Source organism: Lethenteron reissneri, chromosome 8 (genome assembly GCF_015708825.2).
Source record: "Lethenteron reissneri isolate LAM-NWPU_2019-01 chromosome 8, ASM1570882v1, whole genome shotgun sequence".
NCBI lineage: Eukaryota > Metazoa > Chordata > Hyperoartia > Petromyzontiformes > Petromyzontidae > Lethenteron > Lethenteron reissneri.
The window spans coordinates 2,368,780-2,487,265 of NC_083786.1; the positions used below are offsets into that span (position 1 = coordinate 2,368,780).

The 118,486-nt window shown below is 48.7% G+C and overlaps 2 protein-coding genes across 10 annotated transcripts in view; one reads left to right on the top strand and one right to left on the bottom strand.

Moving 5' to 3' along the window:
- LPGAT1 (lysophosphatidylglycerol acyltransferase 1) overlaps nucleotides 1–17,173 on the top strand; it is an 81,306-nt gene extending 64,133 nt beyond the window's left edge. For all 8 annotated transcript variants that reach the window (XM_061578487.1, XM_061578471.1, XM_061578466.1 and 5 more), the window contains exons 6-9: nucleotides 1–100; nucleotides 2,067–2,193; nucleotides 6,966–7,072; nucleotides 9,768–17,173. The exon at nucleotides 1–100 is cut by the window's left edge and continues 237 nt beyond it. In XM_061578487.1, the coding sequence (XP_061434471.1) occupies nucleotides 1–100; nucleotides 2,067–2,193; nucleotides 6,966–7,072; nucleotides 9,768–9,925 (492 nt within the window). In that variant the 3' untranslated portion in view covers nucleotides 9,926–17,173. The remainder of the gene's footprint in view (nucleotides 101–2,066; nucleotides 2,194–6,965; nucleotides 7,073–9,767) is intronic.
- A 2,390-nt stretch (nucleotides 17,174–19,563) lies between these two features.
- Nucleotides 19,564–67,949, bottom strand: ASPG (asparaginase). Of its 2 annotated transcripts, none has more exons than XM_061578520.1 (17): nucleotides 67,443–67,949; nucleotides 56,375–56,504; nucleotides 49,101–49,212; nucleotides 47,264–47,389; nucleotides 45,247–45,348; nucleotides 44,493–44,619; nucleotides 40,460–40,572; nucleotides 38,615–38,800; nucleotides 38,040–38,153; nucleotides 36,315–36,434; nucleotides 34,300–34,395; nucleotides 29,316–29,479; nucleotides 27,920–28,006; nucleotides 24,639–24,741; nucleotides 23,293–23,358; nucleotides 22,146–22,199; nucleotides 19,564–20,894 (listed from the first exon to the last, which is right to left on the bottom strand). In XM_061578520.1, exons 1-17 carry the CDS (start codon nucleotides 67,609–67,611, stop codon nucleotides 20,853–20,855), a joined length of 1,911 nt encoding a protein of 636 aa, XP_061434504.1. In that variant the 5' UTR covers nucleotides 67,612–67,949; the 3' UTR covers nucleotides 19,564–20,852. The 2 variants fall into 2 exon arrangements, with proteins under 2 accessions (XP_061434504.1, XP_061434511.1); XM_061578527.1 differs by having other exon boundaries at nucleotides 45,247–45,330; nucleotides 67,443–67,948.
- Between the last annotated feature and the right edge of the window lie 50,537 nt (nucleotides 67,950–118,486).

Here is a 118,486-nt window from a genome sequence, read left to right on the forward strand (position 1 = left end):
GCGGCGGCGGCGGCGGCGCAGGGCGCGACGCCCGCTAGCTCCTGCCTCAACGGGGGCGCGTGGGAGACGCCCAAGGACGGCGCCCGCGGCGATGCTCGGGGTACGGCCGACTGCCTAGAGCCCCCTCGGGAGGGGGGGGGGGGGGGCGGCAGGGCACCGCGGCAGCGAAGGAACGCCGATAGCTTTTGCTGGAATTGCACGTTTTTGAGAACTGATCGGGGTGTGAAGGTGGTGACAATGAGGCGATTCGTTACGAGCAGCGGTGCGGCCCTGCAGGTCCCAGCTCGCCGCCAATCCTGGTGGAAGCGCCTCCACTCCAGGGAGCTCGAGAAAGCCCCCCCTTCCCCTCCCAGCCACCCCCCCCCCCCCCCAGGGTATTTTGGAAAAACTCTTCCAAGCTGGCCCCAGTACGTCTTGGAAGGGGTGGAAGTACCCACGGTTTAACTCAACCGTGCGCAACCTGCCAATCGATTGTAAGCTGTGCTCCACGCATCTACACTGCTCGCTGGGTGAAGGCTCGGGGGGGGGATTTCGGAAACTTTGTTTCAACTGCCGCACCGGGAGATTGAACCGGACAACTGGGGATTGCAAGTCCAGTGCGCTGACCATTTCACCACAGTCTCTCGATCTCATAATAAATTACACTTAATTGTATCCTCTCAACGTAAAGATATTTAAAAGTTTTTTTTTAAGTATTCCTGGTTATATTCGGATGGTGTTGTTGATTTTAAATCGCGAGAAATAAATTACTGTGGACAATTATATTCATTCACCTAATCAAGGTGGGGCAGTTGTTACCCTCACTGCAAGAAGTCGATGGGGTTGGAATCCCGACTGGTGTCCTTCTGTTCTCCCTTCGTTTTGTCCGGGGCTCCTCCGGGGCGTTCTGGTTCTCTCCACACAATGTCATTGTTATCGGCCAAACATCCCAATGCTGGAAGATTACGCGCAACTTTCGACTCAGTAGTAGGGATAAAACAGAGCAGCAACATCGCCCCCTACTGTGACAACTTGTCAGTGGAAAAAGAGTGGGTGAGACTTTTGCCAGGTTTAACAAGTGCAACCGTAACAATAATAACAGCTACGTAAACGTAACTCTTGATGATCCGTGCGTCGATCGGTTAACTGTGCAAAGCGTTCAGTGCTTCTCACCCGTGTCGGGGCTTGTTCGTGACTCGGTGTCGATGTCACCGCAAACATTTCTAGACAAGCGATCCGATTGCTCCAACAAGCCATGCACCCGACGTCTTCGCCACTCTATTCTACGTAGGCAGACGCTAATTTCGATGACGTCGCCGAATGTACAGGTGTTGTGCGATATCCGCCTTTCTGTTTTATCCTCCTAAACTGAAACTAAACTGTTTTTATTTTACCAGCTAAAGGCCCACTGAGCTATGTAGCTATTTTTCAGACGCGACGTGGCCACAAATGATAGCTCAACGAAGTGGCTGAGCACGTGGAAATGTATAGCAGCCAAATTCTCTAAACGCGCGTTGATTTTAAATGTGGAGGGGAAAACCGGAGGACCCGGAGAAAATCCACGCGACCATGGGGAGAACATGCAAACTTCAAATATACAGCAAGCATCAGGGTCGGGATCAAAATCCACGACCTCCTGCATACCAGGCGAGGGCGATAACATCTGACCACGACGGCAACTCCTCCCCCCCACTATTACCCCTGATAATCAAGAGCTGACTGCGGATGTACGCTATCGCTCTGTGAAATTGACCCACCAATAACAAATATAGTTTCACTAAAAAGTGGAACTGACTAAAAATTAGACACCTCGAATTTGAATTCCCTGACGAGTACTGGTGTTGGTCCCGGCCACGTGGAAGCCAGTCACCTCGTTTAGTCAACCCTTCGACACTTCACGTGCTGGGCGTGTCACAGGTACCGTGGAGACGTCAACCGCCACTTGGTGGCGAACGGCGGCTGTCGCTGTCGCTGCTGCTGTCTTTGTCGCTGCTACTGCTGCTGCTGTTACGGTGGAGACTCGTTTGCGTAGCGCGCGTGGAGCCGATGTGCGGGGCCTTGAGGTGCTGTTGTCGCTGTCCCCTCAGGCGCGACGGAGGCCGGCATGCGGTGGGTGATCGACGTGACCATCGCGTACCCCAATGCGGATCCCATGGACATCCAGACGTGGGTTCTCGGCTACCGGCCCCCGATAACCACGCACGTGCACTACAGGTCAGACCCCAGCCGCTCGCGTATGTGCCGGCCGTCCTCGCCACGCACGTCGACTGTTCGTCTGTTTGTCGAGAAGGAACGTCGAAGCGTTTTTTTACCAGTAGGTTTGGTGGCATCGCTTGGTGTGGTGTCCCGCGTGACACCAGTGGTCTACGGGGGAGCTCAATCCCTCATGGCATTTCCCAAGATTCGGTACAATTTGGAATTGGATGGATTTTGTTTGACCATCGCATTTTTTGGCTCGCCATCAAACAAAGACGGTCACCGTATTGCGCAACTTTCAGATGCGCTTCTGTGGCCGTCTGGAACGCTCTTCCTTCCGATATTGGAAGCCACTGGAGCTGTGCACTTTTAAATCGTCGAGATTGAAGACTCATTTCTTTAGAACGGCTTTTTGTGTTTCTTTTGTTGTCCTCTTTAATGTGTTTAGGCTAATGTTCAAGTTAATGTCAAGCATTTGTGTCTTTCATTGGCAAGTACAATCGTTTTAGTTTGTTGAGCTTAATAAACAGTCATGAGGGAAAGCTTATTCGGTCAGAAGATGTCGGTTTTGATGTAAACATACCTGTGGTTTTAATAGAAAAAAAGTGATATTTTATTCACTCGTGTTCCCTTAGGCCGCATATTCTGTGTGTGTCTTACGAGCTGAATCTGTTTGAATGCGCCATGTTTGGTGATGTGTATTTCCCTAGTTGTAAATAACCGGGGAGGTTATCCTCCGTTACAGGGCTGTTGTGCATGGTGTGTAGGCGGTTGCCTTCTGTTGAAGTTCTCTTACTCGTGCTTAAGATGTGAGCCTGGGATCTGTGTTGGATTTTTAGATGATATTCGTATGTAAACTTTGTATCGTTTTTATTCGTTCAATATTCATCCGGCGATATGTTCATTTCATACTAATTCACTTGACATTTTATTCCCAAAGCCTATTTTACAAACGATCATTATTTCAACTTTGACCCTTGACTGGAAAACAACTCTCATTGATGCAGGCAACAGAGCAACACCAGCAGTGTGTGGTTCCTGTCGATTAAATTATGATGATAAGAATCACAATACCATCCATGGCATGATGGGTTTTTCAGCTTTACAAATTATGTTTGAGAAGATTTTAACGATTCGAACGCTTCCCTGTAATGACTTGAAAAGGCCCAGTTGTGGAACGGCCTGAGCCAGTTGGAGCAGTGATTAACTGTGGTGGTGATGGCTGGGAGAGGTTCGTGAAGGACGCTGCTACTGAGCAGTTGGAGGCAGTCACCCTCCAGCAACAAGGAGGGCAGAGGAGTTTAACACGTAGGCTTTCGCGACCATATAATTCATAATAAACGTTTTTGAGTTAGAGCGCGTTATTTATAAATGTGTCTTAACCCTCCACCACCCGACACGGCCAATCAGCAAAAAAGTGTCACGTTGACAAAAGACAAATGGTTCACTACTTTAGCCCACCGGTGTGTTGAAGAGTGAATCCACAACCTTTACAGTTTTTGAGTACCTAGGAGCGATGCTCACAATGAGCGGAGCGCCGGGGCGGCTAAAATGCAGCGAGTTGGCACAGTAGGGGGACAGCTGGTGCATGTACTGGTCATCTCAGTCAGCCAACCCACGGCCTTGCTGGGTCTGTCGAGACCTCCTGTCAGCGAGCCTTCGACACTTCACGTGATCGTAAAGTGCACCTAGCCTGGCACAGGCGCCGTGGTGACATCACCGTCACTTAGTGGTGATTGGCGGCTATTGGTGTTGGTGGTGGCTGCTGACTTTGTGACTGAGGAGGCTGCAAGCAGCACTGCGCACGTACACGGAGCTGCTGTTTGTACGTGTGAGTGTACTGTTTGTTGAACTTCTTTCGCACCGTACGTAGCCACCAACTGTGCCAATAGGAGCTGCTGATACCATCTGGTCCCATGCCACACCAGTCTTCCTCTCCCACTTGCCAGAGCTTCCCACTCATTGACCTACATTTTTAAGTCTTTGAGATCATGGCACTTATTATAATAATGCCAATTATTACCCAAGGAAGCATCACTGAGTCTCAAGACTTAGTTTTTCTTCAGGAATATGATATCCGTTGTCACGCATGAGGATTTGGCAATCAAAATCTGTTGAGATACAGCTGAACTGAGACTTTTATATAAAACTAGATTGTATGGTATTGTTGGATTTTTGTCAATCCACTGCTGGATGAAAGCTTCCCCACATCACCTTTAGTTGTGGGGGTGGGGGGTGGGGGCTGGGCTGTGTGACCATACTTCACCATGTTGGTCAGTGCACGCTGGTAAAGGGGGTGGGGAGGACGGGACTTATTCAGATATCGTTCGCCACTGGTGTGAGCTGTGACTGGCAATCGAACTCGGCTGGTGGGATTGATGGTGTGGTGCGTTATCCGCTGTGCCACTGCAGCACCTCCACTCTTAATGGGGCCTAAGTGTTTCAACGACTAATTCAATCGTTCCCAAAGATAGCAGACAACGTGAGCGTGACTGTAGCAAACATATCTAGATTCGGTCATGAGAATTATTTTTATCCTCACTTATGTTTTATTAATAACGTCAAATGTATCTATAAAAATGTAAAGCCTTAGTTTTAGTTTCTAGTTTTTCTTCATTTAGGTCAGCGGTTCTCAGACCGTGGTCCCCGGTTCCACCATCACCAGCAGTTGGCGACGATCCTCCAGGTGGTGCGCGGGGCTGTGATGCTAACGCAGCTTGATCCGCACAATAATGACAACGTTTACCATGCCTTTTGTTATGGACATTAATGCATATTTATTCGTGATACAGTAAAACCTTGGGTTGCGAGTAACTTGGTCTGCGAGTGTTTTGCAAGACGAGCAAAGTTTTTAAATAAATTTTAATTTGATAAACGAGTGAGGTCTTGCAATACGAGTAGTACGTGTGTACGCTTTGTCTGCCGAGCGTCACGTGATCACAACTGATATACGAGTGCTTTGGATTACAAACACGTTTCCGGAACGAATTATGCTCGCAATCCAAGGTTTTACTGTATTTTATTTACAGATAAAGTTGGGTAAACTACCCTGATTAATCTACCCTGATTAATCTACCCTAACCCTAAGATATAAATATCCCTTTCCCCCCTTCCCCCCCCCTAAAAAAAAGCATTACTTGTTTTTGTCCCGGTGATATGAATGTTGTCCTGTTGGTATTTAGAGAGAGATGTGAATGTGTTTTATCGCCAGGGGTGCGGGGCTGGGTGGTGGTCCATGGGAAATGTTTGCATCAGCTCAACGGTCTGCGGTGCAAACAAAGTTTGAGAATCACCGGTGTTTGTAGTCACGACCTGTGTTGTAATAAACGCAATACGAACCCTCTTTTCCGTGATTTAGTAGTCAGGCCGTGGTATGTATACGCGGGTCTCCTCTTACAAGTTCTGTATCCAAAGCATTTAACTCGTGTATTTATACCAATGCGTGTCACAGTAACGCTCCTCCACAGTGTGCGCCAAACAGCTGCGGCATTTCTACCAGTGAGTCCGTGCAAACTCCGGTGAACAGCTATCCATTCAGTGAAATATTAAACTTTATATTTGGTTGAGTAAAAAAAAATCCCTGCTACGTGGAGCGGCATTTGCTTTCCCGTTGCAAACACAGTAACACCCCGATTTATACACGCCCTCCACGTTTTGCGCACTTTGTCCGTAACCTCCTCAACTTACCGACACCCGATGCCGTTTTTGCACACCGCGGTATGATAAACTAATAATAATATAGTACAGTAGGCTACGTATGTGCAAAAGAAGTTCAAAATAAACGTAAAAATATCAATAATATACACACTGATGGTTGCACAGTATAGATGCGCAATGGGTGACTGAGCATCCTGTTTAGGTTCCGTACCATGTTACGATCCACCGTCCCATCGCTTTGCTACTTACAATTTGCGTTGTGGCTTCCGGAATGCATCCTGGGCGTAATCCAGGGTATGCCTGCAATACGCAGTCTGCATCCACCGCGTCTCCTGCTGCTATCCCGGTGTGATTTGGGGTCTCGAGGAAAGGGCGCCGCAGTGGCGAGATGTTAACTACCTCGCCTAGTATACAGGAGGTCGGGGATTTTATCCCAACCCTGACGCCTGTATATTTGGAGTTTGCATGTCTCTCTCTCCGTGGTCGTGTGGATTTTTCTCCAGGTCCTCCCGGTTTTCCCCTCCACATTTAGGAACATGCGTTTAGAGTATTTGGCCGCTATAAATCTCCGCGCGATAAGCCACTTTTGTTGAGCTGTCATTTGTAGCCAGGTCGCTTCAGAAAACGAGCCGTATAGCTAAGTGGGGCCTTTCCTGGGAAAAAAAAAATGTGTTAATCTTTTTGAGTTTGAACCTACCCTTTAAAGTTCCGTTTTGTTCATGCCTGATGTATAGGAAATAGATAATTTGCTTTTGAATCAACAAATATTTGTAAAACTTTATCGTCGAAGAGTCACGATGGGAGTGGCAGCCGAGGAGTGGAGCGCGACCGAGAGAGGACGTCCACCGAGAAGATGGAGCGATGAAATCAATGCCGGGTCGATAGCAGGATCGTTTTTTTCCTCTACATTTAGCTTTTAGAGTATTTGGCTGCTGTACATTTCCACGTTATGATGCGCCACTTTGCTTGAGCTATCATTTGTGAGGGCCAGGTCGCTTCCGAAAAAGAGCTACATAGCTCAGTGGGCCTTACCTGGATAAATTTAAAAAAATCGTTTGTAAAATAGTTTAAAAGGTTAAATCTACGTTGTCGTTTAAAAAATCTGCTGCTGCTTTGCTGTTGCCGTTGCCCAGGCTTTACCCGGTGAGCGAGGTCCCGCTTGAGATGGAGGCCCTCACCAAGTGGATGTACCAGCGCTTCATTGAGAAGGAGCACCTCCTCGACTACTTCTATACGACCGGTAACGCACCGCACGATATCCGCTCGCTCTCAAAGAGAGAGAACGAGGCAGTCAGGTGGTACGCCGGTGCCAACTCTTGCCCAAGCTCTGCAGTCCCCTATAAGAGCATTTTCACGTGGGAGGAAATTGGAGCACCTGAAGATAAACCCACGCGTTTGATGGGGCAACGCTTTATCCCCGTTCAGCTGGAACAGGTGTTAGTCCACGTGTTTATAGTAATGCCATTAAAGTGTGGCCACTGATCATAATCGTCCCAAGAGTATATGAGCAGAGTACAGACAAGCTGCGTGATCCAAGGACAGCTTTCGGTCGAGACTGGATAGCAGCAACAGCTGCAAGAACCAATTCCTCTTCCCCTAAAATGTCAAATTTTATCAAATACAAATTCATCAGGAGCGAACGAAGCCTCCCCCACAGCTAGATTTGAAGCTTTCGTGACTGCAAGGATTCATACTCTTAGGTTTTTTTCGGTAAAGTCACGTAGGTAAAAAATAAAATTATAAGTTAATAAAAGTAATAATGGAAATAAAATAATATAATCACTTGATGCAGTAATTTTAGCTGTGACGGTCCCACCTGATGACGGAGACTTGTGTTGCCTCCGAAACGTCGTGATTTATTATTTTATTTTATTTCCATTATTACTTTTATTAACTTTTAATTAGATTTTTTACCTACGTGACTTTACCGAAAAAACCTAAGAGTATACTCCCCCACAGCAGCGGGGTGTGGCTGGCCGTTAAGCACCATTATGGGCCCTGGCAGCCTAATCCCAGTCGAGATCAAGCGCGGCGACGCCGCTGGCTTAATGTACGGCAGAAGTGGCCTCAGATGAGCGGTTCGGGTCATGTTCAGGTCACGTTTAAAGCCCTCGAGGGCACACGGATTCTTTCACAAAAACAACAACCAGCCGTGCCCGGAGTGTTGCTGATCTTGACTTCAGTGTAGTCGAGACTAGGACATGTAAATTTCATAATTCTACTAATGATAATAATGACATATTTTATTTATAGGGTGCCTTTGATACCACGATGTCCAAAACCACTTCACGCATTTTCAGATCAAACATTTTAAGATAAAAATGTTTACGATAAAACATTTTAAGATAAAACATTTAGAAACGCAAATGTTGGAAAACGCTCGTAAAATAATAAAATTACTCAAAAGGAAGGGACGAATTAACCAAGCGGTACAATCACCTGAAGATGGCGGAATAAAATCACAAATTGATTTAAATGCATACAGCCTCCAAGTACAGCAGTCACGATAGCCGTGGTGAGCGTCGCCACCGCTCACGTCGATTCCTGCGCTTCCACGTCGTTGAACTCCGGCGTGAACGCCACGGCACTGTCGCACACGCGCGCAACGGTGCTGCGTGTGCGCTGTGTCCGATGGGAACGAGGTCACCGCAAGGGAGGGGGGCTTCCGCTGCCTCATCGGGAAATGCATTTGCAGCCAATAAGTAAATAATTAAACGGATATGGTGTTTATATGCAACAAAACATTTCTGAAAGATTAATGTACGTTTCCTGTGTTGATGTTCATTCAAGTAAATAATAATATTTTTTTACGTTTGCATTAAATGCCTTCCCTTGTTTCGTGTATACAGTAAAACCTTGGATTGTGAGCATAATTCGTTCCGGAAACGTGTTTGTAATCCAAAGCACTCGTGTATCAAAGCGAATTTCCCCATAAGAAATAATGGCAACTCAGATGATTCGTTCCCCAACCCAAAAATACTGTATTCATATAAAAATGATTAATACAAAATACCTTTTTTATATTTTATTATTATTATTTTTTATTTAATATAAAGTAATCAAATGTATTAATTAAATGCAATCGTGGCTGGTGTGAGGGAGACGAGAGAGAGGAGAGGAGGGTTATTGTGTAGGACGACTTTCACTTGCAGTACAGTTACTAAAGAACAGTTACTACACTTGGACACAAAATTTAAAAAATGCTTTACGCACACACTCGTGGTCACAACACTATAGTAAACAGTATACGCTCGCACGGATGTTGATTATACGAGTGAGGCACGCCGACTGAGACCGAGTATGGGAGACGATTACCCACAATCCCGCAGACAAAGCGTATACTGTGCGTACTACACTACTCGTATTGCAAGACCTCGCTCGTTTATCAAATTAATATTTATTGAAAAAATGTGCTCGTCTTGCAAAACACTCGCAGACCAAGTTACTTGCAATCCAAGGTTTTACTGTACTTGTATTTGGCTATTGCAGCGTTTATCGGTCTTATGAGCTGCAAACAACCAACGGTTCAACAAAAGTGACCTCAGGAGTGCACAAATCGCCTCCAAGAGAGCGTGTCCCCCTCGCACAGCGTGGGTTTTCTCTGGCTGCTTGGGTCTCCTCTCACATGTGTGCACTCGTTCATTTCCCGACAACACCGAGGACCACGTAGCTTGGGCAATAATTGGCGCCGGCTCACCGCGCGTGTCTGCTGCCTTTCCCGCTCGTCCGTGGTTCCGCCTCGTAGTCGCTCTCCCTTCCTCTCGCTCTGTCCGCACGAGAGCGAGCAAATGACTGGCACGGTGGGCGCGTCACAAAGTTTTAAATGAACATTCTGTCTCCACGCAAGTGACGTTGTTACGTGTGCGCGAGCGCCGTGTACCCGTCTAACCAAGCGATCGTCTGGGCGCGTGTGCTGCCTCCCGTCCATCTTGCAGGAGCGTTCCCCGCGCAAGCCGGTGAGACCGGGGATGCCCCATCGCGAGCCATGGTCCTCGACCCCTGGTGGCTGCTCATGTGTCAGCTGTGGTGCTTTCTCTCCGGCTACATGTGGTTCAGCCTCCTGCGTTACATCTGCTACGGCTTCATCTTATAGAGCCCCGGGACTCTTTGCTCGCTCGCGCACGCGCCAGACGGGCCGGCCGCAGCGACGGTGGGCAAGACGGCGACGACGACGACATCAGCAGCAGCAGCAAACACAGCAGCCGTGAAAACCTGGCTCTGGAACTGACCATGTCGCTGCAATAAATACCCGGAGTAGATGGACAAAGTGTGTGTGGCAGAGGATCGCTGCATCTTTGGGGCAAGTGCCACTGCCGAGCGTTTGCTTTCCGTGGATTGGACCAACGGCGCTCGAAAGCTGCATTTGAATTCCTCAGTGTTGGCATTGCCACGATCGGAAGGTCCGTTTTCTTAATTTCAGACCAAGCCTGGCAATTTCTGGGTGAAAACCCGCTCCTCCACGCGGGAAGTGTGAATTTGCCCAGCCGGGAGTGGTGGGAGCGTGCAAATGAGAGCCCAAACCTGGACCTTCGTGGCTGCCAGTGAAAACAATGCTTGTACCGCCCCACTGCTGCCCCCCCACTTCCTACCCTGAAGAAGAAAATGAAGCCAGTAATTTAAATATAATTTGAAATTTTTCTTTTTCTGTGTCAAAATGAAAAGGGTGTGAAGTTACAAAAAGGTCTCTTCCGTCGTAAGCTGAAAAGGTCGCATGAAGCCCAGAGAGTGATGTACGGTTGCGTGTGTGTGTGGTGTACGGACGAGTGTGTGTGTGGTGTACGGATGAGTGTGTGCGTGGTCTATTGATGCTTGTGTGCGTGGTGTTTGGACGCGCGTGTCCGTGGTGTAAGGATGCATGTGTGTGCGTACGTGTGCGTGTGCGTGCTCACTGCGTGGGGAGTGGGAGTGTAGTGGTTAGCACCACTGCGCTATGAACCAGGCACTAGAGAGTACTTTGTGTGTGGAGACCTGGAGTGGCGTTCTGCTTCTCTGTGCTCTTGCGCTCGTGGCGTCCCAGCGGTGCAGAATGAGTTCGGCGGATACAACATTGATTTTCGCATTTAACAGGGTCCCATGGTTTAGACAGAGTGCCCTTGCCAATCACATCTGGTAACCTCCAGCAGTTTAATAAGCCTGACCCTGCTGATGAGACCGAGCGGGTCGAAACTAGCCCAGAGTTGTCTTTGCTTAAACGTAGTGCTACTGGATAAGATTTGGTCTGGAAAGCCAATCGGCCGATGGACTTGGGACTGCATCTGAATGGGGAGATGAGACCAAGCGGAGTTGTGCTTATTTGTACTTTTGTTCTTTGTAGCAACCCGTTAGAGTGGTCATCCTATGGTTAGACTCGTCCCTACCATAGGAATGTGGAGTGTACACCGCTGACTTGGAGCTGCAGACTCTAGACAGGAGACGATTGCCCCCCCCCCACGTTTAACTTTTTTCGCACCGTATGTAGCCAACCGTGCTAATCAGAGGTGCGGGGGGAAGGACCACAAACTAAACACAACAGCAAACAGTTCTACAGAAATTAGTTTTCAGTCGAGATGATTTAAAAGGGCATAGCTCCAGTGGCTTCCTAATATCGTAAGGAAGAGCGTTCCAGACGGCCGCAGAAGCGCATCTGAAAGCGCGCGATGAGGTGACCGTCTTTGTATGATGGCCAGCCAAATTCCGCCGCTGCTGCTGCTTCTACGAGGATGACCGGAGGTCACCAGCACAGCAGTGGTGCAAGCAATAACTTGTATGACTGTACCGTTACCTTTATCTCCTTTATCGTCTTGAAGGGAGGAAGCGTGTGAGTGGGAGAAGAACGAGCCCAATTGACCTCTTAGTTCAGTTGACCTCGGTGCGACGACGCGCGTCGCAGCCCCAGAAGATTTGGGGTCACCGGTGATGCGGTTACCACGTAGATCCGGCATCACCGCGCCGCTCGCGCCATCACTGACCACGATCGCCACTCTCACCGGCGGCTAAATTTAACCAAGCATTTCATTAGTACGCCGGCATGTTGATACGTTAATTGGACATTCGGCTTCATTTAAAGGGGTAGAATAAACACACACAAACAGCGGGCCTTTCATTATTCACGTGTACCCAACTTTAGCATTGTTAACAAGGTGGGGGGGGGGGGGGCGCATTAAAACCGCGGATGTTCGACCAGAGCTGCCGTTCAACGCGACGGTAAAACCCCCACCACGACCAGCGTCGATCCCAGAGTCGTTCAGAGCGGCTGCGACGTAGCTAACGAATCGCGACCTCCGCCAGCGGCAACGTTTCGTTGGTCACAGCCCCCCGGCCCCCCCCCCCCCCCCCCGCGGCTGTGAATGCAGCATTGCGAGTTCAACGTTGTTCACTGCGGTTGCCCAAATTTTTTTTTTATCCAACCACTGCCGTTTGCAATTTGGAGGATTGTTTAACGGGCTGATAATATGGACAACAGTCGTGATTCACCAGGACCAGAGATTCCTTTTGGAAGCCACCACAACCCCCGATAACAAACAATATTCACCAGCTGCCCCCCCCACCGTCCAAAACACATTCACAAATATAAGTCCCCTCCCTGTCCACACCATGCATGTGTTTGGGGGGTTTCGCGTACGCACGCACGCACGTTCTGTTCGTAGCACCGCTGTTTGTGTCTTCGAGTGGAGGGGGGCGGTGAGGGTGGGGAGGGTGACGTGCCCGTTTGTGTTCGGAGCTGCTCGTGGGCTCGTTTGCAGGCCCGCTCGGTGTGCGCGCAATGCCCATGGGGGTCACGAGGCCGTTGCGTTCCTGAGGCTGCGCGTGGTCGGGGCCCCACGTTACCGACCACGTGGGGAGGGTGGGAGCGAGAATAGCAGATTCACGTTCCAGTGAAACTAAAACACACCTTGGCGTTTTCTTTTTTGCCCGACCGTTGGTAAATGGAGACGTTGGCGTGGTTCTGCCACTGTCCTCCGACGCATGGATCGATCCCTAAGTATGAAAGAGCTGTTGAAGTGGCGCGCGAGGCTGCGTTGCACACATGCCTTTCTGGTCGCAGTGGATGACTGCCAGCGCATGCACATGCTGCTTGTACGAGTGTCCCACGACCCTCTACCCCCCCCTCTTGGCAAAGCTTGATGCATTTAGTTCCCCACGGCACTTCCTCCCACTGGCTGGCTCTTTGTGTGTGTGGGCACCATGGTGGCGAGATGTTAACTACCTCGCCCGGTATACATGAGATCAATGGTTCGATCCCGACCCTGACGCTGTATATTTGGAGTCTGCGTGTCTCTCTCCCTGTGGTCGAGTGGATTTTTCTCCTGGTCCTCCAGTTTCTCCCTCCACATTTAGGGACGTTCATTTAGGGTATTTGGCCGCTATATATTTCCACGATTTGAGCCACTTTGTTGAGCTATCAATTGTAGAGCCATACAGCTCAGTGGGCCTTACCTGGTAAAATAAAAAAAAATGTGTTAATAGTTTTGAGTTTGAACCTACCCTTTAAAGTTGTTTCGTTCATGCCTGACGTATAGGAAATATATAATTTGCTTTTGAATGAAAATAAATATCCGTAAAACTTTATCGTCGAAGAGTCACGACGGGAGTGGCAGCCGAGGCGTGGAACGCGACCCAGAGAGGACGTCCACCGAGAAGATGGAGCGATGAAATCAATGCCGGGTCGATCGCAGGATCGTCAGATATTGCGGCGACTTTGGGGGGAGGCCTTCATCCAGCAGTGGATCGGCCAAAAGCTGGCGATGATCATGGCGATGATCATGGTGATGAGCCAGAGACGAAATATCGGTCCATTAATTTAGCAAGGAGTTTATCCATGAACATTTCATAAACGATCTTAATTTTGGCCCAGATGTTCCGCACACAAATCAACCAGGCTTGCCGACAGCAAAGTGCGTCCGCACGAAATCGTTTGCATATCAGTGTCTGCGCGTGTGTGTGCAGATGTGCCTGTGTGCGTCTTTCCCGTGAGGCCGCCTGAGTATGCTGCCCCCATGTTTGAGTAAAACTGCTGCGGACGTGTCTGTCTGCGCCTGCGAATGAATGTAACGATTGCGTATGCAAAGTGCGGTTGTTGTGCATGTGTGTGCCTGTGTTTTTTGGCGACGAAGATTGGGTATACGAGTGTAGCGGTTGTGTAAACGCACGCACGCATGCACGCAACCCACGAGTAACGCTACTCGCGCTCGCGGTGGATTCACACTGGATCTTTGAACGCACAGAGCGTAATTGCCACCTCGGTGACATCACGATGGGGTGGCAGGGTGAAATTCACATCGATTAACAACTGGCAGGGACCGATCGAGGTGTGGGCGGCCGAGGGCTCCGAAAGTAAAATCGTCGCTCACGCTCCAATCGCGTAACGCGCCACCTGTCCGAACGCTCGGTGCCACCCACGTTGCCCGCGGGTTAATTTCGTGGGTGACCCGAGGTGGTGGCAAAGTAACACGTCGCAACACGTTTGATGCGAGTGCCCGAATGTCCAGTGTGAAGTCGACCTCGACTCTCGACCCGCTGCCAATTGTTTGCGAGCGGCACACCGACGCGCGTCATTGTGCGCACGCCTTGCTCCTCGTGAACGCGCGCAAATGTCCGGAAGGGACCTTTTTGTTATTAATATTTTTTTTTGTACGCTGCGGTTTTTGTTGTTTTGCTTCTCTAGCCCCCCCCCCCCCCCGCCGCTCCTCTTCTTCTTGAGATACCGTCGCACAGAGCGAGCGGGGACGTTTTCGAGATGTCAAAATGTATGCACCGCTGCGATCCCCCCCCCACCCCCCGTGAAATCGTACAAACGTTGTTCATTTCAGGGCAGGGCCCGTGCCCCCCACCACCGAAACGTCGGCATAACCACAAGTCCGCACAAAAAAAAAAGTTTACTCCCCCCAGGGCCTGCTTATGACGGGGTGCAGGCCCCGCTAACCTTTTGATTAGACGCCCGTTTGTCTCGGTAGAGTGCCCACTTAGTATTTAGACGTGGAAAAACGAATATTAATAAGGAATGCTAATTAGAATTGTACACCTACGTACACCATTTATGCAAAGTTTTGAATATACTTGGTGGCCGTATGTCCACCTCGAAGCTCGCACGCATTTGTATTGCAGCCATCCGGCGTTGGCACGATAACGATCCAATGCTCGTTATTTTTTAATAAGCAAAAAAATGTAAACACCCTTTCTAGATAAAAACGTCATGACGTTGGTCGCTAAAATTCAGGTCACTAATGGCAGTAATTCACTCTGCTGCAGTCATTTTTGAGAGAGAAACTCAAAATATTTCAAGGTTACGGATTTCCCCCCGACACCCGGTTTGAATGCAATGTTTTCATACGTCGTTAACGACTCGGATACAATACCGAGTACTCGGGTCGGCTTTTCACTCGACAAATGGCATATTATTTTGATGGGATTTTATTTCATGTTCTTCAACAAAGATGCTACCAAGTCCTCTATTTTCTCCCGTAATTAAGCAATGTACTAGTAGCTTGGTAAGTCGACATTTATAACTGGGGAGAATTTCAAACACTTTGTTGTTACCGTTGTCGGTTTGTGTCTGCAAGCAAACCCTTAAACAAACAAGGCAGCAGGTCTGTTGTTAGAATAATGACATATTCGAACGTTGTTCTCGGAGTGAAAATGGCCTCGTGTTTTGATTTTGCCTTACGGCAGATGAACTCGTTTTGTTGAGCGGGCAAGCTCAGATGGTATTGCAGTGACGGTCATTTTAAATGTAGATGGTTGTGGACTGCCATGAAGATACGTTCACTGCGTATCAGATGAAGTCTTGAAGCATTTTCACGATGTGGTATTTGTTTTCAGTTTCTGCGATTGGAATAACCAGTATAAATGCACATTTTTGGGCAAAACCTACATGGCAGACTGGGGCATTAACTCGTCAGTAACCAGACCTCTGACCTTTTGAGTAATATTGTGATACTTTGTCTGAAGGGAAAGCCCACAGACCGGCGTGGTTAAATATGGTAAAATAAAAATGTACGAACCCACTGCGTGGGGAGGGTCTTCTTCCATCCAGCAGTGGATTGCCAGAAGGGCTGTTCCATGTACACACAAAGATTACCAAATCCAGTGCCCTCTGCCTGAAAAGGAATAACACCTTGCCAGGTGTTGATGGTAGGAGTATGCAAGAGGTTGGTGATGCTCCATCCCATCTGTTCAGGCCGAAGGAGGAATGTTTTCAACCAATTCTTTGTTTAGCTTCCTGTAACCCTTGACCTCAACCTACTTTTGGGTCAACCTCTTGGGCTGGGGTCAAGGGTTACAGGATGCTAAGAGGTAGAGGTGGGATTTTTTTAAAACAAAAATGGTGGGAAATTGATACAATTAAGCATCGATTTCAGCAGGGCTTCATGAATTACAAAATTATGGGACGTGTGGACAATGGCAGCCAAACTGAGCCTTGATGTCAGTCACGTCCAGTGGTGAATGTTGAACTCTGCGATTTCCCAACCATCAATATCTCCCTCCTTGTCGACGTGCGACCACATGATTGTGCACGGCCCAAACCCAGCAAGACACCGCCCCCAGCGCCAGTGTTGACGGGGTCTCCCGATCAGTGCGAGCAACGCTGCGGAAATCACAACCTGATGAAATTGCGCATTTATGGTGCTCCGTTCCAAGAAGAGAATTCGATTTTTTTTATTATTATAATGGCTTTGAAACAGTTGAAGATACATCGTGAGAAATTTTTTTTATTTCACCGGTGTTTATTATTTTTAAGGCTTAGCAAACTTAAGCGAGAGGGCGATGCCACCAGACTTTACGGAATGCAAACAAAAACTTGTCCAACTTTAGACAAACACATGTTCACGATTGTGTTGATATTTCGTGCTGTAATTAAATGCTCGCTCCCCCCCCCTCATTGCATATTTACTCAAAACACAATGGTATTTTTTTCGTAAGTTGGCTACGGCTTCTTATTTAATTTTTAAAATCGCGAAGGCATATCGGTTGCTTTTTTTCAAACAAAGAAAACTGTCTTGAACAGTTTTTTTGAATTGTCAATTTTTACCCTAAAAAAATCCATGTTATAACATTAACTTTAGAGCTCCCGATTTAAAAAAAATTTGTCTGCTGTGGAGCGGTGTTTTTTTTGTCCTTAGTTCTTTTTTTAACGAGAGAAGTTGCTGTTTTACTGTACAGTTTAAGTGCAATAGCAGAACGTCCGAGGAGCAAGGGAACAGCCATCCGCAGGCGATTTTATGCAATCGCTCAGCAACTAACAACAACACGTTTTGTTGATTAACCTTGGTACATTTGTCAACTAGTTTTACTGCAAAGGGCAGAAAGGCAGTGGGGTGGGGAGGTCTATTCAGTTTTTGAAAATAAAGACAATTCCATAATGTTTTGTATGTTGCGTTTGTGTGTTGCTGTTCTTGTGTTCTCATCGTGGATAAGTTTGTTTTTTTGATACTTCCGGTGAAATTTCACCCCCCCCCCCCCACAACCAAATAAGCGATTGTGTCAGATGCATGCAATGGTTTTTGGACAACCGATTCAAGCGTGCGGGAATGGGTGTATCTTCCAACAATCTTAAAAAGGAGCAGATGTACGGTTCGTGTCACCTTGTGACATAAATTGGCCACCACGTCATCGCCCCCAAAGACATTTAGAATTCGGTGCGGTATTCAGCATTCAAATTCTGTCTAGCAAGTCTCGCCAAGGTGTGGACACACAGCACCAGCTCGAAATTACCCATTCGACCACCAGTCGGGGTACAATGTTGCCGTCACACCCCCCCCCCCCCAAAACCAAGTCATTTGAGTTTGTTCTACACTACAGGCAGTCCTCACCTTACGAACGCTCCCCGTACTTACGAACCAGCTTGCATGAAGTATACACAAAAAAGAACATGTACTTCAAACAAACTTCCATTTACAAATTGAACAGCGGAACTTTTCTTCGGAGGAGTGATCTTCCACGAGGTGTAGTGAGTCGGCCTCGCGCTGGGAGTGAGTGTTTGCGCGTGGTGTGTGAAAGTGTGAGTGTAGCAGTGACTTGCGGCGAGGTCAATGGCTGGGGAGGCACTGGCTTGTGTCAGAGCAAGATTCACACCGAGGGGGGCGTGGCCTCAGGGGGCGTTAGACATCCTCAGTGAGGCAGATGTGATAGCTGCCTCCCCTGGTGCGTTTTCATTGCAGTTTCATGTCGAGACCAGCGAGCCTAAATATCTTAATACACATACGTGAAATAAGTTACCTGGAGTATGGAAGGCGAGGACATGAAACGAAGGGGTCTATAAACATTACATTGGTGACACTGAGTAACAGGCACGCGCTTATTGCCCGCGCTCCATGTGTCCGAGGGGTTGCGCAATCAGAGGGGAGGCTGAGCTCGTCGCTGCCTCACCTCTCGTCTCTTCCTGTATTTGCAGCGGAGCTCCGCAAATTTGGCGATTTTGACTATAAAAATGATTGGAATTGTACAGAAATGACATAACACAGATCAGTGGAACAATCTTAATGTTTATTTTATTTGATTATTCTTTTATTTACTTTTAGTAACAGCTATTTACATTGGAGTATGACAGGCGAGGCTCTGCCTCCCCTGACCGCACGTCCCTGGAGTGGAGCAAGTCTAAATACATAACCAGACACTATGCGGCCACTCAATCCCATACCGTTTACCCCAAATCCTTGTCCGGGCCATATGGCAGACAGCCATTTTAATACGTTACAAAAATTTATTTTGTCTATGTGTTTCTCCCTTGTGATGGGACTTTGTAGGATGAACATTGAGATTTATAAAAGGGGCACACGGTGACCAATAAGGTCTGAATTGGTCTGTAATAAAGGTAGGGGGGGGGCTCGGATAAGGGGTTGACAGCGATGGGGGAGCGGTAGAGAAGCGGTTCACGCGCTGCGCTACGAACTTGGCGACCCGAGTTAAGATTCCTGTTCACTGCCAACAGCGGTGACGATTGTTGGAACCGGTCCTGGGCCTCCCCCCTAGGTCGACTCCACCTCAAATGAGTACCTGGTGCAGTTCATCGTCACTGGGGAGACAAAGGCAGCCAGGCATGTCGCTGGCCACTCGCCCTCGTGTGCCGTTGAGGCTACAAGGGGAATCGGGGTCTTTGTGTGTGTGTGTGCGTGCCTCGTGTGTGTCTGTGCAATTGTGGTGACTCATTGCGCCCCCCCCCCCCTTCCAACTACAAGCTGCCATCAGGACTCCAGGTAAATTAAAGTAGAGTGTTTGTCTATTTGTGACTGTTTTATTTACTATAGTAGTAGTTTACACCAGTGGCTCTTAACCTGGGTGCACGCACCCCCTGGTGGTGCAAGATGCCCCAAGAACCAAACGGGTGCATGCTGCAGTACAAGGTTACGAAGCACTGTTTTACACCGTTACATGCAAATATACAATATTTCTTCTTAATTAGGCGTTTAAACCATTTTATTGAACCGTATCACATTTCATAATACAGACCGAAATGGACATTTAAATGCAGCGCATTACTGCGTCTCTGACTCACAAACCGCTCAACTTACAAACAAGGTCTCTGGAACGAATTAGGTTCGTAACCCGAAGACTTCCATTAGTTGTTAATTTGCCAAATTTGGGCCACTGCCGTGCACGTTACATACAGCGTGCCATCGAGCGCAGTGCAGCACATGGCAGAGTGGCCAAGTTGGGCATATGGGTGTGGGCCACGTACAGAATCACACGGTGGAGTGTTTATTTTTTAACATTTTAACAAGGAGAAACAGTGGAATCTTTTTTTTTTGGGGGGGGGGGGGGGGGGGAGGAGTTGTGGTGCGAGCGAATGCACTTTTACACACCGATGCAAAACATTAAAAACACCACGTGCTCTTAAGAATATGTACACAAAACACACGGACAGAGCAAAATTCCACACAAACGTTAAATTTTACTGAAGAAAATGTTCATTAACATTCAGGAAATCATACCTTCGATTTAAAAATGGAAGTTTTCCCACACAATTCATCAAGAGTGAATACATTATTGTGGTTATATATAAAGTGTCCCTTTTAAAGCTAATGTCAAGGAAAACCGCAAGAGCGACATTAATTATGGTTGATGTGGACTTATTCTGCCGATGGACACACAACCCTGCCCCCTCAGTCACATCAAGTTTTAAAGGCATACAAATTGGAACACTGAACCACAAATACAACTTTTGCTAAAACAACGCAAGTGGGGAGGAAGGCGGTTAAAGATACACCGCTTCATCTATTAGCAGGGCCACCAGCCCACGCGGGAGGGAGTTGGTGGTAGCCGTGGGGGGGGGGGGGTGTTGATAGATTTTACAACGTTCGTTTAGCGCAGACAATGCATCGGTTTTTCGATTTTACTCCACTCCCCCCCCACCCAATGACGAGTGGCCACCGAGAGGATGCAATGTCGACGCAGTCTCCCTGGCATAACCCAGTTGAGGGTGTGCAGTTTAAGTAAAGCGTTACCACGTGCCTGGGCACTCCATCGCCACCACCTTGGGTCACTCGACTTCATCACGAACTTATGCACAAAGATATCCACCCCCCACTTTTGACAAACCAGCAGCAAGCACAAATTATACACCGTTTTTTTCGTTAAAATACAAGTCGTTTCGCAATGCTAAAACTACACATTTACAAAGACACGAAATTCGGACATTTCTGGGTTCTGCCACCAACACAGAACACCGCAGGACGTGTATCAATGCACGCGTGCGTCGACAGAAGTTAAACAACATCGCACGCCTCAAATCAAAAACATGATACAAGGATAAATGAAAAAAATGACAATTTTTTTTGTGCAAAGTCATGTCTACGCTCCAAAAAGGTTTCCGTTCGTACATCTCGGTAATAACAAACAAACTTTTGTCAGTGGGTACCGCGCAGAAACCATTCACAAGACAACATTGCAAAATTCACCTCTGGCGCGTGTGCAACGATTGACACTGAGAATACCGTGTCCACGTCCGTCTCCTTAGCAAGGCCAGTGGGGGGCCCCTTCGCCCAGCCCCCAGCCCCCCCCCGGCACCTTGAGACGCTTGCACGGAGTCAAGAGAGCTGCCCTTGTCATTCGTCGTCCACACCATTACCGTTCGTGCAAGCGGCATCCTGCACAGCGGCGGAGACAAGCGACAAGCGTGAGCAATGTGGGGGCACGAACACGGCTTTCTTCGTTGCACAGGGTCGGCAGTTGGGGACCCCACGGCCACCGCCGGTTAATAGCGCGGTGTGTACGGTCCATCATACTACTACGACTCTACGCGCCGCCTGCTGCTTCACAGTTTGAGGTGAGTAGATGCTACGTTGTTATTCACCACGGAACAGGGTGCGCATGCCACGCAGTGCCGGCGTCACGATCCCAAAAAAGACTATTTTACTGTCAATTACTCAACTTGGAGAACGGCACAGCAACATCGCGCGCCCTACTGCGATACTACTGCAGACCGGCCTGAAACGCAGCTGCAACTCTTCCTAAGTTGTGGCGATGTAGTTTCGCGCTATAAGAAATGGCGTGAATACCAAAATGTATTGCACATTTTATTTGAAGAGAATGTACATGTTGTGCAGTGTATAACTTCAGATGTGAAACAGCGCTACGGATAAAGCGACGTCCACCAAAAGCCATCGCACCACCATCAAATAATTACATATGCCACACATTTCACGGATTTAAGCATATAGACACAATGGACAGTTTCACACGTAGGCTTTCGAGATCAATATTAGTCAAATGTTTTTGAGTTTGATCGCATAACAATGTGTCGTTAATGTAATCGTATCAATTATGAAAGATAACATACGTTTACATAAGAGTTGCACTTCTCAAACCTAAACTTTTTCTTGAAAAAGGCACCTTTCTTAAAACCAAGGCCTCTGTACATGAACTATCCCCCATTTTAACTTAAAACCATTCAAAAAGTAGGCTAACTGCAAATATACATTTTATAAACGTATAGCTTTTATTTCTGAAATCGGTAAATGCCAAGCCACACGCACATTTTAAGTTCTATTTTCCCAAACTTTGGGACGGTCCGGCTGATAATATAATTATGTTAGTTTAGCTGTTTTACCGCAACTGCTGTGAGGGAAGTCTTTAAAATATTAAAATGTTTTATATTTTCAGTTACATTCCTTGGGTAAATTCACCTCCGCTGCAAGGAACACAAACCAAATCCCAACGGTGGTATCCATGTCATTGTCAGATGTAGGGGCTATTACGTCCAAGATTGTTTTCAGAAAAGCAGCAAATCCAGAGGCGCTACAACGTGAACAAATACATTTTAACTTTGGAATATTGATGGAGAAACCCCACCTTGTTTTTCACGTTTTGAATTCAAGAATAGAAATTGTTAACTCTACCAGAGAGAGCGCTTCCACACGAGGCAGATCTTTCACTTGGCCAGTCTCCAAGTTCTGCGGGCAAGAGAGAACGGGACGTGAGCAGATCTGCACAAGTCTGAACAAAAATATACATCAATGCTCGGGTCACGTCAAGCTGCAGGGCGGCTAAACACACATTCGCATTCACCTCCTCGACGACGGCTGAAGAGGCACAGTGGCACATCTCGACTTCAAAAGGGAAGATGCCACCGATCGCTCTCGTAGAGAGAGACCGAGGCGGAGGCGCGAGTAAGAACCACAGACGCGATGAGCATGCACCAACTGCCCAAGCTCTGGGGTCCTCTATGCATTAAAAAGGTGTCAATAGCCAATTAAAACCCTTAACCGTTCCAATGACGTGCGTGTGTATGTCGTCATTCTATTCTGATGCCGTTACAATGACGTACACGTTTCTAAAAAGGTGGAGGGAAAAACCAGAGAATCCAGAGACAAATCCACGCAACCACGGGGAGAACACGCAAACTCCAAATACAGGCATCAGGGTCGCGATTGAACCCACGACCTCCTGCATACCAGGCGAGGGAGTTATCAGCGTACCCAAATTGATCCATCATTAACAACCGTACAAAGTTAACTGACTTGATCGTATAATTTAGTAACCTTAGGAGAATAACCGTAGATGGATTAAAGCCAAACAGGGACAAACAATGTCACTTTCTCCACAACACGGCCAACAACCCCACACACAGTATTACCGTAACTGAAAGGGCGATCAAAATGTGCCTTGCAATGCATGGCGCCGCTTTGTACGAATGGATTATACCGTCCGACAATGGAGGTGGCATAGCGAGGAATGTACCAACGCCGATTTAAAAACAATACCAACTGTCGTCAGCCTTAACGGTTATTATTGTTTTCCGATCGACTATACAGAGCGTGTCCGCAAGAGGGACAAGAATGACATTAACTGGCAAAGTCGTTCTTGGCGATGGCAGCTGGCCTTCTCAAGTCTGTGCCGGTGACCTAACAATGCCACGCAATGTCACACGGCACTTCTTCCCTCGGTCAGAGTTCGAATTCACTCCGTTGTCATTATCAATGTGGCGCCCGCGTTTAACGATCAGTCTCCTTTGTTTTCAACTGCTGCAATGTTGCTTTCACTCGCCTGTTCCTTCCTTTTAGAGGCACCCTCCAAGAAATGTACAACTTCTTTTTTATTGGCTTTCTTCGCCTGAAAGCACAAGGTATGGTTTCTCGTTACGAGTACAAACACATCGAACGTTTCCGTAGAATACACAGCGCACCAGTTGCGGAACAGACGGTATTTTACATTTCAGTTCATCGTCCTGCAATGACAAGTATGAATCTTCTCTATTCTCAATGTCAAGGAATGAAACGAATGACATCGCGATTCATTTCGGAACAGAACATCACGTTATGTTCGGGGAATGCCAAAGCACAGCACTACGAAGAATGATCTCTGGTACCCCTTCAAAATCCCTCCGCTGCAGTCGCCACAAGCCCGCTTGTTCACTCTGCACTGATGAACACCACCACAAACCCGCAGAGTGAGAATAATTGGGAATAAATTAAAAACCAAAACACAATGATGAGAGGGGGGGGGGGGGGCGTGCAGTTATTAGTTACCAATTGAAAATTGTAAAATTAAAAATCAAACGAACAACTTCATGTTGCCATGAGTGACCAGTTGAAGCTTGAACTTGTACAGCAAGTTTCAAATGGCCAATCACTCCTTAAACAGATTTCAGGACAGATTTACACCGATTAAAATGGCCATAAATACACGAGCCTGGCTGGCAGTTGGACGGTTGGGAGACATCGATGCATCTTCAACAAGATCTACGGACGATGTGCAACACGTCCCAGCGTGCGTGGAGAGTCTTCATCTCTCCGTTCACTTGGCAACGGGCATCACTTGTAACGGTCGTACGCCAAGCTCACAACTGAATTTCCTCGAACTTTTTTAGATGAAACTATTTACGGAGGTGCCACTGACAAGCAGCCTCAATGCACACACACGCGATACGGCCCCAGGGACAAAAGTGGTTAGAGCTTTTGCACCGTCACTCCTTTAATACAGTGGGCTGCCCAACCCTCGTGGTGTGGGTGCTTACCCAAACAATCAAGATCACTTTGTCTCTACCTCCATTAGTAAAGACCGACACGGCAGTCCAACTGTGGCCACGCAACCCAAAACTACAGACTACAGAGAAAACCCACTGCAATCTGCACTCCTTCAAATGGATGAGGAATGGCAAAACTACCCAAACGCTTTCCTAAAAAGCACTTGTGGCTGGCAGGTCTCAACCATCCATGCCAAGCCGCACCTCCGATTAGCACGGTTGGCTACGTACGGTGCACACGAAGTTCATCGTGCATATATACAGACCTCAACATTGGCGGAGCTCCTGAGCATATTGCCATACGCACAAATAGACCTCGCACAACGTGGACAAAAGGAAGAGCCGGGGGAGATCCTAGCGTACGCACTATTTGCAGCGGCGTGCGCTGGTCGTAGCCCAGCTGCGTGTCCAGGTTCAGTCCGGCCAAATTCCACGCCATCAAGCCCTGCACGTCCCCATTTACTGCCATTCTAGGAGACACACGCACGCACAATAATTTACGTAAAACAGCACCATCCACAACCTCAGATATTATTATTATTTCATAATGGCCCGATCCACAAATATGAAGTAGACATCACAGCGATGATACACCCCGCTGCCGCTGACGCGGTTGTTATCTGGCTTGACCTCCTGAATGTGAAATCGTAGTTGCTGCTCTGCATCTACATCAGTCGTACGAAAGAAGATTACGCCCACTTATGAAAACCTCTGTCTCAAGACTCTCCTTCAGGAGGGGGTCTGCAAAGTTAATTGCAGTAGGGGGGCGATGTTACTACTACTATGTGCAATCCCAATGGGGTATTGAAATGTTGAATATTTTAGGATTGTGATTTTTTTGGGCCGATACTGGCTGTTTTATTTTAGGTATGGGACCAAAGTACTCAGGAGGTAAAGCTGTGCAGAACAGGAGAACATACAAACTCCACTTGCTGTAGAACACACAAATGCCACTCACTCTCTATGGAACCGGTGAAGAACAACCTGCACACAGAAAGGGTTATCAAGTCGCGAATCGAACCTCGGGGGTCGTGCGGCACAAGCGTTGCCACTGCGCCACCCTGCTATGGAAGTATACATCGACAAGAGCTGTACACGTGCAAAGAAGCCTTCCTGCCTCCTGCACGTAAACACGAGGTGGTGACACGACAGGGCGGTGCGCACACACGTGCTGTGTAGCGACCGTTCTGCAGCTTGCCAGTCCCTCCAGAAAAACGCGGAGTTTTTTGGTGATTGTTGCGGGCAAAAATCGTTGATTATGCGGCACGTTTTCTTAAAAAATGCGATGGAATATGCGGGATATTTATGCAATTTTATGCGATTAAATTGCGGGAACTTGCAAAAACTGCGGTTTGATGAAAAAGAGAAAAAAAAGTGATTCCCCCAACACCCTATTCACTAGGCTACTACTTTAATGTAAAGAGTAATTTCTTATTACTTCCTATGATAAGCAAGCATACTACATCACAGAAAGTGCTGGGAATATTTAAGTTCTCATCTTGTTTTATTTCAGACCTTAACAAACAGATGGCTCAAACTTACAAAACATTGAGTCGAACAAGTTCTGTAGCTTTACAAAATGAATATGCTACAACTTCTGTAAAAATGAATAAATAAAATATAAAAAAATAAAATGTGTGCTTCCTGTTTTACAGAGGTAGCTATACAAAACAGACATCTTCTGTTAAAATAAGTGTTTTCAGTGCACAGTAACGTAAGCAATACAGTAACAGTACAGTCTTACAGTAATGTAAATTTACATACTACTAACAAAAAAGTGCAATCTTACAACTGTAAAGTTGCATAAACTCCTGAATAAAACTAACTACGTAGCCTCTAACACTTCATAACGTTCCCATGGCAATAGGGGAAATGGCTGCGCTTGTGTGAAGTAAACGCAACATTTTTCAACTTTCTGCTAAGATATATGTGACTTTTTGCAACGAAAATGCGGGGATTATGAAATCATGCAAGCCCGCATATTTTGCGCGCGGAAATCTGCAATTTATGCGGTGAAAGTGCGGCGTATTTGAAAAAACGCGCCCCCCGCATAAATATGCGGACTTTGGCTGATTTTGCGTGGAATCTTGCGATCGCATAATCGCGTTTTTCTGGAGGGACTGGCTTGCTTGCGGTCAGAATGAGGCACCACAACATGCCCAAGACCTCAAAACTTTAACCGTAGAGGTTTTTTAGGTCAGATTACCTAAGTAAAAGGGTTGTTAAACCCGCCACCACTCTCCAACAAACCGATGTGCTGTACTAGTAACGAATTGGCACGTTTTGTTTACGTTATGAACCCTTACTAATTGGCTGTGGCGGGTTTACAGCATTTATATTTACGTGATCCAACCCCAAAAACCTCGATTTTGGATAATATTGATCACGGAAGCCTTACTAATGACATGTTAAACCTCAAGTCTTGCAACTGAACTACCAGTCAAACTTTACGGGGCTACAAATGCAGATGCATTCTGATACACACATGCAACTCAAACTACGCACCACAAAGTAAACCATCGTAGTCTGCACTCCTTCAACGGACAAGGAAATGGCATAAGTACACAAACTCTCTTCTTCCGAAGACCTCTCGTCATGGGCTAGCAGACTGACATTTGCCATTTAGCTTCTGAACGTCACTGCCATGGCGCAGGAAGCGTGCCCGCTCGCTACACGTGGTGCCGTTCATATATTGGGGGCGGCAGGCTTCGTGCATGCGTCACACACATTGGTTGTCACATGTTGTGTGTGTCAAGTTAGGTGACAACGGGTCTTGCACGCAGTCGACGCATTACATTTTTTACTTTAAACTTTCGTGACTGCAGGAATTAATATTCTTTGGTACTTACGGTAAAGCCACAATAGAAAATAAAATATATATGTATATAAAAACCAAAAACTCACGACGTTTCGATCGCAACACAAGCGGTGATTACGACCGCTTGTGTTGCGATCGAAACGTCGTGAGTTTTAGTTTATCAATTTATTTATTAATTTCTATCTACGCGACTTTACCGAAAGAACCAAAGAATAGTCTACGCATTGTTTGTCACAATAAAGACAGAGAGATCCCCCATATAGCTTTCACAGGCTACTGGGGCAAGTGCTGTTAAAGAGCACCTGTGAAAGGCCAGCACCACACACGAGGGGGTGGGTGGCCAGCACCACGCCCGACCACCTTTGTCTCCCCAGTGGCAATGTTTACATATTGCACTAGGTACTCATTGGAGGCCGAGTCGACCTAGGGGAGGCCCAGGACCGGTTGTCCATGAGCAGGAATTGAACTCGGGTCACCGGGTTCGTAGTGCAGCACGCTAACCCGCTACGCTACCGCTCCATTACTTGGTCACACACAGGTAAAGGAGCAGGTCTGCAAACATTTTTTGCTAACAAAAGGAAGCAGCTCTGAAACCAAACTAGAGGGGGGGGGGGGGTTAAGAGGCCTACTCGTTCATGTTGGCCAGACACCTAGGAGAGCGGTAGAAGTACCCACACTTTACCCCACCACGTGCGACCTGCCGATAAGAATGCGGGTGGGACAGAGGCAGCGGGGGGGGGGGGGTAATCGAACCGCAAGTCCAGCATACCGACCATTACAGCATGGTTGGCGTGCCTCATGCCGTGCGTGTCGTAACACTGTGCACTCACGTGCAAAGCTCGGGGCCCAGACCATCGTACTCGTCCTGGGAGAGGTGAGCCCCTGTCTGACGCAGGAGCTTGATCACGTCCATGTGCCTGTGGGGGAGCACATGCACGGCACAATAATAACAATAATGCTAATTGTCGCGGCAGTGTTCGCTCACTCTCGAACAGAGATATAAAATTACTCGGGAGGAACCACAGACAAGCGGCAAGGCAGCCACACGATGAGCCAGTACCAACAACTGCCCAAGCTCTGAGATCCTCTATATATTAACCCTTTCCCATTCCGAGACATCTGCAAGTTACAGGGTGGGTGTCCCGTTCATCCCCGAATCTCAGAACACGAAGTGGCTCGGCATTACTTTTATCTAGGTGTAGCGCCTTTGCTTTTCAAAGACATTGTACTCACCACAGAGAGCTGCAACGACACGACCGCACTCTATGATAGCTGGCGCCAAATTTTGCCACATGCCCGAATCACGTGGGCTTTAAACTTCCGATTCCGGGAAAGGGTTAGGCTGCGATCAGCCAATTAACGAATGTTTACACGTGCGAGGAAACCGGAGCACCTGGAGACGCAACAGGTGGAGCCCACATTTTTGCTGTACCGCATTCTCCAGGTGAGCCACGTGAGGGCGGCGATTCACCACAACCCTCGCTGCTGCCTCCAAAGGGCCGAACTACAGGCCATCGCCGCTGCCCGGCGCACAGGAGGGGTGGGGGGCCTTTCAGCTCCAAGTTGAGCATCGTTCGGCTAAAAAATACAATCCAGCAGGGGTTGGCAGAACAGCGGCATCGAGTACGCAAGCACGTGGAGAGATTGTATCATGAGCAACGGATACTCGCCCACGTGACACGGAAAGTCAGGAAGTAAAAACAAAGCCCTCAGATTGGCGAGTTGACAGGCCTGAAAGGGGACTGGTTAGAGGCAAGGACATTGAAGGGATTGGAGGAGAAATACGAGATGGAAATGGTGGGAAACAGAGGACAATTGACAGGGAGGTCGGTTGGGGATCCATTAACACAAAGTGGGAAGGTGATTGGTTGGGAGGGGAAAACTGTGGCAAGGCACCTTCAAGAAAGGGGCTCGAGGGATACATAAGTGGGGGGGAAACAAGAGAGCTGTGAACGCTTGGAGTGATTGGAATCCTTGAAGACCCACGTGTCCCGTGCTGGAAGAAATCAATACTACTATTATTGGAAGACTCCCGTGTCCGGGTGCGACTACATATCTACGGTGGCCTTCTTTTGCACCAAACGTAGCCAACCGTGCGAATCAGAGGCGCGGCGGCGGGGGGGGAACAAAAAACTGAGGACAAAGACGTAGCACGGAACTCGCCCACGGTTCCTGGTGCCACGCGCACCCACACTCACACGCACCCACACTCACACCCACACTCACCGGAACATGACGGCGTTGCGCAGCGGGGTGCAGCCGTAGCGATCCTTGGCGTAGACGGTGGCGCCGCAGCTCAGCAGGTAGCCCACGAGCGCCAGGTTGCCCTCGCACGCCGCCACGTGCAGCGCCGTGCGCCCGTCGTAGTCCTGGTCGCTCAGGTTCATACCCTGCCCCCGTGTGTACGCCGCGTTAGCCATCTAAGAGCACGAGCAGATTGAACTTGTGCCGCGCCAGGGCCGGGCCGGGCCGCCGGGCAACCAAGCGTTTGCCCGGAGAGACGCGACCTACTTGAGCAAAGGGTGAACTTTGTTGTATCCTAACCCTTCTTCCATAATTGAGATTAATAATATTTGATGATTTTTATATATTATCTTTTTACTTGTTTTTTTTAATGAGTGAAACACACCAAAGCGCACCAAACTGCAAAACACCAGGTGTTGTTAAGTAATGAACGAGAGGAGGGCTAGGATGACAGAATTGCAACCTTGCTTCAAGGCAAAGGCAGTGAAAGGAAGCAGAGGCGCCTTTGTCTAAGTCATAACCACAGAAAGCCAGGAATCATCACTGATTGTGTGTTAGGGATTCCGAGCTAATTAGAACACGTGCACACAGAAAGGGAGGTAGAAGCACGCCTTGTTCTCCTGCAGCTGAGGAAACAAAGATAAACCCAAAAAGGCCTTGGACCTGAAATTAAGAATAACATTCCCAGAGCAGAAGGTTGGAGGGCCACAGGGAGCTGATTTAAAAGAGTGTTGTATATCTCTCAAGGCGGGCAAGACCCAGCTGAATAACAAGCCTGCGGGGGTCACCAGAAGTTCGCATTCGCCTAGTTAAGACAAAAAGCTCAATTATTCTGTATTGCTATTAAAGTAACGTTAAAGTCGGAATTTAACAACAGGGTAGGCTAAAGTTATTGATATTCACACCCACTCCAATTAAACCAGGCCACAAGTTACGCCTACTGAACCATCACCATCATTAAGTCAAATGAAATGTTATTTCCATACTTTAATACTTTCTATGCAACTCGACCCGAAGCATATGACAATCAGAACCTTCCTAAGTCAAAATTGAATCGCACCCAGACAGGAGCGAATATATCATATATAAGGTTGAAGAGGGAAGGAAATTAAGAGCACGGCGGCAGACAAAAACCAGAACTGACTCCAAGGCTCAACCGCCCTCACCTCAGGAGTGACGGAAATTAATGAGGCCTTGAACAACGGCCAGCTGGACGGCAACAACAACGGCGAGCAGAGATAGGGTGGGGCAAAGACTGCGGGGCTATGAAATGCAACTTCGTGTCAGTAAAGCTCTGACAAACAAGTTAAGTTAAAGACATCACAATACATAATATCTACATAACATCAATGTTAACGCTATTCACCGTAAACTAAAGTAAAACTTATGAAAAGCCAGGATAACGGGATGAATCACCACCAGGTCGAATATAATACATAATAAAAAAACGATGTTAAACCCAGGGTCGGAGAGAAAGGGAGATCCCGGCCGTCTTTGTATCCCCGCAGCGCGGGATAGGAGTGTGTATACGCTCGGGGAAACACCTCCACTTGAGTCAAGCACCACGATGGGAAACGACAGACCTTAGGTTACATACAGAATCATAACTGTGAAATAGTAAGGGACAAATGTTAACTTAAAACTTTTAACCATTTCTTTGTGCGCCGGGTCGGAGAGAGTGTTGCCCCTCCCTCCAGGTGGTGCAACACGAACAAAGACGCCTATGAGACGATTTGTAACGTCTGTGTTTTGGGTTCATGAAGAAGGCCAGACAAGAGATAATATTGCACCCAGACAGAGAGACGACCTCGAGGCAATTTGTAACATCTGATTGTTGGCTCGTGGGTTTTATGGAGGGAGGGTGACAACGGAATACCGTGAGTGATGCACACAAGGACATACGGACGTACGGACACACACATGGACACACCTGCCTACGGACAGATCCTGATACAGCAAAAATCGAAAAGAAGCCCCGCCTTGTGGGCGGGATCCAGGGGGATTTTTCGGCATAAAGGAAAGGATCCTGAGCATTGGAAATCAGTGCGACCAGTGGGTTGGCTCAGGAACGAGTGCGACCAGAGGGTCGACTCAGGAGTGCGACCAGAGGGTCGACTCAGGAGTGCGACCAGAGGGTCGACTCAGGAACGAGTGCGACCAGAGTGGGTCCACTCAGGAGTGCGACCAGCGGGTCCACTCAGGAGCTCGACCGGGAGGGTCGACTCAGGAGCGAGCTGCGACCAGCGGGTCGGCTCGACTCATCTTCAGCTCGTCAACCTCTGCCGAATCGGGGGTCTCTGCTGCCACCGGAGTGGTGAGCATCGCGGTTCGGCGACAACCCAGAGCTGCACGCTACGAGCGAGTTGTGGGCGCCACCTACCGACCGGGTTCCGATCTGCGACAGCGTCAACAGCCATCCGAACCAGTTCGCCACGGTGACAGGGGATCGACTGATACGTATGACGCGCACCGCCACCTCACCACACGACCACCAGGCGTCTGTTTGACCTAAAGAATCGACTCCGAACACTGACTATTCAAGACAACTCTTCCCACTCAAAAACACTCGAACCCATAAGCCATCCGTGGCTGGAAAGCATCACAACGAGACCGAGTGATGGCCCTCCGTCGTTTATAAGAGTATTCTTAATTTTTATCTTTAATATTTAGCGGGCTGTACTCTTAATCGCATAAATTCCCAACAGATCCATCAATACGAACTGATTCTTGGCACCTCCTTCCGCCGAGCCACGCTCACGTGGGGAGTGGTGGCCCAACGGATCCTTATCAGGTGATCTGGTCCCCAATTAGTAAACTTGGTATAAGATAACGAGCTTCGGAAAAGGAGCACCGTCGCAGGCCCTTACTCCGAGCCGTTCTGTTGTCAGATAACCTGCCGATGTATCTGTTGAGATTGGTGCCTTTAAGAATAATAACTGTTTTTGATTGTGTTTTTTTTTATCGCCGTATAATCTTTCAAGTATCTTCCAGTCATAATCGCCGCACGTACTCGCATCCTCTACAGAATATTCAACTGTCCCGTGACCCAAGGTGTTAACAACGTGATAAGGGTTGCGTATGGTCAATAAGGAGTGTGGTACTGCGTGAACAATATTGAGTATAATCATTCATTAGCGTTAAGATTTTCTTAGCATAGTATTTGCATATTTCAACGACTCTCTCTCTCACTAACAACCATCGCGTTATGAACAATATTGAGTATAATCATTCATTAACGTTAAGGTTTTCTTAGCATAGTATTTGCATATTTCAACGACTCTCTCTCTCACTAACAACCATCGCGTTATGAACAATATTGAGTATAATCATTCATTAACATTAAGGTTTTCTTAGCATAGTATTTGCGTGTTTTAACGACTCTCTCTCTCACTAACAACCATCGCGTTATGCGGGATCCATGTGCAGTTGTCAAAGTGAAATCAGACAATCGTTGATGATACTGTATTGATGCCGTGTTGACGTTCCGGGATTGAGAGTTCGCATATTATATCATAGTTAAGGTTGAATTAGTAATAAATTGATCAATACAGAAGTGGTTGTGTGATTCTTTCCTGAAATCTATGCATAAGATCTGCTTCTGCGTTGAGATTTGAACTTGGTGACCTTAATAAACACACTAATACATACTCAGTAAATGTTAAAGCGATAACGGGGTGAACCGGGGACCTAAAAATATAACCACGAATAAAACTCTGGGAATGTTAAAGCGAGAATGAGACGAACCTAGACAACGATGCCGAGTTAATCTAAGTTAATCTTGCATACTTACACCACACCTGCATAACTGCATACGATTAATTGCCTTATTCCGATCGATAACCCACCCTCGTCACCGAGGCGGGGTCTGGATATCATAACGACTTGTATTATCATAATTACACCCACTCGCATAATTAATCCGATTACCTCTCGAATTGGCATAATTAAAATGTGCGTAATTACATAAATTAACATATTTCCGGATAATTACACATTTGGCCAGATTTCATTTAATTATTATTATTTTCACTGAATATTCATAACCCACATATACAACATAATAATTTCACCCACGCACGCATACAACATAACAAATTTTGATAACCAACATATACAACAACTTGCAGAATGCTAATTTTATTTGTTTTATATGGCAAGCTAATTCAATTAGCGAGGCTTGACGTTGCTCTTTCTATGCCATAATCGAAACGCAGGGAATTGTAAAGAGCTGTGTTCCAGACCGTCAGTATTGAGCAATAACGTTCCACCCGTGTGTGTGTGCCGAGCGAGCGAGCCCACACAGCCACCTGCTCCATCCCCGATAATCGATGCCGAACCCTCAACGCGTGCATTGCGCCTGCAATATTTTTCGAACCTCAGCTGAAAACGTTAACACTTTCTTCTTTCATATGGCCGATGTAGATGCAGGGCAACTACAATTTCACATTCAGCTGGTCAAGCGAAACAACCGCGTCATGATCAGTGGTGTCTCTTTCATATTTGTGGATCGGGACATTGCGTGGTTACATGGTCGTCGGAATGACGACAGTCGCATACGACTGGAGAGTTTTAAAATTTCATTTTTGTAACAGGTATCTGTATCTGCCGATGTCGTTTAGTTAGGGTGGACCATGAGCTTCGTGGAAGATCAAGACTAATGTTGTGTATGGAGAAATTATTTCGCACCGTACGTAGCCAACATCGAGAGCACTCTACTCTGCGGCTGAGAATGTCAGTCATGGATCCCAGTTCATTTCCCTTCTTGTTACATATTTCAACGCTGTTAATACTGCACGACTGTCCAAATAATACACAAAGCCTGCCAGGAAGATGCTCACACCCACCCCGGTCATTTACTCACTCCAGAAGGGGGCAGAATTCTCGTCACGTGACCCACGAGCACTTGCAAGCCACTCCCCCCCCCACCCCACGATGGAAATAGCGCGTCCAAATAATCTCCGCGTACCAGCTCATGAAGGGCCTCCATTGTGTGGATGTCTCCCGCCTTGGCCGCAGCGCAGGCCAGGATGGGCGCGATGGCATCCCGCACAGCCTCCAGCTCCTGCACCCAGAGTCGACGCAAACGTGACGAACGCCAGTGGTGACTAATAAACGACGACGATTACACTGGTCAACAAAAAAAACAAAAAAAATTCTGGCCTGGACTTTTGCAGCTGTTTTGGACTAATTTCAGGGTGCAGATTCCAAATCTGATCTCAGATTTGCTCTAACACATCATTTTGATGCTATTGGCATACCCCGTTTTCATTGATTTTACCCGAAATGAACTCTGTCACTTATGATTGCAAGTTGTTGCGAGTCAGCGACTGCTTTAGTGTTAAAATATGGTGCTGTATTTTTAGGATGGTGTGTTTATAATATCATTTTACGTAGATATCCACATTTATTTTATATTTTTCTTCTGCAGTTTTTATTGAAAATGCAATATTTGATATCTCAAAAATCTGATGTGATAGACAAAAACTGATGCCAGATTTGGAATCAGCACCACAAAATTACCTTAAAACCGTTGGAATACCTTTTGCCAGAAAAAGTGTGTTGACCAGTGTTATTGCTATGGTTTTGATGTTTGCACCCTCTATGGGTCGGGGCATCTCTACACATGATAAGCAACTCAAACATCTCCATCCCATCACAACACAAATGTGGCTGCTGTGTCGGTGTGTGGCACACAAAGGGGACTCAGGACCGTGGTCCTACAAGTGGGCGGTTAGTCGTGCCATTCGGTAGAGGGCGATGACTGCTGCCGTGTGCAAATCACAGCAGAGTAAATTTACTGAGTTTTTTTTGGAATTTTCCAAATTTGGGCCGTGGCTCCCGCACTGGATATTTTATTACGTCAACCGAGTGAAGCAGACGGCGCGTAGTATACGATGGGTAACGCCACACCACCGCAGTGATAATGAGGGCTGGATTAGAACTGTTAACCTCCACAACCTGCAAATGCGGTAGTGCTAGGCCATGTCACCGCCTCTGGGTCTTAACCTGTGGCAATCAGACTTCCATGGGTACCCACAGTGGCGATATGTTAACTACCTCGCCTGGTATACAGGTCGTGGGTTCAGATCCCAACCCTGGCACCTGTATATTCAGAGTTTGCATGTCTCTCTCCCCGTGGTTGCATGGATGTTTCCTCTGGGTCCTCCAGTTTTTCCCCTCCACATTTAAAAACGTGTGTTTAGAGTATTTGGCTGCTATGCATTTCCACATGATAACCCACTTCGTTGAGCTATCATTTGTGGCCAGGTCGCTTCTCAAATAGCTATATAGTTCAGTGGGCCTGACCTGGTAAATTCATAAAATAGGTCCGAGTGGGTCTCGGGGGAACAAGCGAGATAAATCATGTACCAGTGGTGGTCACGTGGAGTTTCATCAACCAGGGTCACAAAGAAACCCTTGGTTAATTTGTGAATACAAATCTATTGTTATCAGGTAAATAAAGCAGGGTTACAACTAAATCGTGTTACACATTGCAGTATCATCTTTAACATTAAATATCATGCATAAAAAGTTATGCATACACACGTAAAAAAAAATAAACAACCACATTATTTAAGCAAGTAGAGTACATGTTCGTAAGGGGGTACATGGACAGCTGATCAGGTCGGTAAGATGTACACGACAAGGATGCACACGAGAGGCTGTGGCGGTGAATTGCCTGGAGGTTGCAAAGCCACAAACGTAACCCAACTATTTTTGTTTATTCCACTAGGTAACTGCTCAACGAGCTGTGTGGCTCTTTTTCACAAACGACCTGGCCACGCAACGGACGGCTCAATGAAGTGGCTCATCACCACATGGAAATTTCTAGCAGCCAAATACTCCAAACCGCAATGTTGATTCTAAACATCTCCCCCAACGACACCCCGGCCTCCGACCCACGTCGCCGCTTGCTCCACTCGTCGCCGTGTGCAACTTTCCTTCTGCACCTCCCACCCTCCCGCCCCGGTTGAAACTTGCCTCCTTGCTGCTGACGCTCAGAGCCCGCGCTACAAACTGAATGAACTTGCTGTCGCGCAGCGAGATGGTGGGACCCTGGCGCAAGGCCGTCATCTCGCCGCGCAGGTTGTCTGACAGCATCTGCACCGCACCCAGGGAAAGATTAGCAGCACGGTGGTTCGCGAAGATTCCAGGCATGGGTTTGCGTACTTGCAGAGCCGCGCACAGCATTGTCGTGATTACCTTATGGGTCGTGCGGCCTCTATTTGACCATACTTCACTGTACTGGGGCACCATTGGAACCTCCTTTGCCAGGAGCAAAATATGATAATTGGTTTATTACCCTTTTATCTGGCAAGAAAACGGACACCTTTTTTTTTTATACAAGGAGTCATGTTTGCATTGACCGCAATACCTGCAGTTGGAATGTAAAAAAAAACACAACTCTGATAATGTATGATTGGTCCACACCCGAGACAGCTTTCCTGAGAGCCTAGTCTCACATGGTGTTGGACCAGATGACGCCAAAAGGCGCACAACTCAAAGACAATGCACCATCAGAGTATGAGAGCTCGGGGTAAGCATTTACACCATTGGAGCCTCCTTTGCCAGTAGCAAAATATGAGAATTGTTTTTTTTACCCTTTTTTTATCTGCCAACAAAACTGACACCTTTTTTTACAAGGAGTCATATTTGCAAACATGACTCCTTGTAAAAAAGGTGTTTGAAAACATGACTCCTTGTAAAAAAAGGTGTCAGTTTTGTTTGCCAGATAAAAGGATAATAATCCAATTATTATGTACTGGGGCAGTGCATCTTGGTGAAAGTGGAGGAGCATAGAAGTGCGATACCAAGAGGATTTTCTGCACTGCCCTCTGGTGCCCACCGCGTAGCACTGCGGGACTTGTGAAAGTTACAAAATGTTACGTAAACTTTCGGAACGGTGAACAGTTCGCGTCACGTGTTCCCTTGCAGCCATGACGACTCACAAAATGTAAACGCAACAGGTCAGTGGGGTTGCACCAGATACAAGTACGATCATAATGTTCTGCAATTCACAATATCTTGCCGATCTCGTCAAGGACCATAAACAATCACGCGAAATCCGGTCATCCTCACAGCGGCTTTTGGCTAGGCGTCAAACAAAGACAGTCACTACATCGCACGCTTTCAGATGTGCTTCTGCAGCCATATGGAACACTTTTATTTTCGATATTATGAAGCCACTTTTAAATATAGATTTAAACCCGATTCCTTTAGAACTGCTTTTTGTGTTTGTTATCCTTCCCAGGCACCTACGATTAGCATGGTTGGCTACGTACGGTGCGAAAGACGTTCAACATGCATACAAAGACAAAGACCCCCCCCTCCTGTATAGCCTTCGCAGAATGTTGGGGAAAGTGCTGTTACCGAGCACCTATGGAAGGCAAGAACTGCACAAGAGGTGGATGGCCAGCACCACGCCCGGCCGCCTTTGTTTCCCCAGTGGCGATGTTTATACATCAGAAGCAGAGTCGACCTAGGGGAGGCCCAGGATCAGATTAGCTACTTGTCACTGGCGTTGACCGTGAGCGCAGGATTCGAACCCGGGTCGCCAGGTTACACACACATTAAATCTCAGACAAAGCAAGTGAATGGCCTCGTCACTTGGAAGCTGCATCTCTAATACAGTTGCTCTGCGTTGGCTGTCCGGAATCGCTGTGGGAAGCAAGCAACGTGGGGGGGGGGGGGGGGGGAGGTACCCACCTCGCGCCGCTCCTTCAAGCTCAGCTTGTCCTTCCCCAGGATGTAGGAGAGCTTGGCCAGGGCAGCCTCGGGGGTCATGTCTCCTCCAGGAATGACGCCGTTGTCATTCAGCACCTAGGTCGCACCGTCAACGAGGCGAGTGGCAGAAGATCGTCACCCACGGCACACACACCGCACCCCTGTATCCTGAAGACGACTTTTGGGGCAAGTTTTGTTGTTATAGCAAGCACCTACGAGGACCGGTACGGCAAGAGGGAGTGGGTGGGCCAGCACAACGCCCGGCCACAATTACCTCCCTCGTGACAATGTTTACACACCACGCCAGGTACTCATTTAAGGCAGAGTCGATATAGGGGAGCCGCAGGACCGGTTCAGATAATCGGCCGAGAGCACGAATCGAACTACGGTCTCTGGATTCGCACCTGCAACTAGCACGGTTGGCTACGTATGGTGCGAAAGAAGTTCAAACGCAGCACAGCGTGCTAGCCGCCGCGCCCGCACACATTATATAAACGCACACTCGTACGTGCGACGAGCGTGATGACGCGGCGGCGAGGGAGGAGAGGGGTATCCACCTTGCCGGTGGCGTAGGTCTCGCACACAGAGCCGCGCAGGCACTGCGTGCAGTTGACGATGAGGACCCCGCGTGCCGTGGCGCTGCGCAGCTCGTCGAGCAGGTCGGGGCGGTTGTCGGGCGCGTTGCCCGTACCGTACGACTCCAGTACCACGCCCTCCATGGGCGGCTGCAGGAAGGCTCGCACCTGGCGCACGAGCACACAGACAGTCGCATTTTACTTTCCCGTGCTCTGCCGCTTTCGTACAACAGCAGGAGGGAAGAGCAACGGTCGTGAAACGGCGTTAAAGGTGAACGCCAATGTTTTTGTTTCAACCAATCCAAGGAGGCAGTGGCAGGCGCCGGTATGAATCGCAGCAACAAGACCGTTGCAAAGATGGCGGCGATTCGTTTGACCGTTTGGACTTCACTGCGGGTCGCAGCTGTTCCGGCGACTATTTGTTCTTCCAATTGCGGAAGGTGGACGCGCATCTCCCACGCTGCGTTTGAGCGCGGTTCAGCGAGGTCTGTAGCTGTCAGAGAGAGGGAGAGAGCCGCCCGCTTCCTCCACAGGTCGGGGTCCTCGATCAGATTTTAGTTTTTCCGCGGCTGTAACCAACGATTCCGTCCAAGCGAGTGCCAATTGCATTTTAATATAAAAACAAAATGCCATCAACGGGATTCGTAGCGATTGCCTTCTTCTGCACAAAGCGCAGCGCTTAATTCGCGTTTTGATCACTGCACAACAGCTGCGGATATTCTAGATTTGAAGCTTTCATGACTGCAAGGCATATTCTTAGGTTTTTTCGGTAAAGTCACGTAGGTAAAACATAACAGATAGGTGGAAAGAAAGCTGCGGATATCTCCTTGACAGATGCTAGAAATTTAGAGAGTCCCCCGGGGTAAAATGCGGTTCAGATAACCACATTCACACATCACGTAATCAAGCACTGCCTGTTATACGCTTACACGAGGTGGGGAGGTGGGGGCACGGACGCTTTGCATTATTATTATTATACATCAAGAAACTCCTGATGCTATTTGATTACCAGACTCAGAGTTGCGAAACGAATCGTCGGTTGATTTTTCAACTGCCTGAAAAGGAAAACATTTGTGGCTGGACGCACACCAGCCCTCCTGTACGTATGTAGAACTTCTTTCGCACCGTATGTAGCCAACAGTAGCGATGTAATTTGCCTGCAAGGAAGAGGTCTCTCTCATCCCACAAGCCTCGGCTCCCAGAACAGCCACTATCCTTTAATCTTGGCTTTGATGACACGCTGCTGTGTGCCAAGCCAAAGTGCAGTTGGCAACAGCTCTGTATTGCCATAATACCGGCCCATCTAGAATCATGTATTGTTACCTAATCAGACAAAAATATAATAAAAAAACACAATTTTGTTCAAATAGCTCAATCTCCAATAAGTATTGAGTTGTGAGCAAGGATGGTGATGAATCGCTACCGTTCTGTCTTGAGTTGCCAACTATCAAACTCGGGCAGTCTGGAAAATTGGCATCGGGTTTTGGGTGGCAGGAATTGATCTTGTACCGAGAACCAGAACCGGTAGAGTTAATCATCATCGCAGAATTCTGCACAGGTTTGATGATGGACCCAGGCTCACCGAGAAACATGTCCGGGTTTGGTCTGCAGTGGAAAGTGGCAACCCTGTCCGTATATAACGTTCAACTTCATTCGCACCGTACATCGCCAACCATGCAAATTGCAGGTGCGTTGGAAAGACAAACTAAGCACAGAAATTTGTTTTTAAAAATGTAGTTGTCAATTTATAAGCCTCGCTCTCGCAGTCGGCATCACTGGCTCGCGCCGCACAGCAGTGGCACGCAGCCGAGGTCCTGCAGAACGCACCGTGGCGGCTGTGATGCCGGGGAAGAGTCGCAGGAGGCCCACGTTGCGGTTCATGTTCGTGTGCACGCGGAACGGGCGCGTCGTGTTGGATCTCCACACCTCCTCCCAGGTGACTGCAAGCACACGCACGCACAAACACAAAGATCCACAGTGTAGCCTTAGACTGTTGGTGCAAGTGAACCTTATGGCCGGACCCCGGGGTCCCGAATAAACAGGAGTCAAAATCGTTAATTGATTTACTTTTGGCAACTCCGTCCACGGCGCACATAAACACCGCGACCCACGTGGCGCGGATTATTCTGTCGTCACGTCGTCCAAGCGCAGCAGCGAGGACGAATGCGCAGAAGAGCCGAACAAGCGAATGCACTCCATGCTCGGGTATGGGCAGGATCATGAGTCTGAATTATGAGGTTTTGGATCATTCCATCGAGCACACCAACACTGAGCCCGTGCTACTGCTCCCGACACCACAGCAGCGTGTTTCCTTAACGCTTTACTAGAGGAAAGATTTCCTAACAGGCTGATTTTCGGTCAGAATCATTCGCTTGACCTCCCAACAACTGGCGCACGCTTCTATTGGCGCAGGATTGGGGAGCCCTTCATCCAGCAGTGGGTAGAGCATGGCCGTTGAAGAGGACTCCTGACAGTAGAATTAGAACAAAAACTACGGCACGCTGCCGACATTGTTACAGCTCTAGTGTGAAACATTTTTAAAATACCCTTTCCAAAATGAACACGTTCTTAAAAAAGAAAAACGTCCGCCTCAGCATACGCCACCATGAGTCAGTCACCCAACCTCAAGCAGACCCTCATTTGACTCCCGTCACCAACACTCCAAAAGGGTCGCTCATCCCTCCGACTATGCCTCTCCCACTGTTATCATTCACTACCCCCCCCTCAACCCCATGTGGGACCCCAGCTACTCCGTTCCGCTTCACCCCACGTATTGCCCCATCCAACCCCGTCTGACCGCAACGCTTGAGGAACTTCCCCTGGTTTGATTTTTTCTCAAAAAATCACTTCTGGTAAGGAAAACAAAGTAAAGTGGGCACAACCAAAATTTTGCTTTGCACGTGGCCATCCAGTTGGCATTAGCCTTTCCCGTACCTCCAATTAGCACGGTTTGGTTATGTAGGATGCAAAAGAAGTTCAATGTTTATACATATATTGGAAATACGCAACGTTTGTCAGTGCCTGACAGTGTGGGGAAGGAGTGTTTTCTTTGGATAGCACGAGGTTATGAAATGTCAGACAATTGGAAGCTCATGCAATGTAAACCAATGGGAGGTTAAGGAATGCATTCACGAGAGTTTGGGTTATGGCCAGTGATTATTTTAAAAATGTATCCTTAGTGCAACAAAAAACCAAGCGGTTTCAGAGAGCTGTACAGTATAAAATGTGTGCGCGTAATATAAATCGAAGACAAAAACACATTCGTGGTATCCGTTTCAAAATGCTCACACACGGCAATTAAACCACACCATAAAATAACACTACCCAAATTTCTCAAACCGAGTTAAACCCATTTACACACAGGCATGCCATGCATACAACACAAGGCATGCTACGAATGCACACTACATTACACGTTCTACTTGAGTGTTGTTTCAGGTTGTATTTATTGGCTTCAAGTGTTTTTTATTTATAATAATTATTACTGTGTATTCTATCAGGGGAGCTTGTTAACAGATTGGCAGAAGAAACTAAAGCTGCCACAGAGCTTGCGGAAACAAAAATAACACGAGGAAACTCCCAAGGACACTAGAAATGTGTTCCATTTGCATGAATTACGGTGCAAGTCCAAAGCACTTCATCTCCATTCAGAAGAGGACAGCAAAAGGCATATTTGATCATTCAAGGTAGATTTTTTTTGGTTAGGCATATTTGATCATTCAAAGTTGATTTTTTGGTTATGCCTTGTAGTAATGATGTGCCCAAGTTAAATTGCGAAGCCCTCCATCACCCAGCACAGCCACAAGAAATTAAATTGCCATGTGCACGTGCGTTTAACGTGCTGAATATTAGAATGTCTGCTTACCGCTAAGTTGGAAGAACAATTCTCACAACCAAATTCACAATTGCACTCCAACTTGCAACCATAACGGGCGCGTCGTTAAAAACGGTCATACACCTGCGACTATTTAATTTAGCCATTCCCTCTCCATGAGGCCAAACTCAATGTAGCCGGTGTGAGCTCACCCGTGATTAAAATCACACTTGTTAAATGTGCACCCCTGAAGCGTACGGGAACATAATAAACCATTTAGCATAGCTACGGGTGAACAGATTTGGTGTATTATTATTACTGTTCTAAGTGAATGCGACGGTGATCAGGGATTGGACCAAGTCCCCACGTGCACGGCAGAGTACGAGGTACGCCCCCCACAGTTTAGATTTGGGCGGACTTGGTGCCAAGGGATTCAGCTGTGGTGTTGTGACATGGAGAGTGTGTCCCTGATCGCTACTGCAGATACGTCACTGCCCTTCTGAAGAGGACTTTTGAAATAAAAGTTTTGCTGTTTCACAAACCCTCTGGGTGCAGCTCAGCCGCTGTGGGCGGGGTCACCCACTTCTCCGGAGGACATGACACAAATGCAGAGTCACTACTCATGGTCTGCCAACTTTATCTTTTACTAGCTGTACTACCCGGCTTCGCCCGGGACTTGTATCCACCACGGCCGGCCGCCTTTGTCTCCCCAGTGGCGATGTTAATACGCCACACCAGTTACTCGTTTGAGGCTGAGTCGACCTATGGGAGGTTCAAATAATCGTCACCGGTGGTGGCCATGAGCGGGAATCGAACTCGGTTCGCCGGGTTGGTAGCGCAGCATAGCGTTAACCACTACACCCACCGCTTCTCACACACACAGACGCACAGACACACACACAGACACACACACATAGACACACGCAGACACACGCAGACACACACAGACAGCACGCTAAGCACTACACTACCGCTCCCCACACACCACATACGCACACACACAGACACACACACAGACACACACACACAGACACAGACAGCACGCTAAGCACTACACTACCGTTCCCCCTACACACACGCGCGCGCGCGTCCATAGGTACACATACACGCGCTTGCTGCAGACACACACGACTGTCAGGGTGCGTATGGCAGTAAACGACTGCAATAATAAAGCGGCAATGCTGCGCGAGGAACGCCTTAGACCTGCAACACATTTGTGTAATGCGAGCGTAAACACACAAACACATACAAACACATACACACACATACATACACACAAACATACAAACACATACATACATACACACATACATACACACATACACATGACCCGGCTTCGCCCGAGACTTGGATCCACCACGCCCGGCCGCCTTTGTCTCCCCAGTGGCGATGTTAATACGCCACACCAGTTACTCGTTTTGAGGCTGAGTCCCTCCCTCGCCACTCTCCCTCCCTCGCCACTCTGCCTCCCTCGCCACTCTGCCTCCCTCGCCACTCTGTAGAGGACGTGAAATTTGTATGAATTTACCTCAGAGTGGCGTTTTGGGTGTCGAGGCCTAGCACCGTGCAGAGCCTCCCGCCTTGCCTGATTTTCCCACCCGGCGAACGCTGGGTACGGGTGCCGTTCCCCCCTCCCCCCCGCGCTATTAAAAATGGCGTCCACCCCGCGGCGAAAAGTTGCTACTCGTTGCCAGGGGCAACCGCCGTCCAATGAAAGCGGCGAAGGCGTCGTTAGCCGTTGCCAGGGGCAACCGCCGTCCAATGAAAGTGCGTATGGTCCGAAATCCACACACACATACACAGACAGACAGACATGCACGATTTTATATATATAGATTGTTGTCCGTTTTAGCCGACCTGTCCCCGCCCCTCGCAAGGTTTCACAACGGGAGCAGGGGGCATGGCGGACCGGCTTCACCAAGAGTAAATTATTAATCACCTTCTAGAAGACCTACCCACGCATCATATACACCGGTGACCTTTACCAACAGAACACGTAGCAAGTGCCCAGGGCTTCCCCCCCCCCCCCCCCCGAGGAGTGGATACCTTTCATGTCGACTTGCGCGTTACCAAGCGGCGGCATGTTGGGCGACTGGAACGCCTTGAAACTTCCCGCGTCCACCTTCGTGACACGGCAGCCACGGTACAGCTTGTGATGGAAGTACAGCCCAACCTGCGGGAACGCCAATCGCAGGCAATTGGTTAACAACGTTCCGTTGGGATAGTTTGCACCGTAACATTAAACAAGTAAACCCGTAAAAACAAAGTTTTTCACTCTAAATCCTTTATATGCGTGGCGGCTAGAGTTCTCTCGTCCTCTGGTTTGAGATGGCTGCAATCTATGGGCAGATGATTGTCTGCCAGTATTAAGCAATTGGTAATTAAATATTTAATTTGTTTTCCCTAAACAGTGTAAAATTTTGGAAAAAATTTTTACGAAAATTAATTGTCACACACAACGAGTCTGTGTGGAAAATGTCAGCTCGATTGGATCACGGGAAGTGGGTTAAAAAACGACCGAAAGATTTGCACGGTTGTAAGCAAGCAAGCACGCAAGCAAGCAAGCAAGCAAGCGAACTTAATATAAAGGATTTAAAAAGGAATGGCCCTTATTTCTCATCTCTGCTCCAGACAAGTGCGCTAACCTGCTACACTAACCACTCACCACGCGCACCTGACACCAGGCTCAAAAAATATCCACATATTCGCAGGATAAATAAGAGAGTTGGCACCACGAAGACGCTCTCTCGACCAAGCGGGGGGGGGGGGGGGGGGGGGGGAGACGGGGGGGCGGCCTCACCTCTGGGATGACGAAGTGTCCCGCGAAGAGCAGCGCTCCCAGGAGGTTGTCTCTGCCATCGCTCCGCATCTCAAATATGGGCACCTGCGTGCAAGGAGAGGACTGAGCCATCGTTAATTTAAACCGAAACATTAAAACTTAAGATTCAACGATTTTTTTCTTTGCGGTCAAGTCACGTAGTGACGACCTAGTCAAACGTCCGTTGCAAAACGCGCCACCGCGCGACGCAGCCAAATCAAATTGTCACGTGGCGTACACTCATGCAATAACGCGACAATTATTGCAATGTTGACCGTGGCTTGGAATCAAACTCGGGCAGACGGGTCCGTAGCATAGGACAACACTAGCCGCTACTCCTCCTTCCCCCAGGCAGTATGACCCACAACTCTCCCTCGTGCGTGAGCAATGTTAATATGGCAAAATATCAGGCGACGTTTAATCACAGTTTACAGACGGACAGACAGGCTATACCAGTTTGACTTGTTAAATGGTGACGATGGGCCAGGGATTTAATCCAATCTGTTTCATAAACAGCAGCGATGACGCACAGTGTTAAGCCGGAAATAGAGCTCTGTTCCCTGCATGTCCTGATTAAATTGTAATCATCTCCAGATCATTATATTTATCTTGCATTCCGAATCACGTTTTGAACGTCTTTCAACAAGTACCTCACTATTTCACAAATTACGTGGCGATGTTGCCGTGTTGGCAGTCGAGTACAAACACAATTAACAAAAAAATCCATTCGTAAAAAAGTGGCCATGTGAAGAAGGGCAAATGCCCGAAATGTCACTTAAACATTTTCTCTATTGATGCATTTTTTTTTTCCCACCACTTGTACTCTGGACTGATGCGGTTTGTGCACAATCCAGGAAGCGATGATTTGTCATTCTTTTCAGGTCAGTGATTTTTCTGCTCAAATGAGCATCGAGGCAGTTGACCATTCCACATTCCTATGGCAGGGGGAACAAGTCAATCCGCCCTCAACCAGGATTTCCCATCGAGAGAAACTCGCTCAGCTCCGCGGCTGAGCCACCCTGGCCAAAAACAGCCAAATAAGTCAATTTTGTGCAATAGCGTCAATTGAAATTTGCACAAAGAATGAACACCCGATTTGCTCCAATCTCCTTTGGGAGATTTATTATTCTCTCATCAACACTTCACCCCAAGTTTTACATTGCAATAGGGGGCAACATGGTCTCAGGAGCATCTCAGTAGGTAGTTACAAGGAGGGAAATTATTTGCAATATTACAGATGATATTTTCACAAATAACCAAGCCCCTTCTTTTCTTGTTCAGATGGCGGTACCTGTACAGGCTTGCAAGATCTTACATGGCGGTGCACAGAGAGAATACACAAGTTAAGCATGCCTGTCTCGACCCCCCAATCACTCCGGCAACATCAGCTGTTGACGTGAATTTGCCGACTGCGGGAGAACCGATTATTGCCAAAGGCTATCGGGACAGAAACCAAATTCCACTCACGCCTAGCCTTGACAAGGGTTGGCAGTTAAATCTATAATACAATTGAATCTGACAAGGAGAAAGAATGTCAAAGCAGACCAAAACTTTTAAAAAAAGGACTGTATTAACAGGGATTTAGAGGCATGGGCGGCAGCAGTGAAGTAATTTCGGTCTGTGAAAAATAAAATATACTTTTTATTTTACAGGGCAAGGTCCACGGAGCTATACAGCTCTTTTTCAGAAGCAACCTGGCCACAAATGATAGCTCATCATGTGGAAATCTATAACAGCCAAATACTTTAAAAGCCATGTTTCTAAATGATGGTGGGAACAGGAGGACCCGAGAGAAAAATCCACGCCAACTCCAAATATACAGCAGCAGTCGCCAGGGTCCAGATCGAACCCACGACCTCCTGCACACCAGGCGAGGAAGTTAACATTTGGCCACGGCAGCAAGGAAAGGATTTCAAAAGTTGATAGCAGCTGCCCCCCCCAAAGTGGCAGGGAACAACAGCAGCCAGACGGCAGGGCCGTCGCGTCTGTGAGTGGCCACCTGCGAACCGGTGAGGATGATGGTCTTGCCCAGATGTTCGCACATGAAGGAGAGGGCCGAGGCCGTGTATGCCATCGTGTCGGTGCCGTGCAGAACAACGAAGCCATCGTAGGCCTTGTAGTGTTTCTGCATGGGGACAAAACGCACAAAGGTTAAGTTTCCCCCATACTGCCTTAAATAGACAGTTGGGATGACTCTGAGGTTGAGTCGATCTAGGGGAGGCCCAGGACCCATTCAGATAAATATTAACTGGTGTTGGCCGTGAGCAAGAATCTTAACCCAGGTCGCCAGGTTCATAGCAGAATGGTAACCAACCGTTGCACGACCGCTTCCCGCAAAACGCACTGGCACACACAAGGACAGGTTTAAATAATGTATTCTCACCCATCAGTGGAATCTAAAATCAACTCCTGCCATCTTCCTTCACACTTGTTTGACTTTGGAATTCCCTTCCATAATCACTTTTCACAAATACTTATAATATCAAAATATGTTCAAACAAGAAACGTACGAGCTCTTGTCTATACAAAGTTATTCGTGCTTCAAATCTAGAATTATTCGTGCTGGTTGTTTCTGGTCTCTTATTGTATTGGAGCACTGAGCCTTTACTCAGCAACTGCGGACAAAAAAAACTAACTTGCACACGATTAAGCAAAATTCCAGTGCAGAGAATATATCGTCTCATCTGGAGACACGAATGACTGCACATAACCATCATAATAAACTTGCTAAAATACAGCTCCGATTATAATAACAAATATCAGCCTGGCTGGCAAACGCAACAATCGTCTCTCCCTGTCCCAGGGTGGGAGGGAAAAATTCCACCCCCTCGTGTAGATATTAACAGGTCACTTGAAAGGGGATTTCACAAGCAGTTCTGCGACGTCTCCTTCTGCAGACTGATGTCTGTATGGGGCGAAATGCTGCTCAGAGAGATTTCCGAATATGTAAATCGTTTCACGAAATGACACCCCACAGCACAGAATAAAATTGGCGGGGGGGGCAGGGTAAAAGTTAGAAATGCATTTGATATCGGGGTTATTAGTCTATTGGAATGGAGGTAAAACAGAACAAACGAGCATTTATGCTTAAAATAACTGCAATTGCTACTACAGGAAACCATGTATCGTCTGCGATGCAAATTTCCATCAATTAGCATTGCAGGGTTACACTGCACAAGCGATTCTGTGTCCCTCGAAATACTTCAAGGTCCCTGTATAATGCCACACGGGCCCACATAGCCCCTCACATGGGCGGGGGGGGGGGCCTTTGTGCCACTTTTCTGGCCCCTATAATCTTGCTTGCCCTGGGGGACCGTTGCAATCGCAGTCGGCCCGACGCGTGACGATATCGCACCGCGCGAGGCCACAGCGGAGGAGCGGCGTGCAGTGACAGACTGGGACTAAACATCGGCTCGGGCATGTGAACACTGGCCCAAATTCGGGCTATGGCCAATATACTTTTTTTGTTAAAATGGGTTGTGCAACACAAATTGAATACGAGTAGCTAGATTTACCATGTGACGTACTAGTGCGATTTTGCTGCGCGATCTCATTGGTCCATTTGGGCTAGGTCCAAAGAACAAATGGGCCGGTGAGGAAGAATCTTTGAGACTGCCAAATATGGGGACTTAATGCCAATTGAGAGCATAAATCAGCAATGAAGCACACACACATGAGGTAACAACATATTTAAATAAAAAATATATAAAAATTATTCTGATCACATTTGCTATTTCCCTGACAGACCGGCCCACCGGCCCTCAGAATGGACTGGCCCACCAGGCATTTGCCTCATGGACCGTTCGCCCCTCGCGAGTGCGGTCCTGGCGACGTACCTCGATGTCCTTGGCGATGACGGCCCAGTCATCCGTGGTGATGTTGCACGAATCCAGCAGCGGGCTGTACTCCAGCACCGTGTAAACGATTCGCTTGTGGTGCTTGGACAGCCTGTGCCACAGAAAGCACGAACGACGGAGAGAGGGCAGATGAAAAGCTAGCGGCAGCAGACCCCCCCACCACCACGCCCATTTTGAATCGGTTGGCTCCGCTTGTGCAGCCCAATTAAATGCGGTTCAATGACAGGCATTCAACGGAGGCACTCGACTCAAAAGGAACAATACTGTTATTGTAAACACCGCTGCATGAATAATAAGGTTTCCAGAAAAGTTCAGTTAGCTCGCGTAAATATAAATGTGTCGTTAAACCCGCCACCACCCGACGCAGCAAATTAGGTCAAGTTTTTCAAGCATTTTAAATGCTGTGGGGGTTTACGCTCCAAACACTGGTGTGCTGAACTAGTAGCTAATTGCCATGTTTTGTTAACATGAAAAACCTCACTAATTGGCTGTGTCGGGTGGTGGCGGGTTTAACGACACATTTATATTTACGAGATCGAACCAAAAAAAAAAACCCTTATGGATAATATTTGGTCCAAAGCCAACCAAGTGTTGAATAATAATGTAATCGTAATAATCTGCACCGATAAAACACGTGTTTCACAAAAAGGCTCAAGGCAGCGTGAATTAAAAGAGGCATCAATAAATAAAGCATCGGGTGGCAGAATAAAGGCCAAAGGAGGACCAACATTATTGAGGGCAAATATATATATATTTTTTTTTAAACAGAGGGGATTAAAAGGACGTCAGCACTGTTGGCGACAGCCCCATCGCCACGGGTAAAGGGAGTCACACAGCTGGGGGGCCGCAACAGGAAGCGTCAGATCACTCTCAAGAACGTCACGGAGCTAGGAAGGCACGTGCATAAAAGGGGCATCACATCAACAGGTCTCTCTTAAGGGCCATGCGCCAAAAGATGAGATCGAATTAGCTTCCGAATGTAAAGTGGAGGAAAGCCACTCTCTTTGGTTCTTTCGGTGAAGTCCCGTAGTTAGAAATAAAATCGATTGCAACACAAGCGCTTGTGTTGCAATCTAAACGTCGTGATCTATATTTTTTTCTACCTACGTGATTTTACCGAAATAACCAAAGAGTATGGATTCCTGCAGTCACGAAAGCTTCAAATAAAGATTGGAGGCAAGCCCTCACCAAGGCCTTACATGCGAGCAACGTTATCTTAAATTCCAATGCGATGAAGTGAGGACATGAGCAATGGAGTTCTCGCTGCGACGGGACGTGCGCAAGCACCCTGGCTGCCGCATTCTGCCGTCTGCAACCTGACCAGGACCTTACTCTGGACCCCCCCCAAAAGAACGAGGCTTTGCAATAGTCAATCAGCAAAAAATACAAATGGAGGTTACCCCCTTATAGACTCCTGATTCCGGCTCTAAAATCGGCGCAATCGGTAAGCGGGTATCATCTACCATCTCAATTAGATTCGTAACGGCACTTTTTATTGCAATGCTTTAAATGTCCAAATGATAAGCCACTTTGTCGAGCTATCATTTGTGGCCAGGTCGCTTCTGAAACATAAGTTCATACCTCAGGTGAACTTTGCCCGATGAGAATGGCTTCGTTGTACTTTGTATGTTTTTGGGCGATAGGCTTACCCTTCTTGAACTTGGCACTACCATCGTGTTTTTGTGTTGTTTGTAACGTTATTACCCGCCCCTATCCGTGACAAACAAAGCTTTATAGCGCATCCGATTCCTCCAGTATCAAATATTCTGATAAACTTAACACGGCAAGGTTGCAGCAGTGGCAGGGATGGGAGAGGACGGGGCTTCTTGGAACACAGCCCTGGCGTGCGCGCCATCGCACCGCGCGCTCGTTAAGCAAAGCTTGGCAACCCCAGAGCACGGCAGCAACCCGGGAACTGCCGGCGACTACCGGCACGTATTTATCATGCAAAACGCATGCTTAATCAATACCCCAATTCCCTGCTACGCCGTGGAATGTGGCACCAAAGCAATTTGAAACAAACCGCTCAAGGGAAAAGAAGCCCCTTTGTAAATGGATCTCTTGTTATACATACACACAATAGAGGTTTTAAGGGGCCACAGCTAAGCCTGGCTTTGTATGAAGACCAATCATATGCAGACTGACGTGCCTTCCCCTTGGCATCACTCCAGTGGAGGAGAGAATGTCCCCGTGTTCACAGCAGCAAAGCAACCAAACATCTCGATTTAAAGCTTTCGTGACTGCAGGGATTCATCTTCTTGGTTCTTTCGGTAAAGTCACGTAGAATGGAAATAATAAAATAATAAAAATAAAACATAATAAAATAATTCTCACGACGTTTCGGACGGCTGCTTGCGTTGTGGCCGAAACGTCGTGAGAATTATTTTATTATGTTTTACTTTTATTATTTTATTATTTCCATTCTACGCGACTTTACCGAAAGAACCAAGAAGATCAACCAAACATCCACAATGCCACTATTCCAATTATCATGAGGGGGGAGGGGGGGTAATGGGAAAAATAAACAAATTGGCTCTCTCCAATGTGTTTTTTCGGGTTGCACCGTGTGTTCTCGGACACGATGTCTGACATTTCGCTTCCAAGTGCGCTGGAACTTTCAACAGGGACAGAATTCCGTTACTCTAAGCCAGTTCTCAGTCCATGGACCTAAAACAAATCGAAAATCAATCGCACTCAGCAGGATGCCGTAGCGGTAGAAGGTGTTCATCGGATCAATTGCTTATGCGGCAAGTGTTATATTGGACAGACGGGACGTAACATTAGCGTAAGACTAAAAGAACACCAAGGGCACATTAAATTATCCAAAACACAGCTGTCAGCAGTGGCAGAGCATGCTTGCCAACAAGGGCATTCAATTGATTTTGATAACGTTGAAGTGTTATGCAGAACTAATTATTACTGGCCAAGATTAGTCAATCAATCGAAATTAAGAATTCAAATAATTTCAACCGCTGTGATAGCTATAGACTTGGCGCAGCCTGGATGCGTATCAAGTAATAAAACATTTAAATTCCTTACAAGGCGAGTCACAAGTGGCTGATTACTGATCGATTTACATAATAGCATACACCCCACCCACACCTCTGCCTGTGATCTCGAAACCTGATGACGTCATCCTGCACTATTAAAGACCAGAGGCAGATGGATGGCTTCACTATTCTAGCAAATCGCCCGAAGATGCTGGATGTAATTTCCAGCAAAAAGCCGAACTACTCGAACTGTAAATGTTGTAGATTCACTCTTGAACACACCGGTGGGCTCAAGTAGTGAACTATTTGTCTTTTGCCAACGCGACACATTTTTTACCGATTGGCTGTTTGCACTCACAAGTAGAAAATAAATTCCTTTCACCCCATATAGAAATAACATTTGAAGTGCTAAATAAATATGCTTTGCTTCCTTTTGTGACGTTTCTTTTTTCTTTATGCAAGCCATCCACAATTGAGCACATCACTTGATTAAATCTGGGGTTAAAGGAATTTTCTTTCTATTTGAGTGCAAATAAAAGTATGTGCATTGAAAAACTTGTTTAACCACTCTTTGTGTCGTTTAAAATGCTATTTTCGACAGCTACGGAATATGAAAGGAAAATAATTGATTGGCAACGGTCATAGCAGGAAATTGTTATTTTAAATTGGCAATGCAGAAGGGGAGAGTGAAGTTGTAGCATTATTGTTAAAACAACGTGTTGTATTGTACGGTGAGGCATTGTAACCTTTTTATGTTTTAGTCCCACAGGTGGTGACCTTAGTAAAGACTTGAACGTAAAATCTGGTCATTTGCATACAGTAAGCTTATGTAAAGTTTAAGTTCAGTAAAGAAATGGAAGTAGCATTAGTCTCTGTTCACGCATATGCAAATTTTTAAAAGCGATTTACAGGGGCAGAGAGAACATGCAAACGGGAAATATGTACACGTGTTAGGATGGAACCCAGGCCCTCCTATATACCAGACGAGGTAGTAACCATCTCACTACTGATAATTGTTTTTTTACCCTTTTTATCTGGCAACAAAACTGACACCTTTTTTACAAGGAGTCATGTTTGCATAGACCACAATACCTGCAGTCGTAATGCAAACAAAAAACATAACTCTGATAATGTATGCACTGCCCTTGAAGTTGATTTGTCCACACCCGAGACAGCTTTCCTTAGAGCAGCGGTCGGGAACCTATGGCTCGCGAGCCATATATGGCTCTTCTGGTGACGGCATATGGCTCCCAGACAATTTTGAGTTGAAAAAAAATAAAAATAAAATTTTGGAACTGATTTTTAAATACTTGTGATATTACTTAATAATACTGTGTCATAATTGGTTTTTTTACCCTTCTATCTGGCAACAAAACTGACACCTTTTTACAAGGAGTCATGTTTGCATAGACCGCAATACCTGCAGTCATAATACAAACAAAAAGACATAACTCTGATAATGTGCACTGTCCTTGAAGTTGATTGGTCCACACCCGAGACAGCTTTCCTTAGAGCCTAGTCTCACATGGGTTGGACCAGATAGAAGGGTAAAAAACCAATTATCATATTTTTACTGGCAAATGAGGTTCCCATAGAATACTGTGTCATTTTAAAGTAAACAGAAATTAGTTTTGAAGATAAATTTCACGGGTCACGGGGCCTCAACGCCTGCATGAAGCTCAACCTCACCACGTCGTATGAACCAGACTACAAGGCCATCAGCAAAACCACGCGGCACCAGAAGTCGCATTAAAAGTAAGACATATTTAATTTATTATACGTTAAAAATTACTATATGGCTCTCAATGCTATATATTTAGAAATATTTGGCTTTTATGGCTCTCCCAGTCAAAAAGGTTCCCGACCCCTGCCTTAGAGCCTTGTCTCACATGGTGTTGGACTAGATGACGCCAAAAGGCGCACAACTCAAAGACAATGCATCATCAGAGTATGAGAGCTCGGGTTAAGCATTTACACCATTGGAACCTCATTTGCCAGAAGAAAAAATATGATAATTGTTTTTTTACCCTTTTATCTGGCAACAAAACTGACACCTTTTTTTACAATAAGTCATACAGTAGTGATCTCACTACTGCATGATGTTAACTGTGAAGAACAGCTATAACCCAAGGTCTATGAAGAAATCACCCCGACTTGCTTGGAATGTGGCCGATCTGTTTGGACCCTCAAAAGTAAAGCAGATCTGAGTGGGGGACAGTGGCTGGAGGGGTGCTCACCATGCACAAGCAGGTTGTCACAGGGCTGGTGGGGGCACGTTGTGTTTATATGCAGTTGTACTACACGTCTATGCTGCCCACCTTTAGCAACCCGCACTGACCATTGGGCAGGCGAGTTATCGTCAAACAGCCTCCGCAACCAGCATGGCGTGTGGAGGCCGTCATCCAGCAGTGGAAGGACAGGTCCCTAACGCTCTTATGGGCATTGTGCGGTGCTCATCTCGACCAGTGGAAATTGCACATTGCCATGGCCGGGGCCGTGTTTACCAACCGCCGACGACTGCGCACGAAGTGGAACCAATGTTGTGAGCGTGCAGAGATGGCAATGATGTCTAGCCTAGGAGCAGTTTAGTAATTGGCAAGCATGCACATTGCTATACGATGGTGGAGTGGAATGACATTCAGGGGACGGTGAGATGTGCAGCGCGCTTGTGTTTGCGATCGTTCGGTACTGGAGAGTATGCACGATGGAAAATAATACACATGGACTGCAATGTTATAACAATGCGTGTGTACGCACAGCAGGGTATATATTGCGACAGGGTATGGAACGTGCAGAGGCAGCACTTTAATTTAAAAGGAGTTATATCAGCAGTCATAATTATAACATTTTGGCGATAACATGACGGTGATTAAATTAAATCGTGATCATGGTTCAGCTGCACACGCAACTTGTGCATAACCATGCCGCCCTCAGCGTGTCAGAAGGGGCGTTTGCTAAGCAAATGAAAACGCTATTTATAACGATTAAAAGTAGGTAATTGTGTTAAGAATAGCAAGAGTAGTAATTATTATTAATGTTGTACTTGTTCGTCTCGTGCCAAGGCAGAGGGGGCAGCCACAGCGGCGCTACGGCGCCATGACGAGCGGTGATAGACGCGGCCTCCTCATTGGTCATAGGCTGACCAGCAAAAGCCGCTCCGATTGGACGAGACGTTTGCCCTTGAAACTGGGTGCAATTATTCGAAATTTCAAAAAGGTGTGGGTCAGGTGCACGAGGATTAATTATTCAAATTAAGTTTAAATAAAACAACGAATCGGGCCACGATGGTCAGGACCTGAACCGGTTTTAATGCAATCTTGAACCGTCACGTGAGGAGAGTCTGTAGAAAACTTCAGCTCGTTAGTCTTCGTACATGCAAAAATATTAAGCATCAAAGAATATAAGCGAAGCTGGGTGGTTTAAGCGCGAGAGTTTCCCTTGTGTTGAACCAATCCTGCGTCATGTATTTGCAGCAGAAGGCCATGTTGGTCGATGGGATGTTTAAAACAATGGATGTTTTAATAAGAAGGTTTTACCCTTTCTGGCAATAAAACAGGCGTTAAAGTGTTTCAAACACCAAACAGAAACCTTTTGCAAGGAATCATGTCTGCATCAACCACACATACTTGTGGTGATCATGCAAACAAAAACATGCTCTGGTAATATGATACATCGTCTTTGAAACGGATTGGTCTACACCAGAGACAGCCTTCTTTAGAGCCAAGTCTCAACCAGTGCTAGACCAGAGAGTATGCCAAAAGGCGAACACAGCCTTGTGTGTGCGTGTGGGTTATACGAAGGAGGCGTGTTGTCGTCTGCGTGTTCATGTCGCTGCGTGTGCGCCCGTTGCGAGCGTGTGTGGCTCGCGAGCCATATATGGCTCTTCCAGTGACGGCATATGACTCCCAATTTTGAGTTCAAAAATAATAATAATAATAAAAAATCAGTTTGGAACTGATTTTAAAATACTTGTGATATTGCTTAATAATACTGTGTCATTTTAAACTAAACAGAAATTAGTTTTGAAGATAAATTTCACGGGTCACGCCTGCACGAAGCTCAACCTCACCACGTATGAACCAGACTACAAGGCCATCAGCAAAACCACGCAGCACCAGAAGTCGCATTAAAAGTAAGACATATTTAATTTATTATACGTTAAAAATACGATATGGCTCTCAATGAAATATATTTAGAAATATTTCGCTTTTATGGCTCTCACAGTCAAAAAGGTTCCCGACCCCTGGTGTGTGGCGTTCTCACGGCAGCACGAGGATGTTCTCGCTGGAGCCGTAGTGGTCATAGAGGTGAGTCTGCTGAGCGTAGGCCTCGTCGTGCAGCATGGGCAGCCTGCGCAGCACCTGTACAAACGTGTTCGCCCGGGGCGCCAGCACTGCACAGATTGAGAGAAAGAGCGAGAGAACGCACCACAAACTTAGTGACGGCGAGCTCACGCACGGCACTCTGCAAGTGCAATTACATTCTGTCTACAAGAGTTAAAAATTAACAAGACGTAACTCGACAAGCCGACAGTGACGATGCAGCCTAGGCAGATAGAGGAAAAGGGGACTGTACCACCTAAAAACATTAAGAAGGTTAGTTTCCTATTTTAACGCCGCTTCTTCCCCCCCCCCCCCCCATTGTCATTGATGTAAAGCGCCTTGGAGATGTTCTGAATGGTGCTAAACAAGCTGTAGTTATTTTTATTACCATCTGCGACGAATAGCATTCTTTGGTGTTACTGCTACCGGAACAACAGCAGCAATCCTAACGAAGGCTGCGACTTAAGTCGTCCTGTCAAATATTTTAAATTTATCTTGGGATATTGACTGGGAAACTGTCGAGCCAGAAAATTGCTCCTGCCTAACCAAAGGGGCTAAATCCAACACCTTGGCATTGGAGGATAGCTGCTCCTATGCACTATCGTTGCATATGATCTCACATAATAATTAATTTAACCACGAGCTTCGAGGCTACGGCAGCTAGAATAATTTATACCTTCGAAATCAGAATAGCACCAATTTATTATGTCGTTAAAATCCGATTCATGCAAGGCTAATAAAAATGGTAATTGTAGTTAAGGATTTAAATAAAACAAAGTTTAAAAACACGATCGAGGTTAATCAGTACTTTAAATAATTGCAGTTCTACCATTTAAAACTGTTACAACATTAAAAATACCCACAATACCATGCAGAGTTCCTTTACGCTATCAAACTGCGAAAGCTTTATAGCGCAATCAGATTCCTCCAGTATAAATATTTTGGAAGAAAAAAATCCTAGTTTTTTGTTTTGTTATCAAATCGCGTGAAAAGCAGAAAATAGAAGCCCCGGGCTGCGATCAAGTATCACGCTTGCAGACGAGACTCATCCCTGGGTCTGTCGTGTTCTCGCCTGGTTAAATTAAATAAAAACTTGAAACTACACATGTTCTTTGGGTCTTTTGGTAAAGTCATGTAGACAGGTTCACAGAAAATAACAAAACTACCGATTGTTAATTAGTTTTTTTGGTTCTTTTCTTTGAACCCATCTACGTGACTTTACCGAAAGACCCAAAGAATATGAATTCCTGCAGTGACGAAAGCTTTAAGTCAAGATTTGAAACTACACGCTACGGAGAAACGTGCTAACAGCAGCACCCTTCACCCACTTCCAAGTTTTAAAAAGTCACCCCCCCCCCCCCCCGTGAGATACGTGGCAATTACAGATCTCTGGCTACACCGGGGGGGAGGGGGGAGGGGGGTTGGCTACCTGCGGCCCTTTAACAAGGAACTGCTGCTTGGCGACGTTATTTATTAAGGACCAACGTCTGATATTCACCACGTGCATTGCAGCTCTTGAGTTTTTTTTTTACCGAATTCGAAAAAAAATGCCCCTTCGTCATTTTGTTTCCCTTACGAACCAGCACGTTCCAGTCACATGCCTGCTTGTCCATCTATTTACAGAGACAACAAATCGTGCAATGACCAGAGTACCTTTACACCATCACCGTAGCACCGAGGAGCCATACAGGAATATCATCTTATTTGTTTACTACGGTCACTTGGCACTGAACAACGCCAAACGGCCAGGAACAAACAGCACTGTTGAATGTGTAATAGCTTAGCACTTGGCGTATTACATAGTACGAAAGAACACAGCAGCAGCAGGCTAATCACAAGGATTTACACCATTGGAACCTCATTTGCCAGTAGCAAAATATGATTAGTTTTTTTTACCCTTTTATCCGTCAACAAAACCGACACCTTTTTACAAGGAGTCATGTTTGCATTGACCACAATACCTGCAGTCGGAATGCAAACAAAAACACAACTCTGATAATGCAAACATGACTCCTTGTAATAAAAGGTGTCAGTTTTGTTGCCAGATAAAAGGGTAAAAAACCAATTAATTATAATCACAAGGAGTTAGGCTGGAAAGAGTAGATGTATGCAGAACTTCTTTCGCACCGTTCAACATACGCAAGTACATTATATCTACCGTTTCCAGACGTAACCAGTATTAAAGGGGGGGGGGGGAGCAATAATGCGTGCATTTTGGTTACAAAAGCATCGACAGATGAGCCACGGGGTCGCTCAACACTCCTGCTATTTATTCTGGCCACATTACACATCATGGCTTGTGCAGTGGCTGCACTTCCCAATGCCGTCAAAATAAAAAAAATGCCATCTTGAAACTTGCCACACGGAATATATTTTGCTCACGGTCATGGAGAAGGTGGTAGTAGCTCCTGCAATCTCTCATTTACTTGATACAGCTGTCGTGGCTGTGACGGTAACACCTGAAGACGGACGCTTGTGTTGCCTCCGAAACGTCGTGATTTTTTATTTTATTTCATTTTACTTTTTAATGTTTTTACCTACGTGACTTTACCGAAAAAACCTAAGAATATGAATCATTGCAGTCACGAAAGCTTCAAATCTACTTAATGTAGTGGTTTTCATTTATTTTTATTTTTTTACCTACGTGACTTTACAGAAAAAAAACAAAGAGTATGAATCCTTGCAGTCACGAAAGCTTCAAATCTAGAACCTTATTTAACACTACTGTAGCACGAAGGGGTACGGGCCCCTTCCACCTGATCGCCTAAGGGAGGGACGGCCTCCCCCTTCGAGCGTGTCCTACGCACGCCGGGCTACGCTACACGCCGGTCCCTCGCCACGGCTCTAAGGGAAGACAGGACCGAGCGACTCACTCGGGGTACGGGACTCGCCCCTGGTCCACTGCAACCCCCGGCTCTACCCAGAGCCTCGGGGAGGGTCCCAGGGTGTCCGAGATACCTCGGGTCCGCTACAACCGGCTCTAAACACGAGCCTCGGTTGAGGGTTCCAGAGTGTCCGAGATACCTCGGGTCCGTTACAACCGGCTCTAAACACGAGCCTCGGGGAGGGTCCCAGGGTGTCCGAGATACCTCGGGTCCACTACAACCGGCTCTAAACACGAGCCTCGGTTGAGGGTTCCAGAGTGTCCGAGATACCTCGGGTCCGTTACAACCGGCTCTAAACACGAGCCTCGGGGAGGGTCCCAGGGTGTCCGAGATACCTCGGGTCCGCTACAACCGGCTCTAAACACGAGCCTCGGTTGAGGGTTCCAGAGTGTCCGAGATACCTCGGGTCCGTTACAACCGGCTCTAAACACGAGCCTCGGGGAGGGTCCCAGGGTGTCCGAGATACCTCGGGTCCGCTACAACCGGCTCTAAACACGAGCCTCGGTTGAGGGTTCCAGAGTGTCCGAGATACCTCGGGTCCGTTACAACCGGCTCTAAACACGAGCCTCGGGGAGGGTCCCAGGGTGTCCGAGATACCTCGGGTCCGCTACAACCGGCTCTAAACACGAGCCTCGGTTGAGGGTTCCAGAGTGTCCGAGATACCTCGGGTCCGTTACAACCGGCTCTAAACACGAGCCTCGGTTGAGGGTTCCTGGGTCCTGGTCCAGTCTTCAGGTCTTCGGATGTCTTTGAGCTCGAGTTGGCAAACACTCTCCGGCCCGTCCAGAGGGCCTGCCTTTTATCCCCAGGTCGGGGTCACCCCTCCCCTCATGACCCCCCCTCCCTCCAGAACCTTCTAGAAGGTCTTGGAGGGTCTTAAATCTTAAGGAGTCTTAGGAAGTGGTGGGGGGCCCCCCATCCCCCTCAGCCCCCGGGGGGTTTGGGGTGTCAACCTCCGGTCACGGTGGGGGGGGGGGGGGGGGTTGACCTTCAGTCAACTCCTACGCACCTCGCTCTCTCTCGGCTGCCCCGTTGGCCCGTGAGCGTGGTGGCAGGTCAGCTGCCTACAGCGCATTATTATGGCGCAGCATATATACAACTTCTTTTGCACCATACGTAGCCAACCGTGATAAACGTACGTGCGAAAGTCACCACTGCCAACAGCTAACAGCGGCGACGATTAAACCAGTCCTGGGCCTCCCCTAGGTCGACTCAGTCTTAAATGAGTAATTGGTGCAGTGTGCCAACGTCCCCACTGGGAAGACAAAGGCTCCCATGCCTTTGCCACGTACCCACTCGTGTGTCATTCTGGCCATCATTTCGGTGTTTGCTCACAGCATTTGCCCCGATAGTTTGTTAAAAGGCTGGCAATAAAGCGAGGTACGTTACCAATGTATACATATTTTTTAAGTGCATCCTATGCAAGTGGTGCCATAGCCGTGCGGGAGCAGGTTAGCCGCTTCCTGCAGAGGTTCAAGATTCGAGTCTAGTGGCCGCCCTGGTTATTACTGCGAGTGTATTTTAGCATCAAAACCAAGCGCCTTCTGTGACATTATTTCAAAAGGAGTACGCCACGTGTGCGCCGCATCAGTCCCAATATTACAAATATGAACATGTACTTAAATTGGGTAAAACTTATTCACATCGCTCTCTTACTGGCAGACTATACCCATCTTCTGCCAGTCAAGCAGAACTATTTTTTAATGAAGCACTGAGGTCTTCACCCTAAAAAAGGGCACGACAGTACATACATGTAATGTAATTGTGAAATAAATGAGGGGTTGGAAATCTAAGTTACAAACAGCAGTCAACCCATTGCCAATTGAGCACTTCCAGACGTCACCTCGCCACATGACCGCTGAGGGGGTATTTAAAATAGATCCAAAGCCGGAGCTTTAGAAATAAATGGGCCATCCATACCTAACAGCGAGCTTTGGAGAAAACCCACGCACCGTGGTTGTTAATCCATGCCACACTCAGAGTGGCCGCTATTGAATGAGAGCCTCTTCGGCTCAATTCAGTCTCCAACCCTTGTCCACCATCGCACTGGCATCTCGTGTTTGTGCGTCACGTGAAGAGCCATCGTCTGAAACGTCACCCGGTTTACACATTTTTTTCCTATTAAGGCCACGAAGTTATTGACGAATGTTTAGATTTTTTTCTATCTTCGGGGCCGTCCAAAAATGACGTCACGCGATTTTTGAGCCCCCCCCCCCCCTCGTCACACGGCGTCACAAAGTCAAACCCCCCCTCAAATGTGACGTCACAAAGCTCTGCCCCCCAAAATAAAACATGCTTCAAATCGCTTTAAACAATTGACATTGTAGTGCGTATTTAATGTGCCGTTGCACTCTGATGTTGGAGAAAACATTTATCAAAAAGTCTATTTAATTAAGTAGAACTTGTTGTCTATTTATTTAAAGTTGCGCATTTTGATGTGACGTCACATTTCTCCCCCCCCCCCGAGGTGCGTGACGCCATTTATGGACGGCCCCTTAGCTCAAATGGGCCTTAGCCATAAATAACATAACCGAATAAACTAACACGGGTGTAAACAGCATGCCGCTAACCACACAGCCGAGCGCCGCCGTGTCGTTACAGAACCCCAATCATCCCATTCTGTAGATCAATGCAGTTTAGCATCGCCATAAGACAAAGATACCCCGTATAGCCTTAGCAGACTGTTGGGGCAAGTGCTGTTAGCGAGCACCTATGAAGACCGGCACAGTACACAAAGGGGTAGGTGACAATCACCACGCCCGACCGCCTTTGTCCCCCCAGTTGCGATGTTTACACTCCAAACCAGGTATTTATTTGAGGCCGAGTCGACCTAGGTGAGGCCCAGGACCGGTTCAGATATTCGTCACTGGCGTTGGCCGTGAGCGGGAATCGAACACGTGGCGCCGGGTTCGCAGCACGGCACACGCCAACCGCCCCCCCACCGCATCGTCACAAATTAACAATGCGGCTCATGCGGGGCTGGGGAAACGGTGGCACCACACCCCTGCGTGATGGGGGGGGGGGGCACGGCTGCTCTCTCTGTGGGTCTGTGGTGCAGAGGAGAGGTGAGAGGCCCTTCTGGAATGATGCAACCTCGTAGCCAAGGTTGCACATTTCGAACTTTACCACAAAGCAGCGCGCACTGGCCCCCAAAGTTCATCCCTGGATTAATTGGTTGACGCAATGTTTCTTCCGAATGGCAAATTAAATGGGGCGTTAAGCAGTGTTGCCAATCTCCATCGCCACGCACACAAAGAACTAGCAGTGTCCTGCTTCAAATCGGATGATCTTTGCTCGTCTGATGTTGGTGTAAAGCAGGGGGTGGGGAACCTTTTTTCTGCCAAGGGACATTTGGATTATTTAGAACATCATTCGCTGGCCATACAAAATTATTAACTTAAAAATTTGCCGTTATGTTTGGTCAAACATTTAATTAACTCACCCTAATGTGATGCCTGGAACTGCTTCTCTTTGGGGAGGCGTGTGGTGTTCGCTGGTATTGATGATGTCGCTACTCGCAACTGCTTTTTCAGGTTTGCTCCTAGATGTATTGAATTTCGAGTCCCGCCTGCGGCTGCCTTGTCGGGGTCAGACCCAAATGATTTCGCGGGCCTTGTACGGCCCGCGGGCCGGACGTTCCTCACCCCTGGTGTAGAGTAACAACTATCATTGGACACTAAAGGTGGCTAAATGAGCCAGATTAACTGTGTCATGTGACGATGCCACCTCCTTTGTATTTGTGAATCAGGTGTAGAGCCGTTCGTTATTGGTTCCACATTGTCTGTTCTGGGTGAGTGCAGGAGAGTTTGTGAATGTTCCATTTGTCATTTGATGAACAGAGGGCACAGAACGCGAATTTCTCTGGGGCCTCCAGTATTTGGCCGCTCTACATTTCCACGTGACAAGCCACTTCGTCGCGCTATCATTATGGCCAGGTCGCTTCTGAAAAAGAGCTGCATAGCTCAGTGGACCTTACCTGACAAAATAAAAAGTTTAGTTTAGTATCTGGAATAAAAGCTCCTCCAGTGGCGAGGTGGTGATGACCTTTGTGCAAATGCGCCCCTTTGTCTATCGGACCGCTGGCCAGTGTATGGGTCACCCCCTCACGCTAAACTAAACAAAAAATTGTATTTTACCAGGTAAGGCCCACAGAGCAAACAGTTATTTTTAAGAAATGGCTTATGTGGAAATTTACAGCAGCCAAATACTCAAAAACGCATGCCGATTCTAAATGCGGAGGGGAAAAACTGGAGGGCCTGGAGAAAGAAAAAAAATCCACCAACCACGGGCAGATGGTGAGAGACACGCAAACTCCCAATATACAACAGGTGTCAGAGTCGGGATCGATCCCCCACGACCTCCTGCATACCAGACGAATGAGATAACATCTAGCCGGAGCGGTCACGGTGGGGGGTCTGATCATACTTCACCACGCTGGCGAGCGAGTAGGTGAATTAATGGCCTGGCTCTCTATGCTTGCAAACTTACGGGGGGGGGGGGGGCTGTGTGGATGCAGCACATTTTACACCAATATACTCGCAGCCTGTGCAAAGAACAAACGAAACGCGTCTGTAACGGGAGTGACTCGGGCTATACAGTGTTGCATTTCAAGTGCGTCCTCTTGCCTGCTACTAAATTATACAGCAACCCCCTTTGCCCACTTGAGCAATTGTTTCTTGCTGTGGTTGTCCCACCTGATGACGGACGCTTGTGTTGCGCCCGAAACGTCGTGATTAAATTGATTTTATTTTATACATACGTGACTTTACCAAAATAACCAAAGAGTATCAAGTCTAGATTATACAACGGAGAGTCCGTAGCATCCAATTAGGGCTGAACAATTAATCGATTTCAAATCGAAATCGCAATTTGAAACAATGCGATTTAGCATATCGTAAAGGGTTCGATTTTGAGCGATTTGAACAGTCCCATTTCTTTCTTATTGGAATGGTTTTATTTATTATTATTATAACTTTATTTCTTTAACTTAATTGTTCTATTTAAATTAAAACATTTTAATAAATACATGTTGAAAGAAATTCATATCTTTTAAGTGCTCATCCTTGCTTTAGAATATATAGAGCAGTTCCTATTTCGATGGCATCATGCGGTAATGCTCCATCATATGTTTCAAATCTATTACACAGTGAATATTGGAACTGAAGCGTGTAATGCAATCGCAAATCAAATTGCAATCTGTCAGAAAAATCGCAATATATTACCCCAAATCGTTCAGCTCCACATCCAACCGTGTACTTGCCGCTTGAACATACATACTGTACCGTAACGTTTTTGTTATATAAAAACAAACACGTTACTGTAATTATTTACGTATTGTTGTTGGTTCATCGCCAAAATGCCAAAAATTACTTAGATGTCGTGCAGATTTAAAACTGCACTTCGCACGCAACGCCACGTTGTTTTCCAGCTATTGAATCAATCCAACCCCCGCTGATCACCAGGGTTGTTTGACCATACTTCACCACTCCGGTGCACAATATTAAAAGCTCCCTCTTCTCCACATTCCGTGCGGTCGACTCGACCCCCCCTAGGTTTCAAAAGTCAAGAATCAAGAACTGCAATCGATCCTCCGGCTAAGACTGCACAGCTCTCAACAACAAAAAGTAATTGGCAGAATAATCTTGACATGCGGTGGCATAAAGACACTGCATAATGCATAACCGTCTTACCTATATAAATACTGCACTCGCAACAGGGTTCCAGTAACACTGATTGTAATGCAATGTTAGCTAAACACACTCTTTGGTTATTTCGGTAAAGTCACGTAGGTAAAAAATAAGAAATAAAGTAAAAAGAAAAACATAGAATCAAAAAAAATATTTATTTCTATATTTTAATTTTTTTTCTTTTTTTCACCTACGCGACTTTACCGAAAGAACCAAAGAGTATGGATCCTTGCAGTCACGAAAACTTCAAATCTAGAATGAATGTTAGCCAAAGTTAATGGCCCCTTTCCCACCCCATTATCTTGACTGTTACAGAAATCCTCCTGCATATGCTGCTGTCAAACCCATCCGGTTTACCCGTATTCTTGTGCAGGGAAATTGAGTTCTCAGGTCCATACGGCGTGTACAGCAGTTTCAATTCGGTAAACAACATTTGGTTTGTCTATTTGTTTGTGTTTCTCCCTCGTGATGGGACTTTGTGGGATGAACGTTGAGATTTAAGGGGCACGGGGTGACCAATAAGGTCTGAAATGGTCTGTAATAAGGTAGGCACTGACAAGGGGTTGACAGGTATACACACCCTGTTTATATTAGGTTACATTTACGATCAATCGATATCCACACGTCGTCACCGTCGATAACAATGGATGAAATTCGCCAAGACGATTCAGTTTCGCGGCCATCCCTGAACGAGGCGTCCGTCCCTCTTGGACCGTACTAACAACGGCGGTCTGGAGGGTGCACAAGAACAACGCAGCTTGTTAGTCCACGCGATGCGTGGGACACGGCTGGTGGACATTGGTGGAGCGGGTCGCGCGCTTGCGCGACGAACCTGGCCACCCGAGTTGGATTCCCGCTCGCGGCCACCCAACATCGGTGACGATGATCTGAGCCGGTTGCTGGGCCTCCTGCCCAGAGGTCGATTTGCGGTGCATCGTAAACATCGCCACTGGGGAGACAAAGGCGGCCGGGCGTGGTGCTGGCCACCCACCTCCTCGTGTGCCGTGCCGGCCTTCATAGGTGCTACTCGCTAACAGCACTTGCCCCAGCAGTCTGTTACAGGCTATCTTTGTCTTTGACCACTTGCTTAAGGGACCGTCCATAAATGAAGTCACGCGCGATTTGGGACGATTTTTGACCCCCCCCCTCAAATGACGTCGCAAAGCTCTGCGCCCCCCCCCCCCCAAAAAAAAATAAAACATGCTTCAAATCGCTTTAAACTATTGTCATTGTAATGCGTATTTAATGTGCCGCTGCACTCTGATGTTGTAGGAAAAAACATTTATTAAAAAGTATATTTAATTAAGTAGAACGTGTTGTCTATATGTATTTAAAGCTGCGCATTTTGATGCGACGTCACATTCCTCAAACCCCACCCCCCTCCCTAGGTGCGTGACATCATTTATGGACGGCCCCTAAGCGGTAGGCACATACGTCCCGGGTATTACATCATACACATGACATACATACCCCCCTAGGGTCAGCACTACGCACCATGCACTTAAATGTTTACACGGTCCGGTTACACGCTCTACCCGAGTAAAAAGTCACGTAGGGTATAAAATAAAATAAATCGACGTTTCGGGCGCAACACAAGCGTCCATCATCAGGTGGGGGAAAGAAAAAAAACTTTCCCACCTGATGTTGATTGCTTGTGTTGCGCCCGAAACGTCGTGATTAATTGTATTTTCTACCTACGTGACTTTACCGAAAGAACCAAAGATTATGGATCCCTGCAGTCACGAAAGCTTCAAATCAAGATCGCAGGCAGCCGGTGCAGACCCTGGAAACGAGTTCATTTGCTGGGGCCACTACAACAACAACATTCTGTCCATCACTCTCCCCTACGTGGGGTCATCACCGCAGCGCTTTCGAAAGCACTTCTTCTGCGGCCCGTCTGGAACGCTCTCCCCGGCTCGACACATCGGAAAGCCACTGGGGGGATCTTAGCACTTGCAAGTCGTCGTCATCGTCATGGACATCATCGTCATTATTGACAAACTCATTTCTTTTGCGTGCGTTTAGTTTGCGGTCTCCCCAGCCGCACCTCGATGAATACGGTTAGGCTACGTACGCTGCGAAAGAAGTCCGACACAGAATACATACAGGGGTGGAAGCCCTCCAGACTGGCGGATTTAAACGAGGTCCCGGAAAAACACGGCCTGTGGGATGATGACGATGTGGGATGATGATGTGTGATGATGACGATATCACCTGCAGGTTAATCTGCTACAGTGCTCACAATCCGTACGGACGACACGAAGCAACCCCATTGCGTCACGTCGCGAGCACGCGTGCTCTTCACACACACACACAAACACACACACAAGGTGTCTTCCCACGTCGTGTGTGGTGCTCCTGCGGTGAGACCGCTGGGGAGTGAAACGAGGTGAGATCGCGTGCCACAGTGGTGAGTGTGCCTCCCCCCCCCTCTCACCGTTGCCGCAGTACATCATTCCGATGGTCCCGCCCGTGTTGATCACGAGCACCCGCGCCTCGGGCTCTCGCTCCAAGCTGCTGGTGCTGGGGAAGCGACGGAGGCAGTGGCTGGAGGAGCGTCTGAGGCTGTGCGGGGGGGACGAGACGCCGTTACTGCTCGGCTCCATTGCCGCCAGCTGCTGTTCGACGTTCCAGGTAATCGGGCGAGGCCGTAGGGCGCCGACTGTTTTTGCTCGCCCTGGCTGCAGCAAGTGCCGCCGACTTAAGAACCAAGTGCTTGTTGGCGACTAGTTGAGCTACACTGCCCGGTGGATGTTTCTCTGCACGTGATTGTTTCGCTGCTCGTGGGCTCTTCGCTGCTTGCTTCTGGATGGCTTGCTGGTGTTATAGCTGCTGGTTAGCTGATCGTGGCTGCTGATCGTGGCTGCTGATCGTAGCTGCTGATCGTAGCTGCTGATCGTGGCTGCCCGGGGTCTCTCCCAACATCCACGCTGCGTACTCGGAGTGCGAGTCGCCGCGGCTCTTTATATGCGCGCCGCAACAAGCACGTGGTCGCACCCCACCCCCATTACCCCACGACTCCCCCCCCCTCCCCTCGATTTCTATTTCCCAGCCCGGGTAAGCGCGAGCCGAGGTTCCGATTGGTCGCCCCTCTGGCGACGGGGGGCGGGGGTCGCCGTATTGACCAATGGCGCGTCGGGATTTGGAGGCTCGTCCTCGCCGCCCCCCGCCTCCACTCGCGTCTCACGCGCGCTTGTTAAGTGTACGAGTTGCAATTGTAGTGTGATCTATGGTGGGTTGGGGGCATTGACTGCTTGTGTATTGCTGGTGCGCATTTTCCAAGTTAAGGCGTGTGTTATTATGATTTTGGTGGTGATGTTGCTGCTGCTGCGTTGGCAGACGCAACAAAAATAACGCGGCAAGATTTGTAAAAAGAAAAAAAACACCGAGGAATTAAAAAGGAAAATAAAAAATACGAGGCGACGTTTCGGGCGATTAACCTTCGTGTGCTATGAAGAAGGGCCATCGCCACACGGTGTTATTGATGAATGCGTTCGGGTTTTCGATTATCGATATTAATGCTGCTGCGCGACTGCTGCATCCCAATTTAAGTTTCTTCGTCATCGTCAGCTAATGGCCAATCCACTGCTGGATGAAGGCCTGCCCAAACCCCCTCCGCCACATCTCGCGATCCTGCCTTGCAATACAATTGCTCGATGTTCCGACATAATTATGCGAATACGTGCAAAGTCATCTCTAGGGTGCTTTGGAAGGAACGAGACTGGGCGAAGGACACAATGCGAACTACTGTATAGCCCAATGCCATAATTATAATAGACTAGCTGTATTACCCGGCTTCGCCCGGGACTTGTATCCACCACGGCCGGCCGCCTTTGTCTCCCCAGTGGCGATGTTAATACGCCACACCAGTTACTCGTTTGAGGCTGAGTCGACCTAGGGGAGGTTCAAATAATCGTCACCGGTGGTGGCCGTGAGCGGGAATCGAACTCGGTTCGCCGGGTTTGTAGCGCAGCGTAGCGTTAAGCACTACACCCACCGCTCCTCACACACCACACACGCACAGACACACACACAGACACACGCAGACACACACAGACAGAGACACACACACACAGACACACAGACAGCACGCTAACCACTACACTACCGCTCCCCACACACCACACACACACACAGACACACACACACAGACAGCACGCTAAGCACTACACTACCGTTCCCCTTACACAACACACGCGCGCGCGTCCATAGGTACACATACACGCGCTTGCTGCAGACACACACGACTGTCAGGGTGCGTACGGCAGTAAACGACTGAAATAATAAAGCGGCAATGCTGCGCGAGGAACGCCTTAGACCTGCAACACATTTGTGTAATGCGAGCGTAAACACACAAACACATACAAACACATACACACACATACATACACACACATACACACCAACACATACACACACATACATACACACAGACATACACACAAACACACACATACATACATACACACAAACACATACACAATACACACACACATACATGCAGACACACAGACAGACACATAACACACATACATACACACACATACATACACAGAAACACATACACACACATACATAGACACACACAAACATACACACAAACACATGCACACACGTACATACACACATACATACAGACACGCAGACATACACATAAAGACGTACAAAAAAACCCACATACATACACAAAGATAAAAAGACAAAGATCCCCCGTATAGCCTGAACAGACTGTAGGGGCAAGTGCTGTTAGCGAGCACCTATGAAGGCCGGAACGGTACACGAGGGGGTGGGTGGCCAGCACCACGCCCGACCGCCTTTGTCTCCCTAGTGGCGATGTTTACACACCGCACTAGGTACTCATTTGAGGCTGAGTCGACCTAGGGGAGGCCCGGGACCGGTTCAGATAATCGTCACTGGTGTTGGCCGTGAGCGGGAATCGAACCCCTGTCGCCAGGTTCATAGCGCAGCGCGCTAACCGCTACACTACCGCTCCCCACACATACATACACACACACATACACACAAACACATACACACACATACATACAGACACACAGACATACACATAAACACATACACACATACACATGACCCGGCTTCGCGCGGGACTTGGATCCACGATGCCCGGCCGCCTTTGTCTCCCCAGTGACGATGTTCACACACGACAGCAGTTACGCGTTTGAGGCTGAGTCGACCTAGGGGAGGCCTAGGTCCGTTTCAAATAATCGTGAGCGGTGGTGGGCGTGAGTTGGAATCTAACTGGGGTCGCTCAACCAGCTTAATGACTATTTGTACAAAGAACATATAAAGAATCGATTATAATAACCAGGCTACAGTCCACATTATAGACTGTCAGTACACCCACTCAGCTTCATAAGCAGGCTCGAGTGTACATGATAGAGTGTCAGTAGGCTCAGTGAGCTTAATAAGCAGGCTACAGTCTACATGATAGACTGGCAGTACGCTGAGCCAGCTTAATGACTATTTGTACAGTGAACATTAAAATAATCGATTGTTGGCGCGTTGGGTTTAAAAGTAATATTAATTGCACACATTGTGGTGGGGGTGGAGTGAAGAGTACGATAAACGTTGATGAATTTACCTCAGAGTGGCGTGGTGGGTGTCGAGGCCTAGTAGCGTGCAGAGCCTGCGGCCTCACCAAAATTGGCCACCCGGCAGAGGCAGGGTACGGGTGGCGTTCCTTCCCCCCCCCCTCAGCGCTCCAACAACACTGTGTAATGGCTATTATTTAATTATTTCCGGCGCTTATGAAAGCGGCGAAGGCGTGGCTAGACGCTGGCAGGGGCAACCGCCGTCCAATGAAACTGCAGCCCTTGGCGAAGGCGTCGCTAGCCGTTGCCAGGTCCAATGAAAGCGGCGAAGGCGTCGCTAGCCGTTGCCAGGGGCAACCGCCATCCAATGAAAGTGCGTATGGTCCGAAATCCACACACAGACAGACAGACATTCACGATTTTATATATATAGATGACTAGCTGTACTACCCGGCTTCGCCCGGGACTTGTATCTACCACGGCCGGCCGCCTTTGTCTCCCCAGTGGCGATGTTAATACGCTACAGTAGTTAAGTTACTCGTTTGAGGCAGAGTCGACCTAGGGGAGGTTCAAATAATCGTCACCGGTGGTGGCCGTGAGCGGGAATCGAACTGGGTTTGCCGGGTTGGTAGCGCAGCGTAGCGTTAAGCACTACACCCACCGCTCCTCACACACCACACACGCACAGACACACACACAGACACACACACAGACACACGCAGACACACACAGACAGAAACACACACACAGACAGCACGCTAACCACTACACTACCGCTCCCCACACACCACACACGCACACACACAGACACACACACAGACACACACACACACACATACAGACACAGACAGCACGCTAAGCACTACACTACCGTTCCCCCTACACAACACACGCGCGCGCGTCCATAGGTACACATACACGCGCTTGCTGCAGACACACACGATTTTCAGGGTGCGTAAGGCAGTAAACGACTGAAATAATAAAGCGGCAATGCTGTGCGAGGAACGCCTTAGACCAGCAACACATTTGTGTAATGCGAGCGTAAACACACAAACACATACAAACACATACACACACATACACACACATACACACAAACACATACACATACACACAAACACACACATACATGCACACAAACACATACACAATACACACACACATACATGCAGACACAGACAGACACATAACACACATACATACACACACATACATACACAAAAACACATACACACACATACATAGACACACACATACATACACACAAACACATGCACACACGTACATACACACATACATAGAGACACGCAGACATACACATAAAGACATAAAAAAAACCCACATACATACACACACACATACACACAAACACATACATACACATACATACACACATACATAGAGACACACAGACATACACATAAACACAAACACACATACACATGACCCGGCTTCGCCCGGGACTTGGATCCACGATGCCCCGCCGCCTTTGTCTCCCCAGTGACGATGTTCACACACGACAGCAGTTACGCGTTTGAGGCTGAGTGGACCTAGGGGAGGGCCAGGTCCGTTTCAAATAATCGTCAGCGGTGGTGGGCGTGAGTTGGAATCGAACTGGGGTCGCTCAAGCAGCTTAATGACTGTTTGTACAAAGAACATATAAAGAATCGATTATAATAACCAGGCAAGAGTCCACATTATAGACTGCCAGTACACGCAGTCAGCTTCATAAGCAGGCTAGAGTGTACATGATAGAGTGGCAGTACGCTCACCGAGCTTAATAAGCAGGCTACAGTGTACATGATAGACTGGCAGTACGCTCACCCAGCTTAATGAGTATTTGTACAGTGAACATTAAAGTAATCGATTGTTGGCGCGTTGGGTTTAAAAGTAATATTAATAGCACACATTGTGGTGGGGGTGTAGTGAAGAGTAGGAAAAACTTTGATGAATTTACCTCAGAGTGGCGTGGTGGGTGTCGAGGCCTAGTAGCGTGCAAAGCCTGCGGCCTCGCCTAAAATTGTCGGCTTGGAAGAGGCAGGGTACGGGTGGCGTTCCTTCCCCCCCCCTCAGCGCTCCAACAATACTGTGTAATGGCTATTATTTAATTAAATACGGAGCTTATGAAAGTGGCGAAGGCGTGGCTAGCCGTTGGCAGGGGCAACCGCCGTCCAATGAAACTGCAGCCCTTGGCGAAGGCGTCGCTAGCCGTTGCCAGGTCCAATGAAAGCGGCGAAGGCGTGGCTAGCCGTTGCCAGGGGCAACCGCCGTCCAATGAAAGTGCGTATGGGCCGAAATACACACACACACACACAGACAGACAGACATGAACGATTTTATATATATAGACTAGCTGTACTACCCGGCTTCGCCCGGGACTTGTATCTACCACGGCCGGCCGCCTTTGTCTCCCCAGTGGCGATGTTAATACGCTACAGCAGTTACTCGTTTGAGGCAGAGTCGACCTAGGGGAGGTTCAAATAATCGTCACCGGTGGTGGCCGTGAGCGGGAATCGAACTGGGTTTGCCGTGTTGGTAGCGCAGCGTAGCGTTAAGCACTACACCCACCGCTCCTCACACACCACACACGCACACACACAGACACACACACAGACACACACAGACAGAGACACACACACACACAGACAGCACGCTAACCACTACACTACCGCTCCCCACACACCACACACGCACACACACAGACACACACACAGACACACACACAGACACACACACACAGACACACACACACAGACACAGGCAGCACGCTAAGCACTACACTACCGTTCCCCCTACACAACACACGCGCGCGCGTCCATAGGTACACATACACGCGCTTGCTGCAGACACACACGACTTTCAGGGTGCGTACGGCAGTAAACGACTGAAATAATAAAGCGGCAATGCTGTGTAAGGAACGCCTTAGACCCGCATTACACATTTGTGTAATGCGAGCGTAAACACACAAACACACACGAACACATACACAATACACACACATACATGCAGACACACAGACAGACACATAACACACATACATACACACACATACAAACACAGAAACACATACACACACATACATAGACACACACATACACATCCACAGACGTACATACACACACTAGCTGTACTACCCGGCTTCGCCCGGGACTTGTATCTACCACGGCCGGCCGCCTTTGTCTCCCCAGTGGCGATGTTAATACGCTACAGCAGTTACTCGTTTGAGGCAGAGTCGACCTAGGGGAGGTTCAAATAATCGTCACCGGTGGTGGCCGTGAGCGGGAATCGAACTGGGTTTGCCGTGTTGGTAGCGCAGCGTAGCGTTAAGCACTACACCCACCGCTCCTCACACACCACACACGCACACACACAGACACACACACAGACACACACACACAGACACAGGCAGCACGCTAAGCACTACACTACCGTTCCCCCTACACAACACACGCGCGCGCGTCCATAAGTACACATACACGCGCTTGCTGCAGACACACACGACTTTCAGGGTGCGTACGGCAGTAAACGACTGAAATAATAAAGCGGCAATGCTGTGTAAGGAACGCCTTAGACCCGCATTACACATTTGTGTAATGCGAGCGTAAACACACAAACACACACGAACACATACACAATACACACACATACATGCAGACACACAGACAGACACATAACACACATACATACACACACATACAAACACAGAAACACATACACACACATACATAGACACACACATACACATCCACAGACGTACATACACACATACATACAGGCACGCAGACATACACATAAACACATACAAAAAAACCCACATACATACACACACACATACATACACACAAACACATGCACACACATACATACACACATGCATACAGACACACAGACATACACATAAACACATACACACATACACATGACCCGGCTTCGCCCGGGACTTGGATCCACCACGCCCGGCCGCCTTTGTCTCCCCAGTGCCGATGTTAATACGCAACACCAGTTACTCGTTTGAGGCTGAGTCGACCTAGGGGAGGTTCAAATAATCGTCACCGGTGGTGGCCGTGAGCGGGAATCGAACTCGGTTCGCCGGGTTGGTAGCGCAGCGTAGCGTTAAGCACTACACCCACCGCTCCTCACACACCACACACGCACAGACACACACACAGACACACACACAGACACACGCAGACACACACAGACAGACACAGACAGACACACACACACACAGACACACAGACAGCACGCTAAGCACTACACTATCGCTCCCCACACACCACACACGCACACACACAGACACACACACAGACACACACACACAGACACAGACAGCACGCTAAGCACTACACTACCGTTCCCCCTACACAACACACGCGCGCGCGTCCATAGGAACACATACACGCGCTTGCTGCAGACACACACGACTTTCAGGGTGCGCACGGCAGTAAACGACTGCAATAATAAAGCGGCAATGCTGCGCGAGGAACGCCTTAGACCTGCAACACATTTGTGTAATGCGAGCGTAAACACACAAAGACATACAAACACATACACACACACAAACACACAAACACATACACACACATACACACACATACATACACACAAACACATACACAATACACACAGACATACATGCAGACACACAGAGACACACATAACACACATACATACACACACATACATACACAGAAACACATACACACATACATACACACACACATACATACACACAAACACATACACACACGTACATACACACATACAGACACACAGACATAGACATAAACACATACAAAAAAACCCACATACATACACACACAGACATACACACAAACACATACATACACACATGCATACAGACACACAGACATACACATAAACACATACACATGACCCGGCTTCGCCCGGGACTTGGATCTACCACGCCCGGCCGCCTTTGTCTCCCAAGTGCCGATGTTAATACGCCACACCAGTTACTCGTTTGAGGCTGAGTGGACCTAGGGGAGGTTCAAATAATCGTCACCGGTGGTGGCCGTGAGCGGGAATCGAACTCGGTTCGCCGGGTTGGTAGCGCAGCGTAGCGTTAAGTACTACACCCACCGCTCCTCACACACCACACACGCACAGACACACACACAGACACACGCAGACACACACAGACAGACACAGACAGACACACACACACACACAGACACACAGACAGCACGCTAAGCACTACACTACCGCTCCCCACACACCACACACGCACACACACAGACACACACACAGACACACGCAGACACACACAGACAGACACACACACACAGACACACACACACAGACACAGACAGCACGCTAAGCACTACACTACCGTTCCCCCTACACAACACACGCGCGCGCGTCCATAGGTACACATACACGCGCTTGCTGCAGACACACACGACTTTCAGGGTGCGTAAGGCAGTAAACGACTGAAAAAATAAAGCGGCAATGCTGTGCGAGGAACGCCTTAGACCAGCAACACATTTGTGTAATGCGAGCGTAAACACACAAACACATACAAACACATACATACACATACACACAAACAGATACACACACATACACACACATACATACACACAGACATACACATACACACAAACACACACATACATGCACACAAACACATACACAATACACACACACATACATGCAGACACAGACAGACACATAACACACATACATACACACACATACATACACAAAAACACATACACACACATACATAGACACACACATACATACACACAAAGACATGCACACACGTACATACACACATACATAGAGACACGCAGACATACACATAAAGACATAAAAAAAACCCACATACATACACACACACATACACACAAACACATACATACACATACATACACACATACATAGAGACACACAGACATACACATAAACACAAACACACATACACATGACCCGGCTTCGCCCGGGACTTGGATCCACGATGCCCCGCCGCCTTTGTCTCCCCAGTGACGATGTTCACACACGACAGCAGTTACGCGTTTGAGGCTGAGTGGACCTAGGGGAGGGCCAGGTCCGTTTCAAATAATCGTCAGCGGTGGTGGGCGTGAGTTGGAATCGAACTGGGGTCGCTCAAGCAGCTTAATGACTGTTTGTACAAAGAACATATAAAGAATCGATTATAATAACCAGGCAAGAGTCCACATTATAGACTGCCAGTACACGCAGTCAGCTTCATAAGCAGGCTAGAGTGTACATGATAGAGTGGCAGTACGCTCACCGAGCTTAATAAGCAGGCTACAGTGTACATGATAGACTGGCAGTACGCTCACCCAGCTTAATGAGTATTTGTACAGTGAACATTAAAGTAATCGATTGTTGGCGCGTTGGGTTTAAAAGTAATATTAAAAGCACACATTGTGGTGGGGGTGTAGTGAAGAGTAGGAAAAACTTTGATGAATTTACCTCAGAGTGGCGTGGTGGGTGTCGAGGCCTAGTAGCGTGCAAAGCCTGCGGCCTCGCCTAAAATTGTCGGCTTGGAAGAGGCAGGGTACGGGTGGCGTTCCTTCCCCCCCCCTCAGCGCTCCAACAATACTGTGTAATGGCTATTATTTAATTAAATACGGAGCTTATGAAAGTGGCGAAGGCGTGGCTAGCCGTTGGCAGGGGCAACCGCCGTCCAATGAAACTGCAGCCCTTGGCGAAGGCGTCGCTAGCCGTTGCCAGGTCCAATGAAAGCGGCGAAGGCGTGGCTAGCCGTTGCCAGGGGCAACCGCCGTCCAATGAAAGTGCGTATGGGCCGAAATACACACACACACACACAGACAGACAGACATGAACGATTTTATATATATAGATACATACAGGCACGCAGACATACACATAAACACATACAAAAAAACCCACATACATACACACACACATACATACACACAAACACATGCACACACATACATACACACATGCATACAGACACACAGACATACACATAAACACATACACACATACACATGACCCGGCTTCGCCCGGGACTTGGATCCACCACGCCCGGCCGCCTTTGTCTCCCCAGTGCCGATGTTAATACGCAACACCAGTTACTCGTTTGAGGCTGAGTCGACCTAGGGGAGGTTCAAATAATCGTCACCGGTGGTGGCCGTGAGCGGGAATCGAACTCGGTTCGCCGGGTTGGTAGCGCAGCGTAGCGTTAAGCACTACACCCACCGCTCCTCACACACCACACACGCACAGACACACACACAGACACACACACAGACACACGCAGACACACACAGACAGACACAGACAGACACACACACACACAGACACACAGACAGCACGCTAAGCACTACACTATCGCTCCCCACACACCACACACGCACACACACAGACACACACACAGACACACACACACAGACACAGACAGCACGCTAAGCACTACACTACCGTTCCCCCTACACAACACACGCGCGCGCGTCCATAGGAACACATACACGCGCTTGCTGCAGACACACACGACTTTCAGGGTGCGCACGGCAGTAAACGACTGCAATAATAAAGCGGCAATGCTGCGCGAGGAACGCCTTAGACCTGCAACACATTTGTGTAATGCGAGCGTAAACACACAAAGACATACAAACACATACACACACACACATACACACAAACACATACACACACATACACACACATACATACACACAGACATACACATACACACAAACACACACATACATACACACAAACACATACACAATACACACAGACATACATGCAGACACACAGAGACACACATAACACACATACATACACACACATACATACACAGAAACACATACACACATACATACACACACACATACATACACACAAACACATACACACACGTACATACACACATACAGACACACAGACATAGACATAAACACATACAAAAAAACCCACATACATACACACACAGACATACACACAAACACATACATACACACATGCATACAGACACACAGACATACACATAAACACATACACATGACCCGGCTTCGCCCGGGACTTGGATCTACCACGCCCGGCCGCCTTTGTCTCCCAAGTGCCGATGTTAATACGCCACACCAGTTACTCGTTTGAGGCTGAGTGGACCTAGGGGAGGTTCAAATAATCGTCACCGGTGGTGGCCGTGAGCGGGAATCGAACTCGGTTCGCCGGGTTGGTAGCGCAGCGTAGCGTTAAGTACTACACCCACCGCTCCTCACACACCACACACGCACAGACACACACACAGACACACGCAGACACACACAGACAGACACAGACAGACACACACACACACACAGACACACAGACAGCACGCTAAGCACTACACTACCGCTCCCCACACACCACACACGCACACACACAGACACACACACAGACACACGCAGACACACACAGACAGACACACACACACAGACACACACACACAGACACAGACAGCACGCTAAGCACTACACTACCGTTCCCCCTACACAACACACGCGCGCGCGTCCATAGGTACACATACACGCGCTTGCTGCAGACACACACGACTTTCAGGGTGCGTAAGGCAGTAAACGACTGAAAAAATAAAGCGGCAATGCTGTGCGAGGAACGCCTTAGACCAGCAACACATTTGTGTAATGCGAGCGTAAACACACAAACACATACAAACACATACATACACATACACACAAACAGATACACACACATACACACACATACATACACACAGACATACACATACACACAAACACACACATACATGCACACAAACACATACACAATACACACACACATACATGCAGACACAGACAGACACATAACACACATACATACACACACATACATACACAAAAACACATACACACACATACATAGACACACACATACATACACACAAAGACATGCACACACGTACATACACACATACATAGAGACACGCAGACATACACATAAAGACATAAAAAAAACCCACATACATACACACACACATACACACAAACACATACATACACATACATACACACATACATAGAGACACACAGACATACACATAAACACAAACACACATACACATGACCCGGCTTCGCCCGGGACTTGGATCCACGATGCCCCGCCGCCTTTGTCTCCCCAGTGACGATGTTCACACACGACAGCAGTTACGCGTTTGAGGCTGAGTGGACCTAGGGGAGGGCCAGGTCCGTTTCAAATAATCGTCAGCGGTGGTGGGCGTGAGTTGGAATCGAACTGGGGTCGCTCAAGCAGCTTAATGACTGTTTGTACAAAGAACATATAAGAATCGATTATAATAACCAGGCAAGAGTCCACATTATAGACTGCCAGTACACGCAGTCAGCTTCATAAGCAGGCTAGAGTGTACATGATAGAGTGGCAGTACGCTCACCGAGCTTAATAAGCAGGCTACAGTGTACATGATAGACTGGCAGTACGCTCACCCAGCTTAATGAGTATTTGTACAGTGAACATTAAAGTAATCGATTGTTGGCGCGTTGGGTTTAAAAGTAATATTAATAGCACACATTGTGGTGGGGGTGTAGTGAAGAGTAGGAAAAACTTTGATGAATTTACCTCAGAGTGGCGTGGTGGGTGTCGAGGCCTAGTAGCGTGCAAAGCCTGCGGCCTCGCCTAAAATTGTCGGCTTGGAAGAGGCAGGGTACGGGTGGCGTTCCTTCCCCCCCCCTCAGCGCTCCAACAATACTGTGTAATGGCTATTATTTAATTAAATACGGAGCTTATGAAAGTGGCGAAGGCGTGGCTAGCCGTTGGCAGGGGCAACCGCCGTCCAATGAAACTGCAGCCCTTGGCGAAGGCGTCGCTAGCCGTTGCCAGGTCCAATGAAAGCGGCGAAGGCGTGGCTAGCCGTTGCCAGGGGCAACCGCCGTCCAATGAAAGTGCGTATGGGCCGAAATACACACACACACACACAGACAGACAGACATGAACGATTTTATATATATAGATTGTGGTTATGGTTGTACTTTATTAATCCCTAATCTTTGCCATTACATACAATGAATCAAAAAATGTAAAAAAAGTAAAAACAGAGCAATGTAATACAATACACTATTAGACATTATTGTAAAAAATACAAAAAAATAAAAATAAATAAAAAGTGTTCGTGAATTTTTTAATATTTTAGGCAGGAAATGGCAGGAAAATTAGTTTTCAAATTTCGATTTTTTTTTTATGGGGGGGGGGGATCCTTAGACCCCCTGGAAGATTTGGTCCCCCCCAATGTTGACTCCATGGCTACGGCCTTGATTTTAACAGGTTAAATTTCTCACACTAACACAGCCACCTCGCTCGCCGTGCTCGACGTTGCTGCTCTGCGACCTCCCATTAACATGCTAATCTCTCACTTTTACATGCTAACTAGCTGTACTACCCGGCTTCGCCCGGGTCTTGGATACACGACGCCAGGCCGCCTTTGTCTCCCCAGTGGCGATGTTCATACGCCACACCAGTTACTCGTTTTGAGGCTGAGTGGACCTAGGGTAGGCCCACGACCGGTTCAAATAATCGTCACCGGTGGTGGCCGTGAGCGGGAATGGAACTTGGGTGGCCGGGTTCGTAGCGCGGCGCGCTAACCACGACACTGCAATGGGTTACGCTTACACATGCGCGGGTCACATGACATATTTGACGTCACAGGTCAATTGGTGTGCCAAAATATATGCATTATTGAGCTCACCCCCTCCCCTAAAAAAAAGTGTATTTTGAGAATGTTTACATGGTGTACAGTCTGCAAAGTAGCCCCATGCGAAATTTGCTGTTTGTTGCATGTCGGGAAATACGGTTAACATGTTGAACAGACACACATATTGACAACTTTGGCAATTCGCAGTAAAACCCGGCGTTGCACGGGTCCTCACGTGTTGTCTGAGTTGGAGGCTTTGTATTTTGTGGTTTGCATGTGCACGCGTTGCGCTTGTGGCGGGTACATAAGTGGGGACAGAGAAAGATGTTAAAGTGTATCGAATAATTTATTACGGAGTGTTAGAAAAAGGTAAGTAAAGAGTGTGTTTAAGTGAAGTGTTTAAAGATAATTGATTACAGAATTTTTGAAACTAATCAATGAGAACTTGTGGGTACACAATGTTTTTCGTGATACCGCCAGGTGCGTAGACAAATAAGTTTTTGGCGGATCCGACGCGAGAGCAGGCCACGTATAGTTGGCCGTGGGCAAAGCAAGGCGTTTGTAGATTGATGCCAGCAATTAGGAATGTTTGACCTTGAGATTTGTTAATGGTCATTGCATAAGCCAAACGAATGGGGGATTGCGTTCGCTTGAAGGGAAATGGGACATCTTCGGCAATAATGGGGATCCGTGGCAATAGCACTTCAACCCCTTTGTGACTGCCAGTCAACACAACTGCTTCAATTAAGTTTGGAAACAAAGAGTTGACACAAAGTCTTGTACCATTGCAGAGTTTTGGAGCATTGAGATTTCGCAATCCAGTGGCGATGTTAATACGCTACAGCAGTTACTCGTTTGAGGCAGAGTCGACCTAGGGGAGGTTCAAATAATGATCACCGGTGGTGTCCGTGAGCGGGAATGGAACTGGGTTCGCCGGGTAGGTAGAGCAGCGTAGTGTTAAGCACTACACCCACCGCTCCTCACACACCACAACAACAACAACAACAACCGCCATTCGCCACTAAGTGGCGGTGACGTCACCACGATGCTTGTGCCAGGCCAAGTGCACCTTGAGGCCACGTGAAGTGTCGAAAGCCCGCTGGCAGGAGGTCACGGGGCAGACCCAGGTGCCACTGGTCGACTGACCGAGATGACCGAGATGACTGGCTGATGCACCACCTGTGCCCCCTACTGTGCCAACTTGCTGTGCTTTAGCCACCCGGCGCTCCGCTCGTTGTTGTGAGCGTCGCTCCTCCGCCTTCCGTTGTTGTTGGAGGGCGACTGCCTCCAACTGCCCAGTAGCGTCCTTCACGAGCCTCCTCCACTGAGGCCGATCTTGACACCGCTGGTACCAGTCATCGGCAAGTCCACTCAGCTCCACGTCCTCCTGTACCACATCACTCCATCTCTTCTCCAGCCCGTGCCGCGCCCGTCTAGCCCCCTCGATCCGGCCGAACAAAAGCTGTTTAGGCATGCGGTGGCTGGGCATGCGGGCTACATGACCCAGCCAACGCAGCCTTGCCTGCCGGAGGAGCTCACTGATGGGACTTTGCCCAGATCTTTCAAGGATTTGTGAGCTCCTCACACAATCCAGCCTGGTTAAACCCAGGATGGATCGTAGGCAGGCCAGCCTAAATGTTTCCAACCGGCGAAGATGCTCCACCAGGGGGGTCCACGTCTCGCAAGCGTAGAGAAGGGAGGGAATGACCGTGGCCGAGAAGACCTGAAGCTTCGTGCGGAGCGACAGACCAGGTAGCTTCCACACAGCGTTACGCAACCGATGAAAAGATATTGCCGCTCGACTGATTCGGAGTGAGACGCACAGACACACACACAGACACACACACAGACACACGCAGACACACACAGACAGAGACACACACACACACAGACAGCACGCTAACCACTACACTACCGCTCCCCACACACCACACACGCACACACACAGACACACACACAGACACACACACAGACACACACACACAGACACACACACACAGACACAGGCAGCACGCTAAGCACTACACTACCGTTCCCCCTACACAACACACGCGCGCGCGTCCATAGGTACACATACACGCGCTTGCTGCAGACACACACGACTTTCAGGGTGCGTACGGCAGTAAACGACTGAAATAATAAAGCGGCAATGCTGCGCAAGGAACGCCTTAGACCTGCACCACATTTGTGTAATGCGAGCGTAAACACACAAACACATACATACACATACAGAATACACACACACATACATGCAGACACACAGACAGACACATAACACACATACATACACACACATACATACACAGAAACACATACACACACATACATAGACACACACATACATACACACAAGCACATGCACACACGTACACACATATGAAGTACCGGTGAGGACGCTTGACGCCGAGGTTGAGGCACACGTATATTTATTTCACAGTATGACAGTGGGCATATACACTCTCGAGGGGGTATCGGCCCCCTCACCCGTATAACTCGGGATACACCCCTAGCTAACTCTGTCCTAGCCCCGAATCCTCCACTAATGGGCTAGGGGAGGCTAACTGGCCCGACACTGGTAAGTCGGGCCCGGTACCCGGAGTTCCAGACCAGCTCTTACAAGAGCACCGGCTCTGGCTTTCGGGACCACGCCGCTGGCTCAATCCTGTCCGGCCCTGAAAAGGACATTGAACCAGGGGAGTCCAGGGCTCTATCTAAGACGTCTTCAATCTTCTTCCCTTAGCTTAAACATAACTGCCGAGCCCTTTGAAACATCCCCTTTTATACCCAACCCCTCCCTGAGGGGTGGGGCCCCGGGGGATCATAACGTTCGAACCAGCCCCCCCAAGGGTGTCTGGCTCGGACGTCGTAGAGGGCACTTGCTCGTGCACTTACGTAGCCCCGCCCACTGTGTTTGTTTTCCATAGGTTGCCATGCATAACGGGCCCTCTCTTTAACACCCCTACATCACCCCCCCCCCGCATAGCTTGCAGCCGTCCCGGCTGCCAACATACAAAAATGACAATAAAAGTGCATTTACCCCTTGACCGCGCGTGTGCCTCACTATTTTTCAACAATAACAAGAACAGCAACAAGAACACAACAAAATGCAACAGCAAGAAGAGAAAACAACCCGACGCACCCCCCCTTGAATAAATACGAATTCCGTAAAAAAAAACAACCTATATACAATTTGCAGGGAACCCACCATACACACAACACCAGGTGAACCCAACGTATGTACATTTCAATGGGCAGGGAACACACCACCCACACAACACACGATGAACACAACCTATGTACACATCTTCTGGCCTCATAACAGTCTGCGCATTTTTGCGCGCGTCCTTGCAGCGGGCCCCTCACACGGGGTAACCCCGGGTGGCGGACCGTAAGGTGGCAATTGTCCATCCCGGAGTGAGACCTCATCCGATGCCGCGCGACCGTCGGTATCCCCAGGAGGGGTGGTCGGGCGTGAGCCCGTCAGTCCTGATGCACCTGGAGGTGGCACGGCCGGCAAGGCATTAGGTGAGAACGACGGAGACGGACCCAGTGAGTCGGTCGACCCCCCACACGTTTGGCCACGCATGTGTTAAGTGGGTTTGTGTACCGCAACGAAGGGTTTTAACCTAGAGGGGTGCACGAACCATCGCCGCTTCCCCCATTTAATGCGCACGCACTGTGGTCGCAAAACTTCGACCACCTCCACAGGGCCCCGCCACGGCCGCGCCAGCTTAGGGGAGGTAGCCAGGGGCACTTGGGGACAGTGCAACCATGCCTTGTCCCCCGGCTTCCACTGTATTACGTGCGCCCGACCCAGCCTGAGGCGCTCATTCGCCTTTTGACGGAGGTCCGAGTTTAGCATAGCAGCATCCCGCGCCTCTGTTAATTTGGCCAGATTAAATTTGACGTGGTCAGCCAATTTAGTTTTCCCTTGCGGATCGGGGATCTGCAGCTGGGCGCGAACAGGCGGGTCAGGTTCGCGATCGTACATGAGGTAAAAGGGGGAAAATCCCGTAGCTGCATGGGTTCCATCCGGTATGCCGCCAAGACCCCTTGAATATGCAGGTCCCAGTCAGTCTGCGAGTCCGAGACCTGCTGTGACATCATTGACGTAATGGTGCGATGCAGGCGCTCGACCATTCCGTCAGTTTGCGGGTGATACGGGGAGGTACGAATTTTCTTCGTGCCTAAGAGGTCACAGACTTGTTTGAGTAATTTACCGGAAAAAATTCTGCCCTGGTCGGTCAGCAGCCGCTCCGGAGCACCTTTGTCCAGGACGTATCCCTGAACAAAGGCCTCCACGATGGCTGCTGCCGACTGGTTGGCAAGGGGCCAGGCCATAGGCCAGCGCGTAAAATACTCGACACCTGTCAACAAATACCTATTGCCCCTGGGGGTGGCGGGAAATGGGCCCAAAATGTCCAGCGCGACAAGCTCATTTATTCTGGATACTTTGATCGATTGCAAGGGCGGGTTAAACTCCCGCGCCGGCGGTTTCCGTTGCGCACACCGAGGGCATGATCCCAATAGATCCCCAACATCCCTCGTCATACCAGGCCAAAAAAAATCAAGTTGTAGCAGTGCAAGAGTCTTTTGGGTCCCCAGGTGTAATAGGCGCTCATGTGCGGCCCACACCACCTTGCCTCGCAACTCAGAAGGGACCACCAGCCGATGTCGCTGGGATTTGCCGTCCCAATGCATCAGCAGACCTTGCACCATTTCCCATGCATCCGAATCACCCTTCACCCGCCCAGCACCCCCGACGCGACGACGCCACCCGAGGAGGGAGGTATCCTCCATTTGGAGGCGCCCCCATTCAGTGACGGGCAACCCCAACAGGGAATCTCTTCCCTGTTGTTCGATCGAATTAGTAACCAATGGTTCGTCGTCGTCGGTGGCTGCCAAGATCGGAACCGATGCGTCCCCTGAAGGCCTGCAACGTCCCGACCCAAGGAGGCATGCACATTCGGAGGTGGTTGGCATGCGCGACAGAGCGTCCGCATTCGTATGGCGAACGCCCTTACGGTAGGTGGTTTCAAAATCAAAGTCCTGGAGAACCTCCAACCATCGAGACAACTGTCCCGATGGTTGTTGAACTCGCAGGGCATACTGTAGTGCCGCATGATCTGTGCGGACGGTGAAATGCCGACCGTACAGATATGGGCGATACTGTTGGATGAAATAGACAATTGCCAACAGTTCCCTACGGGTGACACAATATCTTTGCTCCGCAGGAGACAACACCCGACTACCGTACGCGACCACCCGTTCCACGCCATCAACCACCTGGGAAAGCACACCCCCAATACCCGTGTTGCTCGCATCGGTGTCGAGCAAAAAGGGCTTAGAAAAATCTGGGTAAATCAAGGGAGGGGCTTTTACCAGGGCGTCCCGAAGGGAGCAGAAAGCAGCCTCCTCCTCTTGACCCCAGTGGAACCGAACCCCTTTAGATGTTAAAGCGTGCAGGGGTTTTGCAATTGTCGCAAAATCAGCGACGAACCGTCGGTAATACGACGCGAACCCAATGAAACTCCTGACCTCTCCCACCGAGGTGGGAGTCGGCCAGGAGCTGACACACTGCGTTTTGGCGGGATCGGTAGCAATACCTGAGCGTCCCACGATGTGCCCCAAATAACGCACCGAATCGCGCAACAAATGGCATTTTTGGGGCTTGAATTTCAAATTAGCAGCCCGCATCTTTAGGAAAACCGCCCGCAACCTCTGGAGATGTTCGTCAAAAGTTTTACTAAAGACGATAACGTCATCCAAATAAATGAGGCACGACTCGCATTGCAATCCAGCCAAAACCAATTCCATCAAACGCTGGAAAGTTGCCGGCGCTGAGTGTAAGCCCATCGGCAACCGGTTGAATTGGAACAGGCCATGCGGTGTACGGAAAGCAGTTTTAGGCTTTGAATCATCGTCCAGAGGAAGCTGCCAGAATCCCGAAAGTAAATCCAGTGTGGAAAAGAATCGCGCTCCCGCCAAGGCGTCCAGCGATTCATCCATCCGAGGGAGCGGGTATGCGACGGCAACCGAAATTTTGTTAAGACGCCGGAAATCAACGCAAAACCGCAACGAACCGTCCTGCTTTTTAACCAGGACGATCGGCGCTCCCCAAGGGCTGGTGGAAGGAGAAATGATGTCGGCGGCCAACATGTCATCAACAGCCGATTTGACATGGTCCTTTTCGGCGGGACTCAACCGAAACGGATTTTGGCAAATTGGCGCGCTGTCACCCGTGTCAATATGGTGACGCAGCAGGTGAGTACAACCCAAATCGTATTTATTCCGACTAAAAACGTCGGAAAATTCCCGCAGTAGTGTTTTAAGTTGTTGACGCTCTGAATCTGACAGGTCCGTCGATCCCGCACAAAGCGCCTCGAGCCACCCTTCATCGCTGTCCGAATGCGGTCGCGGCGCAGGGACAACGCTGACGTGATTTGCGACGGGTTCCTCACATGGCACCGGCGTTGCGTGAGCAAGCACGGTCCCCTGTGGGACCACCACCGTCTGCGAGCCCACATTGAGGACCGCGATGAAGGGTTCACCGTCCCCTCTTACTATGGTCTGGGCCGGAAGTAAATGAGGTCCACTAACCCCGGCCCTAGACGGCCCCAGCAGAACCCCTTGGGCCCCAACACCCTTAGCGAAGGGCCGCCGAAGTTTCAAGGGAATCAACATTTGCGCCCCCGGAGGGACGCGCACCGTTCTCTCTACGAATGCCGGCACCGTCGCGAACGCCGTCCGAGTCGTAACAGGCGATGGCAGAAACGCCATGCATCTGCCCGACGGGAGCTCAATACATCCCTGGTCGATCAATATCCTAATCGGCATTTTGGCCAGGAAGTCCGTCCCCAGCAGGCACGGAACCGCCAGCGAGGAGGAAACAAAAATCGGCCCAGACAATTTAATTTCCCCAATACAAATTTGGGCACGAATTTGTCCGATGATGCCAAGTGAGCCCCCGTTAGCCGCATAGAATGGTACGTTAACAGGCATCAAAGGACGACTCCGGACAGGGAGAATATTGTAAATCAACTCCGAAATAATGGTCGCCGATGCTCCCGTATCGACCAGGATGCGCACTTCAACCCCGTCGATGTGCCCCACAACGGCCGACGACCCCGACGATGCGGCTACCACACGATCGGCCAGCACGGACCACTGGCCGGGTTCGATATGAGTACCCGGGGTGGTGCGTGATGGTGCGATGGTGCGCGATATCGGCCCCCCTCTCGTTGCGGTGTTTGAGTGCGTGACGGGTGTGTGCGTGGGCCAAACATGTGGGGTGCCGCGACTCGCCGGGTTATGATGGTGGAGCTTGTGATGAGGCCCGTCGTCCCGTTGAGGTGTCGTCCCGCGCTGTCGAGGAGCGCGGCACCCCGAGGCGACGTGGCCCCGGACGCCGCAGTTGAAACACCGCGGGAGCGCCGTTGGAGGAGACGGACGGTTGAAACGGCCCGGCCCGTCCCGGCCAGACCGTGCTTCTGTCGCCTGTTGCGGTCGGTGGTCGACGGCGTAGAGCTCCTCCGTCGGAATGGTGGCTGCAGCCACCGCACGCCCCGCCGATGCCCTGCTGGCTTTCCGCCGCAGTGACAGGAGGTTGGCGTGGAGGAGCCGCGCCGCCTGGAGCGATGTCATCTCCTCGTCCTCCCGGGCGACGACCGCGATGTCAATGTCGTCTGCCAGGAGGAGGATCTTCTCCGTGACCATCGCGTCCACGCCGTCGTCGTCCATACGAGGGAAGGCCGACTTAGCCATCACCAGGAGGCTCGTCCGATATGCTAGGGGCGACTCCTTCTCACCCCGCTTGCGGTCGTAAAATTGCTGTCGGCATTCAGCCGATGGTCCATAGACCCCGCCCAGCAGCTGTAGTGCCATCGGTAACGTAGACCGCTTCTCTCTCGGCGCCGATGTGAGGGCGGCGAGCGCGTCGCCGTCGAGGAGCGCCGGCAGCGCGCAGAGAGCCTCCTCATCGGACCATTTCGCCATCTCCTGATGGGCGAGGAAACGTCGGCGAAAACCGGCCCAGTCCCCCTCCGCGCCGATGAACTCCTTCAGCGGGGGCAGTCTCTGATGAAGCGCAGCGGTCGTTGTGGACTCCCGCAGGCTGATGTCACCACCACTCGGCTGTGCGTCGGTGCGAACGGCCGATGGGATCGCCTGTCGCGCTTGTGATGACGTTGCAGCTTCAGCGACGGCGATGTCGGAGCGGATGTCTAGGCTGGCCACGCCCCGAACAGCTGTAGCGTCGATGGCGGGAATTTCAAATTCGGACTGCTCCGAAATGGCGGGAAGGCGCCCTGGTCGTTGGCTCGCCTCGCCCCGTGTTGGATCACCGGCCCCTAGTCGCGTGATGGTCTCCAGCGTGGCGGCAGCGGCATACAGCAGCTCCGCCAGCCTCCCGTGAGCCAGCCGTAACGCGTCTGGCTGCGGCCCCTCTTCATTTCGATGCCCCGGTAAGGAGGCGTCAGGCCCCGGCTGCACCTTGTCTTGTGGAGCCGTCTCGGGCTCGACGATCTCGGCAGTGTCTTCCTCCTGCGGTACTTTGGCCCGCGCTGTTTTCCGCGTGTCCATGTTCGAATTACTTCTGACACCAGTTGAAGTACCGGTGAGGACGCTTGACGCCGAGGTTGAGGCACACGTATATTTATTTCACAGTATGACAGTGGGCATATACACTCTCGAGGGGGTATCGGCCCCCTCACCCGTATAACTCGGGATACACCCCTAGCTAACTCTGTCCTAGCCCCGAATCCTCCACTAATGGGCTAGGGGAGGCTAACTGGCCCGACACTGGTAAGTCGGGCCCGGTACCCGGAGTTCCAGACCAGCTCTTACAAGAGCACCGGCTCTGGCTTTCGGGACCACGCCGCTGGCTCAATCCTGTCCAGCCCTGAAAAGGACATCGAACCAGGGGAGTCCAGGGCTCTATCTAAGACGTCTTCAATCTTCTTCCCTTAGCTTAAACATAACTGCCGAGCCCTTTGAAACATCCCCTTTTATACCCAACCCCTCCCTGAGGGGTGGGGCCCCGGGGGATCATAACGTTCGAACCAGCCCCCCCCAGGGTGTCTGGCTCGGACGTCGTAGAGGGCACTTGCTCGTGCACTTACGTAGCCCCGCCCACTGTGTTTGTTTTCCATAGGCTGCCATGCATAACGGGCCCTCTCTTTAACACCCCTACACATACATAGAGACATGCAGACATACACATAAAGACATAGAAAAAAACCCACATACATACACACACACACAAACACATGCACACACGTACATACACACATACATACAGACACGCAGACATACACATAAAGACATACACATGACCCGGCTTCGCCCGGGACTTGGATCCACGATGCCCGGCCGCCTTTGTCTCCCCAGTGACGATGTTCACACACGACAGCAGTTACGCGTTTGAGGCTGAGTGGACCTAGGGGAGGGGCAGGTCCGTTTCAAATAATCGTGAGCGGTGGTGGGCGTGAGTTGGAATCGAACTGGGGTCGCTCAACCAGCTTAATGACTATTTGTACAAAGAACATATAAAGAATCGATTATAATAACCAGGCTACAGTCCACATTATAGACTGCCAGTACACGCAGTCAGCTTCATAAGCAGGCTAGAGTGTACATGATAGAGTGGCAGTACGCTCACCGAGCTTAATAAGCAGGCTACAGTCTACATGATAGACTGGCAGTACGCTGACCCAGCTTAATGACTATTTGTACAGTGAACATTAAAGTAATCGATTGTTGGCGCGTTGGGTTTAAAAGTAATATTAATTGCACACATTGTGGTGGGGGTGGAGTGAAGAGTAGGAAAAACTTTGATGAATTTACCTCAGAGTGGCGTGGTGGGTGTCGAGGCCTAGTAGCGTGCAGAGCCTGCGGCGTCGCCAAAATTGTCCAGCCGGCAGAGGCAGGGTACGGGTGGCGTGCCTTCCCCCCCCCCCCTCAGCGCTCCAACAATACTGTGTAATGGCTATTATTTAATTATTTACGGAGCCTATGAAAGTGGCGAAGGCGTGGCTAGCCGTTGGCAGGGGCAACCGCCGTCCAATGAAACTGCAGCCCTTGGCGAAGGCGTCGCTAGCCGTTGCCAGGTCCAATGAAAGCGACGAAGGCGTCGCTAGCCGTTGCCAGGGGCAACCGGCGTCCAATGAAAGTGCGTATGGTCCGAAATCCACACACACAGACAGACAGACATTCACGATTTTATATATATAGATAATATATCACATTAACATGCTAATCTCTCACATTAACATGCTAATCTCTCACATTAACATGCTAAATTATTATATTAGCATCACTAGCCCCGCCAATTTATTTTATGACCTTTGGGCTACACCCATTTTAAACCTTTAAAACAGTCTGCCTCAGCAGCTTTCCCCCTCTTTTTTCTTCCTGATGACGAACGCTTGTGTTGCGATTGAAACGTCGTAGTTTTAAAAAATATTTCTTGTTATTTTATTTTAACCATTTTACGTGACTTTACCGAAAGACTCAAAGAATACTGTGTAGCCAGTATACCGCAAACGAGAACAAACATGATTGATTCTTGATTCTGTGCGGTATATCCAGTGCAGTGAAGTATGGGTCAATAATTCCCGCATGACCGACACGGCATGCGGAAGTCATTCAGCCAGCAGTGGAGATCGACAAAGGGCTGAGAAACAACGACGATGCCTGGTCTATTTTGGTGCCGCTATTTCTCCTCCTACGAGGCGGGCTTTATTGGACGATCACGACATATGCCGTCGTGTGCAGGTGACATATTCCCACATGAGATGCGACGTTGCTAGATGACAGTACTTTGTAGCCCAATTTGTGCCAACCTTCGACCGTTGTCTGCTCATGCACATAATAGAGAGGTTGTTTCCCCTACGTGGCTACGCTTTCCTCTCACGAACAACACGCTTGAAGTAATGGTCTAAAGTAGTGGTGCTTCACCTTTACTGCAGCCTTGCACGCCTTTGGTTTCCAATCGTTATATTTGTTTACAATGTTAATAAATGCATAGGGTTTGATGAAACAAAGTACAGTAGTTGTTCTTGTTTTTATAATTTTTGCAGGGTGTACAGTCTGGAAAGTACCCACATGGCAAATTGACAGTTTGTTGCATGTCGGGAAGTACGCTAAACATTTTGAACAGACATATAAATTTCGATTTAAAGCTTTCGTGACTGCAGGGATTCATCTTCTTGGTTCTTTTGGTAAAGTCACGTAGAAGGGAAATCGGCCACAACGCCGTGAGAATTGTATTTTATTATGTTTTATATTTATTATTTTATTATTTCCCTTCTACGTGACTTTACCGAAAAAACCAAGAAGACAGACACATATAATCACAACTTTGCCTTTTATATATATGGAGATGTTAATACGTATCTAGGGTTTGATGAAACTAAGTTGTACTTAGGATGTAAATGACAAATACCGTTATTTGAGTGGAATGTGGGAGGAAACAGCTACTATACACTGACAGTAAACGAGAAAAAATGTACGAATCCGAGGTGGGGGGGGGGGGGGGTTACAGTCAGAGCCGTTCCTAAGGGATAATGGCGAATTGGGGTGACCGCCCCGGACCCCGCGTCTTTGGGGGGGAGGCCACGCTTCGACGTCATGGTGTCAGACATAATGGTTCCCTGTGTAGTTTGAAGGCGTTGTGAATGGGGGTGGGGGGTACACACGGTGGGATTTATCCAGGAGCCCACACCACCCACCCCATATGGACGGCCCTGCTGGTACTGGAATTGTTTTACATCTAAGGGTGTTCCTCCCTTAGCAACGTTAAGCACAAAGTAGAGATACCAACAACTTAATAACAAGCTAACCAATATCAAATTATAGTGTGTCACAACATGCAATTGTGTACGTATACACTTAAACTGCTGTCCAGCAGCAGAAACTGCGGTGGACAGTTAGTGCACACGTCGTCGAGCATATACACGGGTGTGCCGGCAGTGTGGAGAAACTGGGACAAGGGTCATCGGGAGGCTCCTGGAACCTGCTAGTGGGTTCGAGAAGGGAGGCGCAGTCAGGGTGGAGCCAGGCTGCGCCGAGTAGAATAAAAGCAGCGGAGAGTGAGAGCTCAGGGCTGCCTGTTTTCGTCTTTGCCGCCTTCATTGCTGCCGCCTTCGCCCAATAATTGTCGGCCAGACAGTAGTTCGCTGTCTCGGTCGACGCCGTCGGTACAACGTGGTCAGGGTTGTGTCTAGGCCAGGCTGTATGGCAACGTGGTCGAGAGAGGAGGCGATCTGTGTGAGTGTGAATGGCCGGAGTGGTGTAATAGAATAAAAGAGAAGGTGCCTCCTCCAACTACCTCGTCTCCAACTGTGTGCTACACACACACCGGCCACTACACATGTATGCTTAAGTATGAACCAAAGTAAGCAACCTGATGAAACAATTTATTACAAAAATGCTAGAACTTTTATGACAGCATTTTGTTAACTCAGTTATATTCTGGTATCGATATTTACCTAGAGCTGTCAACGCTGAAAATATTACAATTGTAATTAACGACTTCCATGACAATCTTGACTGGCGTCTTTTATTGATAGAATTCTTGCAGAGCTCACTCCCACTCTCCCCGTATGTTTCCTTTCTCTTTCTACGGCCGGGGACGAGCCGTTCTCTCTGTTCGCCTCTCTCCCACTTCCCGATCCCGCCGCTGGCTGGTGGCGTGCCGGGAGGAGAGACAAGCCTCACTGGGTTCCGCCACGTGGTCGATGACGAGGAGAGGCTTGTGCAACGACGCAGTCTGGACTTGAGGCTTCACACACCGACCCCTGAGTCCTCCACTGCCCCTGCTTATATCCCTCTCGGCGGAGCTTTGCTCCGCCTCTAGCCATGCCCCCTCGTGGAACCTTCCCGATGGTTCCCGGACGTTCCCCTTTGACTCCGCCCATTACCCTTGGCCCAGATATATCCCCGCTTGGGATTGGATACCCGTTACCCGGTGGTGGCCATGCGGTTACCCTTTTCCGCCCATTAGATGGCGCGCTCTCTCATTACACAAAAACTAAACCATTTTTAGTTTGCCAGGGAAGGCTCACTGAGCTGCTGTATAGCTCTTTTTCAGACGTGACTGGCCACAAATGGTAGGTCAACGAACTGGCTTATCAACACGTGGGAATTTATATCAGCAGCCAAATACTCTAAACGCGTGCTGCTCAATGTGGAGGGAAAACCCGGTGGACCTGGATACATATCCACACGACCACTGGGAGAGAGACATGCAAACTCCAAACATACAGGTGTCAGAGTCGGGATCGATCCCACGACCTCCTGCAAACCAGTCGAGGGAGATACATCTCGCCCCCGCGGCGCCCACATGGGAACGAACCCACGACCTCCTGGATACCAGTCGAGGGAGATAACATCTCACCACCGGTGTGCCCCAATGAGTCCAGCCCGTCGCCTGACCTCTGATGTGTGTTTATCAGACGAAAGCCACGTTCTGTGATCGCACCTTTCCTGTTACCAGTCCAGGTGCCTGGAGCAAGTCTCCCAGTAAAACAAGGAACGTTGGGGCCAACTACGTTGGCATGTAGTTAGAACCGTTGAACCAATGTTTGGCCAACGTTCAAAACGTTTGGCCCGTCATTCAAAAACTTAGTGAACTCTCCTCGCCGCGAGAGCCACGATTGGCTACGTCTACCTCTCACTGCAATGGACTAATGGCTCATGGTGAATGTGTGTTGTCGTTTGTTCAACCCCCTTCTGTATGGCTTGTGTTACGGCACTACACAAATTGTCGTTGACCCCGGGGCCGGCTCAGGACACGCTGGCAGGACTACGTCGCTCAGCTGGTCTGGAAAACCATCGAAATTCCCTAGGAAGAGTTAGAGTCTGTGTATAGTAGTGTATAGTCTGGTGTATAGTAGTGTATATAGTAGTGTATAGGGTAGTGGAAAGTGTAGTTTATAGTAGTGTTGTGTATAGTGTAGTTTATAGTGGTGTATAGTATAGTAGTGTATAGTGTAGTTTATAGTAGTGTATAGTATAGTAGTGTATAGTGTAGTTTATAGTCGTGTATAGTCGTGTAGTGCATTAAAGTGCAGTTTGTAGTAGTTTATAGTCGTGTATAGTAATGTAGTGCTAGAGTATGTTGGCAGGGACAGGGAGGTCTGAACCGCCCCACTCAACACACTGCCACCGTGACTCTTATCAGGACAACCGGACTGAGAAACGAACCAATGAACGAGCTATCTCAAAAATAAACGAAAAATCATAACAGTAATACTCTACGAGTACAACAAAGTGGCGTTTTAAAGCACCTTTCAAAAAGGTACTCAAAGCCTAAATATATATATATACACAATCTAGATTTTATACCTAGGTGACTTTACCGACAGAACCAAAGAGTATATACGCAATATTGGTCGTGAACGCATGCGTATGAAATTGTTGTTGTTATTATTTAGATTCTATTTATTTCCAGCGGGAAGGACCCAATGAGCTGCTAGGCTCAATTTCATGGGCGTGCTGCGACGTTGCAGGCGTTGCTGGACGGTCCACATTATAGTTACGATGCCATGCTCTTGGGGGTGGGTGAAATGAAGGTTACATCTGCAGTGGTTGTGGCAGTGGAAAATATTCGGTTTCATACCTGCCAACCAACCCCTTATCTGTGCCCAACATTATCACAGACCAATTCAGACCTTATTGGTCACCCCGTGCCCTTTATAAATCTCAACGTTCATCCTACAAAGTCCCATCACAAGGGAGAAACACAAACAAATTTGATGATTCTTTTGCCCGCATTGAAACGGCTGTACGCCGTATGGACCTGAAAACTCGATGTCCCTGTACAAGAATACGGGGCAAATCGCGTGACGTGATGCTGCAGAGTTGGGTCGCTGCGACATCATCATCATGCCCCATCACGTGACCGTCGTCTCCGGGGCGCCTGGCAATTCATAGCAGGCTGCACATTGAATAGGCTGCGTCTAAATTGAGGAATGGAGTGGGGGTGGTCCTACTGCCGCGTGTAAAAATAGGAGCTAGGGTCACCGTCCAAGGCTTAAGCACACAGGACACTGGGGGGCCCCCGGGGTTGAGGAGGGGGTGCAGAAAGTGGGGGGGGGAGGGGGCACTACTTAATACGAGGGGGTGGGGGTGCAGAGCGCCCTCAATGTAAATCTCCACGAGTGGGTTGAGACGAAAGAGGTCCAGCAGCAGTGTCATCAGTCGAATAAACAACTGATGGTGGCTCTGGCGAAAGGGAAGGCGGCGATGTCTTTGGGCTGGCCGTGGAGGCGCTAATTGTGCTGCGAAGAATGTGCTGAAGGGCCATCATCAGGCTCATTAATGCCCCAAAGGCCACCGCGTTATTGACGGATGCCTCGAGTTGCTTTGGCTGTGGGGTGACCTTGTTTTTATTTTAACCGCAGTGCGCTCCGCCAGCCACGCAGCCGAGTGGCCGTTAGGGGGAGCACTCGCTCGTTATCACAAACTCTAAATATTCTAAAATACTCTAAAATACTCCTAGATTTGAAGCTTTCGTGACTGCAAGGATTCATACTCTTAGGTTTTTTCGGTAAAGTCAAGTAGGTAAAAAATGAAATTAAAATTCATAAAAATAAAATAATAAAAATCACGACGTTTCGGATGCAACACAAGTCTCCGTCATCAGGTGGGACCGTCACAGCCAGATTTGCTGTATCAAGTGACTTTACCGAAAAAACTAAGAGTATGTCTAAAATACTCTTTTTCTTTACTCTCCAGCAGCTCTTTTTCAGAAGCGATCTGGCCATCACAGATGATAGCTCCACGAAGTGGTTATCTCACGGGGACATTTATAAGCAGCCAAATACTCTTAAAGGCATGTTGATTCTAAATGTGGAGGGGACAAACCTGGAGGGCACGGAGTTGAAAAAATCCACGCGACCACGGGGAGAGAGAGAGGAAGACACGCAAACTTCAAATATACAACAGGCGTCAGGGTCTGGATAAAAGCCACGACCGTCCTGTATACCAGGCGAAGTAGTTAACATCTCGCCACGCTAAGATAGCACCTTGCCATGCTCTTGGGATAGCGTTTTATTTTGTTTATGTATTTATTCATGAATGCCGCCAGTGTTATCTGTGCGATGTCACGCACAATCACGCTCGGAATTCTTGAAGACACCCCGCGATAAACGTGAACAATTCGCTGCTGATGTCGCAGCGACAGCGCACACATTCCAACGCCCGACGGCGGTATTGCTTGTCCACAAGATCACAGTCCTTCGCTGAAACCATATGAGCATGGGACTGCCATCGTCAAGAACAGACCCATTGGAGAGGTCTGAAATAAGAGGAGTGTTGCATGTGGCATCAGCAGCGTAACGGAGCGTGGGGCCAGGCAGGGGGTGCCTTGCCCCTCCCCACCGGTGACCAAAGCTACAAGTTGAGCCCCCCCCCCCCCTTGACAACCATCACCAGATATGTTTAAAACAGTGTAAACGAACAACAACACTTATTTTGCGAAGACGCACCTACATCTTCTTGGTTCTTTCGGTAAAGTCACGTAGAATGGAAATAATAAAAATAATAATTTTATTTTATTTGGTTCTTTCGGTAAAGTCACGTAGAATGGAAATAATAAAATAATTAAAATAATACTTTTATTTTATTATAATAAAATAATACAAAGAATACTTTTATTTTATTAATTCCATTCTACATGACTTTACCGAAAGAACCAAGAAGATGAATCCCTGCAGTCACGAAAGCTTTAAATCGAAATCGCACCTACATCGTTAAGTGTTCGATGCCGTGAGCGTAACGACGATGATGTGATTAGGGCAAGAAGAGCTGTGATATACAATAGCCTCGGTGCGACCGTGCGAGACAAATCAAATATTGGGGGGGGGACCCCACCTGACCGATTGCCGCCCCCCCTGAGCTGATAATGTCGTTACTACGACAGTGGTTGTAAACTCTTATCACGAAACTAAGAATTATTATGGGACTTTTATTCCCGTATCTATTCTATATATATAAAATCGTGCATGTCTGTCTGTCCGTCTGTGTGTGTGTGTGTGGATTTCGGACCATACGCACTTTCATTGGACGGCGGTTGCCCCTGGCAACGGATAGCGACGCCTTCGCCGCTTTCATTGGACCTGGCAACGGCTAGCCACGCCTTCGCCAAGGGCTGCAGTTTCATTGGACGGCGGTTGCCCCTGCCAACGGCTAGCCACGCCTTCGCCACTTTCATAGGCTCCGTAAATATTTAAATAATAGCCATTACACAGTGTTGTTGGCGCGCTGAGGGGGGGGGGGGAAGGCACGCCACCCGTACCCTGCCTCTGCCGGGTGGGCAATTTAGGCTAGGCCGGAGGCTCTGCACGCTACTAGGCCTCGACACCCACCACGCCACTCTGAGGTAAATTCATCAAAGTTTTTCCTACTCTTCACTCCACCCCCACCACAATGTGTGCAATTAATATTACTTTTAAACCCAACGCGCCAAACATCGATTACTTAAATGTTCACTGTACAAATAGTCATTAAGCTGGGTCAGCGTACTGCCAGTCTATCATGTAGACTGTAGCCTGCTTATTAAGCTCGGTGAGCGTACTGCCACTCTATCATGTACACTCTAGCCTGCTTATGAAGCTGACTGCGTGTACTGGCAGTCTATAATGTGGACTGTAGCCTGGTTATTATAATCGATTCTTTATGTGTTCTTTGTACAAATAGTCATTAAGCTGGTTGAGCGACCACAGTTCGATTCCAACTCACGCCCACCACCGCTGACGATTATTTGAAACGGACCTGGCCCTCCCCTAGGTCCACTCAGCCTCAAACGCGTAACTGCTGTCGTGTGTGAACATCGTCACTGGGGAGACAAAGGCGGCCGGGCATCGTGGATCCAAGTCCCGGGCGAAGCCGGGTCATGTGTATGTGTTTATGTGTATGTCTGTGTGTCTCTATGTATGTGTGTATGTATGTGTATGTGTTTGTGTGTGTGTGTATGTATGTGGGTTTTTTCTATGTCTTTATGTGTATGTCTGCGTGTCTGTATGTATGTGTGTATGTACGTGTGTGCATGTGCTTGTGTGTATGTATGTGTGTGTCTATGTATGTGTGTGTATGTGTTTCTGTGTATGTATGTGTGTGTATGTATGTGTGTTATGTGTCTGTCTGTGTGTCTGCATGTATGTGTGTGTGTATTGTGTATGTGTTTGTATGTGTTTGTGTGTTTACGCTCGCATTACACAAATGTGTTGCATGTCTAAGGCGTTCCTTGCGCAGCATTGCCGCTTTATTATTTCAGTCGTTTACTGCCGTACGCACCCTGAAAGTCGTGTGTGTCCGCAGCAAGCGCGTGTATGTGTACCTATGGACGCTCGCGCGTGTGTTGTGTAGGGGGAACGGTAGTGTAGTGCTTAGCGTGCTGCCTGTGTCTGTGTGTGTGTGTGTCTGTGTGTGTGTGTCTGTGTGTGCGTGTGTGGTGTGTGGGGAACGGTAGTGTAGTGCTTAGCGTGCTGTCTGTGTGTCTGTGTGTGTGTGTGTCTGTCTGTGTCTGTCTGTGTGTGTCTGCGTGTGTCTGTGTGTGTGTCTGTGTGTGTATCTGTGCGTGTGTGGTGTGTGAGGAGCGGTGGGTGTAATGCTTAACGCTAGGCTGCGCTACCAACCCGGCGAACCGAGTTCGATTCCCGCTCACGGCCACCACCGGTGACGATTATTTGAACATCCCCTAGGTCGACTCAGCCTCAAACGAGTAACTGGTGTGGCGTATTAAAATCGGCACTGGGGAGACAAAGGCGGCCGGGCGTGGTGGATCCAAGTGCCGGGCGAAGCCGGGTCATGTGTATGTGTGTATGTGTTTATGTGTATGTCTGTGTGTCTGTATGCATGTGTGTATGTATGTGTGTGTATGTGTTTGTGTGTATGTATGTGTGTGTGTATGTATGTGGGTTTTTTGTATGTGTTTATGTGTATGTCTGCGTGTCTGTATGTATGTGTGTATGTACGTCTGTGGATGTGTTTCTGTGTATGTATCTGTGTGTATGTATGTGTGTTATGTGTCTGTCTGTGTGTCTGCATGTATGTGTGTGTGTATTGTGTATGTGTTTGTATGTGTTTGTGTGTTTACGCTCGCATTACACAAATGTGTTGCAGGTCTAAGGCGTTCCTCGCGCAGCATTGCCGCTTTCTTTTTTCAGTCGTTTACTGCCGTACGCACCCTGAAAGTCGTGTGTGTCTGCAGCAAGCGCGTGTATGTGTACCTATGGACGCGCGCGCGTGTGTTGTGTAGGGGGAACGGTAGTGTAGTGATTAGCGTGCTGTCTGTGTCTGTGTGTGTGTGTCTGTGTGTGTGTGTCTGTGTGTGTCTCTGTGTGTGTGCGTGTGTGGTGTGTGGGGAGCGGTAGTGTAGTGGTTAGCGTGCTGTCTGTGTGTCTGTGTGTGTGTGTCTGTCTGTGTGTGTCTGCGTGTGTCTGTGTGTGTGTCTGTGTGTGTGTCTGTGCGTGTGTGGTGTGTGAGGAGCGGTGGGTGTAGTGGTTAACGCTACGCTGCGCTACAAACCCGGCGAACCGAGTTCCATTCCCGCTCACGGCCACCACCGGTGACGATTATTTGAACCTCCCCTAGGTCGACTCAGCCTCAAACGAGTAACTGGTGTGGCGTATTAACATCGCCACTGGGGAGACAAAGGCGGCCGTGCGTGAGTGGTGAGGGAGGGAGAGTGGTGAGGGAGGGAGAGTGGTGAGGGAGGGAGAGTGGTGAGGGAGGGAGAGTGGTGAGGGAGGGAGAGTGGTGAGGGACGGAGAGTGCTGAGGGAGGGAGAGTGGTGAGGGAAGGAGAGTGGTGAGGGAGGGACTCAGCCGCAAAACGAGTAACTGGTGTGGCGTATTAACATCGCCACTGGGGAGACAAAGGCGGCCGGCCGTGGTGGATACAAGTCCCGGGCGAAGCCGGGTAGTACAGGTAGTATATATATAAAATCGTGAATGTCTGTCTGTCTGTGTGTGGATTTCGGACCATACGCACTTTCATTGGACGGCGGTTGCCCCTGGCAACGGCTAGCGACGCCTTCACCGCTTTCATTGGACCTGGCAACGGCTAGCGACGCCTTCGCCAAGGGCTGCAGTTTCATTGGACGGCGGTTGCCCCTGCCAGCGTCTAGCCACGCCTTCGCCACTTTCATAGGCTCCGTAAATATTTAAATAATAGCCATTACACAGTGTTGTTGGCGCGCTGAGGGGGGGGGGGGAAGGCACGCCACCCGTACCCTGCCTCTGCCGGGTGGGCAATTTAGGCTAGGCCGGAGGCTCTGCACGCTACTAGGCCTCGACACCCACCACGCCACTCTGAGGTAAATTCATCAAAGTTTTTCCTACTCTTCACTCCACCCCCACCACAATGTGTGCAATTAATATTACTTTTAAACCCAACGCGCCAAACATCGATTACTTAAATGTTCACTGTACAAATAGTCATTAAGCTGGGTCAGCGTACTGCCAGTCTATCATGTAGACTGTAGCCTGCTTATTAAGCTCGGTGAGCGTACTGCCACTCTATCATGTACACTCTAGCCTGCTTATGAAGCTGACTGCGTGTACTGGCAGTCTATAATGTGGACTGTAGCCTGGTTATTATAATCGATTCTTTATGTGTTCTTTGTACAAATAGTCATTAAGCTGGTTGAGCGACCACAGTTCGATTCCAACTCACGCCCACCACCGCTGACGATTATTTGAAACGGACCTGGCCCTCCCCTAGGTCCACTCAGCCTCAAACGCGTAACTGCTGTCGTGTGTGAACATCGTCACTGGGGAGACAAAGGCGGCCGGGCATCGTGGATCCAAGTCCCGGGCGAAGCCGGGTCATGTGTATGTGTTTATGTGTATGTCTGTGTGTCTCTATGTATGTGTGTATGTATGTGTATGTGTTTGTGTGTGTGTGTATGTATGTGGGTTTTTTCTATGTCTTTATGTGTATGTCTGCGTGTCTGTATGTATGTGTGTATGTACGTGTGTGCATGTGCTTGTGTGTATGTATGTGTGTGTCTATGTATGTGTGTGTATGTGTTTCTGTGTATGTATGTGTGTGTATGTATGTGTGTTATGTGTCTGTCTGTGTGTCTGCATGTATGTGTGTGTGTATTGTGTATGTGTTTGTATGTGTTTGTGTGTTTACGCTCGCATTACACAAATGTGTTGCATGTCTAAGGCGTTCCTTGCGCAGCATTGCCGCTTTATTATTTCAGTCGTTTACTGCCGTACGCACCCTGAAAGTCGTGTGTGTCCGCAGCAAGCGCGTGTATGTGTACCTATGGACGCTCGCGCGTGTGTTGTGTAGGGGGAACGGTAGTGTAGTGCTTAGCGTGCTGCCTGTGTCTGTGTGTGTGTGTGTCTGTGTGTGTGTGTCTGTGTGTGTGCGTGTGTGGTGTGTGGGGAACGGTAGTGTAGTGCTTAGCGTGCTGTCTGTGTGTCTGTGTGTGTGTGTGTCTGTCTGTGTCTGTCTGTGTGTGTCTGCGTGTGTCTGTGTGTGTGTCTGTGTGTGTATCTGTGCGTGTGTGGTGTGTGAGGAGCGGTGGGTGTAATGCTTAACGCTAGGCTGCGCTACCAACCCGGCGAACCGAGTTCGATTCCCGCTCACGGCCACCACCGGTGACGATTATTTGAACATCCCCTAGGTCGACTCAGCCTCAAACGAGTAACTGGTGTGGCGTATTAAAATCGGCACTGGGGAGACAAAGGCGGCCGGGCGTGGTGGATCCAAGTGCCGGGCGAAGCCGGGTCATGTGTATGTGTGTATGTGTTTATGTGTATGTCTGTGTGTCTGTATGCATGTGTGTATGTATGTGTGTGTATGTGTTTGTGTGTATGTATGTGTGTGTGTATGTATGTGGGTTTTTTGTATGTGTTTATGTGTATGTCTGCGTGTCTGTATGTATGTGTGTATGTACGTCTGTGGATGTGTTTCTGTGTATGTATCTGTGTGTATGTATGTGTGTTATGTGTCTGTCTGTGTGTCTGCATGTATGTGTGTGTGTATTGTCTATGTTTTTGTGTGTATGTATGTGTGTGTTTGTGTGTGTGTATGTGTGTGTATGTGTTTGTGTGTTTGTGTGTATGTGTGTGTATGTATGTGTGTGTATGTGTTTGTATGTGTTTGTGTGTTTACGCTCGCATTACACAAATGTGTTGCAGGTCTAAGGCGTTCCTCGCGCAGCATTGCCGCTTTCTTTTTTCAGTCGTTTACTGCCGTACGCACCCTGAAAGTCGTGTGTGTCTGCAGCAAGCGCGTGTATGTGTACCTATGGACGCGCGCGCGTGTGTTGTGTAGGGGGAACGGTAGTGTAGTGATTAGCGTGCTGTCTGTGTCTGTGTGTGTGTGTCTGTGTGTGTGTGTCTGTGTGTGTCTCTGTGTGTGTGCGTGTGTGGTGTGTGGGGAGCGGTAGTGTAGTGGTTAGCGTGCTGTCTGTGTGTCTGTGTGTGTGTGTCTGTCTGTGTGTGTCTGCGTGTGTCTGTGTGTGTGTCTGTGTGTGTGTCTGTGCGTGTGTGGTGTGTGAGGAGCGGTGGGTGTAGTGGTTAACGCTACGCTGCGCTACAAACCCGGCGAACCGAGTTCCATTCCCGCTCACGGCCACCACCGGTGACGATTATTTGAACCTCCCCTAGGTCGACTCAGCCTCAAACGAGTAACTGGTGTGGCGTATTAACATCGCCACTGGGGAGACAAAGGCGGCCGTGCGTGAGTGGTGAGGGAGGGAGAGTGGTGAGGGAGGGAGAGTGGTGAGGGAGGGAGAGTGGTGAGGGAGGGAGAGTGGTGAGGGAGGGAGAGTGGTGAGGGACGGAGAGTGCTGAGGGAGGGAGAGTGGTGAGGGAAGGAGAGTGGTGAGGGAGGGACTCAGCCGCAAAACGAGTAACTGGTGTGGCGTATTAACATCGCCACTGGGGAGACAAAGGCGGCCGGCCGTGGTGGATACAAGTCCCGGGCGAAGCCGGGTAGTACAGGTAGTATATATATAAAATCGTGAATGTCTGTCTGTCTGTGTGTGGATTTCGGACCATACGCACTTTCATTGGACGGCGGTTGCCCCTGGCAACGGCTAGCGACGCCTTCACCGCTTTCATTGGACCTGGCAACGGCTAGCGACGCCTTCGCCAAGGGCTGCAGTTTCATTGGACGGCGGTTGCCCCTGCCAGCGTCTAGCCACGCCTTCGCCGCTTTCATAAGCTCCGGAAATAATTAAATAATAGCCATTACACAGTCTTGTTGGAGCGCTGAGGGGGGGGGAAGGAACGCCACCCGTACCCTGCCTCTGTCGGGTGGCCAATTTTGGCGAGGCCGCAGGCTCTGCACGCTACTAGGCCTCGACACCCACCACGCCACTCTGAGGTAAATTCATCAAAGTTTATCGTACTCTTCACTCCACCCCCACCACAATGTGCAAAATTAATATTACTTTTAAACCCAACGCGCCAACAATCGATTATTTTAATGTTCACTGTACAAATAGTCATTAAGCTGGGTCAGCGTACTGCCAGTCTATCATGTAGACTGTAGCCTGCTTATTAAGCTCACTGCGCGTACTGACACTCTATCATGTACACTCGAGCCTGCTTATGAAGCTGAGTGGGTGTACTGACATTCTATAATGTGGACCGTAGCCTGGTTATTATAATCGATTCTTTATATGTTCTTTGTACAAATAGTCATTAAGCTGCTTGAGCGACCCCAGTTCGATTCCAACTCACGCCCACCACCGCTCACGATTATTTGAAACGGACCTGGGCCTCCCCTAGGTCGACTCAGCCTCAAACGGCTGTCGTGTGTGAACATCGTCACTGGGGAGACAAAGGTGGCCGGGCATCGTGGATCCAAGTCCCGCGCGAAGCCGGGTCATGTGTATGTGTGTATGTGTTTATGTGTATGTCTGTGTGTCTGTATGTATGTGTGTATTTATGTGTGTGTATGTGTTTGTGTGTATGTGTGTGGCTTTTTTTGTATGTCTTTATGTGTATGTCTGCGTGTCTGTATGTATGTGTGTATGTACGTGTGTGCATGTGTTTGTATGTATGTGTGTGTTTGTGTGTATGTGTATGTCTGTGTGTATGTATGTGTGTGTGTATGTGTTTGTGTGTATGTGTGTGTATGTATGTGTGTGTATGTGTTTGTATGTGTTTGTGTGTTTACGCTCGCATTACACAAATGTGTTGCAGGTCTAAGGCGTTCCTCGCGCAGCATTGCCGCTTTATTATTTCAGTCGTTTACTGCCGTACGCACCCTCAAAGTCGTGTGTGTCTGCAGCAAGCGCGTGTATGTGTACCTGTGGACGCGCGCGCGTGTGTTGTGTAGGGGGAACGGTAGTGTAGTGCTTAGCGTGCTGTATGTGTGTCTGTGTGTGTGTGTCTCTGTCTGTGTGTGTCTGCGTGTGTCTGTGTGTGTGTCTGTGCGTGTGTGGTGTGTGAGGAGCGGTGGGTGTAGTGCTTAACGCTACGCTGCGCTACAAACCCGGCGAACCGAGTTCGATTCCCGCTCACGGCCACCACCGGTGACGATTATTTGAACCTCCCCTAGGTCGACTCAGCCTCAAACGAGTAACTGGTGTGGCGTATTAACATCGCCACTGGGGAGACAAAGGCGGCCGGCCGTGGTGGATACATGTCCCGGGCGAAGCCGGGTAGTACAGCTAGTTAAAGTATAAAAAAATAAAAATAGGTTTCACCCTTTCTGCCAATAAAACAGGAGGTGTTAAGATGTTCAAACGCTAAAATAGACGACACCTTTTGCAAGACATTGAGTCTGCATTAACCACACACGTATTTGTGGCAAAACACGCAAACATATATGCTCTGATAATATTTGCATTGTCTTTAAAACGGATTTTGCCTACACCAGAGACAGTCTTTTTCATGGCCTAGTCTCACCAGTGTCAGACCAGAGAACGCCCAAAAGGACAATTATTATTCGTAATATCATTCAGAATTGTAAATGTTGTGGATTTACTCTCCAAGACACAACCGGTGTGCTGTACTAGTGTAGAGGTGTAATTGTGTATGGGCACGGATGGCTAACAAACACAAGGGGCGTGGTTAGGGTCGTACACAGAGGAGGTGCTCACACCGACGTCCGCACCTGCATCCCCCACGGGCCCCTCCCGGGGGCCGAGTGCTATAAAAGGTGGTGAGCCGGAGGGCTCGAGGTCGAGTATTAGCTTTAACCAGCGAAGAGTGAAGACCAGCTAGAATAGGCCCCGGAGCTCCCCTGGCTCGCTGTCCTTGTCAGGGCCGACCAGGGCAAGCCGGTGGCGTGGCCCCGAGAGCCCAAACTGACGTTCTTATAAGAGCCGGTCTGGAGACTCAGGGTGCCGGGATCCCAGCTTGACCAGGGCTGGGATAGGTAGCCTCCCCTAGCTCCGTAGTGGAGGACTCGGGCGTAGGTTAGCGGGGTTAGATGTTGTGTCTCCCTGTTAGAAGAGTGAAGTGGATGATACCCCTTTAAGTACTTTTTGTACCCATTACTGTGCACAAGTTGGTGTTAACAAATAAGTGTGCCCCCGACCCCGTTGGTCAAAGCCTCCTGAATACTTACTACACTAGTAACGAATTGCCATGTTTTATTTCCGTGACAAACCTTACTAGTTGGCTGAATCGGATGGTGGCGGGTTTAACAACACATTCATATTTACGCGATCTAACCCAAAAACCTCTATTATGGACAATATTGGTCGCGAAAGCCTACGTGTTAAACGATTATTATGTCGTTATTACGCTACTGGCTGTCAATAATAACTGCGAATGCCACCTCGGTGTAACGGTGCAGTGCACTGGACGTGTAGTCCTGTGCTCACCGGTTCGACCTCCCGGTAATTACTGGAGAAACGTCGTACTCAGATTGTAAATGTTGTGGCTTGGCTCTCCAACACACCGGTGTGCTGTACTAGTGACGAATTGGCCACGTTCTGTTTATGTGACAACCCTTACTAGTTGGCCGTGTTGGGTGGTGGCGGGTTTTAATGGCACATTTATATATTTACGCGATCTAACCCCAAAAAAAACGTCTATTATGGATGATATTGGTCGCGAAAGCCTCCATGTTAAACCAAATGGCCAGATGTTTTTTTGTTTAACACCAGGGGTCGGCAACCTGAGGCTTCCCCCTTGGAGCTCTTTGGCTTCGCCCTTGCAGCTCTGATGGCTTACCGCCTTGTGGGCAGCTGTTGAAATAAATATACAACTAAATCTTAAAAGTAATTTTACGTAAAGATAATTTATATATTTTTTACAGTGAATGGAGGTCACTATGGAATGTCTTGCTGACAACAAAATGTACAATAGGCAAACTGTATTGTTAAATAATAACGAGGGTGGGGAATAAAACTAAATAGACGCAGTTTATTCCATCACCTATTTTTGTTTATTTCAGTCAGAATGTGTCATTTGCCGTATGCCTGCTGCTGTGTTTGTGTACAGGTAGCTCTGCGCGTGATGCGGCTCTCCAACTATTTTGGTAGAAGACAAAAAAAAGAATAATCTTAATGTTTGCAAGGTTGCTGACCCCCTGGTCTTTAACGCCACCCCTCCCGCCGCTACCGCCACTGCCGCCTCTGTTCGCTCGGCAGTATCTGTGATGGGTTACACCGCAGCCTGTCGGCATGTCGCAATGTGGTGGGGTCAATGTATTTACCTAAACTGAAAACTCATTTCTTTAGAACTGCTTTTTTGTGTTTAGATTGTTGTTCTTCCACACACCGCGCACCTCTGATTAGCACGGTTGGCTACGTACGGTGTGAAATAAGTTCAACATACACACGTAAACAGTGGGTATTCAAAGCCCTTCAAATATGTGTGTCCAGCATCGAGAGCCTAGAGGAACACTCGAGAGCTCCGAGTAGCGAGTTCCCTTCCGCCAGCAGTGCGGAGAGTAAGCGATTGTTTCTCTTTTACATAACGACCATCCCATCGACCGTCATTGTAGACCGTGTCGACTTCCCATGCTGACAATAGCTGCAACTTGTAACGTGCCGACACCTCCCGCTTCTTGCTCGCTCTCGCGGAGATTGAACGACTCAGATGCCCGAGAGGGAACCACAGACGAGCTCTGGGGTCCTCTATATATTAAGGCGTTGTCGGGCAATTTACGAGTGTTTACACGTGGGAGGAAGCCAGGGTACACTGAGAAAACGCACGCGTGCGACAAAGAAAACTTTCCCATACAGACGGAACACGTGGAGTCCACGTGTTGCTGTACTGCCTTCTCCTGGCGAGCCAGCGCAAGGCTCCCCCCTCTCGACGTGCACGGAAAGGAGTTTCGTAACATTTGTGCGACCACCAATCCTTGCCTCCAGTTGTTTTCTTTGCATCTACATCAGCCATACGAGAAAAGAGAAGAATAATCAGCGGGTATGGGACATCGGCGCGCCCGTGGCCACCAGACAACCTTGCGTGGTGGATTGATTGGCCCTTCAGTCACCATATACCCACCCACGTTTCTAACAATGTAGCCGTAAAAATATTTGAAGCCACAGTGTAAGAATGTATGTGTTTAAACTATTTCACAATCACTGTATACTGCACAATAAAATGCAGTGCGCTTTAGGAGGCTCTTCAAGGCTAACCTGCATTTTTCATTTTTGTTAATTAAGTGAATTAAACTGAGCCCCATTTCAAAAGAACTGTCCCCTGCTACACTACGGCATTTGTCCATTCATTGTTTCCGACTGCCACCGTAATGCGAGGTGGCATACAATCCTCTAAGCCAGTGGGATCCCACGCACAAACCTCTTTGTTAGAGGCAAAAGCCTTGTGTATATCCACTTCCACTCATTATTCTCTTCGTTTTCTCATTGTATGATTAATTTAAAACCGTGTTCTTCATTGCAAGGCCCGAAGGCCATTGGCGGCCCATGGTGGCCTGTTACATTGCTTTTATGGCTTTGTTTTGGTGATTTCTAAAACGTTTTTTGGTTTGGCCATGTTTGTTTGTTGTAGTACGGAGTTAGACTGATGGCTTTAATCTAAGTTGTCTTGTGGTTGTTGTTGTTGTTTGACTTACATCCCACTGGGATGTTTGCACACAGCGTTGGTGTACGGTGCTTTTTCTCGTAGATTTTTGCTGATTTTTTTCCTGGATTTTTCTGTTTGCGCATAGTCACTTTAAGTTGTTTTCTTGTTCATGTTTTGTTTGTTGCGGTTGAACCCGATTCAAGAGCCGAATGGCTCACAGGGCGATACCAAATAAATAAAACTAAAACTGAGTGGGGCCCCTGACGTACGGCGTACCGACAATACACAAAGAGTGAAAACACCCCCCATCACCATAATCGTGCTGTCAAACCCAACAATGGTTTGAAATGCGTGGCGGTCCTCACACTGATGACGTCTTATCGGCGAAAGTGGGCCCCCTAATATAATTAGTGAAGAACTCCGGTGTAAACAGTCACCGTATAGGATGCTTTGAGCAAGCGTAGCTTTGCTGGTGAGGCATCGGATGTCCAAAACCTGTCAAGAGTTTGCGTTTTGCGTTGGGAGTCAATGTTGCTGAAAACAAAAATCCACTTCCTAGAAACTAAACCTAAACCTTTATTTTACAGGGAACACCCACATATCTATTTGGCTCTTTATCAGAAGCGACCAAGCCAGACATGATAACGAAGTCGCTTATCACGTGGACATGAATCGCAGCCGAATACTCTAAACACATGTTTCTAAATGTGGAGGGGAAAACCGGAAGGACCCGGAAAAAAAATCCACATGACCACTGGGAGAGAGACATGCAAACTCCAAATATGCAGAGAATCAGGGTCGGGATCGAACCCACAACCTCCTACACGAGGAAGACGACATCTCGCCACCTGCGTGGCTAATCGGATGTCAAAAAAATGCTCGTGATATTTTTTGGTAATAAAAAAAACATTTTAGAAGAGAGACAAATATGGGAGAGGAAGGCGCACTGTCAGCTGGATGATTTTAATCCTCTCGCACCATCAGCGGTATTGCTGCTACGGAACAAACCCGGTCCAACAAAGGCTCTTGCAGAATCTTTCTGTCGGGAAAAAGTCTCGTAAACACGTCTGGCGTGTCTGGACGAAGCTCCCCATGAACCGTGAATAATATTTTCATTGTTCACGGGCTAAGTGGGTGGGGGGGGGGGGGTGTTGGGGAGCGGTGGTGTAGCGGTTAGCGCGGTTGCGCTACGAACCCGGCGACCCGAGTTCGATTCCCGCTCAGGGCCAACACCGGTGACGATGATCTGAACCGGTCCGGGTCCTGGGCCTCCCGTATGTCGACTCAGCCTAAACGAGTACCTGGTGTGTGAACATCGCCGCTAGGGAGACAAAGGCGGCCGGGCGTGGTGCTGGCCACCCCACCCCCTTCACAGGTGCTACTCGCTAACAGCACTTGCCCCAAAAGTCTGTTCGGGCTATACTGGGGATCTTTGTCTTTGGTTTATGGTGGGGGTGTGTGTGGGGTGGGGGTTTGGGGTGTGTGTGGGGGGTTTGGGGTGTGTGTGGGGTGGGGGTGTGTGTGGGGGGTTTGGGGTGTGTGTGGGTTGGGGGTGTGTGTGGGGTGGGGTTGGGGTGTGTCTGGGGGTGTGGGGTGGTGGGGGTGTGGGGTGGTGGGGGTGATTCCCCCAATTGCTGACGTGCGGACACACCCCCAGCACACCCACCACCACCACGAGCCTCACTGCAATCAATATTTGCAAAAACGTCGCACACAACAACACGCGCGCTCTGCCAAACGAGCGAGATGCCCTATATATTACTACCACCGTGTTGTTGTTCTCGTTAGGCATTGGCAATTGTTTATTATTCGAGAATGGTTATAAATAGTATTATTATTACAAATGTCAGAACTTAATTAGATTTATGTTAGATGATTGCTATTTTTGTGTAAGGGACTAGCTGTACTACCCGGCTTCGCCCGGGACTTGTATCCACCACGGCCGGCCGCCTTTGTCTCCCCAGTGGCGATGTTAATACGCCACACCAGTTACTCGTTTTGCGGCTGAGTCCCTCCCTCACCACTCTCCCTCCCTCACCACTCTCCCTCCCTCAGCACTCTCCGTCCCTCACCACTCTCCCTCCCTCACCACTCTCCCTCCCTCACCACTCTCCCTCCCTCACCACTCTCCCTCCCTCACCACTCTCCCTCCCTCACCACTCTCCCTCCCTCACCACTCTCCCTCCCTCACCACTCACGCACGGCCGCCTTTGTCTCCCCAGTGGCGATGTTAATACGCCACACCAGTTACTCGTTTGAGGCTGAGTCGACCTAGGGGAGGTTCAAATAATCGTCACCGGTGGTGGCCGTGAGCGGGAATGGAACTCGGTTCGCCGGGTTTGTAGCGCAGCGTAGCGTTAACCACTACACCCACCGCTCCTCACACACCACACACGCACAGACACACACACAGACACACGCAGACACACACAGACAGACACACACACACAGACACACAGACAGCACGCTAACCACTACACTACCGCTCCCCACACACCACACACGCACACACACAGAGACACACACAGACACACACACACAGACACACACACACAGACACAGACAGCACGCTAATCACTACACTACCGTTCCCCCTACACAACACACGCGCGCGCGTCCATAGGTACACATACACGCGCTTGCTGCAGACACACACGACTTTCAGGGTGCGTACGGCAGTAAACGACTGAAAAAAGAAAGCGGCAATGCTGCGCGAGGAACGCCTTAGACCTGCAACACATTTGTGTAATGCGAGCGTAAACACACAAACACATACAAACACATACACACACATACATACACACACATACACACAAACACACAAACACATACACACACATACACACACACACAAACACACACATACATACACACAAAAACATAGACAATACACACACACATACATGCAGACACACAGACAGACACATAACACACATACATACACACAGATACATACACAGAAACACATCCACAGACGTACATACACACATACATACAGACACGCAGACATACACATAAACACATACAAAAAACCCACATACATACACACACACATACATACACACAAACACATACACACACATACATACACACATGCATACAGACACACAGACATACACATAAACACATACACACATACACATGACCCGGCTTCGCCCGGCACTTGGATCCACCACGCCCGGCCGCCTTTGTCTCCCCAGTGCCGATGTTAATACGCCACACCAGTTACTCGTTTGAGGCTGAGTCGACCTAGGGGATGTTCAAATAATCGTCACCGGTGGTGGCCGTGAGCGGGAATCGAACTCGGTTCGCCGGGTTGGTAGCGCAGCCTAGCGTTAAGCATTACACCCACCGCTCCTCACACACCACACACGCACAGATACACACACAGACACACACACAGACACACGCAGACACACACAGACAGACACACACACACACACAGACACACAGACAGCACGCTAAGCACTACACTACCGTTCCCCACACACCACACACGCACACACACAGACACACACACACAGACACACACAGACACAGGCAGCACGCTAAGCACTACACTACCTGTTCCCCCTACACAACACACGCGCGAGCGTCCATAGGTACACATACACGCGCTTGCTGCAGACACACACGACTTTCAGGGTGCGTACGGCAGTAAACGACTGAAATAATAAAGCGGCAATGCTGCGCAAGGAACGCCTTAGACATGCAACACATTTGTGTAATGCGAGCGTAAACACACAAACACATACAAACACATACACAATACACACACACATACATGCAGACACACAGACAGACACATAACACACATACATACACATACACAGAAACACATACACACACATACATAGACACACACATACATACACACAAGCACATGCACACACGTACATACACACATACATACAGACACGCAGACATACACATAAAGACATAGAAAAAAACCCACATACATACACAAAGATAAAGATCCCCCGTATAGCCTTAACAGACTGTAGGGGCAAGTGCTGTTAGCGAGCACCTATGAAGGCCGGAACGGTACACGAGGGGGTGGGTGGCCAGCACCACGCCCGACCGCCTTTGTCTCCCCAGTGGCGATGTTTACACACCGCACCAGGTACTCATTTAAGGCTGAGTCGACCTAGGGGAGGCCCAGGACCGGTTCAGATAATCGTCACTGGTGTTAGCCGTGAGCGGGAATCGAACCCGGGTCGCCAGGTTCATAGCGCAGCGCGCTAACCGCTACACTACCGCTCCCCACATACACACACACAACACATACACATACATACACATACATAGAGACACACAGACATACACATAAACACATACACATGACCCGGCTTCGCCCGGGACTTGGATCCACGATGCCCGGCCGCCTTTGTCTCCCCAGTGACGATGTTCACACACGACAGCAGTTACGCGTTTGAGGCTGAGTGGACCTAGGGGAGGGCCAGGTCCGTTTCAAATAATCGTCAGCGGTGGTGGGCGTGAGTTGGAATCGAACTGTGGTCGCTCAACCAGCTTAATGACTATTTGTACAAAGAACATATAAAGAATCGATTATAATAACCAGGCTACAGTCCACATTATAGACTGCCAGTACACGCAGTCAGCTTCATAAGCAGGCTAGAGTGTACATGATAGAGTGGCAGTACGCTCACCGAGCTTAATAAGCAGGCTACAGTCTACATGATAGACTGGCAGTACGCTGACCCAGCTTAATGACTATTTGTACAGTGAACATTTAAGTTTGGCGCGTTGGGTTTAAAAGTAATATTAATTGCACACATTGTGGTGGGGGTGGAGTGAAGAGTAGGAAAAACTTTGATGAATTTACCTCAGAGTGGCGTGGTGGGTGTCGAGGCCTAGTAGCGTGCAGAGCCTCCGGCCTAGCCTAAATTGCCCACCCGGCAGAGGCAGGGTACGGGTGGCGTGCCTTCCCCCCCCCTCAGCGCGCCAACAACACTGTGTAATGGCTATTATTTAAATATTTACGGAGCCTATGAAAGTGGCGAAGGCGTGGCTAGCCGTTGGCAGGGGCAACCGCCGTCCAATGAAACTGCAGCCCTTGGCGAAGGCGTGGCTAGCCGTTGCCAGGTCCAATGAAAGCGGCGAAGGCGTCGCTATCCGTTGCCAGGGGCAACCGCCGTCCAATGAAAGTGCGTATGGTCCGAAATCCACACACACACACACAGACGGACAGACAGACATGCACGATTTTATATATATAGATGGTTGCAAGGATTGCTGCTGAGGACATCCCCCCCCCCCATTACGTTCAACCAATTATACTGTTATTGATTGATCTAACAGTGATATTATTATAAGTAGAGTAATACCCCAGTTGACGTCGGAAATGAGTTTCTGAAATGTGCGATGATTAACCTTAATATACTTGTTCTGTGTGGTATGTTCAGTATTGTTTGTTCCTATTCAGATATACTTTTATTTTGGAGTTAGATCATCAGGTAGTTTATAATGTCAATCATGTTTTAACTTAAACCCTCGACAGAGCCAATCAAATCAAGTTGTCAACGTGCACAAATATGCCGACGGATTTGATTGTCAGCAAAACCGGAATTCTTTTTGAAGAGCAAGCAACATTTTGACAATTGGTTTTGTTGGATGGTGGAGGGTTAAAATAAAAAAAATAACATCATACCTACACTATGATCTAATCCAAAATAAGCTAATTATGAAAGCTTACGTGTAATAAAAGCTTACGTGTAACAATGTTGCTTCTGGCTTAAATGTAACAATTTAATAAAATGACAATTAAAATGTTCAATAATTATTCGACTGAAAAATGTGTCATTTGCATAATTATAAAAAATGTTAACGCTTTTGAGAATTTGCAACAACACCACAACAAATGTGCCTCCGGGCTCTGGAGACCACCTGGAGAAGATTCCAGGCATGCGTTGACAATGATGGCGAACAAATGGAGACTCTTTGACTTTTTGAAGCTATTAACATACAATTTTTATCATGTTACAGTGTACTATCCGTTCTTTGTCCATTTGTAATAAAAGACTCGGACGCTTCTCTCTGTCCTGTGTCCTTTATTTGGGTTTGATCTCTTTTCCCTCACGGCACTCCCCTATACTCTTCGCTCTGCAGCCCCAGGCTGCTGTCGCTCACGTAGCCCCCCTCACGACACTCCTCTATATACTCTTCGCTCTGCAGCCCCAGGCTGCTGTCGCTCACGTAGCCCCCTCACGACACTCCCCTATATACTCTTCGCTCTGTAGCCCCAGGCTGCTGTCGCTCACGTAGCCCACTTCCCTCCTAGCAGACCCGCTGCTGTCTCGTCGTGCAGACCCCCGCTGCCCAACTCCGCCCTTGCAGACCCGCTGCTCTCTGCAGCCTCCTTGCTGCTCTTGCTGCCCCGGGGTCGGTCACCGTTGGCCGACGGTGCCGATCCTCGGGGTCCGTGTGTGTGGCGATCTCACCACTCTCTCTCTCTCACTCTCCGCCCTAAGTGGCCTCACACTTTCCCAGTCTCCGATCACTCCCTACTGCTTCCGGTTTCTCCCCTTATAGACCTGACCCCTCTACCCCACGTGATGTAACTCCTCCCCCCCATGACGTCACTTCCGGGAGGTTGTTTACGCCCGCATTACACCACCCTCCCCCGTAGAGAAAATCCAGCCGACCTCGGCTGAACACAACTCCAACAAGCAATGCGAGCGAACACGACCGATACGAAAAAAGGACACAGAACACACAATAATATATCGAAAGAACAAGAACACAACACAATAATTAACGAAATGTGAGGGATTTTGAGCGGGTGCGGGTCGCCGGGCCGTCCCGGACGGTCGGCAGCCCTCCCGCCGAGCGGGAATGTGGCAGGGTTTTAAGAGCGACAGGCTGAAGTTCGTCTGTCGCTATTGGAGGCCTGGCAACATCCCGGTCCTCTTAATCTCGAAGGCGCAGCATCAGAGGCGTCCCGCAATCGCGTCCGCGGCGGGGTTGGAAGGGCTGCGGGTCTCAAAGGTTCCGCAGCCGTGTTAAGCGCACCCCGAGCTGAGTCTTCTTTCCCCTGCCGCGTCATGGCCGGCTTGTCTGTGCTGGCGAATCCTTTCTTGGAGCGGCCGCAGTCGAGGCCTCCTGCTGGGGCGGACCCGGGACGCGGGCCCAGCAGTCCCTGGCATAATGGCCCTTACGCCCGCAGCGGAAACAGTCGATGTCGTTGCGCCGCGCTGCGGGCGCCCCGTCCCGACGCGGCCGTGTCGGCGGTGCAGCCCGCGGCCCCGGCCCACCGCGGCCCGGCCACGGAGCAGCAGCAGCCGACAGCTCCTGCGGGCTCCTGTCGTCCGGCACATAAACTGCCTTCTTGGGGTCCCAACCCAAGGCTCCCCCTTCGACATTAAAAACGATAGTCCCATGCAAGTGTTAGCATTCTTTTGAAGCACCCTGTATTTGCATACCTAAGATCCAGTGTTCCAGATAAAATAGTTCTATTTACAGATCGTCTATCCCCTTCGCTTTAAAAAAGGGGTTTGTGGATGTGCGGCACTGGTACATGACGCAGTGGCAGTGAACGGAAGACGCAACGAGGGATGGCACGGGAGGTGCGTGGCGTGGTGTAATGACGACGCAGCGTCTTCTGTGACCGCGGTCTGCGTGGTGGTAGGGCGGTGGTCGGCTCTGCACGTGGCCTGTAAAGCAGCACTGTGGAGGGGGGTTAATTGGCTGAAAACGTCTTAAAGCAACAAGTAAACCCGTAAAAACAAAGTTTTTCACTCTAAATCCTTTATATGCGTGGCGGCTAGAGTTCTCTCGTCCTCTGGCTTGAGATGGCTGCAATCTATGGGTCAGATGATTGTCTGCCAGTATTAAGCAATTGGTAATTAAATATTTAATTTGTTTTCCCTAAACAGTGTAAAATTTTGGAAAAAAAAATTCACGAAAATTAATTGTCACACACGAGTCTGTGTGGAAAATGTCAGCTCGATTGGATCACGGGAAGTGGGTTAAAAAACGAGCGAAAGATTTGCACGATCCTAAGCAAGCAAGCGAACTTAATATAAAGGATTTAAAAATATATTCGCCTGTGGAGGACGCGGGGATCAATCCCGCGACCTTTAGCATGGGAAGCAAGGGCGCTACCAACTGCGCTACTCCACCACGGCCTGTGGAGGGGTTACACTCTGGGCTCTTACACTCTGACGTTCAGCCAAAGCCATGAATGCGTTCTATTTGAATACATGTAAAATAAAAAAATTTTGCCTAAAAAGTGTAACATTTTGGGAATTATTTTTTCACGAACAATAATTGTCTGGCACAACGAGTCTGTGTGGAAAATGTCAGCTCGATTGGATCACGGGAAGTGGGTTAAAAAACGACCGAAAGATTTGCACGGTCCTAAGCAAGCAAGCAAGCACGCAAGCAAGCAAGCAAGCAAGCACGCGAACTTAATATAAAGGATTTAAAAACGAGCGAAAGATTTGCACGGTCCTAAGCAAGCAAGCGAACCTAATATAAAGGATTTAAAAATATATTCGCCTGTGGAGGATGCAGGGATCGATCCCGCGACCTTTGGCATGGGAAGCGAGGGCGCTACCAACTGCGCTACTCCACCACGGCCTGTGGAGGGGTTACGCTCTGGGCTCTTACACTCTGACGTTCAGCCAAAGCCATGAATGCGTTCTATTCGAATATATGTAAAATACATTTTTTTTGCCTAAAAAGTGTAAAATTTTGGGAATTTTTTTTCACGAACAATAAATGTCTTGCACAACGAGTCTGTGTGGAAAATGTCAGCTCGATTGGATCACGGGAAGTGGGTTAAAAAACGACCGAAAGATTTGCACGGTCCTAAGCAAGCAAGCAAGCACGCAAGCAAGCAAGCACGCGAACTTAATATAAAGGATTTTAAAAAAACCCTGCTGAAAAAGAGTCAGTCCACTCAGTGTGGCTTTCCAGGATGAATAAGTAAGTAAATACATCATAATATAGGGTGTTTTAAAAGATGGACCCGATTTGAAATCGCTATATCTCTGCAACCACGAACCGGCCATGAATGAAACTCTTACCACTTGAAAGGGCGGGGCATAGAGAGGAGGGCGGGGCATATAGAGGGCGGGGCATAGAGAGAGTTTCAAATGATTACCGCTCGATGCCTCTCCCAGCGCACAAACAGCCCCTAGCCTCAGTCATTCGCAAGACACACTGCCTCAACGTTGGATAGGTCGCACGGGACCCCAAGACTTGGCGCTACACCCTTGGCCCCCAAGATCCCCAGACATCACACCCTGCAGCCGTCTGGAATGCTCTTCCTTCCGAT

Excerpts from the sequence above, each read along its gene's own strand:
- ASPG (XM_061578520.1), bottom strand. The coding sequence starts at position 67,611 with ATGGAGCCGAGCAGTAACGGCGTCTCGTCCCCCCCGCACAGCCTCAGA. Across the intron at positions 45,349-47,263 it reads TCATCCTCACCGGTTCGCAG|TCCTCTCCTTGCACGCAGGT; the intron begins GTGGCCACTCAC and ends ACGATGGCTCAG. Across the intron at positions 28,007-29,315 it reads CGCAACGCCGTCATGTTCCG|GCACATGGACGTGATCAAGC; the intron begins GTGAGTGTGGGT and ends GCTCCCCCACAG.